The sequence below is a fragment of the Hoplias malabaricus genome, chromosome 2 (genome assembly GCF_029633855.1).
Source record: "Hoplias malabaricus isolate fHopMal1 chromosome 2, fHopMal1.hap1, whole genome shotgun sequence".
In the NCBI taxonomy this organism is placed as follows: Eukaryota; Metazoa; Chordata; class Actinopteri; order Characiformes; family Erythrinidae; genus Hoplias; species Hoplias malabaricus.
This window is the reverse complement of record NC_089801.1, coordinates 37,976,681-38,120,534: the sequence shown is the minus strand read 5'-3', so window position 1 is coordinate 38,120,534 and position 143,854 is coordinate 37,976,681. Positions and strand designations below refer to the sequence as shown.

Sequence of the window (143,854 nt, the reverse complement as noted above, 5' to 3'; positions counted from 1 at the left end):
CAGTTGATAGTATCATATCAGTTTGTTTATACGTTGGTCTGAGGCTCACAGACGGAGCGCTTTTATCATATCTGGCCGATATACGTACACCATAATTGTGCTGATATCACGTTGGGAATGAAACACAGTGGTGTGAAGCTTTACCCACCTCCAGTCAAAGGCCAGCAGCTTTCTTTTCCAAACTAGCCTCGGAAAATCCGTTCACAGAGCGAGTAGATCTGCAAGATAAAAAAAAAATATCTTTAACATTTGCTGGAGTGTGTCGAAGACTGTCTTCAACCTACATATACATTCCTCTTAAATTACAGCTGACAATCCAACTATAGTAATCGCACATGTGGGAAAAGTACTCAGAAAGCACATTCAGCACTCACTGTATGTGATTTATGGTGACCTTTGAAGCAAAACTGACTGATGAAACGCTAGGAACAGGTTGATTCTAGTTGAGACACGTTAAGAAAAACATTCATCAAGGTCTTTCAAATGCAGGACAGGGCCGATTCTATGACTGTGCCAAAACAGGTAGCGTACCCTCAGGTGAGGGAGTGACTACTTGACTCCAGCTGAGTGCAGCAGGAGCACACAGCAGTAGAACAAGTTCTAAATACTCTGTGTGTGATCTCTGCAAACAGAGTGTATTTTGTTGCTTTAAGAAGTATTCTCTAAAACCTAACTAGATATGCCTTCACTCCCACTACTCGTCCTTCATGTACAAGTCACCCTCAGTGATGTTGTTCTAGAAGACAGACACTTCCAAAAAACACTCTCAGCACATTTCATGATTTTTATATATATATATATATGTACATATATTTATTTTTTATCATTTATCCATGGCCTTGTTTTCCAGTGGGCATACACAAAGCCATTCAATTTTATAAAAATTCCGTGGATACGTATCACCGTTTTAATGACCGTAGTAGGAACGTATCACCAATGCTCTGGGAACGTGTCACGATGTCGATGACCGTGGTATGACCGTGTCACCAATACTCCAATACCAATGCTCTCTGGGAACGTGTCACAGCGTCGATGACCATAGACGGAACATGTCGCGCCGTCAATGACCGTGGTTGGAACGTGTCACGGCGTCAAAGACCACAGACGGAACGTGTCACAGCGTCAATGACGGTGGACGGTATGTGTTATGATGTTATTCTAGAAGACAAGCACTTCAGAAAAAACACTCTCAGCACATTTCATGATTTTTATATATATATATATGTACATATATTTATTTTTTACCATTTATCCATGGCCTTGTTTTCCAGTGGGCATACGCATAGCCATTCAATTTTATAAAAATTCCGTGGATACGTATCACCGTTTTAATGACCGTAGTAGGAAAGTATCACCAATGCTCTGGGAACGTGTCACAGGGTCGATGACCGTGGTTGGAACGTGTCAGGGTGTCAATGACCACAGACAGAACGTGTCACGGCGTCGATGACGGGTGACGGAACGTGTCATGGCGTCGATGACAATAGACGGAACGTGTCGCACCGGCGATGACCGTGGTTGGAACGTGTCACGGCATCAATGACCACAGATGGAACATGTCACAGGGTCGATGACGGCGGACGGAACATGTCACAGGGTCGATGACGGCGGACCGTGTCACAGCGTCAATGACCATAGACGGACCGTGTCACGGTGTCAATGACCATAGACGGAACGTGTCACGGCGTCAATGGCCATAGACGAACGTGTCACGGCGTCGATGACGGTGGACGGAACGTGTCACAGCGTCAATGACGGTGGACGGAACGTGTCACAGCGTCAATGACCACAGACGGAAGGTGTTATGGCGTCAATTACCGTGGACGGGGCGTGTCACGGTGTCGATTACCTAGGTAGGTACGTGTCACCAATGCACTGTGACCGGGTCTGGATGTTGACAAATTTGTATGCGCTGTTCTGATAGCACATCAGGAATTGAACACGGTACTTTGAAATCTTGCCCAGATCCAGTCAAAGGCCAGCATCATTCATTTTAAAACGAGCGCCATAAATCCTGAAACACGTCTGCGATTTTAAGTAGTTCATTACGTATTTCGTTGCCAAGAGTGCAGATTTTTCTGATTGAGGTAAGTATGCTTTCAAATCTCTGAGTTCTGTCAAGGACCGTATTCAGCCTCCTCAGAAACAGCGCATACCATGCACGGTACTCTCCATGTTCTTGTGGCATTGTAATTGCCACGGTTTCCGAAGCTGGTTGAATGTGTGCCATCAAACTGAAGGATGATCAGAAAGCAGCAGCTGTCCGTGTCCTGGTTCAAATAAGAGGGGAACTGAAATGAGCAAGTCTTTATAGATTTGTGAGAGCAAAGGACCACCCACTACAGGTGGACCGCCCCACTGAACAGCCAATCAGCTTTGAATGTTAAGATGGGCTGATAGGAAGTAAGAAGCTCCAGTAATTTTCCATTCCTGCAATCGTCTGGTTTCTTGTCAAAATGGATTGTTTGAGAAAACTGGTTTTCATTTCTTATCGCAAATGATACGCTACATTTTTTTATATTGGCTTGAAAATGAAAAACACTAAAGACATACCTTCCTGTTGAAGTACCCAGTTCTGGGACCAGGTGTGCCCCAAGCCTAATGAAAAACATATGGATTTGGATTTTGGGTGATGTTCCCTCCTTCTGCACTTTCATCTGTTGTTTACAAGTCATTACACTTCTTTTCATTAGTACTTTTAAGTAATCATTTCACACACACAGACACACACCTGTACACAATCGATCAATCCACCGACCAAAATTTGTCTCCTGTATCGTTTAATTTTTGTTCAGTGAATTGATCTGGACCTAGTGCTTGTGCTTTACAGTAACCGATGAGTTGAAGGTGAAGTAATCAGGTTTCTGCTTACACAACTGTATGGAAGAAGACAGGACTCTGTGCTCCTGTTGAAAGCAGAGAAGAACCTGTTGCATTCACCAAAATCTTTCAAATGAAGGGCAGGGCCTGTTCTATTATGGAGCCAAAACACACACCGTACCCTCAGGTGAGTTTTGAGGGAGCGAATTCTTGACTCCAGACGAGGGAAGGAGGAGCACACGGAGAACGTCACTGTTTGCAGGTCAGCTCTGGGAGGCAGGATAAAAAGCAAAATGAGATGACGCAGCTTGAACGGATGTGGAAATGTCTCAGACGTAAATGTGATCACTGTAAACAGATTGTATTGTGAGGCTTAAGGAATAACTCTCTAAAACCTTTTCAGTGATATTTTCACCCCAACACTCGCCCCTTCGTGTATAACTCACCCTCAGTTAAACTGCTGTGTAAGTCAGATATTAAGAAAAAACACTCTCAACATTAAAAGAAGTGATTCAATACGAGATGTTATGCTGCCTTTTTCGTCCTGTGGGTGCAGATAAACTCAAAATCTCAAATGTGTTATGAATTCGAGACTCACCATCATTGCACTGGTATCATATCCCATTTCCACGTGTTCATTCATGTATTCTAGTGTGAGTGGTATGATGACGCGCCAGGGGTGTTTCTACACTACTTGTGGTACTGGGACACACACATAGAATTGTGTACATTCTGATACAGTCTGCAGTCCCTAATAAAATATGACATGTTTCTAAAATATCAATATCTCTGTAACTGAACAGTCTTTAAAATGAACATTATCCTGAGAACTTGTGTTGGATGGTGTTACCTGCTCTTATTGTTATTTTCTGTGGGCAGTGAATGTCAGGCTGATTTAGCAGTGTATTACGCATATGTCATCGGGTATAGGAATATCATAAGTTAAGTTGTCCTAACCAAGATTTATTGTTATGAGACATCATTCCCTCGTTTTATTACACTGTTGACATACTTTCAAATATTTATGAATGTCCGTACTCCGTACAGAAAAGCAAAGTAAACTGGCTCAGACTGAATGTCTGAGAGACACTGGAGCATTATGGGAAATGTAGTGCCTGTAGTGAATTTGTGTAGAATGTCCTATAGTTCTGCTCATCAATCCAGAATAAAATTTAGATTTTACCAGCGTGATTTTAGTGGGGCACATCAACATTTTACTGGGGAATTTGCTCCAGTAAATTGGGTCTAATGATGCACCAGTGGCTTTAAATATAGTGGAACTGATAAATATGACATGTGCTTGGTGACAGTAGTGTGTGATTGATGGGGATGAATTTTATTTCTTTGGGAAACTCTTGAGTAAGGAGGAGATGTGCTTGGTGACAGTACTTCTTTTTAACTATGTAACAAGCTAATGATACAAAAGTAGTCGTGGGGAGAACTGAAGAAATAAATATACATCCATTGATTTTCCACTTAGGATAAAAGCTTATTGCACACTTATACAGGCATAAGGTAATAAGGTGACTTGGACAGGAACATCACATAACGTCAACAAGAGTCCTTGGGCAAGACTGCTGAAGTCACATTGGACTATTATGACCTTTTCCATTGTAACCTCATTCTGGGAGTTCTCAAAAAAACTGGGAAAGGCAACATTAGAGTATATCTGAGATGGGTGAGTGATGAGTGGGTCAGAGGCAGAACATTAATGAAAGATTAATGCTTGTGATTTACAGTAAGTGACAAATTCGTGAAGAAATCCATCTTGTGACAGAATCCACTGGCTGAAGTAAGAAACTGTTGGGGAATGCTGGAACGTGCTGGAGAAAGACTAACCTCCGGTAACTATAGGAGAAACACACACACACACACATGTACAGATACAAAAGTAAATTCACTTGTGGAATGAGCACTGGGATAAATACCTCCAAATCACATCCACTACTCGTTGTAGAGCCACCACAGGTGATTTAAAGTGACGTCTAAAGCACATCCATCTGATGACACGCTAAGAACAGGTCAGTTCCAGTTGAGACATTTTTTCAGATTATTCTCTAAATCCTAACCATATACATGTGTTCACACACACACACACTTCCCCCCGTTGTGTATAACTCCCCCTCAGTGATATTGTTCTGGAAGTCAGAACGTTAAGAAATAAAAGTCTCTCGACACTCGTTTGAAACGTTCCTAATGTTTATTTGTCTCTGATTTTAAAGCGGAAATACTGCAATATATCATTCATTTGTGTGGCCTTCCCGTCTCTCGGGCGTAGACACAATCTTTTCAGTTAAAATTTGATGGACTCCAGACATGGCATTAATCGGAGACTCGTTGACCAGTTGATAGTATCATATCAGTTTGTTTATACGTTGGTCTGAGGCTCACAGACGGAGCGCTTTTATCATATCTGGCCGATATACGTACACCATAATTGTGCTGATATCACGTTGGGAATGAAACACAGTGGTGTGAAGCTTTACCCACCTCCAGTCAAAGGCCAGCAGCTTTCTTTTCCAAACTAGCCTCGGAAAATCCGTTCACAGAGCGAGTAGATCTGCAAGATAAAAAAAAAATATCTTTAACATTTGCTGGAGTGTGTCGAAGACTGTCTTCAACCTACATATACATTCCTCTTAAATTACAGCTGACAATCCAACTATAGTAATCGCACATGTGGGAAAAGTACTCAGAAAGCACATTCAGCACTCACTGTATGTGATTTATGGTGACCTTTGAAGCAAAACTGACTGATGAAACGCTAGGAACAGGTTGATTCTAGTTGAGACACGTTAAGAAAAACATTCATCAAGGTCTTTCAAATGCAGGACAGGGCCGATTCTATGACTGTGCCAAAACAGGTAGCGTACCCTCAGGTGAGGGAGTGACTACTTGACTCCAGCTGAGTGCAGCAGGAGCACACAGCAGTAGAACAAGTTCTAAATACTCTGTGTGTGATCTCTGCAAACAGAGTGTATTTTGTTGCTTTAAGAAGTATTCTCTAAAACCTAACTAGATATGCCTTCACTCCCACTACTCGTCCTTCATGTACAAGTCACCCTCAGTGATGTTGTTCTAGAAGACAGACACTTCCAAAAAACACTCTCAGCACATTTCATGATTTTTATATATATATATATGTACATATATTTATTTTTTACCATTTATCCATGGCCTTGTTTTCCAGTGGGCATACGCAAAGCCATTCAATTTTATAAAAATTCCGTGGATACGTATCACCGTTTTAATGACCGTAGTAGGAACGTATCACCAATGCTCTGGGAACGTGTCACAGCGTCGATGACCATAGACGGAACATGTCGCGCCGTCAATGACCGTGGTTGGAACGTGTCACGGCGTCAAAGACCACAGACGGAACGTGTCACAGCGTCAATGACGGTGGACGGTATGTGTTATGATGTTATTCTAGAAGACAAGCACTTCAGAAAAAACACTCTCAGCACATTTCATGATTTTTATATATATATATATGTACATATATTTATTTTTTACCATTTATCCATGGCCTTGTTTTCCAGTGGGCATACGCATAGCCATTCAATTTTATAAAAATTCCGTGGATACGTATCACCGTTTTAATGACCGTAGTAGGAAAGTATCACCAATGCTCTGGGAACGTGTCACAGGGTCGATGACCGTGGTTGGAACGTGTCAGGGTGTCAATGACCACAGACAGAACGTGTCACGGCGTCGATGACGGGTGACGGAACGTGTCATGGCGTCGATGACAATAGACGGAACGTGTCGCACCGGCGATGACCGTGGTTGGAACGTGTCACGGCATCAATGACCACAGATGGAACATGTCACAGGGTCGATGACGGCGGACGGAACATGTCACAGGGTCGATGACGGCGGACCGTGTCATAGCGTCAATGACCATAGACGGACCGTGTCACGGTGTCAATGACCATAGACGGAACGTGTCACGGCGTCAATGGCCATAGACGAACGTGTCACGGCGTCGATGACGGTGGACGGAACGTGTCACAGCGTCAATGACGGTGGACGGAACGTGTCACAGCGTCAATGACCACAGACGGAAGGTGTTATGGCGTCAATTACCGTGGACGGGGCGTGTCACGGTGTCGATTACCTAGGTAGGTACGTGTCACCAATGCACTGTGACCGGGTCTGGATGTTGACAAATTTGTATGCGCTGTTCTGATAGCACATCAGGAATTGAACACGGTACTTTGAAATCTTGCCCAGATCCAGTCAAAGGCCAGCATCATTCATTTTAAAACGAGCGCCATAAATCCTGAAACACGTCTGCGATTTTAAGTAGTTCATTACGTATTTCGTTGCCAAGAGTGCAGATTTTTCTGATTGAGGTAAGTATGCTTTCAAATCTCTGCGTTCTGTCAAGGACCGTATTCAGCCTCCTCAGAAACAGCGCATACCATGCACGGTACTCTCCATGTTCTTGTGGCATTGTAATTGCCACGGTTTCCGAAGCTGGTTGAATGTGTGCCATCAAACTGAAGGATGATCAGAAAGCAGCAGCTGTCCGTGTCCTGGTTCAAATAAGAGGGGAACTGAAATGAGCAAGTCTTTATAGATTTGTGAGAGCAAAGGACCACCCACTACAGGTGGACCGCCCCACTGAACAGCCAATCAGCTTTGAATGTTAAGATGGGCTGATAGGAAGTAAGAAGCTCCAGTAATTTTCCATTCCTGCAATCGTCTGGTTTCTTGTCAAAATGGATTGTTTGAGAAAACTGGTTTTCATTTCTTATCGCAAATGATACGCTACATTTTTTTATATTGGCTTGAAAATGAAAAACACTAAAGACATACCTTCCTGTTGAAGTACCCAGTTCTGGGACCAGGTGTGCCCCAAGCCTAATGAAAAACATATGGATTTGGATTTTGGGTGATGTTCCCTCCTTCTGCACTTTCATCTGTTGTTTACAAGTCATTACACTTCTTTTCATTAGTACTTTTAAGTAATCATTTCACACACACAGACACACACCTGTACACAATCAATCAATCCACCGACCAAAATTTGTCTCCTGGATCGTTTAATTTTTGTTCAGTGAATTGATCTGGACCTAGTGCTTGTGCTTTACAGTAACCGATGAGTTGAAGGTGAAGTAATCAGGTTTCTGCTTACACAACTGTATGGAAGAAGACAGGACTCTGTGCTCCTGTTGAAAGCAGAGAAGAACCTGTTGCATTCACCAAAATCTTTCAAATGAAGGGCAGGGCCTGTTCTATTATGGAGCCAAAACACACACCGTACCCTCAGGTGAGTTTTGAGGGAGCGAATTCTTGACTCCAGACGAGGGAAGGAGGAGCACACGGAGAACGTCACTGTTTGCAGGTCAGCTCTGGGAGGCAGGATAAAAAGCAAAATGAGATGACGCAGCTTGAACGGATGTGGAAATGTCTCAGACGTAAATGTGATCACTGTAAACAGATTGTATTGTGAGGCTTTAAGAATAACTCTCTAAAACCTTTTCAGTGATATTTTCACCCCAACACTCGCCCCTTCGTGTATAACTCACCCTCAGTTAAACTGCTGTGTAAGTCAGATATTAAGAAAAAACACTCTCAACATTAAAAGAAGTGATTCAATACGAGATGTTATGCTGCCTTTTTCGTCCTGTGGGTGCAGATAAACTCAAAATCTCAAATGTGTTATGAATTCGAGACTCACCATCATTGCACTGGTATCATATCCCATTTCCACGTGTTCATTCATGTATTCTAGTGTGAGTGGTATGATGACGCGCCAGGGGTGTTTCTACACTACTTGTGGTACTGGGACACACACATAGAATTGTGTACATTCTGATACAGTCTGCAGTCCCTAATAAAATATGACATGTTTCTAAAATATCAATATCTCTGTAACTGAACAGTCTTTAAAATGAACATTATCCTGAGAACTTGTGTTGGATGGTGTTACCTGCTCTTATTGTTATTTTCTGTGGGCAGTGAATGTCAGGCTGATTTAGCGGTGTATTATGCATATGTCATCGGGTATAGGAATATCATAAGTTAAGTTGTCCTAACCAAGATTTATTGTCATGAGACATCATTCCCTCGTTTTATTACACTGTTGACATACTTTCAAATATTTATGAATGTCCGTACTCCGTACAGAAAAGCAAAGTAAACTGGCTCAGACTGAATGTCTGAGAGACACTGGAGCATTATGGGAAATGTAGTGCCTGTAGTGAATTTGTGTAGAATGTCCTATAGTTCTGCTCATCAATCCAGAATAAAATTTAGATTTTACCAGCGTGATTTTAGTGGGGCACATCAACATTTTACTGGGGAATGTGCTCCAGTAAATTGGGTCTAATGATGCACCAGTGGCTTTAAATATAGTGGAACTGATAAATATGACATGTGCTTGGTGACAGTAGTGTGTGATTGATGGGGATGAATTTTATTTCTTTGGGAAGCTCTTGAGTAATATAATTTACATTTAATTTAATTTAATTTACAATTTAATATTAATTTACATAAATTAAATACTCATGCAAATATCTTTAAAAAATAAAAAAAGTTATGAAGCAGAGAATGTGAAAATTACTAGTCTGAAACCACCAGTGGTTCAGCAGAGCTGATAGCTTTTTTTATATTGTAGCAAATACTAAATAAATGGACAACTAATGTTCTCGAATGATAGCTTTTTTTTTATTAAGATATTTGCATGAGTATTTAATTTATTTAAACATAAAGACAAATAATGAGAAATCTGCCTCAAGCAAATCATGTGCAATCCTTATTTAAAAATAATAATAATAATAATTATATATATATATATATATATATATATATATATATATATATATATATATATATATATATATCTTAAAGCAAATATTTTAAAAAATAAAAAAGTTATGAAGCAGAGAATGTGAAAATTACTAGTCTGAAACCACCAGTGGTTCAGCAGAGCTGATAGCTTTTTTTATATTGTAGCAAATACTAAATAAATGGACAACTAATGTTCTCGAATGATAACAATTTTTGTACATTTTTTTCATATTTTAAGCAAATTGTTATAGATTTATTGATTTTAAATTTTTAAAAAATGTAACAACTATCAAGAATTTAATTTTATAGACAAACCAAAGGTGTGCATGATTAGTGTGATTAATGTCTACACTGCACAGCTGATTTTAAACTTGTAAGTAACTTGGTTGAAAAGTTATTGAAAATTCAATTTTAAAAAATTAAATAAAAACCAAGAATTTTATTTTACAGAAAAAACAAAGGGTGTGCATGGTTAGTGTGATTCATATCTACAATGCACAGCTGTATTTAAAGTCATATATAACTTGGTTGAAAAGTTATTGAAAATTAAAAATTTTAAAAATTCAGTAAAAACCAAGAATTTAATTTTACAGACAAACCAAAGGGTGTGCATGGTTAGTGTGATTAATGTCTACAATGCACAGCTGTATTTAAAGTCTTATGTAACTTATAAATTATAATAAAAAATAAATTTAAAAATTCATTAAAAAAAGATTTTTCCATCCATCAATCATTTTATTGATAAATGATTGTGCATGATATCAAACACAATGTACACTTTATATTAAAAAAATAAAGGCTTAACATTTAAAAGAACAGATTCCAAAAACAGAATTACACAGTTAGAACTTTAACATTCTCTTTAAATAAAGCTTTCTGCTTCACTACTTCTCACAGTCTCTGGTATACTTCACTGTGTCCACAGTCCTCACTACCTGACCCCTCCTGGGTGAATCAGATCAGACAGACAAACAGAGTGAGAGACAGACTGAGAGTGAGACAGACTGAATGAGTGAGTGAGTGAGTGTGTGTGTGTGTGTGTAAGTGAGAGACACAGAGAGATTGAGAGGGAGAGAGAGAGACCTAAATTCTGAATTTGACTGTTAATGAGAGGTCAGTATGAAAACACATTTGCTGTGCATTCTTCCCCATCACTCCGAGTATCTAACACGGCCAATCTGATGTTTATAAACACAGTGAAAACAAAGCTATTGAAGATTGTCACCTGTTGTTAGCGGCGACAGGAAAGTACGTATTTAATCGTATTTAAGCAAATTAGGCTGAAAGACGATGGTGTGCATTGCTGTAGACAGAGTCTAGAAACGAAAGCACTTTGTTGCGATGTCAAAAACGGTCTGTTTTTTTAGCTATTGAAAGGAAAAGGAGCATATATCAAATGCACCGGAGCGTCCATAAAAACAGTGTGCATTGTTCTCTGTGTCCGTATCATTCAGAATATGTAACCCTGTGTCAGATATAACCTTATTTTGAAAAGTTATTGACGCCGGAAAACCGGATTTCGAATATCGAAAAGAAAACTAACTTTACCGTGGTAAATTTACTGACGCTAAATTACAGCTTAGGAATTACTCTATTAAAGAAACTGGTAGGATATCACATGTAGTTCCAGCTGAAATACATTATAGAATGACTGTTTAATGCAAAGGGTGGGTTGTTAACAGTACAGGGAGGGTTTTACACGTCCAAATACTCATTAAATACATAAACATATCTTTCCTCTACTTCGCGGAAATTCGTTTTTCGCGGGTGGTCTTGGAACCCCCCGCGAAAAACGAGGGATCACTGTATAGCTCTCACATACAGCACGTTTTATCAGCCAGACCTTATAAGATATGAAAAATACATATTTCACATAAATGTCTGGATCCCAGTGATGATCTGATCATTTATCAAGTCTGTATTACTTCTGTTTGATAAAATGTGGTACTTGGTTTTAATAACGTTTAAAACACACAGTTAAAAAGTAAAAACTCATCAGTTTCTGTCATGATCCTGAGTTTTCTGGTGTAAACAAGTCGCTTTAATACAGGGCTTCAGTTTTGAATTTTGGTATGAACAGAATATAACAGGTTTCGCTGATAATAAACTGTCAAGAAATGAGAAAAATATTATTTTATTATTTTTGCTTAGGGCCAAATGTTGAATGGAAAGGAATCTGTCCAAAAAGATCTTTGTTATTTATCTTGTTAAAGAGTATTTATGTATTAAATTCAGCAGCATGGTTACATGGTTATTGAAGCATTTGTGCTGCCAACATGCCCCATGTGTCCTCTTTTTTGAAAACTCAAATATGGTCACCCTATTTTTATTTATAAAGAAACACTCATTACCCCACCCTCTCCTGTTAATATCCTTATATGTGACTAATATCAAAACACGTATATATATAACTAATTAGTACATTTGTATTGTGTTAATTTTTTTTTTTTTTATTTAACTGTTATAATTATACACTGTCTAATTTCCTCTCCAAAAAAGTACTGCATCTCCTTCTAACTCACTAATACCCAAAACTTTTTTTTGCAGTGCAGCCATTTTGTAAATGAGAATAGTATATACATACATGTCTGGAACTTGTTTAAACATTGTAATTAATAAAACTGCGTGAGTTTCTGCGTCAGGTGCTCTCTCACAACGGTAAATGAAACACAGGAGTGCAGGAGAAACTCTGGAACCTTTCTGGTGCCATTCTTACAAGCGCAGACTGGGACTTCACCCAGTTTCCACTAGGGTATGTGGAGGATATAGTAGCTAGGGACACGTGTTTTGGATGGTTGTATTCACGCATACATCTCCTCCGGGTAAACATTTCTGGATTACCGTGCATGTGGGGCACACGTGGAATGTGGATCTAAAAAAAACTAAATATTACCGCAGACTAAAACATAACAAATCAACAAAGTACACATCTCCTAATATCCAATCATTCAAAATGGGTTTTGCTCTTTGAAATATTCTTGGAATAGTGGTAACAAACATTTTTTTCCCGTTTTGCCCTTCGTCTTCCGGACTCCCTCTTGTGGCAACTTCCATTAATAAGAACTATGATATTTTAAAAAACATATAAACAAATATGTGAATAAATGTTTTTGAGTTAAACGTATGCTGAAGGAAATATTTTCTGTTTATTGGTTCTGAGGATAAAATATGAAAAGCTGCAGCTGTGGAGGCAAAAACAAACTTCCCAAATGATCAAATTAAACTGAATGGAACTGAGCTGGAGCAGCAAGACTCAGATTCAGGAACAGTATGAACCATGTTTCTGCGTTGTGTTATCGCAAAGATATCTATAACAGCATCTGTACATATGAAGTTTGACACAAAGTGAATTCTGTGTCATTTCACACATGTGCAAGTCATAGGTACTGTAAAAAAGCAATCCACTTAACTACAGTGAAGTAAGAAATGCTGGCCACAGATGTGATTGTGAAGAATCAGAGAGAAAAATAAAGGCACTAGAATTGTTTAATGCAAGGCTTAGAGGAGATAAGGAGTCACAAATTATTAAAGATTTTTTTCCTTTACTCTTTAAATGTATTTCCTTATTGTATTATTAATTTCTCAGTTACTATTGATATGTGTTTACATTCATTTAAAAATCTATTATCTGTGACTTAATACATATACATTCTCTAATTTGTAAACTGATGGATGAAAACACAGATCAAGATACATTTTTTAATGTTTAAAAGAATAATTCATATTTCCAGTGTAGAGGAACAAAGCCACATTTGATCATTTCATTGGAGTTTAGTAAAACATGTGGCGCTATTTAACACTTTCTGTACAAGAAAATATATTTCACCAGAAGATATTCAGCTTGCCTCAATTCAGCCTTCTCCAGAGCTCTGGTCACCTCAGACTGTTTTTTCTCAGTAGAGACAATTGGCTCAATTGTCAATCTATTTTAGGGCCTCTCCTTTTTTTCATTGTATATGTTGCCATTGGATCAAATTATTAGGAAACACAATGTCAGATTTCATTTTTATTACTCTTATTTGACTCAATGGTAATGATTATTTAAAGTCACTTAAAATGGATTGCCGACAGTTTCCTTCAACTAAAGGTAGGCAAGTCAGAGATTATTGATTTTGGTGCCCCTCATCGTATTAATAGTGTAGCAAAAGATCTTGGTTGCTTGTCAACATATGTTAAGTCTACAGTGATAAAACTTTGTGTTTTGTTTGATTTGGACCTGGGCAGCACGGTGTCAGATAGTGTCGCAGTCACACAGCTCCAGGGACCTGGAGGTTGTGGGTTCAAGTCCCACTGCAGTTGACTGTCTGTGAGGAGTTTGGTGTGTTCTCCCAGTGTCTGCGTGGGTTTCCTCTGGGTGCTCCGGTTTCCTCCCACAGTCCAAACACACGTCCAACACACATTGGTAGGTGGATTGACGACTCAAAAGTGTCCATAGGTGTGTTTGTGAGTGAGTGTGTGTGAGTGTATGTGTGGCTCTGTGAGGGACTGGCGCCCCCTTCAGGGTGTGTTCCTGCCTTGCACCCAGTGATTCTGGGTAGACAATGAATAAATGATTCAGACCCTAGATTTTATAAATAAATCGATTTTGTGGTAAGAAGTGCTTTTATCATTCACAAAATATTGTGAAGCTTAAACTTTTTCTGTGTTACTCAGACCTGGAAAGAGTTATTCATGTTTTTATTTAATCAAGACTGGACTGCTGCAATTCTCTATACATTGGGATGAGTCAGTCCTTAGTGAATCATCTGCAGTTGGTCCAGAATGCAGCTGCCAAGTTTCTTACTAACACCAAGATTCACCAAAAATTCACCACATTACTCCTACATTACTGCACTGGTTTCTAGTAAAATATAGAATACAATATAAGGTTCTTTTGTTTTTAAATCACTTAATAGTTCTGCATTCATATATATTAGCAGCATGCTTTCCTTTTCAACCATCAGTGAGCTTTGAGATCTTCTGCTCAGGATCTGTTAGTTTTGCTCAGAGCTTGACTGAAACTCAAAGATGATCATGCTTTTGCTGTCTCTGCCTCAAGTTTGTGGAACACTCTTCCAACCTCTACTCATTATGCATTCTCAATCTCATCTTTTAAAACCTTTTTACTTACTTACTTACTATTTTTAAGGACCAACAATTGCAGTCAGTGTAGCAAGGTTGTGCAATTTAGTCTTAAGATTAAGTTACGTTATTAAAAGGCCAAGCCAACAAATACTAACAAAGTGCATGTAAAATCTGATCCACTGAAAATCTGATATGGTAAATAAAAGCTGAAAAAGTCTCTTACATATTACTTGGAAATGGCCTCCTGTGGAAATAAAGTACATGCCCTAACTACATTTTAAGTTATTGTAGGTGATTTATTTTGTCTACTTTATGGCTGTGTACAAGCCCCAAGTGTCTCAGCTCCTCTGACTGGAGGAGAGGATAACACAGGTGTAAAATATTTAATTTCTGTTCAACACTGACCTTAAGAGTCTCCATGGACTGTTTCAGATCCTGCAGCTTTCTGCTTCTCCTGGATTCTCTGCTTCAATTTCCTCTGTGTCTCTTTGAGCAGAGTCTGTAACACAAATCCATTTTTGTTATATTTATGTTTTAATTTTTTTCAGTTGAGGAGATCAATTTTCCTTTGTTCATATGAGCACTGTAAGCTCATATAGGGTTTGTTACAGATTTCAGACATGCTGACATATTTGGACCTATCCTTATTAATAAGATTTCACAAATTGTATAGTCATTGTTCAGCAGTGCAATGAAATTGACCTCTGCATATAACCCACCCATGGCTTTTAACACACACATACTAATGATTCTAGGTGCAGTGTACAAACACCCAGGGCTGGGGGCGCAAGCCTTGGATATTGAGGGATGAGACATTACTGTTCCTTCACTCCCCCATCACCAATCAATTACCTTCCAGTCCCAAATATGCATCAATTACATTTAGGCCATGGCTATTTAGAAAAACTGGAATATATTCATCATAAAATTTCCACTTTTAAAAAGCAGTTTGTGGTTAACCAGATTAATTCATTCTTGATTAAAAACTCAAATAGAATGAATAAATTCTGAAATACATATATATTTTTTACCTGTTTCTCTGTGATTTCTGTAGCAACCAGGACTGTATCATGACCTTTGTGTTCCACCATTGTGAACATGTAGCAGATGAAGCTGCGGTTAGTTTGGCAGTAGATGTCGATCAGTTTGTCGTGCTGAGAGCATATCTTCTCTTGTAACTAAGAGGAGGCTTTCACAAGGTTGTGTTTTTTACAAGCAGAAACTTCATAGTGAGGTTTAAGATCATTTTCGCAGAAGGAGGCCAGACACGTCAGACAAGACTTGATGGCTTTGAGTTTTCTCTCTGTGCAGAAATCACACTCCACCTCTCCAGGTCAAGCGTGAAGGGGAGCAGCCTGATCTTCAGTCTTCCTTAGTGTCTCCATCACTTTAGCCAGAATGTTGCCTCAGATTGAAAGCCTCTGCAGCTGTAGACCCCCATCTAACCCTCAAGATCCCAGCAGCCATTAATACACACCTCGCAGAAATAGTGTCCACATTCAGATGGTCATAGGATCCTTCAGCAGTTCCAGACAAACTGGACCAATGAACTGGTCTTGATTTTCTCATGATGAAGCTCCGTGTGCCTGCTGATGTTCTCATTTTTTTCATAGTTTGAGAAGAGAAATTTAAACACACCCACATTTCTAGCCTGTTTCAACATTGGTCCCAGGTTATGACAAGTGGAAGCTGAGATTCCAGGGTATTTAATCTTTATTTTAATCCAAAGATAGAGACAAAATTACTGTAAAAGTACTGGGGCATTAAATATGATCAGAATATATTGGAGGACAAATAAATCTCATAATCTAACAAACTGAACCAAGGCAAATGCTTCAATTTTTGAAAATGACAATGACATAATAAACTAAATTATGATAAATTCAAAGTTTCTAAAATGTAAATGATAAAATTCCACTGGGAAGTATATTTTGCAGCTAACTAGCTTTAAAGTTACCCAGGAAATGGGTACTACTTATGAAAGGAAATGACAAAAATAACAGTGACACAAAGGATAATTTTTTAATAAATGTATGTGAATTCAGGGGGAAAAACATAAAATAAAATAAACCACTACACATTAAAACACAAAAAATAAAAAATGAAACCTCCAAATGTTACCATTTGTTCATCTTGAATACCTTTTGCCTTTACCTCCCATATGTATATAGTTTACATTTATCTACCATATCTACTTTTTCATGGATTATGTAACTACAGTTCCAAGAATTTCCTGCTCTGACTGTGCAGTTGTCATAATAACAAACCTAGCCCTGTTGTAATGTCCTGCGTAACCAGTACCTCCCAAATTTGGTCATACTTGGTTAGTAAATGTAGGCTGAGAGTTTACTGTTTTAGCTATTATATAAAACCCATCATAATTTGGTCATAAGAAAAAAAATATTAAAAATGTAATATGTATTACTTATCAGTCTAGTGCTAGGTAGAGACTGAACTTTGTACTCTTCTTATCTTTATAGACAAACAGGGAGGAGGACTATTGTCTCTATACTGTCTTAAATCAGTTTACATAAGCCACATCTGTTCTTTTACAGAAACTTCAGAAAAATAAGATCCTAATCCAACCATGCGTGAGTTTTGGATTTGGATTAGAAGGTTCAAATGTGAACTAAATGTTTATCAATCGTAGCAAAAATGAGATAATTGTCTCCATTTATCATCCACTGGTGTACGTCTATCCACAATGTTTTTTTTTATTAATTCTGTTTTATTTCTTTTGATCTAATTATTTTTAATCATTATTCAATTTAATGTATGTTTTGATGTGATAGTCCTATTTGTAAAAATACGAGAGGCTTTTGCTTAAGTTAGCATTCTTTGCTACACATTTATAATTACAGTTTTTTATTTATTCATTCAAATCCCTGGTTATAAACTCTAAAAATATGGTTATACAGTGTCACTCTGTTCAAATAAAAGTTGACTGAAATGTAAGAACAGGATCATTTTGAGAAGAACATCCAATATCAATATGAATAATTTTAAGTGCATTTGCAATGGATGATACTTGGTTTCTCCACTGAAATGCATTGGATGAATACTTTTGAAGGCCTATGTATTTTATATTACCAATAAATAAATGACAGATAAATGAGTCGATTTGTTCTAATTTATTTCAATCACTTCATTAGGATGAGACACACCTTGATGGAGCAGTGAATACTCAGTTTCCTGAAAAAATAAAACTTAACATTTTTGTGATGTTTAATTCTGTATAAAGCCTAAGAAGCAGCTATATGAAAGTGTCAAACAAATAAATACTGTGGAATTTATTTAACCCCCCAAACGGTGTTCGGAAACTCTAATAGGCGTCTTGCCTGTGACGTAGATGGTGGACAACAACTCTAGAAGTTGCACTTAATTTAATGCAAAATGACGAAAGGGTGTGTTGCTTTTGGCTGCAATAATTCAATGTACAGTGGGACATCTGTGCACAAATGACCCAAAGATCCCACAATATCCAGAAAATGGACTGAATTTGTCAACTTTAAACGGGCACTTTGGAAAGGACCATCCGCTCACTCCGTTATCTGTAGCTCATTTCACTGGCGCTTTTCCAACAATATGGGCATGTAAGGAAACCAGCGAAAGGTGTTCAAGAGCCTCTGTATACATGGAGGTAAACAGGGTATGTACACTTACCTCACCTGTTTTAGTTGGTGTTAGTTAACGTTAGCTTGACTTGATAAACTTAGAGGCTCAGATTATACTCGGCTACGTAGTGATAGCATAGTTGCGTTATGGAGGTTTATAGAGTCGGATGAATTCGAGTTCGACTTCGCTCACCTTTACAAGAAAACTGTACCTCTAAATTTGAGTTTAGCTTATTGCTAGGCTATTGTCATGAATAATGTTAGTTATTTAGCTAGCTAGATACTGTCATAACAGTCAGTCATAACGGTGTTTTAACGCGGCATTGTTCAGCTGTTGTCCACCAGTGACGTCACTGTTGCGTTCAAGAATTTCCGTAGCGAGCTCGGGTTTTTCCGTCAATTTAATAAAATTGTCAGTTTTAAAGCAAATTAAGCATGCTATTTTCATTTTAATTCATACTTATATATGTCAGTAACTAAAATAATGTGAAATGTTCATGGCGGTCCATTAAGTGGTGCTTAGCCTTTAAGTATGGATTTCGCTATGCAGCCCCAGCAGAAATCCACTCCATACACTGTGTCATGGTGGATGGGTGGGACAGAGGGTGGTGAGTAAATGAGATTTCTTTGCTTGCTCCTTCCTGGTTCTGTCAGTTGAGGGCAGAGACAGCAGAAGTCTGTCAGATGGCGGAGGAGTGGAAGAAGAAGTGTGATCAGCTCTGGCAGCTGGAGGCAAAAGGTGTCTCCCTGCCAAACAATGTGGACTGGAAATCAGTTTATGAGAAGAAACCTTTAGAGAGGAATTTACTGAAGAACCCCTCTCCTCACGGTAAGTCTCCGCTCTGTAAAACCTGGTATGAATGGGTGTGTATGGTCTTAACTTCTGTAAAAGAAGAATGTCGGGAAAAATACGTCTTTAGGAAATTAAATAGAAGTTCCAGCTGTGACTTTGTGGCTTTGTTATTGTTGTTAGCTTCTGCTAGCTCCTATAGCAGGAACGTCTGCGCTGGAAGGTCTGTTTTTGTTCAATTTTAACTTTAAACGGCTCCATAAACAGTTTGAAAATGTATGGTTACACCCACAGGGTTATTATGGACCGGTCTGTTAATCTCTGACGGGTTTTTTTATGTTTTCCAAGAGATTTGTGGTACTTTAACGTCATATTTGTGTGACTTCCCTATACGTTCGTGTAACGGTGAATGTATAAATCAGTCAAGTTCATTTACTTTAAAAATTCAGTGATAAACTAAATTTAATCTTAATTTAAGCGCAATCTGTTAGCCGTGACTAAAATTACTTTTTTTAAGTTAAAACAATTACTCAAATCTTAATAAATAAAGTGTTCCAGCACTGAAATTTTCAATTGTTTTAGCTAACTCAACTGCAGTCGCACAATTTAGATTTTAAAAGTTGTGACTCTGGGCGTAGCATGTAGTGTCGCTGTCACACAGCTTCAGGGACCTGGAGGTTGTGGGTTCAAGTCCGGTTCTGGGTGACTGTGAGGTGTGTCCGTGTGGGTTTCCTCAGGGTGCTCCTGTTTCCTCCCATGGTCCAAAAACATCCATTAGTAGGTGGATTGCCTACTCAAAAGTGTCAATAGGTGTGAGTGGATGAGCGGTTACAGACGATGAAAGAATGAAAATTTTGACTCTGGCTCATGATTGGTCAATCAGCCACGATCACATAATTGTGAAATAAATACATTGCAAAGAACATTGCAGTAAACAGTGGCTGTGTATGGAGGTTAATCCTGGGCGTTTCACAGAGTCAGCAAGACTTAATGACATTTCATTTCTCCTGTGTGTTTCTCTGTTCGATGAAATCCAGGTGTGAGTCACAGCACTCCTCCGCCAGAGCGAGAAGTTACAGGAATTCCTCCGAGCCCTGACGAGCCACCCCAGTTTGAACCCAGAGGTAAAAAAGGGATTCTAAGTACAATATTAATGAAATTTTCTGACTAAACTGCTTTCAACCTGAGCTACTCACTGTGTTGTCTTCATGTCCTCTACATGACTGTGTTTTCTTCTTTGTTTTTCAGGAGATTTCTCAGGCTGGAACACAAGTACCGAGGTTTTGCCATATGACACCAGTGGTATTCCTCCAGGTGCGGTGGTCTGCTATATGCCACAGTTCAGGTGAGTCACAGAAGTGGAAGGTTTGGGTCGCAGAGGTGTGTCATATGTCACCGTATTTGCAGTTGACATCACTGGTAGACTAAGTTGACGTGATATAGTTTATCGTTATTATATTTGGGGTGTCATGTCATGGTTGTAAATGTGCTGTAGTCCTTTTTTGCATTAGTTTTGAACTCTGATGTGTCATGTTGCTCCTCAGGTGGTTTTCTATGGAGCAGCGTGTTGACCTTAAGGCTGAGGGACTGTGGGATGAGTTTCTGGACCAGTTCCAGCCTGACATAGCCATAGAGGACTGGTATGTGGCTGCAGGAAATTAAATTCACAGCTATTCAAACTTGGTATTCAAAGGAAGTGTTTAGCTCTACGAGGTGTAGAGATAAAATGTCTGTATATAAAACATAAACCTGTTGTTAACAGCACGAACAGAGTTCGTTCGTTCAAAGTTTGAATCATAGCATGGCTTCTTTATCTAGAATGTCTAATGAAGTTAATGTGAAATTCTTTCTAAAAACAGCAGATTGTATTTCCAATAATGTCTCAATAACTGTTGTCTGAACGGAAGTGAGGAAATTGTTTTGAAGTTCAGTATGTCACTTTAGTTGAGTTGAGCATGTTTGCAGTTACTTCCTTGTGTGTGTAGGTATGAAGAGAGTCAACTTAATTCCTCCATCTATGAGCTTCACGTAAAGCTGCTGGCTGCTGACGGACAGACAGTCATTAAAGAACACACATACACACCCATAGAGAACCTGGAGAACTACTCACACACCTGGAAAAAGGTAATACACATATAACTACAGGCACTGTATCTTTTAATGGTTAAAAACAACAGAAAATGTGGCAACACACAGCTGATTGGGGTTAGATTCCAAAGTTGGAGAGGAACATCACACTGAACCAATGAGACCTTGGGCAAGACTCCTAAAGCTACATTGCCCTGTATCTTAAGCTTTGTGTTTATCTGTGTGTATGTCTGCAGGTTTCCCATGTGTTCTCCGGCTATGGTCCTGGCGTGAGGTACATTTCCTTCCTTCACAAACTGAAGAACAAGTTCATGGTGGAGTACTTTGGCACCTTGGTTACCGACAGCTCTGTTGTTGTCAAGGCAACAAGATCTAGCCCATAATGATCCTTCCCTAGACTCTACAGAAGTGATGTTGCACCATAGAGAACATTGGCAAACAGCTCCCCTTCCTCTTTCACATCATAGTATTAACAAAGGTGTCTTTACCTTTTATCCACACATGGATATTTAACAGATGTTTAGACACTTTAATAAAGCAAAAATGTTCTCAGACTTTGTGAGTGGTGTTTTTTGTTTAAGCCCTGTGTCCTACACTATGTGGGGAAATACTTGTGTGGACTCTTGTTTATCTTAGACCTTCTGAAATCAAAATTTTTATTTGGGAGTTTAGGGCGACGTTGTGGTCCTGCATGTAGTGTCTCTGCCACACAGCTCCAGCGTTTTGGTGTCCTGGTTCCATCGTCTCCTAGGGTCACAGTCTATGAGAAGTGTGATGTACTCTTCCTGTGGGGGGTTCCTCCCACAGTAAAAAAAAAATGTTAGGAGGATTTGCTGTGTGCAATTTTCCACAGTTGTGTGAGTGACTGGGTGGACGTGTGATGCCCCATACAGGTTGAGTTTATGCTTGCACCCAATGATTGCGAGTAGGCCCTGGACCCACTGAGACCCGGATCAGAATTAATTAATTTGTTCGTTATCTGTAACCCGGAGCGGGACTTGAACCCACAACCTATAGGTCTCTGGAGTCGTGTGATTGCAACACTACCTGCTGCTCCACCATGCCGCCCCCGATCAGGAAAAAGTGAATAAATTGTATGAAATATAATAAGATTAAGATGAATTAATTAGGATATTGTTCCCCTTTTGTGTAACAGCTGAGTGAATTCAGCTACTACTGTTGAATATTTAGTTTTGGATCTCAAATCATCTGTTCAGAGAACACAGTTCCACCGCTCCTGCTTTTCCACAGAGATAATACCAACTGTCCATAACTGAATATCTGGGTGTTTAAGTCATCAGCATTGTCAAAAACACTGTTAAATAAACATGCTGACTTTGTTTTTAGGGAACTTTGGTGATGTCTGTTTCTTAGCCCTAGTTGTTATCTACAGTAGAACATTTCTCAGCAGACCACTCAGAATAACACTGTTGATATCTTAATGTTTTCATTATAGAGAAATTTAGCAAAAAGGATGGAACTCGACTTTAAATCTTATGCTGTTCCTGAATTGGTTTTAAAAAGATGTGAACAGAGAAGGTCTGAGCTGTTGCCTTGTGTCTGATCCACTCATACCAGCACAACACACACTAACAGACCACCTCCACATCAGTGTCCCTGCAGCGTTGAGAATGATCCACCACCTGAAACATACCTGCTCTGTTGGTGTCCTGACCATTGAAGAGCAGGGTGAAAGAAGGCTAACAAAATATGAAGAGCAACAAATTAATTTTTCAGTTTTATTTCAGTAATTCCATTCAAAATGTGAAACTTGTATATTATACTCATTCATTACACACAGACTGATGTATTTCAAGTGTTTATTTCTTTTAATTTGATGATTATAACTGACATTTAATGAAAACCCCAAATTCAGTTTCTCAGAAAATTAGAATATTGTGAAAAGGTTCAATACTGAAAACACCTGGTGCCACACTCTAATCAGCAAATTAACTCAAAACACCTGCAAAGGCCTTTAAATGGTCTCTCAGTCTAGTTCTGTAGGCTCCACAATCATGGGGAAGACTGCTGACTTGACAGTTGTCCAGAAGACGACCATTAACATCTTACACAAGCAGGGCAAGACACAAAAAGTCAATTGCTAAAGAGGCTGGTTGTTCACAGAGCTCTGTGTCCAAGCACATTTAATAGAGAGGCGAAGGGAAGGAAAAGATGTGGTAGAAAAACTGTACAAGCAATAGAGGTAACCACACCCTGGAGAGGATTGTGAAACAAAACCCAATCAAAAATGTGGGGGAGGTTCACAAAGACTGGACTGCAGCTGTGCTTCAGTGCTTCAAGAACCACTACCACACGGACATCTACAGGGATTGGACAATGAAACTGAAACACCTGTCATTTTAGTGTGGGAGGTTTCATGGCTAAACTGGACCAGCCTGGTGGCCAATCTTCATTAATTGCACATTGCACCAGTAAGAGCAGAGTGTGAAGGTTCAATTAGCAGAGGGTAAGAGCACAGTTTTGCTCAAAATACTGCAATGCACACAACATTATGGGTGACATACCAGAGTTCAAAAGAGGACAAAATTGTTGGTGCACGTCTTGCTGGTGCATCTGTGACCAAGACAGCAAGTCTTTGCGATGTATCAAGAACCACAGTATCCAGGGTAATGTCAGCATACCACCAAGAGGATGAAACCCATCCAACAGGATTAACTGTGGACGCAAGTGGAAGCTGTCTGAAAGTGATGTTCGGGTGCTAATCAAGTTCAAGTTCAAGAAGTTTATTGTCATTTCAGCAGTATACAGTGTTTACAGTACACAGTGAAATGAAATAGCGTTCCTCCAGGACCAAGGTGCTACATAAAACCATACACAACATTAAAGTGCAACTAGTGCAAAGCTAGTGCAACATAAAACAGTGCACACACATTAAAGTGCAAAAGATATGGCTAAGAAAATACAAAACAATGTCCATACAATACAATGCAATACAAGACAATGCAAAACCATAAGTACGGTGGGGGTGAGGGAGAGAGACACTGCAATTTAAAGTGTATTTGGCTGTAAACGGTAACTGGGTGTAACCATGATGTAAACAGGATATGTGTAAACAGTACACTCATTTTCAGTCCAACAGACCAGTGTTTGCGTGAAGAAGTGTGTGTGTGTGTGTGTGTGTGCTCCTTCAGTCCAGTCTCAGTCTCTAGGTGTTTAGGAGTCTGATAGCATGTGGGAAGAAGCTGTTACGGAGTTTGGATGTGAGGGCTCGAAAGCTTCGATACCTTTTTCCAGACGGCAGTAGGTTGAAGAGTGTGTGTGAAGGGTGTGTGTGATCTCCCACAATGCTGAGTGCTTTGTGGGTGCAGCGAGTGGTGTAGATGTCTGTGATGGAGGGAAGAGACACACCGATAATCTTCTCAGCTGTCCTCACTGAATTTGGGGTTTTCATTAGTTGTCAGTTATAATCATCAAATTAAAAGAAATAAACACTTGAAATATATCAGTCTGTGTGTAATGAATGAGTATAATATACAATTTTCACTTTTTGAATGGAATTACTGAAATAAATCAACTTTTTTATGATATTCTAATTTTATGACCAGCATATATATATATATATATATATATATATATATATATATATATATATATATATGGAAAATATTGCTATTTTCGTAATTTATTATATGATATTTAAAATATATTATATATTCTTTCTGAAAAGACCTCATTTTGAGAACCTCGGGTTTACACTGTCCGTTGATTTGAGTAAGGGTCCCAGACGTTTTCAGTTTGGCTCCTGCTTTGTTTGTGTAGCCAAGTGTATTTGAATTACCGCATGAGTCCAGACCGTATCGTCACTGACTCAACGCTAGGGGTCTCTGTTGCGCAGCGCGTGCAGTTCAGGTGAGTTTGAAGGGGATGCTTCTTGTATGAGCAGAGGGAAGACGGAAGGAGGGAGAGAGCGAGGGTGAGAGAGAGCAAGATTCACATCCAAGGAAGATGAGAGCTGAGGAAGCTGCTGGACGAGATGACCACTAGCTTGAACTCTGAGTGATGCTCGCTGACCCTCTGTAGAAAACAGGTGAGTGGGACGTAACTGACCATCTCTACCTCTGTAACACTTTAGCAGGGCTGGTCTTGCTTCATGCACCAGGGACACAGTGCGCGTGCTGGTAGTCAATAAAGTGAGGACCACGGTGAGGTGTGTGACGGTGCTGAATGTTGTGGCTGATCTGATCAGACCGACAGCTGTGAGTTTAAAAGCATGCAATTTTCTTGGACTGCTTTTATCCCCATGCAAATTAGGGGTTTGTTTCAAAGCATGTTGTACCACGTGACCCAAAACGACCTGGTGGGTAGACCACAAAGCAGGATTTCTCAGGTTAGCCAGATAACTTGAGGCTAACTTTGAGGATTGTCCATTTAGAAATAGCCCTCAAGTCTTTCCCTATTGCACAGTTTGAATCTTGTATTAAATTTTCTGAATAAACCGATACATCCAGCTTTCTGGAATGACCCTAGCTTGACTACAGTGCTTCTAAACTGTATGCATGGATGTCACATGGAAAGGAAAGTGCGCGCGCCTCTCTCCGAAGGTAAACAGCATGCATGCATAAGCCAACATGAACACGCGGGTATAAGCAGCGGAAAATGCGTGCACTCATGTCCAAATGTCCGGCGCATAGTATTCCAGCAGATGCACGCGCACTGTCCACGGGCACATGCGCGTGCGTTGTGCCCCGGAATGCTTGCAGACGCGAGCTTATAATAATTATTGATAAAGGCAGTTGCACGTATTTGGACGCGCTCTCCGTGCTGCTGTTGACCCGGTCTGGCTGAGCGCGCGCGGGGTAGATGTGTAATGACTCGTGGCTCGGTGTCTCTTTATTATTTAGCAGCTGCTGAAAGTGTCCCTCTCCCCTGCACGTGCTGCCACGGTTTCTGTTAGCGTTCAATATTTGTTCTGAAGTGGTTTGCTCGTTTGGGAAGGTTTTGCAGCAGATATAGGAACATTGCTGTGAGAATTGATGGCATTCGGGCGTCTGGTCAGGTGAGGTCATGTTAGAAGTTGGGTGATTAGTTCTGGGTCATAAAAACTCATCCCAGAGTATTGTATGACGCTCCAATAGTCCAGGGAACACAGTTCCATTGCTCCACAGCCTAGTGCTGGGACACCTTGAGCACAGTGACCTTAAGCCTGTGTGTAACTGCTGCACAATATTAAAGCTTTGGAGAGTATTGCTTTAAAGGCTGTGTAAAAAATGCCAAACAAATAAATGAATAAATAATATATATTTTGTTTCATCTTGATAAATGTAATCGATATTCAGTGAACATGAGATATTTAAAACAACACTAAAATTTGGTATTTTTTACCTCTGAGCTCCCCAACAGATGAGTGTAACTCGCTTTTACAGCACTGTACTGACATCAAAGGAGAGGAGGATAGAGCGGTTGTGGTTCCCTACCCTCATACAGAAGTAACATAACACAGTTTCTGCAGTGCTGAGCCCAGATTATTAGTGACAGAGGCTTTGTTCTTCCTATTACAGCTCAGTGGAGCATCACAATGATTTTGAAGCTTTGATTTTAAAGCAAAATATTCTACCCAGTGTTATTTTAACCACCCATGTAAAAACACCCACTACACACATTTACCCCCAACAGTTTCCATCCCAATGTTGATGAAGCACCTTGTAAGGCTCTGGAACATCTTTCTACCTCAGAGCTGCAATCTCTTGGTCAAAGTCTTCGTCCAGGGGCATCGGAGCTGATTAAACAGTAATCCAGCTCATGCATTTGGAAAAGGTGTTGTCTTTCGAAATGGAAAAAAAAGAAACTGAATATTTTGTTACATCAGTTGGCGTCCTTTAATGACAAACTGTACATGTGTGACCATTTCTCTTGTCTGCCAGCATTGGTTGAACTGGCGTATATCTGCAGGTAGAGTTCATCTGAGGTTCAATCTGATCCATCCCAAACACACTCAGTGATTAGCTCTGGGCTCTGGGGCGGGCAGCCCATTATTCTGAGAACATTAGCGGCTGCTTTGCTTGTGTTGCAAATTCTTTTTATTTTGTGTCTATTTTTGTTTCTCGGTAATGCATTCTCTCCAGCTTCACATTCTTTCAGACCCACCAGTGTTGAGTTTTCCTCACAGTGGAAGGAGGGTCACAAACAACTGTGGCTAAAAGCAAAAGTTTGCTGAAAGTTGTTTAACTGTTAGGGTGGTGCAGCAGGTAGTGTCGCAGTCACACAGCTCCAGGGACCTGGAGGTTGTGGGTTTGATTCCCTGTCTGATTGACTGTCTGTGAGGAGTTGGTGTGTTCTCCCCGTGTCCGCGTGGGTTTTCTCCGGGTGCTCTGGTTTCCTCCCACAGTCCAAAAACACATGTTGGTAGGTGGATTGGCGACTCAAGTGTGTGTGTTGCCCTGTGAAGGACTGGTGCCCCTTCCCGGGTGTATTCCTGTCTTGTGCCCAGTGATTCCAGGTGGGCTCTGGACCCGCCGCGACCCTGAACTGGATAAGCGCTTACAGATAATGAATCAATGTTTAACTGTTTTGGTGCAGGTCTTTTTCAGTTGTTAGGAGTCATGGGAGTTAGGAGTTTCTCTGTATCTTTTAATGTTGTGAACTCACTGTGGTGTAACCCCTAATGGCACATCAAAGAAAATTAATTTGGTAAAATATTTGTACCTAATTGATTTTACTTATAGATTTTTTTGAAGTTTAATTCATTCATAAACCAAGTACAGATGTTTATTTAGTTTTTCTAGTTAAAACTTCATTCATTCATTGTCTGAAACCGCTAGCATACCTAGAATCACAGGGTGCAAGGTGGGAACTCCTTTGCAGGGTGACACACACTCACACATTCACTCACACCTATGGACACTTTGGAGTAAGCAAGTCACCTACCATTGTGTTTTTGGACTGTGGGAGGAATCCAGAGCATCAGGAGGAAACCCATGCAGGCACAGGGAGAACACAACAAACTCTTCACAGACATTCATGGGTCGCAAACCCACAACCTCAGGGCCATGGGGCTGTGTGTCAGAATAACTAACTGTTGTACCACAGAAAAACTGAAAAATTACAGTTTCTTTTACTAGTAATTGGCTGTTAGACCTGTCTATCAAAACCTCATAGCTCCCCCCTCCCCCATTTTCCCGATACTGTTTGAGTGTCTGTGCTAAAGTTAACAACTGCATCCCAATAAAGATATTTTTACATTTCTGAGCTGTAATGGGTATAAATCAAGATATCTGTGTGTTTTTTACAGTTACCATCAGAGAAATATTTACTGTTATCATCTTTTCCTGTTCATGAAAAGTTTTTGGAGATACATGTTTTAATCCAACAGTTATAACAGATGATATTCAACTTGCCTTCCAGACAAGAGAATTTAATGGAATTTTACAGCCCCTGAGAACTCATTTTGAAATGTAGATTTATTTTTGTATAATTCAAAACTTGGGTGTTATGTGAAACGTTAAGCAAAGTTTAAATAGAAAACACAAGACAGAAATATAATATAGCTTTCCTCAAAAAATCTCACTCTCTGAGAACATTGTGGGCATGGTCCAGCACGCTAATGGCCATGCATGGCTGACAGGTCTCTATCACTGGAGAAGAGAATGCTGTTTATGTTACCATGGCAGCACAAAGCCTTAATGCAGAGCAGTTGCGGGTATTTATTTTTTTTTTTTGTATGAACGAGATATCTTCTAGGGTGTCTCCAAATCGGTGCTTCTCCCCACTGCTACTCTGCTGTACTGCCGACTGAGTGTAGCTGTTATGCCTGCTGCTACTTGCATCTCTAGCAGAATTAAACATGGCACACTAAAATACACACCTAGCTCGTTGTGAGCATATATTACTGTTTTGATAGCCATAGTGTTCCAGTCTTGATATCTTGCTGGGTGGACTGCTGTGAGTCTGTGTGCTTTTATAAACTTAATGGACATTCAGTTAAATCTAAGCTGTTAGGAAGAAAACTCCCTCCCCATAGCTTGGCGAATAGCTGGATAGCTAGTTTGCTAACTAAGATGGTTCCTAAGCTTTAGCTCACCAGTCTCACCAGAGGAGGTCAGGGTCAGTGTTGTATATAGAGAGAGTTGTGGCCACTCTATTGACCCAATGGACCAGTTTTTATAGCAATGGCAGATCATGGAGCCTCTTAATAGTTTCCTGAAGTTAGTGGCAGACACCAGCAGCTCCATAAATTTTCAGCAAAACAGATGCTAGTGGGATGCGCATTTAAAGTTTAAGCCTGTTAAAGAATGATGTTTTATGTTATCAGCACATCTATATTCAATTAACATGTGACCTCCAAGCTTTTTGAACTTCTGTTGGGGCAAGTCTCCCTCTGTGTGGCTCTGGTCAGGGTAATACTGACATAAGCATTACTCACTTTTAGGACTGCCCATTCTACATCTCAGGAAAGATTCATCATATTTCTGTTTTGTGTTTTTTATTTAAACTTTGCTGAATACTTCACATACAAAGCTTAGCATTTAACCAAAAAAAAAATCAAAATGAGTTCCCAGGAGCTTTAAAGCACAAAATACAAAAAAGCTCTATCTTTAAATGAAAATTTTAGCAAATAACAACTTATACAAGACATATATTTCTGATATTGTATTGACGGTTAGTGTGTACTTACCCTCAGCTAAACTTATAAAAATAAAGGGGCTACAAAGGGTTATTTGATGCCATAGAAGAACCATGTTTGTTCAGGATGATGTGAGTGTGAAGAAAATTTTAAAGTTTTAACTCACTCAAGTTTCTATAAGGTTCTTTAAGGCACTGAATGTTCTTTACCCATATAAATATGTTAGCAAAAATGTTTCTTCATTGGTATCGTACAACAAACCCATTTTATCACCTTTAAGAATGTACATATATATTTTGGGTGCTAGCTCTAACTTTTAATATAGAATTATGCATTTTTTTAAGCTTGTTTGCCTTTAACTTACCATTGATAATTGATTGTCTAATTCAGGGTCGAGGTGGGTCCGGGGCCCACCCAGAATCTCTGGGCGCAAAGTAGGAATAAACCCTGGAGGGGGTGCTAGCCCTTCGCAGAGTGACATACACTCAATCATCCACACCTATGAACAATTTTCATTGTAGCCAATCCACCTACCAATGTATTTTGGACCATGGGAGGTACTGGGAGGACTCAGAGGAAACCCACACGGACATGGGGAGAACACACCAAAATCCTCACAGTGGGGCTGAAGTCACACAAGTGGGGCTGAAACCGTGCCTCCCCGAACACACCATGTGGTCTTCTAATTGTATATCTATGCAAATGTAGTTTCAATGTGCAATACCTATTCCCTTCTGTTTCTCTCCTGCTCATCATCCAACACACACCTTACTCATAGCCCCCCTGCCCATACACACACACAGACATAAACACATGGTGCAGTTAATCCCGGTGTTGTGAGCGGGTGACGGTGAGGTATCAGTTCTGTAACAGGCCACACTGGAACCTAAAACTCAGTGTGTGTTCGGCTCTAACAGCACATCACTAAGCTGTGGGGGGGCTACTGTATAGTGCATGCGCACACACACATGGTAAGAGAGAGAGATACTAATCATCCCCCAAACTGAAACTCATTGGCACACAATATGTCCTGCTATGAGACTTACTAAACTCTATCTCCCTCTCTGACTCTCACTCTTTCTGTCACACACAGCTCTATGTCAGTTCCTTCTTCTTGATGTCCCCTTTCTCTTTTTTCTTGGTTCTTTGGTTCTCTCTCTCTCTCTCTCTCTCTCTCTCTCTCTCTCTCTCTATTATCAGTAACACTGGAGCTGAAGTGCATGTTGTCTTATTTGCATAATTGTGGCCTGTTTCTTAGTGGAAGAGAACCCCCCCCCAACCCCCCCCCCCTCTCTCTCTCTTACAGATGAAAGATTCCTGGATTAGTATGGCCTGTTAAATGTGAAAATAAATCAAATCAATTATTTTAATTTTAAAAGGAAAGTTCTACAGCAAATATAATTTCCCTTTGTCCTAAATATATTTCATGGGATACAGTACATTGTAGTTCTATAATTACAGATTCTGTTGCTCAGTATACACTTATCCTGTTCTTAAAATAAGTTGTTTAGTCCAGGACTACGCTTAAACCCTGTCCAAGAAACCATCTCTGTACACTAGAAGAGTAACACTCATTTATCAAAACCTAATTGAGATTAAAAAGGGAGAGCCCCATTAGAGTGGACCATAGTCCATTAATGTGGCACTGATTCGTCTCTAAAAGCTGTATTTCAGAGTCAGAAATCTAAGATCAATTCCATAATGGTGTACCTGACAAAGACTCTGCAGCTCTCTGAAGGCCGACTCTCTCTCAGTGGAGCATTAGGAATGTTCGGGAGAACATTTTCCTTTAGGAAAGGGTAGGGCTTTATTTGGACATCTGAAAGCTCTTATTGATCTGTTGTGGCCATTAGGGTCGGAGTGGAAAATGTACTTGCTGAATTTAATTTTAAAGACTTCCTTGCTTGGGAACGCATTTATAGATCTGTATGAAATACTTGCTAGAGTTAGGGTTAGTCTAAGTAGACTCCAGCAGGTTCAGGCCAATGCGTGCACACTTTTTTGTTTTTTCATAGCATTTGGCTAATCAGCATTTCAATTATTTTAGGTGTTTTTGTGATTATATGTCCATTGGGCTATCTATATATGATAGGTTTTAGACTAAATTAATGTAGCATTTGACCAAATATAGATACTAACAGGTTAAATATTTCACAGACTATATGGCTTTGGTGAGCAAATGCTTTCTGTCAACACCCCAAAAATAGAGATTAATAGACAGTTAATATATGGGAGCTTTATTTGTATGTTTCAGCGATATAGGCAAGAATAAAACTTTAACACTAACAGGAATAAAATGAGCATAAATATTAAGCTTTAAGCTAAAACAATTTTGAGTGCATAACTATTCACTTGGTAACTCTTACACATGTGTGTACTTTAACCGGTGAGACATTACTCATACATTAGCAATAATAACCTTCTCTGAGTAGTGATATTCATGGCCAAAATAAAAAGCACATAATGGCATTGTCTTACTGCTCATCCAATCAAACATCAGTGGCCTGCAGTCAGAACCCTCTCGCTTATGCAGGTCTCCAGTTAAATTAAATCCAGTCAAAACGGTCAATTTCTGCTGCTGTTCTCTTTTCTGCAACACCAGCAGATCACATTTGGAACTTACACAACAACAGCAAAGCAAGACAGACCAGTAAACACTACCCCAGTGACACCCAAACTCCAGAAATCCAACCTCTCCACATTAAGGCCAACAGAGTCAGCTACATCCTGCAAGTTAGTGACGCTCCAAAAGATTTAAGATTACAAACAGCTTTCGACTTCTCTTTCTGCTGTTGTGGAACTGTGTTCACATAAGTGATGGAGCTCTAGCCAATGCCACTGGGATGAGAAGAATCATCTAGAACAACAGATCATCTAATATTCTGATGTCAACCAAATCCTGACTGAAGCATGACATTTCCATATAATTATCTTGAAGGTCTCGTGTCCCCAGAGCATTTCTGTACCAGTCTAAACTACAACCTCATCCAACATTTCTTCTGAAATGAGGTGTAATTACCAGGAGGTTTCTCCCTTCACATCAGTGACAGCTCCCACTCTTCTGGGAAGGCTTTACTCTAAGTTGGACCATTTCTGGTTTTATGGACTTAATGGAATTCAGCCAGGAGAGCATTAGTGAAGTCAGGAACTGATATTAGATGATTATTTAATTCATCTAATGGATTTAGTTCATCCGTTCATCATTCCTGAGGATATATTTCCACAACACTAGACTTGGTATGGAGCATGGTGACTTAAAGCCCTTCATTTTGTCTTTTGTATTAATTCTCCTCTATTTATACTTGTCACGACTTGGTGTAGGGAAACTAGGATGCTGGGCAGGGCGACACACACGCACATATTCACCCACACTTGTGGAAATTTGTGAGAAGCCATTCCACCTCCCAATGTGTGTTTTGGGACTATAGCAGGAAACCGGCGCACCCGCCGGAAACCCACACAGACACAGGGAGAACACACCACACTCCTCACAGTCAGTCACCCAAAGAAACCCAGGCAGACACAGGGAGAACACATTACACTCCTCACAGACAGTCACCTGGAGGAAACCCACACAGACACAAAGAGAACATGCCACACTCCTCACAGACAGTCACCCGGAGGAAACCCACGCAGACACAGAGAGAACACGCCAAACTCCTCACTGACAGTCACCTGGAGCGGAGCTTGAGCTCACAACCACAGGACCCTGAAGCTGTGTGATAGGGACACTACATGTTGCGTCTGCCCTCTTCTGGATTAATTTCCCTACAATGGTGAACTCAATAGTGAGTAAGGTAGGGAATAGTGAATAGGGAGCCATTTTGGACACAACAAGAGTCATTGGGTACCTTAAATAACCATAAATACCTGAAATACTATAAATACCCAGTGCTGTGATATGTATTCCCTTTCTCCTGGCTGTTGTATGAAAGGTAGCTGTAAGTATTTGTGACTGTTTGTGAAAGAGAAGCTGTTTGTACGCTGAGACTTAACGGGCAGCCAGCTGGACTGTTTATCTGTTTACTCGTCCAATTATGTCATTTACAAAGTTTTTCAGGTGTCACCTTCCAATAGAAGCTGCGTATAAAATATAAATGTGCGTCTGTCAGATGATTTGTGTTTTGGGAATGTGTGTGTACCCTTGTGGGTGTGTGTGTCTGTGTGTGTGTGTGTGTGTGTGTGTGTGTTGGCTCATTGTCTTGCTGCAGTGTTGAATATTGCATAATGTCCGTGTTGTGGCGAAAGGCAGTTGAAGTTGAGACTGCAGCTCCTTCTAGAGTGACCGTATCGCACTGGTCAGAGAAAGTGGCAGGTGTAACACACACCACAGGACCCGAGCTCCCTCTGTCTGACCAGCTTAATTTGTGTGTGTGTGTGTGTGTGTGTGTGTGTGTTCTTCTGTATTTATCTCATTGTCTGTCTGGAAGTTAATTAGCCTGACTGTGTGTGTGTGTGTGTGTGTATGTGTGCATTTGTCTCTGTTTGATGTTTAATCTTGAGCATGTGTTTTTGTATGTGTTTGTGTATTTTTCAGTGTTGAGCTTATTACCGAAAACAACAGATTAATCCAATACAGGTCTACACTACATGTGGAAAGAGTTGTTGTGCAGAACTAATAATCTAATATCAGCACCTGAGCTCACTAATGCTGTAGTGGCTGAGTGCCATCAAATCCTCACTGAAATGTTCTGACGTCTTAGTAGAGCCCTCCTAGAAGAGCAATGGCTGTTACTGCAGTAAATAGGGTTAATACCATTTGTTTGATTAGAAATGTGTTGGCCATTTTTTTGTCCTTTGTACATTTGTCTATCAGTCTGCAGTTGATCTTGTCTTCCTTATGTGTTTCCTTTCTTCCGTTAACCTTTCTGTTATTTCTCTAATGGCACAGGTCCCTCGTAATGATCAGATACATGCTGTAGTCTGATCTCAGAATGGCAGCAGCTGTACTATTGCACGGATGAATGAATGAATGAACTGGTGAAGAAATGGGGTTATGGAAGGGACAGTTGACATGCGTGATGTTTGTGTGTTTGTGTATGTGTGCTTGAGAGAGAGTTAGGCATGTGTGCTCACTATGAATAATAAGTGTTTTCAAGCAGTGCCTCTTAACCATTTCCACATTTTGACAGTATTTGAGTGAATATATTTAACAAAAAAGTGATAATCCTTTATTTTTCCATCACTCTCCTCCTTTAAGGAACCACATACCTCATTTCTTATTACTGATTTTTTTCAGTGTTAATTGTTTTCCTGATCTAACACCTGATTTAACCCATGAAAGACCTGATAATGAGCCGATGAGCTGAAACTGCAGCATTAGAGAAAGCACTTTGTGTGGAGTGCTGCAGCCTGCACTCTGACACCACTGATCCTGAGCCAAGCGTGTCTAACATTAGCAAGCTCCAATTAACCAGATGCTTTAAGTAACATTAGCCTGATTTCTCAAACTGAAGTCAAGGCTGAAACAGTCTCATTAATCGAGTTCTACCGTGAAATGTGTGCACACCAGTTCTTCTCCAACATATCTTTGGAATGTAATGCAAGTTTCAAATGTCTATGTTTTAGTTGTAGATTTGCCTTAAGTAGCATTAAAAAAACAAACTCCAATGGCAGTCTCCAATGGCTTCTGTATCGCAATGGTAATATTTAGAATGCATTGACATGTATACTTATATTAAGTTCTATATAGTGCACCACAAAGGGAACAATGTGACAAGAATATACATGGAAAACATTATAACCTTGATGTTAAAGCAGAAGTATTAGCTTAATGCCAATGCTGGTGAAAAAACAAAAGCAAAAAGTAACTAACTAATTAATGAAATAAATTGTTGCTCTCCAATGAAAAACACACACACACACACACATTCATTCATTCATTCATTCATTATCTGTAACCGCTTATCCAATTCAGGATCGCGGTGTGTCCAGAGCCTACCTGGAATCATTGGGTGCAAGGCAGGAATACACCCTGGAGGGGGCGCCAGTCCTTCACAGGGAGACACACACACACACACATTCACTCACAAACTCACACCTACAGACACTTTTGAGTCACCAATCCACCTGCAACGTGTGTTTTTGGATTGTGGGAGGAAACCGGAGCACCGTGTGACTGCGACACTACCTGCTGTGCCACCGTGCCACACACACACACACATATATATATATTGTATATATATATACTGCTCAAAAAAATAAAGGGAACACTTAAACAACACAAAATAATGTGAAGTCAATCACAGACAGTTAGGAAGAAACACTGCTTGTGAATCAATTTCACCTGCTGTTGTTCAAATGGAACAGACAACAAGTAGAAATAAGAGGCAATTAGCAAGACAACCCCTATAAAGGAGTGGTTCTGCAGGTGGTGACCACCGGCATTTTCTCTGTTCTCATTCTTTCTGGCTGATGTTTTGGTCACATTTTCATTTTATCAGTGTTCTCATTCCTAGTGGTAGCATGAGACAGAGTCTACAACCCACAGAAATTGCTCAGGTAGTACATCTCATCCAGGATGGCACATCAATGCGAGCTGCAGCAAGAAGGTTTGCTGTGTCTGTCATCACAGTGTCCAGAGCATGGAGGAGATACCACGAGACAGGCCAGTACACCAGGAGTCATGGAGGTGGTTGTAGGAGGGCAACAACCCAGCAGCAGGACAGCTACCTCCTCCTTTGTGCAAGGAGGAACAGGAGGAGCAGTGCCTGAGCCCTGCAAAATGACCTCCGGCAGGCCACTAGTATCCATGTTTCTGCGCAAAATGTAAGAAACACTGTGCAGGGTGATTGGCATTTGCCAGAGAACACCAAGACTGGGAGATTCACAATTGGCGCCCTTTGCACACTGAGCACATGTGACAGACGTGAGAGAGTCTGTAGATGCCATGGAGAACATTCTGCTGCCTACAACATCCTTCAGCTTGACCGGTTTGACAGTGGGTCAGTAACGGTGTGGGGAGGCATTATTTTGTTCTAGCCAGAGGTACCCTGACTTCCATTAGGTACCGGGATGAGATCCTCAGACACATTGTGAGACCATATGCTGGTGCAGTGGGCCCTGGGTTCCTTATGATGCATGACAATGCTAGGTCTCATGTGGCTGAAGTGTGTTAGCAGTTGCATGATGAAGGCATTGATGCTATGGACTGACCTGCCCTTTCCCCAGACCTGAATTTAATCGAGAACATTTGGGACATCATGTCTCTTTCCACCCACCAACGCCATGTTGCACCAAAGACTGTCCAGGAGACTACATACACTACTGAGCCTCATTTTAACTTGTCTTGAGAAAATTCAATTGAAGTTGGATCAGCTAGTAATTTGATTTTCCACTTTAGTTTTGAGTATGATTACAAAGCCAAATCTCCATGGGATAATAATTTTGATTTACATTGATAATTTTTAAGTTGTTCTCAACGCATTCCACTATGTAATGAATAAACATTTTCAACTGGAATATTGCATTCATTGAGGTCTATAATGTGTTATTTTAGTGTACCCTTTATTTTTTTGAGCAGTATAGCAGTATAGTTCAGTTTAGCAGTATAGTAGAGCAGTATATTTTTTTGAGCAGTTTAGTTTCATATATATATATATATATATATATATATATATATATATATATATATATATATATATATATATATATGTATGCTCCAGTGTGGTCCACATTTTTATATATACCAAACTATAGATTTCTCAGTTTGAAGAATGGATGTAAGGGTGAAGCCTTTCTCCGTAGTGTAGTGGTGAGGTCTCTCTACAGTATGAGCCTACTCATTCATTCATACATTGTCTATAACTGCTTATCCAGTTCAGGGTCACAGTGGGTAAGGAGCCTACCAACATTTGTTTTTTGGACTGTGGGAACCTGGAGCACCCAGTGAAACCCACACCGACACAGGGCGAACACACCACACTCCTCACAGCCAGTCACCCGGAGGAAACCCACGCAGACACAGAGAGAACACACCACACTCCTCACAGACAGTCACCCGGAGGAAACCCACACCGACACAGGGCGAACACACCACACTCCTCACAGACAGTCACCCGGAGGAAACCCACGCAGACACAGAGAGAACACACCACACTCCTCACAGACAGTCACCCGGAGGAAACCCACACCGACACAGGGAGAACACACCACACTCCTCACAGACCACAAACCCCAGGTCCCTGAAGCTGTGTAACTGCGACACTACCTGCTGCGCTACCGTGCTGCCATGAGCCCAGTCATATTTACATAAGAAAAGATGACCACAAAGGCAGTGATGGCATATGTGATACCAAAGCCAAAGTACAAATGTTGGTTTAATGAATACAGTTACAGTGAAGAACACCTGACTACAATGAGATTGTCTCAGAGTCACTGCTGAGTGCTGAAAGCATTATTAAAGCTTTTCTAGGGTGCACTTGTTCTCAAAAGGTTTAGAGATATTTTCACCACAGAGAATAATATTTCAAAACACAATTTTCACTCATATGCTCACACCTGTTGTCATGTTGCACACACCCATTTACAATGACAAGGCAGCTGTTCTAGAAGTACACTAAAAAAATTAACAGCAGCCTGATTTTGGTCTGGACATCTGTCCTTGATTCTAGATAACATCATTTTTTTAGAAACCACAGGAGCTAAGTTAGAAATATTTTACCGTATTGGGATGTATGCAGTGATTAAAATGATTACTTCAGCACCATGCTGGAAGAAAGGATGAAATTAGTGAAAAGTTGTGCAGGGGTAAGATGAGCAGAAATGTATTGAAAGTACGTAACTTAATTCAGGATGTTTCCTATCAGTTTAACAGCTCTTTATATAAAAGTGTTTCTGTAGAAGTTCATCTCAGTGGGTATTTTGCACCATCTGGGGATAAACTGATCTTACTAACAGTTATATATAAATATTTTTATATAAAGCTAATGTAAACAACACAAAACCAACTAAAATACAATGTACATTTTATTTTATTTATTTATTTACCTAATTGTTTGCATTTCTGAAACAGTTTGCTGAACCCCAAATTTGTACATTCTCAAGATTTTAAAACTGGTGTTGACCACCCCTCCTATGTGATTCTACTTTCAAAGGAGAAAAGATGGGTGGCTGCAGAATGTTTGGTCACATGACATTAAAATGCCTAGTTGACAAGATACTTGGGAAGAGTTCACTTACCCACTGTCTCATACCCCACTCATCCCTACAACTTAAACAATCAATGCACTATTACACAATGTGCTTCCATGCTAAAAATAGCATGAAATGATTTTAAAATATGTATGTTTGTGTGTGTGTGTGTGTGTGTGTGTGTGCGAGTGTGTGTGTCAGGCCTGTAGAAACCAGCCTTTACAACCACTCTAAACAAATTAGCAGAGCACAAAGAGCACAGTGAAGTGTGTCACTACATGAACTGAATGGGAGTAAGACCCAGTTCCAGTCCTAGATAATGGTTTTGTGTTGTCTGCACACTAACACCTTTAATTCAGTCCAGTGTTAAATTATTAAGATACCCATAGAACTGTACAGAAACAAAGCAACTCAGTGGATGTTAGCTCATAATGGACATCATCATATTTTATTCATTTGTTTATATTGATTTAATTTTTTCCCTGTTCCATCTTATATAGTTACTGGTTATTATTTGTTTTCCAATGTAGATATATCATGTTTCTCTTCTTCGGCAAGGTTTCTGGCTTTGCAGGATGTCTGGGACATAACATCATGATCTGGCATCAGATTTAGGCAGCAAAGAAGAGGGTAAGGATCTACATGTCATTTCCTTAGATTTAGTTAATGCATTTGGCTCTGTGCCTCACAAACTTCTAGGAGCCAGATAAGGTTACTAGGCTGGTTAAAGCTTATTTTGAGGATATTCTGTTCTGCTTTAGTACATGGAAATTTGTTACATCATGGCAGCGATTAGAAATGGGTATAATGGCTGGATGTATGATTTCACCATTAGCGTTTACGATGGCAATGGAGCTAATACTTAGGGGTTCTAAGTGGGCTGTAGCAATAAAATTGTTAGGTTTGTGCATGAGGGGCAATGTTTTCAACAATGTGCCTAGGGTATATATATATTGGTAGATGGGGTGATGCACAAAATTGGAAATTGCTGGTGGACACAGGTAAAAAAAACTGAAGGTCCCAGAGTACACTGCAATAACTACACTGAGGTCAGATATGGTGCTGTACTCTGAAAGTAAACTGATTTCATAGAGTTCACAATTCCATTTGAGGATGCAGTACATGAAGCATATGAAAGGAAGAAGCTGAAATACACAGACTTGGCAGCTGAGTTGTGGGAACGCAAGAGGCAGGCACATGTAAAACCGGTGGAGATAGGTGTTAGGGAATTTGTAGCCACCCCTATGCTTATGCAGTTTGGCTTCAGGGGCCGGAAACTAATGGCAGCTTTGAAAGATTCATCAGAAACAGCTGAAAGGTCTAGACAGGGGTTGTGGATAAGGAGAGCACAGACTAGTAGGGGAAATGCACTGTAGAGGTGCTGTGGTGGTGGTAGGTGTGGTAGCACGTAAAGATCACATGGAACTGGTGGCACTGAGCATGAATTAACGGTGCCAGTGGAGCTAGGTATGGTCTAAGTCACAGGAGAGGCCTGTGTGATGGTTAAGGGTAAGGTACGACTGTTAAGCTAGCTCAGAGGGGGGTGAGTCTGGGACAAGAAACTTCACTGTTGAGCCTTCCAGAGGTGTCTGATGAGGGGATGTGCCTTCTTGATGACACCTGTGAAGAGCTAGTGATGGTGGTTTTGGTAGTCATGGGCTGGGCTCCGTGTGTAACTTTAGTTGTTAAGAATAGCAGGTTGCTTACTGGATCATAAACGGCCACAGCAACCTTAGTAGGTAGGTGGATACTAGTACACCTAAATGTTGCTAGATGTTGCTGGTTGCTTATTGGATCATAAACGGCCACAACGACCTTAGTGATTAGGTGTAGGAACAACAGGATTATAACAACAGGCTATAACAGGATTTTTTGTAGCTGCAGGTAGGAAGAGATTGGGGTGGGCCCTAATAATCTTATCTTGTGTATGGTTATAATAAAGTTATTATTCAGTTTCTAGCTTATTCTTGGGATAACCAGGTATTTAGCCTAGGAATAACCAAGTAATGACAGACATTAAAAAAGGCACTTTGAATTTATTTACATTTTTTACTTCAAATGTTTGCATAGAATTAAATCATCTTCATTCAGAGATTTGAGTAACATGCTCATTCTCCAATTAAGCCTATATCTCTGGATGTAGATGATATAATTTCATGAAATCCTTTGTTTTAAAAATGAAGTAAATTAAAAGTCATTTCTTTAGCTACTACCTAGCTATGCCCTAGCAACTACCTGGAGCACCATACTAATTTTTAACAAAACCCAAACAACAAACTATAATATCATAGACACCCTTTAGCAACTACCATATCAACTGTTTAACATCATCCTAGCAACCACTTAAATACACAAGCAAAAATGACTACCATAATCTTAACAACCAGTGAACACCAGGTGCTAGCATGGAGTAAGAGATGAAGAGAGAGATTGAATGGAGAGAGCCGGTGAGATTTTAGAGCAGTGACCCTGATATCAGATCAGTGTGCACGTTTGTGTGTGTCTATGTGTATGCGTGTTCGCCAGGACACTGAGTGCTAGGGCTCAGTTACAGACCCATGTGTGTTCGGTTTACAGACACACTTAAAAACTATCACTGGGCTTTGTTTTTATAAATGCCAGATCAGTGATGTTCAAACAAGAACTCAATGGACTGCTAATCATAAAATCCCTTTTAGACCTGTCCAGAGGAGCTATATGTGTTAATGCTGTATCAGTTGTGTCAAACGGCCTCGTGCCTAAACCACGTGGAACATTTCCAGCTGTGTGTTACATGTGTAAAAAGCATAATGCCAAATTATGTCCAGATCCAAACATGTTCCAGAATTCATATGTGAAAATACTTTATAATACTCTTAAAGGTGATTTTAATCTATTTTTTATCAAATACAGAGAATGAATTCTCACCATTTGCTTCTCTGCAGTAGGTTAGCGAGCTGGAAAAAAAACTCTGGTGTTTATACACAGCCCTGGCTTTGTCCTAAATTGCTCAGGCCTTCTCTCTGTGTGTGTGTGGCTAGCGGAGAAATGGCATCTAGTGGCTCTTGTGTGGTGGAGAGACCTCCAAACATTGAAAAGCATAAAAAGGGCTGAGGAAGTTGCTCTATTCCTGCTCCATAGGTGGGTAACACTGACTTATTTGTGCTGTTTCGGGAGTATTACTGAACCTGGAACTTTCCAAGAAAGTAAAAGTCAAAGTGCAGCATACAGCTAAAGATACAAATGAGTTTCTATGGTAATTCAAATAGTAAATAAACCTTACAGACAAGTTAAACTTCAGCCAAATACAAACAACAATCTGCATCTTACTCAAACACGCTTAAATGTGCTCCTAAATAAAAACAACCTGAAAGGGGACTGTGTTTTGCTGTGAAAACAGTAGTTCTCTAGAATCCTGTATGTTGTCTTTAATGTATTAATATCCATGCTAGGCCCCTGAATGTGTCCTTTCATAGCTACTGCTGCTAAGTTGGAACTGTTGCTAAGTGTTTCGGATTGAGCCTGTTGAGAAAAATGTTTACCGTTTGTAAAATACATAAGTCAGTATTATACAGATGTTCTTGCTAAGACTTACCTTGGTTGTGGCTGGTACAACAGCAACAATTTTTTATATTGAATAGAGAAAACAGGCTTAGATCTTGACTTTCTTATGCAGGCAGTCCGCAGTCTGTCGAGATACAGAAATGTGGTAGTGAATGAGCCCTAGTTGTGGCTGGTGATGATGATTGAATGATTATTGCTGTCAGGACTGTGTGCTGATTGGTTGATTAGGTGAAAAGCAGACTGCTGATTGGTGAAATAATCAAAAGCATGAGGACAGAGAGAGACAGAGAGAGAGAGAGAGGGTTTCACTGTGTAACATTACTGTTGTTATCTGTGCACGTGTGTGTACATGTGAGTGATTAGTAATGTATGGAGTGTAAGACAGATACTTGGATGCACACACATGAACACATATTGAATGGGGCTGCTGTAGCTCTAAACTCAACTACTTTCAGAGGAACTCAATTTTCAATCTTTGCGGCATTGCAAGGAACGTCGATACCACACTGCTCCTGGGTTTGCCCCTCACTTCAAGTCACTGTCTGTGAGACTTGTGGTGTGTCTGCATGGGTTTCCTCCCACATTTAACAAACACAAGTTGGTAGCAGTTGACAGGCTCTGGACTCACCAAGACCCCTGACCACATTAATTAGTTACAAAAGATGAATGGAAAATTCATTTTATTTTATGATACTAACATTTTTTAGATAATATGCAATAAGTGCACTATGGACTTGAAGGTCATTTCAGAGTCAGATCTCATAAATATTATTAATTTGCCCCTGTGCAGGATATCAAACAACAGATTAATTAAAAGTGAATGTCTCAGATTCCTATAAAGCCTGTTTTTAGAGCAGAGTGTGTTGGAGATTTAGATGCTGTTTTCTGCCATCTACATGAGTAATCACTCCATTTGGTTTTTACAGCCTCTTTTCTATTTCTATTCTTTCTCTGTAATTTTTTTTTTGCTGTTTTCCTTAGCTGTCTCTCTTTTATCACTTCTGTATTCTTTTTTTACTGCTTATGCCTTTCTTTTCAACAATTTATTAAATTCCACTTGTTGTCTTCTTCTCTCTCTTTCTCTCGCTCTCACTCTTGCTCTCTGTAACTTTTTCTCCTGTATTCCCCTTAGGTAACCCACACACTTTGTCACCCTCTCAACTGTGTGTGTGTGTGTGTGTGTGTGTGTGGTGTGTGTGTGTGTGTGTGTGTGTGTGTGTGTGTGTAATATTAACCGGTTAAAGGTGTTAACTCCCCCTAAGTCGTGAGGACCTGGTGTGTAAACCAATCTGACCAATCACTTATCACCAACACTGACGGACAGAGACAGTGTCACCGTGGTAACCTGATAGCCTAAGACACACACACACAAACACACACACACTTGTACATTCACACACTTGATGCTAATATAAAGCTGTACATTCACATCTAATGGCAAACACCCATTAAGCTCAATATTGTCCCTTGGTTTGTGCTATGTGTGTATGTATTTCATCTGTATTTTTTATGCCGTGTGTCTCTGTGTGTCTGTGTGTGTGTGTGTGTGTGTGTGTGTGTGTTTGTTGTAGTAACAAGCAATTTTAATACAATTGCCTGAATCGTTTCTTTTGCATTGTTTTGAAAGGAGATTGGAGTAACCCCCACACTAAACACCATTAGTATTAATACTTTATCTGATGATTTATTCATTCATTCATTCCATTCACTAATGTTTAAGATTCAGTGATTCAAACATTGATTCACTTATTATGAAGAAGTGTTGAGGAACGTGTGTGTGTGTGTGTGTGTATGTTGAGTTATTTTTGTGGGTGGGTAGTGTTACAGTGCAGGTAACCATAGCAGAGCTTGGAAAGTGAAATATGACCCACAGTGTCCAACCATCGACTTACGGTCCTTCTTTCAATCTGTACCACACAAACATGCACATGCATACGCGCACATAAACACACACACACACACACACATATATATACAAATACACTCACACAAAACCCTGTCCCCATCACACATACACACAGATATAGTCACAGAGATGCAGATACACAGAGAGACACAGTCTCACAAACAATACACAGTGCTCTGAATATTTTGGCATAACCTGAACTGACACTGTGTGTCCCTTTTACGCAATGTACTACAGGTGGCCTATATCTGATTTATACTCGTAGCTTTAACTGAAGTTACAAGGATAATATAGCTACAAATAGCTACAATTAATGTAAGTTGTCCTAGGGTAATAAGGACTGTAGTGATGTTCTGTGGTAAATATGTCAAACAGGATAATGTGGTTGGGATATATATATATATATATATATATATATATATATATATATATTTATTTATTTATATATATATATATATATATATATATATATCCCAACCACATTATCCTGTTTATATATATATATTTATTTATATATTTTGGTCATCGTATATTTCTGGTTCTTGTTTTTTATTGTTATAGTAATAATGTTATTTAGTGTCATTCTACAGGGTGGGCCAATTATGTGGATAGACCTTAATAAAGTGGGAATGGTTGGAGATATTAACTTTCTGTTTGTGGCACATTAGTATATGGGAGGGGGGAAAACTTTTCAAGTTGGGTGGTGACCATGGTGGCCATTTTGAAGTCGGCCATTTTGGATCCAACTTTTGTTTTTTCAATTGGAAGACGGTCATGTGACACATCAAACTTATTGAGAATTTCACAAGAAAAACAAAGATGTGCTTGGTTTTAACGTAACTTTATTGTTTCATGAATTATTTACAAGTTTCTGACCACTTATAAAATGTATTCGAAGTGCTGCTCATTGTGTTGGATTGTCAATCCAACCATATTCTCCCAATCTTCACACACTGATAGCAACACCGCAGGAGAAATGCAAGCACAGGCGTCCAGTATCCGTAGATGAACAGTTTCCTGGAAAGTGGATTGGTCGTCGTGGGCCAGTTGAATGGCCCCCAAGGTCTCCCAATTTGACCCCCTTAGACTTTTATCTTTGTGGTCATCTGAAGGCAATTGTCTATGCTGTGAAGATACAAGATGTGCAGCACCTAAAACTACGGATACTGGAAGCCTATGCTAGCATTTCTCCTGCGGTGTTGCTATCAGTGTGTGAAGAGTGGGAGAAGAGGGTTGCATTGACAATCCAACACAATGGGCAGCACTTTGAACACATTTTATAAGTGGTCAGAAACTTATAACTCATGAAAGAATAAAGTCAAGCACACCATTGTTTCTCTTGTGAAATTCCCAATAAGTTTGATGTGTCACATGACCGTCTTCCCATTGAAAAAACAAAAGTTGGATCCAAAATATCCAACTTCAAAATGGCTGCCATGGGCAACACCCATCTTGGAAATTTTCCCCCCTCCCATATACTAATGTGCCACAAACAGGAAGTTAATATCACCAACCATTCCCGTTTTATTAAGGTGTATCCATCTAAATGTCCCACCCTGTGCAGTGATTAGCATGATGCTAATAAAATGTCATTTCCTCAGAAGCATTCAAAGCTGGCCATAATCTCTAATAGATTTCATTTCATAGTTTCTGACAATAAAGTATACTGTTCCCACTATATGATTATATGAAAGAATGAATGAGGTTATTTTAGTGTTGGTGTTGGTTTAGCTGATCCCCTAGTGTGGTCATGGTGGTTGTATAAAGTAAACAATTTTTTTTATTTTTTATTTTTTATTTTTTTTTTTAGCAGTGGTTATTTATAAATGTTAAATAAAATAAAATAAAATAAAAATTATATTGAATAAAACAAAGATTTCTAGGTGGTTACTGTTTTTGGCTATATGATGTCCCTTTGTATTAATAGATGGCTGCATAATTTTTTATTGTATAACACAATGGCAGTAAATACTCTTGTACTACTCTATGTCTTTCTCTAGGAGAAGACTCTCTCTCTCTCTCTCTTTCTCTCTCTCATTCTCTGGTCATGGCTCGTCCCTTGCTTACCCCCTTCGCTCTCTCTCTGCTGCTATGTGTGGAGGGGGCTTTGTGCAAGGGGAACAGTAGCAGTGCTGATGGGTCCAAACGAAGTTGCAGTGAGAAGGTGAAGTGCAATTCTGGGATTCTGCTTCCTGTTTGGCTTCCCCAAAATCCCTCACTCCCTGAGCAGGTCGCCAGGGCCATCATCTACTTTCTAGCAATGCTCTACTTCTTCCTGGGTGTCTCCATCATCGCTGACCGCTTCATGGCTGCCATCGAGGTCATCACCTCACAGGTGAACCACAATTCAATGCCCCTTTCACACATGCACGTTCATCCATAAATGTTCCAGAGTTTACCCGAAAGAGTGGTATGTGTGAACACAACCACATGCAACAGGATCTTACCTGGACTTTATCGTCCTCTCGCCCCAGTAAAGACACTGGGTAAAGTTAGAGTTGGCACATATGAGAATGGGGCAGAAAATGTTCTGGAGTTTCTCCTGCATGTGCAGAAAAGGCTCTGTGCCACTCCTAAAGCAGGTGCAGAAAATCCCCTGCTGTGAACTGCATGTGTTAGAAACAACTCTGGGACATCTCCAGACCTGATAAATAGGAGTTTCTCTAGAAATTCTCATACATTTCTGTTACATTTCTAAATATGTAAAAGAGCAAGTCCCATTTCACATACCAAGAACAGCCATAATTTATTTTAACATGGCTAGTTTCCTATCATGCCCTCCCGTTATCTCTTAGAATTGTTAGTGTGCCTTTAAGAGTTATACAAGTAAACAAGCTTTGTTTTGATTGGCTCACCTACAGTGGGTGTTACAAAAATTCCAGTATTAATATGGAACAAACTGTTACATTTCTGAAAAAAAATATATATATATATCAGAAAGAAAAATGATTGGAGTGAAAAATGTGTGAAAATGATTAAAGGTTGTGTTGTGAAGGGATGTTTAAGTGTGTGTGTGTGTGTGTGTGTTGTAGGAGAAACAGGTGACAGTTACCGGTGTGAATGGAGAGAAGACAGTGACAACGGTGCGGATTTGGAATGAAACCGTCTCCAATCTGACATTGATGGCTCTTGGATCCTCAGCACCAGAGATACTGCTGTCAGTTATAGAGGTACACACACATACCCATGCACAAACACACACACACACACATACACACACACACACACTCTTGATCGGCCTAAGGTCATCTTCTGCAGAGATGTCAGTTTTAGAGGCACGTATGCATACGCACTTTATGCCCCAAGGTCATCTGCGTTTAAGATACTGTCAATCACACACACACACACACACACACACACACACACACATACACACACTTACTGTAATGTACTAAATAATCTATGTCTTCTAAATCTGAGATAAGGTCAGTCACAAAACTGTTTTGGGTTTCCTATAAATCTGTAATAGGTTTTCTATAAACATATTATTATTATTATTACTATTAAAAGTGTGTTATTAAAGATAATTGACCATTTGCAAAACAACAAAACACACAGCTCTCAGCCAGTCATATTCATCTCTAAATGCTACTCTGTTAAGCGAAGTAACCACACACAAAAACATTAACAAACCACACCACACATAAACCCATTAACAAGGCTAAAAACCACACACATACAATGACTAAATAGTTTATTTTCATTGGAGGAGGATTTAAATCAATTTTTTAACATACATTTTAATATCATGCCTAATGGAGTCTAATGCTAGGATTATATGTATTTTCTCATTTAACTGAAAAGACCCTTTCCCCACATTCTGCAATCTTTGATCCAACAGCAGTAATGCTTTGACATGAATTCATTCATTAATTTTTCTACATTTTAACACAGAGCACCTTCCTCAGACATTTCCCAGACTGCTCACTTGGTCACACTTTTCATAGGAATGTAATATATTTCTGACCACTGCTGGAAAACGTGGTCTATATAAAGAGTCTAAAACAGTACACACCTGTGCTCACACACACACACACACACACACACACACAGAGGCACCCATAGCTCTCTGAGAATTTATTAAACTCTCGTTAACTGCAATGAGATAGAGATCTATGATCTATCTACTCATTAACACGAAATGAGCTTAATCAAATCTAGGAGTAGGGTATTCTATGCTTCTCAGTGGAATGGTGCTTTTCCTCTGCCAATGATCAACTCTCTCTCTCTCTCTCTCTCTCTCTCTCTCTCTCTCTACACTTTTAAAACTAATTCTTTCAATGAATAAGTTTTGCTTTGCTCTTGAGCAGTTAAAGCCAAACCAGATAGGGTGAATTAGTTTGGTGGAAAATGTGACATCTGTCCATTTCTTCGGCCACTTTCCCACCAATAATTAACTCTTTACACCTTCGGAAAATCATCATGATCCCAAAAGTGGGGAAAAAAACTTTCCAAATGTTTGTAGATACTTGTTAACCACAGAAAACCTTTGTGTTACTTGTTATAACAGCTTTTTTTCCATTTCACAGGAATATGATTTTCCCTGTGAGACTCCCTCCTGCCCCCATCTCCTGTACTGAGCTGACTCTATACCATGTTCTTCTGCCCTCTGCTGCCTTTTGATTAGTTCTGCTGCCCTCTACTGCTGTTTGTTGGACACTTTTGCTGTATGTCTTCTGGCCTTTATTGCCCTCTCCTTTGCCCTGCTGCTCTAACAAGCCCCCTGCTGCCACTGAAGCACTGTCCTATAATTCTGTTGCCCATTCTGTGCTCTCTTATGGTCTACTGCCCTCTACCATCTATTACTGTGACTTTAAAGATGTTTTACCTATACCAGTCTTGAAGAGGATTGTTAAATGTATGAAGGTATGAGATAGATAGAGAGAGAGAGTGTGTGTGTGTGTGTGTGTGTGTGTTAGTTATCAACAGCATATTTGTGTTGCTGTGCAAGTGTGTTATTATGGTGTTAAGTTGTGCAGATGTATGGTCATTGGTTTGCTTTAAGTGTGTGTGTGTTATTTATAGTGTGTTTGTGTACAGCTGTGTTATTGATAGTGTTTACTGTATAGTTGTGTATGTGTGTGTGTTTGTCTTATTTCTGTTCTCTTATAGATGTATGGTCATGGGCTTGATTTAAGTCTGTGTGTATGTGTTATTTATGGTTTGTCTACAGATATATGGTCATAGGTTTGAAGGGTTTTTAAAGTGTGTGTGTCTTTGTGTTATATGTGTTGTGTTTATTAGCCTACAGCTGTGTTCTTGATGGTGTTATATGTGTTATTCATAGTGTGTTTATGTGTGTAGAGCTGTGTCATTGGTGGTGTTTGTGTACAGGTGTGTGGTCATGGCTTTGAGTCCGGTGAGCTGGGTCCAGGCACCATAGTGGGCAGTGCTGCCTTCAACATGTTTGTGATAATCGGGATCTGTGTGTGGGTGATTCCTGATGGTGAGGTGAGGAAGATTAGACACCTCAGAGTCTTCTTCATCACAGCGTCCTGGAGCATCTTCGCCTACATCTGGCTTTACCTCATCCTTGCTGTCATCTCGCCAGGAGTTGTACAAGTGAGTGTGGCTTTCAGGTGACTTAATAGCACACAATGTTTGAAGTGTTAGCTGGGAAAAATTATATATGCACAACTGCCATCACACACACACAAAAAAACACGACTGTGTTTGCTTCTTTAGTTTTAAAGTGGAATAATGTAGCTAAAAAGTAACAGATGTAATAAATCTTTCGATGCAAATGTATTGTTATTGTTCTGCTTTTACCATGCTGAGCTCTCCAGTGACACTTTGAGTGGCCTTTCCAAAAGACATGGTGGATGACACGTGAAACAATTTTGAATAGCATTTTAATTGCACCTGTGTTTAAATGTGTGGGTTGGTATGTTGTAGGTGTGGGAGGCCTTGGTCACTCTGATGTTCTTCCCAGTGTGTGTTCTGATGGCATGGATCGCTGACCGCCGGCTCCTTCTTTACAAGTACCTGCCGCGCAGTTACCGCTCCAAAAAACGCCATGGCATCATGGTGGAGACGGAGGGTGAGCTGACACCCAAAGGCATCGACATCATCCTGGAGGGAAAATACCACAGCAATCCCAACAGCTCCACCAGCAACTCTACCTCAAATATCATCAACATCGAGTCCAGCAAAGAGCCAGAGCAGGACAGAGAGGAGGTAGGCTCTGGTATAACTGGGAATTGTTGTCCTATTTTAGGGATTGCTAGACAAAAAAATAAGTACTCTGAAATCCTGGCTGAGGTTTGTTGCAGTAAAATACATTAAGGAATAATCCCTGACCTTCAAGTTGTTTGGCCACCATAGCCCAATGTAATGAAATTGCATTGCATTTTGGATATTAGAGTTGTGATTGCTACTCCAGACATGAGTTTAATAGATCAATATCATCCTCTCTAGTGTTTAAGACACTAGCCAACCCATCTGTTGAGTAGAATGACAGAACTGGCAATTAGTGTTGAGCTTCAGAACTGCTGTGTTTTCACAGTTTAAAATATAAGATGAAAAACTGGAAGGAAAGATGGGCTTATATGACAGAGATATTATTATTGGTGGGTAATGGCTTAAATACATAATTCAGATCCACTTTACTCAAAAACCATCACATCAAACAGGATGTCCATTACTGTTTGACTTCATCCACATTAAGCCTGACTACCATGCACTAATGTATCTAAAATCTGCTTTAGTCTATAGGAATAAAAGCATTGTTACAGTATCCCACATTCAGATGCATTGCCGCTGCAGGTTCCAGAATCCAATACATCATTGTTTTTTAAAGAGGAAACAATTTCAACCTCATGCAACAACATAGTAAAAAAAATTCTGTCTGTGCTTAAACTCCATTAAAACTGTACATTCATATACAGTGACAACCATGCCAATACTGAAGGTCCTAAGATGTCTCTCAAATATTTCCAAAACAAAACTAAGTGATTAAAAAGAATAATAGAATTGCTGTGGTGTAAGGTATTGTAGAAATGTTGATAAATGTGATTTTTTTTCTCACACTTTTACACAAGTGAATACGGTTCTGGGTCCTAATGATATGTCTTTGTCCTGCTTTGGTCAAAATATAGCAAGGATCAAACACCACAGCAGTGTTTTCTACCTGTATAAACAGCCCTATTCGGAATGGCCTCTTTCAGTGCCTGTTCCTTTAAATGCTAATGAGCTGTTCGCTATTCACCCCAACCCAAGCGCACAGCAGTGAGGAGTGAGGAAAAGCTCTGATTTTTAGCCATTTTGCTCAGTTCTCTTTGCTCTCTGCTCTTGTTTTCTCAGTTTTTATTCAGTGCTTTTATTTCTCCATGCTCGTTGTGTCAGTAAGTAATGGTCTGTTGTTGCAGGTGATCCGGATGCTGCGGGACCTGAGGGAGAAACACCCCGACAAGGACCTGGAGCAGCTGATCGAGATGGCCAGTTACTCCACGCTGCAGAAGCAGAAGAAGAGTAGAGCGTTTTACAGGGTCCAGGCCACCAGAATGATGATTGGTGCAGGGAATGTGCTGAGGAAACATGCCACAGCTGAACAGGTCAAGCGAGCATCCGGCAGCCCTCAGGATGAGCCTGGCAACTGCGCCCACCTGGCTTTTGAGCAGCCACAGTACCACTGCACAGAAAGCTGTGGGGAGCTCAGCCTCTGGGTCATGCTGCAGGGAGAGAGCAGCTCCACAACCTTCCTAGTGGACTACAGAACTGAAAACGGGTCCGCCAGCTCTGGAACAGACTTCCTCTACTGTGAGGGGACGCTTCAGTTCCAACCTGGAGACACCAGGAAGGAGATAAAGGTGGAGTGAATATGTGTGTGGTGTCATAACATCTTTTTACATTAGACTTCACTGATACTCTCATGGCTGATTGCCATTAAATCCTCATATGAATGTTCAGTTGTATATTTTCTGTTCTATTAGACAATGTTTTTAGTAGGTTGATGATGATGATGATGATGATGTTGATGATGATGATGATGATGATGTGTGTGTGTGTGTGTGTGTGTGTGTTCTGTAGGTGGGTATTATAGACGATGATGTTTTTGAAGAGGATGAGCATTTCTTTGTCCGTCTCTCAAACCTGCGAGAAGAGGGCGGGGCCAGCACAGAAATCGCACGATTGGTGGAGCCTATGGTTGCCACAGTGACGATCCTGGATGATGACCATGCGGGGATCTTCTCCTTTGGACAGAGGGAGCTCCGCGTGGCAGAGAGCTCGGGTCTAGTGGAAATTCCTGTCAACAGGAACTCAGGGGTCCGGGGAACGGTCACGGTTCCGTATCACACAGAGGACGGGTCAGCACACCATGGAGTCGACTATGAAAACACACAAGGAGAGCTGGAGTTCACCAATGAATTGACTTGGTACACACACATATACACAGACACAGACACACACAACAACAACAACACTATGAATGAAGTAGAAGCATTTCCATGCATTTACCAAACCGTTACAAAATTGTTGCAATCATCATTAAAACACAGGAAACAATTTCAAGGCTACCCTTTTACTAAACTGAAGCAATTCCAGGTATGATTTGAATGATATAGTAGTAAAACTAAGCATTTTCATTCCATTTCATATATGTAGTGTATTCTACCTGTCAATTATAATAAACATTTAGATAATTCAGTCTGTTCTTTACAGCTGCAAAACACATTTAGACGATTTTAGTTAGTATTTTTATGAAACAAAATGTATTTTTAGTTTTCCAAAAGCCTTTGCGTTCAAAATATGTTGGCTCAATTTTCGACATAGATTTTGTGATTCAGAGGAAGATGATGATGATGATACAGATAAGTGTGGGAGGTCTGTAGAATGACCTCATACCTCAAGCCAAGGTTCAGACAGTAGCAGAAACAACTGTAGTTCCTCTGAATATGGAAACACTGTTGTTCAGATTAACAAAAATGAGGTTTTGTGGTTTTGGTGTTTTTATTACCACTAGTTTATGAAATGTGATGAGGTCAGAGAGAAAAAAAGTTCTCATGGGTCAAGGACCTCTGGAGTAGTGTTTATCATCAGCTCAATGTTGTGTTTTCCTGAAACGTTCTGAAAAACAGAGTCTATCATTTGATATCAATTGTTTTATTGAAATCAATCAAAATGAATAAAAAACTGATGCAATGAACTAAATGAAAGACCAATTAAAGAAAAAAAAATTGGTAAATGTCTAAATATGATGCATTCAGGAAATATATGATCCAAAATTTAGAAAGGAACAACATTTAGACTTTTAGTTAAAGGGCTCATATAATGTGTGATTTTCAAAAAAATCTGTTTTATTGTATTATTATTTCATGTGTCAGGCTTTAAAGGCGTAGACTAAGGCTATATTGTACCCTAACTCAACCATAACTAGCACTAGCCTAACTCTAAACCTACCACAAATCTTAATAAACCCTAAAACCTGTTTTAACTCTTAACACTAATCTTAACCTTCCTCTAACTCTAATATACCTCTTAAACTAAAGGTTAAGGATTTAGATTAGGGGACACAATTTCTCCTTATAAAAAAGACAAAATGTGATATATTTTTGGACACCCCCAAACACACACACAGTTTGAGTTCTTCTATTTTTCTGAAAGAAAAAATAGAAATAAAAAAAATAGATGCGTCTGCTTGGCTGTGTGTAGTGGAGGGTTATAGAAAGTGACTGGGAGAGTTTGTTCTGTATGTGTGTGTGTGTGTGTGTGTTTTATTAATGTCGTAGCGTCTAGGGTGGGATGGATCTTCTTCCCATTAAATATGCAAGCAGTAAAAGCAGTGGCATTGTTAAGGCTTCACTCAGTAGTGGAGCCATAACAAAGCATTTGAAATCTTTATTTAAATATTTTCTCCTGGACTGACTGCCCAGTTCTGTTGTGTTGAATAATAGCTAATGTAACTAATGTTGGAAAAATCGCTCTCATTCAAGGGAGAGAGGGAGGGCCTTCTTAGACACAGAGGGAGAGCAGGGCCATTTGTACTGTCTCTACTGGATTCTCGTCCTCGGATGGCTGTGGCATCACTGGTGTTCCACACTGGAATATGTTTTGTTGCTAGATCTAATCCAAACACTACTATCTTGTATTTATGTATTGTTTTGTCTTTTCTGTGCTCTGCAAACCTCAGAATTTGCACTTTACACACCAATACAAATAACTAGACAGTTTGACAAATAAAGTGAATTAACTTTTACATTTTCTCATCTTTTACATCTTCCCAGTTACGTTTTTGGTACCAGGCAAATTTGCTCATGTTCAGTAATACAGTAATAATATTAATATTAATGAATGAATGCAATAATGTTTGACAGAGAGAACATTTACAGTGTGTTGATGTCATACTGCTGTTCATGTTATATGTGTGTGTTTTAATTATTCACTGTCTGTGTTGTTAAGTATTGATGCAAGTTCAGCTGTGATGTGATTTAAGTGGCAGGGTCTCCGTTAATATTTTAGGGGCTATGCTCAAAGGAAATAAGCACTTGTCTCTGTATGTGTGTCTTCTTGTGTGTCTGTGTGTGTGTGTGTGTTCATGTGTGTGTATGTGTGTGTGTCTGCATGTGCGCAGTAAGACTCTACAGGTGCACATCATCAATGTCCATGAATACGAAAAAAAAGAAAATTTCTACATCGTCCTTGAAGAACCGAGATGGCTCAAGAGAGGAATTTCAGGTGTGTGCGTGCGTGCGTGCGTGTGTGTGTGTGTGTGTGTGTGTGGATAATGAGAGAGAGAGCTATGGGGGGATGTCTTGACAGATGAGTGTGTGATTGAGATTTAATTTGTGACAAGCATCATGTTGCAACCTTTCACTCACCCTGTCCCACACACATGCACGCACACACACATACACACACACACACTCACACAAACACACACACACACACGCACACACACCCTTATCCCCCAGCTATCTCTAGTTTCAGAAGTAAAGAAAAAAAATCCTTGTAGGTTATTCTGTGTCAGTTCACCTATTCTCTGTCCAATCATGTGTTTATCCTCTGAAGCTCTAGTGGTCATTTCTCAGCAGAATGGAAATTAACTCTATTATATATGAATGATAAAATAATAAAATAATAAAATATCTAATTCATTGTCTGTAATCCTTGTTCAGTTCTGGGTCCCAATAGGAGCCTACTCTGAATCACTGGATGCAAGGCAGGATCACACCCTGGAGGGGGCGCCAGTCCTTCACTGGGCTAGGGTTACACACTCACGGACACATCTGAGTATCTAATCCACCTACTTACATGTGTTTTTGCACCGTGCAAGGAAGCCGGAGCACCCGGAAGAAACCCACGCAGACACGGGGAGAACACACCAAACTCCTCACAGACAGTCACCCGGAGTTGAAATTGAACCCACAACCTCCAGGTCCCTGGAGCTGTGTGACGGTGACACTATCTGCTGCGCCACTTCATGTTGTGAAAACCTTTTCACAAAGATAGCCATGCCGAGAAAATTGTACAGCTTTTTTTATATTTAGTATTTATTAATTGGAGCAAAGGATACAGCCAATTAAGATCCATGTGTTTGTGTCTGTGGGACTGGTTGTGATCAGATTATTAATAGAACATAAAGTGATTCATTAATCCATATTAATCCATCCATAAAAATGCTTAAGGGATTATTTACTGATTAAGTGATTGTTTAATTGATAGATTGATTTGTGTTTTGCTGCAGATTTGCTGTTAAATCAGGGTAAGTTGATCTTTTACTAAATTGATCTACTTTCCTGGAACTAACCAAATATAAAAAGAGCTCATATCTTTTGAAGAGCTCATATCTTACAATTGTATATTTTGTTTATTCGTGGCATTTAATAAACAGTAAGAAAATTAGGTCTTCTTTTTATTCTCTCTCTCTCTCTCTCTTTCTCTTCACACTCTCAGGGACCCCTTCTCCTGAGCTGGAGGAAGCAAGAAGGATAGCTGAAAAGGGGAAGCCTGTCCTGGGAGAGAACAGCAGACTGGAGGTCATCATAGAGGAGAGCATGGCCTTTAAGGTAGTTCCTTATCCTGAGTGTGTGTGTGTGTGTGTGTGTGTGTGATCGCACATGTGTGTTTCAGTGTTTGTTCATGCTAATCCCTGCTCCCCTCCTTTAGATCCGTCAGGGAATGGCACCCAATGGCACCTTAGACCCGGTACAGGAGGCTCCGCCTACCAGCATGAGAAGTGTTCATGGATTGGTCAGAACTTTGTGTCACTCTCTTTGATTGGATGCTTTCAAGCCACTGTGAAATTGACACAGATGTGATTGGATAGTCTGATCAAAGCACCAACCAATCAGAGACTTCTATACACTCTCAAGTCAGATGTGTTTAAAGACAACACCTAGTGATGCTCTTAAAAAGATTCACACTCAGCTCTCCAATGTCAAGAATTTGAGATGTCCCCCTCAATTCCAGCCAGCATGGGTATCTGTTAGTTACTGTAGTAGATTTGGACAGTTAAAAGTCTCCTCTAAGCTTGTTGAGCTGTCCAGTGGTGCAGTTTGTATAGATGTCAATGTTGGCTACCCATACATTGTACATAATGGAATCTTGTGCATCATTAACCTTTTGAAAATAAACAGCGTTTTAATAATATATAAACAGCCCATCAACCCATATGCAGAATGTGTTAAAGAGGACATATACTCCCTCTTCTCTACAGTGGAACACAGTTTTTGTTATTAATGAAACATCTGTGTCCTGCTTTGGTAAAAGCCCCACAGCAGCGTTATTCCCGTGTCTAAACATCCCTGTTCAGAACAGCCGTTTCTGCACCTGTTCCTCTCACTGTTCACCCATGACCCAAGAACACAGCAGTGAGGAGCAAGGAGCAGAAGCTCTTGTTTTTAGATGTTTTCACTTAGTTCTCTTTCTTGTCCTTTCACGGTTTCTCGTTTTTTTACTTGGTACATATTGTGTCTGTTTTGCTGTGATTAAACTTGTCTTTGTGCTCTCACGTAAACACTGGTCCAGCACTGTGATTGGACAGACTCAGATGAGGGGGCGGGGCAAATCTAAAACTCAGCACTTAACATCAAAAATCAAAGTCAGAGTCACAATCAGAACGGCTCACTATATCCCATGTTTTCTGATTTAGGCAGCACACAGAAAACTGACTGGGTGTCTTTGTTTCACAGTGTGTGTGTTGGTGGGCTCCAGGTCCTCACATTAATGTACACAAGAACTTAACAAGAAGTTTTATCATTATATGACCCCTTTAATTCCGAATGAGTAGTGCTGCCACTGAAGCAGTGTTGTTAATAAACACATTTTTGAGAGTGTGCATTTATTGGTGTGTGAAGTGTGAATTGAACAAATGACACTATTTTTTCTCTCTCTCTCCTTCTGTTTTAAATGACAGGATGCACTACTACTGATGTCATTCATTCATCTCTTCTTTAATTTCCTTCCATCTGGTATTCATTGATCTGTTCGTTTTTTTTCCAATTTCTTCAGTTTGTATGGTTTTAGGGGTGTTTTTTTTCAATTTAATTGAATTAACTTCTTTTTGTGTGTTTTGGGAGATTTCTGACAGAGTAAAACACAGGAAATTTACTTCATAATGAGTGATTACTTCATAATGAGTGATTATTTAATCCACACTTAGAACACTAATATGTTTGTGTGTGTGTGTGTAGAATACAGTGGATCGTCTGATAAAGGACACTAATCTGGCTGAAGTTATCGGCACACATTCGTGGAAGGAACAGTTCATTGAGGCCATCAGTGTTAGTGCAGGTACTTTGTGTGTGTGTGTGTGCACCAGAAATAAATCATATTATGGAGACCAAAACCTGTTTACTTGCTCACATTGTGGGAGCTATTAGCTGGTACTAGAATGTAAAACATTACATTTTAAGGTGAAAGCATGTTTTAAGGTTGGGTTAATCATAGGGTTAAGTTTAGAGTGTAAGAGTGTTTAATGTTTATAGTGTAAGAGTGTTTAGAGTGTAAGAGTGTTTAGAGTGTTTAATGTTTATAGTGTAAGAGTGTTTAGAGTGTAAGAGTGTTTAGAGTGTTTAATGTTTATAGTGTAAGAGTGTTTAGAGTGAAAGAGTGTTTAGAGTGTTTATATTAACAACCTCTTTTTTCTCCCAGGAGATGAGGATGAGGAAGAAGGGACGGCGCCTCGGCAGCCATCCTGCTGTGATTACTTTATGCACGTGATGACAGTGTTCTGGAAGGTTCTGTTTGCCTTCGTTCCTCCGACAGAGTATTGGAATGGCTGGGCCTGCTTTGTGGTGTCTATCCTAGTTATAGGGTTCCTGACTGCTGTAATTGGGGACCTGGCCTCGCATTTTGGCTGCACTGTGGGCCTCAAAGATTCTGTGACTGCCGTGGTGTTTGTGGCCCTCGGGACCTCCATCCCAGGTTTGTGTCTCTATGCCTGTGGCCTTTAAGGCCATCGTCTCTCCACATTTAAACCTGTTTTGGAACCATTGCTTTAAGGAAGAGAAAACACACTACATTATTTTATTTCTTTCTGTCTGTCTTTCCCCTTCTCTATTTCTCTTTCTCTCACCCTCACTCTCTTGGTCTCTCTTCTACTTCTTCACTCTTTATCACTCTCTTTATATACATCCATCCATCCTCCTCATTTGTCTCACTTTTTTAAACTTTCCTTACTGCCCTCTCGACTTAACTCTTTCTCTCTCTTCCAACTCCCTATCTCTCCATTTTGTTATTCATTCCCTCTTCATTCCACTTTCTCTCCATCCCTCATCCTCTCCACTCTCTCTCTCTCCTCCCAGATACCTTTGCAAGTAAAGTAGCAGCAAAACAAGACGAGTGTGCGGACGCCTCTGTGGGGAATGTCACAGGTAGCAACGCTGTTAATGTCTTCCTGGGGATTGGCGTGGCCTGGTCCATCTCTGCTGTATACTGGGAGATCAAAGGCAAGGCGTTTGAGGTGGAGCCAGGCTCTTTGGCCTTCTCTGTCACGCTCTTCACTATCTGTGCCTTCATCAACGTAGGCATCTTGATGCTGCGGCGACGTCCCTCAGTGGGTGGAGAACTGGGCGGGCCCAAAGTCACCAAGGTCCTGACCAGTGCACTCTTCATCGGCTTGTGGCTGCTTTACATTACCTTCTCCAGCCTGGAGGCATACTGCCATATCACTGGCTTCTGAGCTCAGACACTCTCACACTTCACAGAGGCTTCGTGCACCAGCATGTGGCCTGTCAGTCATTACCGCAGTATTGATTATCTAGAAGAAATATATTTAATATGCTGTATGCAAATGAGCATCTAACCAATTCATACATTGAGGGGTGAACTTTAAATTTCAAACACAAGTTTGAGTCATTTGTAGGTGAGTGTGAAGTAACTCTTTGAGCAACTTTAGTGTGACTCGAGTCTGAAACATGCCAAAAACAAGAGCAGCATAATTACTAGGGTTAGGGTCCATTACACTAATGGAGTTCAGAGTCAGTGGAGTTGTCAGTAAATATATTCTTAGTACTAGGAGCCACAGAAACAAAAATGGTTAGTCCAGAGTGCAGAATAATAATGTGGATTAGTAGGAAGTCAGATATAAAACAGCGACAATGAGTTCATCTTAATGGTGTAAAGGACAGTATTGACTGGACATGTAACAGTATGGATTAGTTCAGCCCAGTTCAGACAGCATGATATCAGTGTCCCTGCAGTAACGAGACTCGTTGTAAAGCCTTATTGCTGTCGGAAGAAATGACTTCATATGCCGCTCCTTGGCACAGCGCAGCTGTATCAGTCTTCCACTGAACCTGCTTCTTTGTTTGTCCACTGTAGTGTGCAAGGGTGTGAAGCATTGTCCATAATAGCCAGCAGCTTATTAAGTGTCTGTTTTTCTGCCACCACCTCCAGAGTGTCCAGTTTGACTCCTAAAACAGAGCCTGTTTTCTTAATGTGTTTGTCCAGTTTGCCCCAGCACACAACAGCACAGAATATATCACTAGCAACGACAGACTGGTAGAATGTCCAGAGGAGTTTAGTGGACACTCCGAAGGACCTCAGTTTCCTCAGAAAATACAGACAGCTCTGTCATTTCTTGAACACTGCACAAGTGTTAGAACTCCAGTCCAATCTGTCGTCCAAGTGTATGCTCAGGTAATTGTAATTAACAACCACCTCAACTTCCACTCCATCAATGGTGACTGGCGATGGGACAGGTCTAAGTTTCCTGAAGTCCACCACCGTTTCCTTCATCTTACTGATGTTGGGTTGCAGATGATTCAACTCACACCAGTTGACAAAATCTAACACCAGCTCCCTGTATTCGGCTTCCTGCCCATTCCCGATACACTGCACAATGGCAGTGTCATCTGAGAATTTCTGCAGATCTCATGTGCTGGAGTTGTATCAAAAGTTGGAGGTGTAGATGTTGAACAGGAATTGTGCTAATACAGTCGCCTGGGGGGCCCCACGCTGCACATGGCAGTGTCTGAATCACAGCCCTGCAGCTGTACATACTGAGGGCCACCAGTCAGGTAGTCCATCATCCATGAGATGACTTAATCCACCTGCATCTGTCACAGTTTCCAGTGCTGCCTGTTGTGTCCACGTGGGAGTACACTTTGTCCAGCAGGTGGACAGCCGCATCACCCACTCCAATGCCATATTAGTATGCAAACTGCAGGGGGTCAAGGGCAGATCTTACCAGTGATTTCAAGTGGCCCAACATCAGTCTTTCCAGAGTCTTCATAAGGTGGCAGGTCATGACAACTGGATGAAAGTCATTCAGTGTCACTGGATACTTCACAGGAACCATCCAGGAACAGGAACCATGAAAGAAGTTTTCCACCTGACGGGGACCCTCACTTGGCTGCAGCTCAGGTTGAAAATATGCTGAAGGATTCCACATAGCTGCTCAGCACAAAGTTTCAGGGCCTTAGGTTGAATGTCATCTGGTCATATGGCTTTACACTGAGATTCCTTAGCTCCTTCTTCACCTGGTCAGCAGTGAATGTTGCTGCTTTACTGTTGGGCTTGTCCTGAGTGGGGTGGGAGGAAGGAAAGTCAAGGTCAGATGAGGTGTAAATGCTTGGTGTGGAGGACATATGGGTTGTGAATAGTGGTGGCTATTGTCTTCCTCAGGTGTTAAGAGGTGAAGTCATTGGAGATGAAGTAGACAATGGGGCAGGAGGAGAGTCGTTGTCACACTTTAGAAAATAAATGGTTTAACTTATTCACCCATTCACGTCTATCTTCTGTTGTTGATCTAGAGCTGCTAGGATTGAAACCAGTGATGTCATTCAGGCCTCTTCACATGCATTGTTTTGCTCCAAACCTTTTTGAACAAATTTTGAGTTCCACTTGCACCCTCTTGAGCTCATCCTTGTCCCCTGACCTGAAAACTCTCTTCTTCTGGTTCAGGAGAGATTTTAGGCTGCGTTTGACAAAAGGTTTGTTGTTGGGGAAGCATCGGATGGTTTTAAAGGGTACAAAAGACTCCACACAGAAGTTAATGTAGTCTGTGATATATGTAATCTCATCAATGTCCTGATGTGGTTCACAGAGAATGTCCCATTGTGAGGCCTCAAAACATGACTACAGTGATTCCAAAGCCTCAGGTGACCACTTTCTCACTGTCCTTGGTGAATGTGTTATGTGCAATGTGTTGTAAATCCCTGCTCAAGACCTCCTGACCAGTCACAAATAGTCCCGGAGCTTTGTTTTTTAATGGTTCAATATAATTAAATCACATAATTAAGTGTAATTAAAACACTTTGGGCAAAATAATCCACCATTTTATGACTTGCCTCAAACTTACACTTAAATAACATCTATAGATGTTTAATGGAAAAAATGGCAACATTTTTAAAAGTGTCTTTACTGTTTTTAAACTCTATTTCTGTCCTGGCTGTTGTAAACCCCTCTCACACTTCATTGCTCCCTTGCTTCTTAACACTGACATAATAGTGTCTTGGTTAAATAGATAATGATGCTACAGGGAGGTTTAACTTCATTGTATTAATTTAAAATGCTCAAGCCAGGATATTTGATCTGAATATTTATAGTACACAGCACGAAGACTCTGATTGGTTTGACTGCTCATTTGCATATTGCAGCCTTCTGCGATATCAGTATTACAAATACCAGTATTGTGATAACAATCAACAAAAAATTCATTGTGCAGCACCTGAGCTCATTTAGAAACACTATCTCATGCATACAGCATCTTGAACTCACATGTCACGCTCACGGGTCCCAGTAACTTCCCTCACACAAACATGATTCACACGCACACTTGAGCACAGCAGCGCAAAGAAGAGAAAGAATGTAATCAGTGCTAATGTTTGTGACATACAGTAGCTATATTTTATTTTCATTGTCTTGTTTTGCAGTCGTTGGAAACTTAGTTACTGAGAGCTGTGTGCAAAAGTTTGGTCAACCTTGGTCAAATCTTTTAAGGGTTTTATCAAATATCTAAATTAAAAGTGCACATCTACTGCAGTGAATTTTTTTTTACATATTTTAATGCACAAATACTGTTTGTTTGCTGAATTTAACATGAAATTAAAATAGAAAGATGAGCCAAATTAATGCAAAATCTATTCATTTTTTTTACAATGGTGTAGACTCAAGGGCAGCACACTGGCACTACTGTTAGTGTTGCTGCCACAGAGCTCTGGGTTCCTGGGGTTTTGTGTTTAATGCTTTCTGGACAGGCTCTGGGCCTACCGTGATGCTGATCAGTGTTTACAGATTATTGTTAAATGTTAAACTCAGCAGATGAATAGAAACTGTGTTCTAAAATTAGTAGAAAATGTCATCTTAAAGTGAATACCTTGTAGATGATGTGTGTACACTTTCTTGTTTCAAAATTTAACAAAACATGTCATTTAACAATGATTCTCCAAAGTTTTCATATGATTAAATGATGTATATCACTGAGGTTTAATGGCAGAACTCATGGAAGGTTAGCTGAAGCACTCCCACCTCCCTCAACACTTGCTGGTGAACTTTTACAGAGTCACCATCGAAAGCATCCTGACATACTGCTGCACAGTTTGGATCACCAGTTGCACGGCACAGGACAGGAGAGACCTGCAATGAATGGTGAGAAGTGTGGGAAAAAATCATAGGAACTCCACTACCCCTCCTCAGTGACATTTACAACAGCCGACTCCAGAAAAAGGCTATCAGCATTTCAATGGACATTACACACCCTGGACACACTCTGTTTTCCCCCTCTAAAAAGAGATTCAGACAATTAAAAGTAAAGACAGAAACAGAGCTTCTTTCCCCAGACTGTGAAAGCCATCAACCCATCAGCCATCAACACCCCCCCCCCCATTCACTTGAATGACGTTTAGCTTTAAACACTGTTGTTGTCACTAAAGGCATGACATAATGAACAAGAATCTGAAGCGACCATTTATTCTAATATTTACACGACTTAAATCAAATTACTGTATTATTCACTGAAATGGATGTGTCGTTGTAAATTTGTTGACACTAATGTATCTCCTGAGTAGAAACCTGCTGTTGCAGCTGTTTATGTTCACAACTCAAACAATGGAGTTCAAACCAGGAATTCACTCATATCCTGACTGTAATTTTATTTTCAATTTAAATGAAAAACTCAACAAGTATTTCATAATAATAAAATCACAAACAATAACATTGCACAAAAGCATGAATCACTATTTTGTTTGTTTGTATCAGGCCCAAAGGTTTAAAGTTTTTTTGTTCTTTGATACAGTGTGTGTGTATATGTGTGTGTTAGTGGTGGCGGTGGTGGTATTTATTCCTGAGTGAAAATGCAGTTATGGTTGAGAGATTCTGCAGTGAAATTGTCAAGAATACAGATTCAGACAGCCAGAATTTCTGACATCATACCAACCCTGTCCTCTTACAGGGTTTTAAGTTCCTAGGGAGCAGCAGATGGGTGATTTAAGAAATAGGTGGGGACTAGTTGCATTTTCATATGTCTATGAGCAAATCAAAGATGCAGCACAGCAATTGTATGTAAAAGTCAATGGAACTCTAACAAGAACTAACGTCACAACAAAACAAAACAAATCCAAAAATCTCAATGATAAAAATCGCGCCTTTTTTGACTCTTTGGACCAATCAGGGCCCTCAGCCGGCGAGGCCCCGCCCTATTCGAACACTCAGAAGCGCGCAGCTGTGCGCGTGCCCTTCCGCGAGTGGAACGCGTGCGAGGCGGAGAGAGACGGTGAGAGGATAAATGACAGTGTCGGGTCTGGGTTTATTTAAGTCCGTTTTTAATCAAGTTTAAACGAGGTTTACTTTAACTTCTCCTCTTTAGAGAGAGCGCATCTGCTGTGAGCCTATGTTGCTCATATTCAGCTTCGTGGTCTCTTGCAGCGTGTTCCAATTCTCCGTTCCACCTTTAATTCTTCCCCGGAAATATAGCCCAAATGCAGTATTTAAGGTGGACCGGAGAATTTGAAATAAGAAGCCACTTTAAGCTTCGTGTCTCAGGCGGGATTCTGACTAGACCTTGGTCAAGTTTAGAGGTTGAGACGGTTTAACTCAAGCTTAAGGGGCTTGGGGGGTTATTAGGGTAAACATACGATGTAAATAAATAATGTAGATCTTTGTTTGAACAAAGCCGTTAGCTTTTAGCTCAGTGCCTTGCGGCCTTCATTTTGTGAAACCATTATTAGCCTAGCTCTTGTGCTAACCCCCTAATAACAAATTACTGTTCGTTTTCTTGAGATTTTATCCTGTGGAGTGTTCGGGTTTCTTTAGAGAGCATTGCTTCCAGGCGTTTTATAAACAATCTCGATAACGTCAAATCGACCTGTTGTTTGTAGTTACCCATGTTTGGTTCTAGACTGAGATTTCCGTCAGTGTTTTAAATGAGACTTTGTATTTAATAAATAAACATATTTTCCTAAAAAGGAGTACACTAGTACTTAATGTCAGTGCCCTCAGAAACATGTTTATCCATTTGTATGCTTGAATATGATGCATTTAGGTTTTTAATAACATGAAGGATCTTCATAAGCTGAGAAAACGATATGGTATAAGCTCATCATATTGTGTGGAGAAAGCATGGAGATCTCCAGCCGGACTGCACTAAGGCTACTGTAAAGCCCACATGAGAAAAATCTGCTGCTACTTATACACAAAGGCCTTGAACTTTTGTTCACTGATGTGATCACTTACTCTGAAGTGTGTACAAAAGGCAATTTGTGGTCAAGATCCGAAATCTTTTGAAAGAAAATACTTTGAAGCATGAGTTGATGTAAAAACGATGTTACAGAGAGCTTTTGACATTGAGACATTATTTAGCCTGCAATATTCTTTCAGGTTACAGGTGTGAAATGTCCTACTCATCGCGAAACACGCTGGACTGTAAAGTCTACGTGGGTGACCTGGGCAATGGCGCAGCAAAGGGTGAGCTGGAGCGGGCGTTCAGTTACTATGGCCCACTGCGGAGCGTCTGGGTGGCGAGGAACCCACCAGGTTTCGCTTTTGTGGAGTTCGAGGATTCCAGAGACGCAGAGGACGCCGTGAAGGGGATGGATGGAAAGTGAGTCAGCTTGAGTTCTATCTGCCTTCATTTGCCATGATGCACATTTGACCCTGACCTCTTCAGGGAGCCCAGGTCTGTAAGGGTGAGTGCTAGAAAGCGATGTATGTCCTTGCTTGCTTCAAAAGTGGTCAAAAAAAGTTGTGGTGCTATACTGTGATTTATGGAAACATGCATCTATTAAATGCAAGAAACCATTTTGGTATTTTTGAGTATTGAAAAATTCACACCTGGATAAATTTCGCATACAATTATCTCAGGATTAGTCCTTAGTTTATCACTGTTATCTTAACTTTGGAGTGTTAATTCTAAGTCTGACTAAGTATTTACATTTTTATTTATAATTTTGGAGTTTAAGAACTCCATGTCCACAAAGTCAGCTGTGAAACCTGTTTTTGTGTTCCACAACAATAGTTATATGTGAATCCTGGAGTCTAGACATGTGAGATTACTGTGAATCCATGCTGTTAAATCTGCATGGAAACAACATTTTATACACTGGAGAAGCAGAAAAACAACAGGCTGTTTTAAACTGGTTACAGTGTTTATATTATATTTGTCATGAGCAGCTGATAACTATTAATTTCTCTTCCTGTTTTCCAGGCTTCTCTGTGGGTCCCGTATCCGAGTGGAAATGTCGAACGGAATGTCCCGGAAGTCCCGCTTCGGTCGGCCAAGCCGCAGACAGTTTGATCCGAATGATCGTTGTTACCAGTGCGGAGAAACGGGCCACTATGCCTACGACTGCTACCGATACAGCAAGAGAGGCGGCAGACGCAGCAGGTACAAATGCATTTAAACAATACTAACATCATCACTGAGCAGAAAAATTAATGTGATCTGTAATTTCATGCTTTTGAAAATATGAAAATCACATAGAGACTTTTTTGAGACTTTGAGTTCTCATCTCCCTCTCCTTTTTATCATCTCTCTAGGTCTCGGTCCCGATCACGTGGACGTCGCTACTCTCGAAGCCGCAGCATTGAGCGGTAAGCACAAAACTGGGACTCTATGATCCAATTATGAACTTTTTAGTTCAAGTCTATCTAAAGTTACTGTAATGTATTAGTTCCGTGCTTTCCGGTGTCAAGTCTGTGAACCCAATTTTCAACATTGTTCAAACTCCTCCACATCCGAGTTAACTCATGTGTGCTAGATGTGATTGGGATTTGAAGCCAATAAGTTGGTTGGACTCCTATGACTTGAAACAAATCATAACTTCTGAATAAAAATACTAATATTTCTTGTATCTGCTCAGCAGGAGGCGTCGTTCCCCATCATACTCCAGACGAAGAAGCAGGTGAGTCTTTCAGGGGAGATTTGCCATCTTAAAATGAGTCCGGATACAGAGGGCTTAACATTAAATATTGTTCGCATTCAACTGAAAATACACAGTGGTACTTAGAGGTCATCATTAGTTATATTTATATAGCTCATTTCACAAACACAAGGTCTTTGCGTTAATGTAATATAAATGTGTTTTTTAGGTCAGCGCTTTCAGGCCGTTCCAGATCCAGAACACCTGTCCGCCGTTCTCGTTCCCCAGCACGCAGATCCAGAAGCCCTGTTAGGAGATCCAGAACACCAGTTCGCAGGAGCAGGTGAAAAATATTATGCCCAATAACCAAAAAAAAAAAAAAACACAACTAAAGTGTATTCCTACAGTATGTTTAAACACATTGGTGATGTGGTTAAACTTTTTTTATGATAAAATCTTTTACACTGAGTGTATTACATGGATTGAACATAATTTCTATTAATATTCTTAGTTAAATAGCATTTTGATTTTGCATATTTTCGGGGTAATATTTTTTACAAGGGCCAAATTTGCAATACATCTTAGAAAATATATTGGATTGCTCTGTCATGCACAGTGTAGAAATGGCATGTCTTTAATCTGAGGAATACTTAATGTCTTAATTGTTGACTTGCGCTGTAGGAATGATGTTTTTGTGTTTTATGTGTGCGCAGTCGTTCCCGTTCTCGGTCTCGTTCCCGTTCTGACTCCAGGCAGAGAGCACGCAGTGTGTCCAGATCCCGCTCCCGTTCCCCCAGCAGCAAAAGAGACAGGTGAGCCTCTCGCAGAGCCTGTCTTTTACAGATTCCTGCCCTAACCTCTAAGAGCTGTCTGCTTTTGGTGTCTGAAGTTTGTCCTAGTTTTGCACTGGAACTGGTAATTGGGCATTAGACTTCACATTAAGCAATGGCCTTGAGTTTGGCTATTACCAAATCAGATTTAAAAGCAAAGTACAACTGCAGTGAATGACTGGTTGAAGGAAGTAAGTTAACGTATTGTTGTTTTTTAGTCGTTCTAGGTCTGCCAGTCTGAGAGCCAGTCCAACACCAGATGCTGACTGATCTGCAATGTCAACCCCACCTCATCCCTATGTTTTTCTCTTATTTTGACCTCTGAGGCTTTTCTCCCCTTGCGCTGAAACGGTAAAGTCTCCCCCGGACTGGTATTCAACAGCACTGTTGGTTTCTTCATGTGTTTTTCTATTTTAAAGACCAGCATTCTCCCTTTGAGTTTCAAGTTCACATCTTTCCTCCCTCCCTGCATCCTTCGGAGACTTTTTATTTTTTATTTTTTTATTTTATTTTTTTTTCACATTTTCTGTATTTTAATGTTGAGTTTACTGTTTTAAATGATTTTAAGCTATTATTTTTAAGACTGGTCTGCTTATAGATGTGGGCAAAGGGACAGTCCACAGTGTTGTGTTGGATCTGTGTATTGTACTTATTAAATAATGAGCCATGATTGGTTAAAGTCGAGCTTAATTTTTTTTTTTTTTTTTTTTTTTTCCCCCTCCCCTTTTGAAAGTGACAGTGATCTTTTTAATAAAGTGAATCTTTACAAACCAAACGCTTTATTTTTGCTCTGACATTCTACCTGTTTTTACTTTTATTCAGTGCAAGATTTACCCAATATGTCTACACTTAACTGTGGCAGGGAAGATATATTTTAAGTGGCTTTAAATAGGGCTAAATTATGTTTGTACTTCTGAGTATGTTTTGTAGGAATATACAATAGTATGTTTATTTTATTTGAAGTAGCTGAGATCCAAAACAACAGAAAACAGTACTTTTAAGCATTGTGTATTTGTAATGTATGATTATAGATTTTTTTTTTTAAAGGTAATTCTTAAACAGCAATCATACTGTTATGCATTCAATATAATGTACATTGTCCTGTGTGCACACCAGCTTAGTAACACTGTATGATTATAGGGGACCTGCACTATGTGAAAAATGCTTTTGAATAATGCGAACAATGAATGAGCCACAGCTTGTGCTAAGCTCTTTGGAGTGGGTTTGGGAACAAGAAATTATCATCCTAACTTGACTAATGTGCTCATGACTGAATGCTGTTAAAGCAGTGCTACTTGAGATTTAAACCCCTCAGTGACACTGCTGGACTGAGAATAGTCCAACAATCAAAAATATCCAGCCAACAGTCATGAAGGACTAGACAATAATCTGCAGCAACAAGAGGTAACCCAATGAGTTGTGTCTAAAAGAGTGGAAAGTGAGTGGGTCACTGTAGTTAAAAATTGATCTTATACCAGTACACTACCACCAGACAAGTTTCACTGCAGCGCTCCACAACCCAATTCATACCTGCTGTGGGGGTCCTGACCACTGAAGTATAAGAGTAAAAGGGGGCTTGAAACGTATGTAGAGCAACCGGTGAATCACAGTGTGTAACCGTAGAGCTACAAAGTGCTCCTGCATGCTGAATGGAGTAATAAGAGGTTGTTTTAATGTTATGGCTCATATGGCTACGTTACGGTACGCTTTCTACGCTTGACTAGGCGAGTTTCGTGGGGGGTAAAGAGTAGGCGGAGGTTGTGGTGGGCGGAGACTCGCCAAGCCTCGCCCCGTCAGTAAAACTGCTGTCAGGCGCTGTTCTTTTCACAGTTCCTCCTCCGTGTTTCCGCTAGCGGTGTTCGTTTTTTGGTAAGTTTAAAACGCGGAGAATTATGGCCACGACGGCGGGACGCTACTACAGTGAGGGTGGAAGGGCGACGAAACGACAGAAAACCGACAGCGACGGAATGGCCACGGTAATGTAGAATTGTAGCTTCTTTTTCTGAGCTCCTATAGACGTCCCCCATTTAGTTATCCGCCCGCTAACAAAGGCCAGCCGCGTTGCTGTAGCTAGGGAGTCCGTGATGATTAACGGTCAAATAATGTGTATCCAACCGATGTTTTTTGCCTTTTGCGTGTCTTATATATTTATTTATTTCTCATAAGCTCATGCGTATCTACCTTATTCTCCAGTTTGGAGCTTAAACCCGTTTTTACCTCCATGTTAGCATTAGCCAGCTAGTTAGCCCTATTAGCACGATGTACAGTCTCTGCCATTGTTCTGCTCTCACACGACGTTTATTAGTATAGTACATCGTGTTTTGTTTGTAATAATACAGAAATGCACTTTAAATCAAGACTACTACAGTATCATTCTCTCTTTGAATTTGAGTTAAAACTCCACCATTTTATGGTGGTATGGGACATTATAATTTTATTTTAGGCACCGTTTTATAATTGTTTTATGCTTAAAGACATTTTGTTTGAGCGAAAGCAAATTTCTGAATTGCCTGAAGGTCGAGACGGTTTTCTCAAGTGAATAACTGATGCCATTAACTATAATAATATGTTCTTAATTCACATGCAGTCCTTTGCTACCTTACCACATTAAAGAAAATGCTCCTGCGTGGTTGCATATTTACCCATCTGTGTGTTTGTTTAGGAGGGTTATAACGACCCCCATAAGACGCTGCCTTCTCTGGTGGTACATGTCAGGGGATTGATCGACGGCATCACCGAGTCTGACCTGGTGGAGGCGCTGCGGGAGTTTGGGACCATCAGGTAAAGCACAGTTTCAAGCCCACTGCCTATTGGACCTCGTTTCAAAGGTTTAAAACACATCTCTCCATATGTATGAATAAGCAGTTGTTCCCTAACTTTCTCCATCTACCCCACAACTGCTGGAATGATACACCCACATTGGTTCTTTGTGTCTGATATATATGCAACCCCATTTGTCTGGTTCTGTGTTTTTGAGACTGACTCATTTTCAAAGTTGGCATGGTCATCTATTGGTCTGACCATTTATTTCCCACAAGTCTTTAGTGTATAAATATCAACAACATACATGCTATGATGAAATGTTTGATTTACGCTGGAGTGGCTCTTGTGTGCAGTTATGTGGTTCTGATGCCAAACAAGCGCCAGGCTCTGGTGGAGTACGAAGATATGAGTGGGTCCTGCAACGCAGTGACCTATGCTAACGATAACCAGGTTTACATCGCCGGTCGGCCATGCTATATTAACTACTCGACCAGCCAGAAGATCTCGCGACCTGGGGACTCGAGTGATGCTCCTAGCGTCAACAACATCCTGTTATTCACCATCATGAACCCCATCTACCCTATCACTACGGTAACATTGTCATCCACACACATTGCTTTATCCCAAATTCCAGAATAAATTTTGTGAATCTGTAATGAGTTTGATAATTCAAATGACTAAAGATCACATGGGTCAAAAGAAGGGTTGAATATTTATATAAAAAAAAAAACAACAGAAAGGGAGACTATTTTCCATGTAACTAAAACACTTGCATATAAGCACAGGAATGTCGTAAGGAATCTATTATTTATAGGGAATAAAATTGTTTCAAACTGTAAACGTCTAATTGATTATACATTCACATGGCAATTCCTATTCATTAACATTATAATGTAGTCACAATGGCCCTATAAACTCATCACTTTTCTAATCTGTTCATTATTTTACCATTTTCCACATAGCAACTTGTCAGTTACAATGCAGCTGTTGTGTGAAGAACCAGTGTTTAGTAATCTGAGCTCACTGCCATCATCTCTGAACGTGTTTTCTTGCTACAGGATGTACTGTACACCATCTGCAATAACTGTGGTCCAGTGCAGAGGATTGTTATCTTCAGGAAGAATGGAGTGCAGGCTATGGTTGAATATCCTTTACAAATGATTCATTATGGCTTTGCTGAGATTTGATGCTAAGTTTTAATGCTATATGTTTTACATTCACTTAAACAGCTTTAACTGTTATATATTTGACTTATTTGGCTGTGATTGTCATGCCATAAAATCACTTAATGAATTATTTCACCATTCATGTAGAAGGGCATTGAATTTGTCTGTGAATTCCTTGACTCATGCTCACATTTGACTCTGTTCAAAGTGCTCAGAGAGCTAAAGCATCTTTGAATGGTGCGGACATCTACTCTGGTTGCTGCACTCTCAAAATCGAGTATGCTAAGGTCAGTAATCAGCATTCAGGTGTTTATTTATATTAAGCTACTTTACAGTTCATTCATTTATCCACATGAAAACACAGCTTGTGATATGCTTGAGTGAAGTTGATTGGAATTATTTCAGCAATTCCAGTCCTTTCGGTCCTTTCCATTGTGCAAGAATTTCAAGACACAAAGCTGTAAAATTTCTTGTAAAAAAAACCTGGTTTGGTGTTAAAAGTACTAAAAGAAAACTACAAGCACTGATGATTCTCCATCTTTATTTTAGTCTAGCCTTGATTTTACAGAAAGCCTTCTTGATAGATGGGTCCTGAGCCTGAGAAAAAGGGATAATGGATTATGTACAGACGTCAGACATGTCCTGTGTTATAAATAGTGAATTAATAAATTAATGTTTCCTTTTCCCTTTTCACAGCCAACTCGTCTCAATGTGTTCAAGAATGACCAGGACACCTGGGATTACACTAATCCTGGTCTGGCTGGCCAAGGTAACTTATATTAACCCTCATGGAAACAAGCACACATGCAGTCTTTCTAATCAGGTTTGGGGACATATGTGGACACGCCTCCTTTAGTGAGAATCCTGTGGCTTTCAGATGTTTCTGTAAAAACAGAGTTCACACCACAGTGTTGTCACTTAAGGGATGTGACTGTTTTCTCAAATCAAAACACGCACATTCATGCATTCGTTAAAAGAAAGGCCATTTTCACAGGACACTCATGAACTGGTGGGGTTTAATCTGGACATGTACATGCAACACATGGATCCACATCAGCGTTTTACCCCTCACTTAGCTGTGCCTCACAACCAAGTTGCATGTCACCTGTTTCGTGCAGAAACACACACGAGCATGTGCCACACTGTCACTCGGTTCACTCGTGAAGCAGTGTAGTGTTTAACATTGATCCCACACATGGTTTCGGTCACTTAGCATGGCCCTGCACCACCCACACAACATGGTGGAGATTATTAAAATTTATATATTTTATTTGCTTCATAGGAATACTTCATCTTAAAGTGCTAACACTGGTAAAAGCAAACGGGGCAGCTTGGCTTCATGCTAACTGCTAAATCTCTAAATGCTGTTGGCATTTTGTGGTGCAGTGTTCTTGTCCTTGTAATGATACCATTTTGGAGCCTAAGATATTCAATGGACATGTGTTGAAGTGTGATTTTTAGCACTGTGTTTAAGATTTAGTAAAACATTTAATAAGATTTATTCTGGTGCTTTGTTTGAAAAGCATTTATATGTAGGATTACTGTTGTTTTAGACAAAACAAGACTAGCGAATATTATATTGAGTTGAGTTTTTGAGTCAGACATCTTATATTTTCAGAAACTCTGAGATGTTGTGCAGATCTCTAGGTCTAGAATGATAGCCAGAAATCAGTTAAAAGTTTGTCAAATGTATTTCCCTCTTATCTTTATTGTCGTTGGACAAGAATGGTGCCTAATGTTTGCGTCTGTTGCGTTATACTGGACGAAAAAAGGGTAATCTGGGTTGAAGCAAACCTAACATTAGGCACTAGACACGTTTACTAAACTACCACATTTTTATTTATTGTAGTTTAACTGTAGTTCAATCTAGGGCTGCACTATTAGACAAGAGTTCACACATTTTAGCAGTTCAGCTTTTGCAAATCAGTCAGTGTTTATCAGACGACGTCTACGGAAACAAAGTAAAATAAGCTGAAATGAATTTGTTCGGAAAGGTAGGATTATATTTTGGGGAATGAAATGGTTAAGGGTATTAATGTGTATGTGTAAAGTTTACTGGTGATTTTCGTCTAACAGAAAAATGTGCAAATCTGAAATTTGTTATAAACATACACTGATAGCCCTAATGGTGCAGCCCCGTTTCCACTGCTAAGGTTGTAACACGTTATCAGTTATTGAACCTATTTTAGGTTTTAGGAACCTATTTTGTCTAGTTCATCATTATTTGTTCAGAAAACATACAGAACGGATGCTGTCATCGTTTTTATTCCACGGACACGTTCAAAAGCAGATTTATGCACTCCCAGCTGCACGTTCTTCAGCGTACAAACATACACCGAACATTTTCCTCAAATGCTACTCCACAGACAACATGGAACAATGAAATGGAGGCACACTGAACCCACAACATCGTATATGCTCCAGAGACGTCCACTTTCCAAAAATACAGAGTCCAGTCACATGGAACAAACACCTCACTACAGCTGACATTCTTCGCTAGCATCTTTTCCCTCCAGATGACTGCCCTCTCTCTGATTTAGCATCATATTTTGGGGGATGGTCTTTTTTCTCTGGATAACACACATCAGCCATTCACAGAAGACCTTAACATCACAACAAACCAGCCAATCAGCCTGCAGACATGACACGCAAAGACACTCAGATTTTCAGAGGATATGGGAGGATCATATATATATTTTTTTCCTGTTCTCTGCTAATGCCTTAATGCCGGGGTACTTTGCCTACCTTTTTGCTATTGCTCCTCCACTTTGATGAGAACATGACAGATCATTTCTGAGCAGACATTGCCATGCAGGATTTCTACAACATGAGGGCCATGAACAGAGATTGCCATGACATGCCAAGGTCACATTACCATGTCAAAACACTAAGCCAAGACTGTTTCATAACACCAAGTAGATGTTTCTAGATTCAACATGCCAACCAGGACAGCACATCGAGCCACGATCGTCACTGCACGTTACATCAAGAGTGCTGCAATTTAAAAACCATGAACAGACGTCACGGCTACATTTCAAGCAGATTTTACCACTGCCAAGATTGTCCTGTCATGCCACCATAGAAGCAGAGGTTTCACAGCTCTAGCTCAATGCTCATGGCTTCACATACAGATAACAGCACAAACATACCAAGTGACCAATCGCCACGTCGTGAACATCATCATGAGAACACATCAAGCCTCACGTCCACGATCACAGTAGTGAATTTCACCAGACCATCACCAGGACACCACTGCGGCCAACAGTACATTACAGCACATGGAAAGGATCACTGGGGGTTACCATGGAGAACCAAGCACCCAAACACGTAGCTAGAACTTCGTCATCCTTTCCTAAGACCTCTCTTATCTCTGTGGACTCAGGTGCTTCTGTCTCTCTTTCTTTCCTTCCTCCATCCCTCCTCTTCCTCTATTTGTTAACTCTGTTTCATTCTGAACGCGACGGTTCGTGTTCTCACTGCTGTTACGCCTTCCGTGTGACGCAGGTTTGGATTAGCTTGACCGCTGCAGTGGCGTCTGTCCTCAAAAACCGGCGCTGTGTCTGCAGCCCCCTTCTTCAGAACGGTAAGCACTGTTTGTGCCTGGAAACCCACCTGTCCTCAAAGCACTTGGAAGGATAACTAAAAAGACTAATGAAAAAAACAATGATTGTTGGCCGGAAACCAAACCATGGGGTTCGGAGCGAAAAGCTTGCAGGCAAAGCGTCTCTCTGGGTCATGTGGTTACACCTTGGATTCTCTCAATTCTACCCACTGTAAGTAAGTGCCGCCGTTCAAATGTCTCATGTGATGACTTTTGTACGAGCTGTTCTGCCACAGAGGGCCCTTTAGCCCTTTGCAGGTTCAGCTTGCGGTGCATCGTGGATTTATTATTATTTATTTATTTTTTTAGTTGTCATGGTCTTTGACTCTGTGCTAGCTGTGCTTGCATTCTGCTAAAAGATTTTCACCCCTGGCCTTAATACCTTAAATAAAGATGATTCCCTTTCTACCTACTAGAAGGTGCACTCTTGTTTCTTGTTCTTCTCGCGTTCTTCAAAGAAGTGTTTTGCCTAAAATGCTAACGTTGCTAATGATTACTAAAAGCTACACGGGATAAGATTAAAACGGTTATTGGTTTTACTTCAGCCATTGCAGGTCCCCACAATAATACATTATTAGCAACATTAGGAATTATACTGTATTTTGAGTAGCCCTGATTTAGATGGGTATCAGCAACTACTTCAATAGTCCATGACACTTAAAACATGATCACACTGAATTTGTTAAAGAAAATGTTTTTGAAATAAATTCATACAGATAATCCAGATATCAAGGACCCTTTTTTTCTTTAAGTAATGAATTAATATATAAAATGTTTCCAAGACGTCATTGAATGACCAACCACACAAACCTGATTTTAACTATCCAGTGTGACTATGGCTTTACAAAAGACATGTCTTCAAGTTAGTTCTCTTAACTACAGCTACGGTAGAAATGGTAATTTATAGTAAACTTGGATCTTTGACATGGATACATTTGGGCTGTGCTTTACTAAGCTTTTTATTTACTTATTTTTAATTGTTTTTCTTCTTGGGTTTTCTAGAAATGCAATCTGCAAACTCATTGGCAGGTCCCTAAACCCGGCAAAAAATGTTGACTAGTTGAGCAGCCTAAAATACAAGTGTAAAATGTTAATTGAATGCAGCGACTACTCCAGTATACGCCCGTATTAAAATTTTGATTTTAGCCATCTTAACTCTGTGTAAACTACACGTCAAATTTGACACCATTGTTTTATTTTAATCTGGCTATCAACAGATCTTGAATGTCAAACTGAATAGTGAACATTAACCTTTTTAGTTGTAGTACCCCTTTTTTTTTTTTTTTTTTTTTTTTTGGTCCCCACTGTTTTTGCTTTCTGCTGTGTGTCTGATGTGTGTACCTGTATTTGTGCAGATGCTGATTCAGACGGAAATTGGAACAATGCTCAAGGTGTGTTTGTGTGTGAATGAATGTGTGTGTGCGTGAGAGTTGTCGAATACGTCCAGGTTTTTGAACAATGTACACATTAAAACTTTCAGTTTCAGAAATGTGAGTATAGGTAATTTAACCCTTCATATTTCTAGATCTCTTGCAAATTCAAGGTGCTCTTTTTATATCATGTAAATGTTGTCCCACCCACCATGTAATGTTTACAACTAATGCAAGTCATAGGCTCTCCTGCATGCCAATCACAACTGCACCACACCTCTGCCTTTAGTTTGATGATCTGATTTGGTTCCTGTGTGCTGCCCTTGAAACCAGTTTGGCTCTGCTGTAGTTTTCACCTCTGTGTATTTTCTCTGTTAGACCCCAATGCTAACCCAAACAAGCGCCAGAGGCAGCCAGCTCTGCTTGGGGACCACCCACCAGAATATGGTTAGTCACACACTTACATACACACTTGCACAACTCTAACACGGCAATGGTATACCTTCCCTCTGCAGCGCATGGTCACTGCACATTAGCCACTCTCATTTAAGAGGTTTTGGGTGGTGGGTTTATTTATTTTATTTTTTTAAAATGCGTTTATTTTGTGGTGGTCCAATAAAAATGTTCATTCGTGCCTCTTGTGCTAAAACCCATGTCTTAAACATGACCTACCTTTGGCCAATAAACTACAAGGATCAAGCCCCACAGCAGCGTTCCCCTGTCTAAACAGCCCTGTTTAGTATGGCCAGTTTATTAAAGAATTTGTAAAGCACTACATATTTTCCCAAAGAACAGAAGCTGAATTGGAGTAATGTGTTTTTGTAACGTAAACTGGTCTTTAAAGCTCCTGTCTTGTGTATTTCCAGGTGGACCTCAGGGTGGATATGGTCACTACGATGACACGTATGGCCCCCCTCCCCCTCACTATGAAGGACGACGAATGGGCCCTCCTATTGCCCGTGGCCGTGGGGGTCCACGTTATGGTGGTCCTCAGTATGGCCATGGACCCCCACCCGAATATGGCTCTCAGACAGAGTCTGCTGTCATAATGGTGTACGGCCTTGACCCCTACAAGGTCAATGCTGATAGAATCTTCAATATTTTCTGTCTTTATGGAAATGTAGAGAGGGTGAGTAGTGTGGGTCTTGTGGTTCTGAGGTTATCACAAGACTCTTGGATTTAATATCACTTTTGGTGCTTTTCCACTTTGTGGGATCAGCTCAGTGCACTTTTAGCTTGTTGCTTTTCCACTAGCACAGCTTCTGCATGAAATGGATCCAGTAATGTTGCAAAACCCCATCTCTAACAGGAACTGCAGGCTTTGAAAGTAAGGCAGTAGTAAAGTTGGGCTCCGATTACTCATTGTGTATTTGCGTGTTTTTTTTTTTGACCGAACACGAGGCTCCGCACCCCAGTTCTCTCAGATCAGTTTTTCTTGTTGCACATTCGGCTTTCACTGGGGTTTTTTTTTTTTTGCCTGTCATTGGCCTGAGGAATGTTTAAACGTCATTTTATTTAAAAAAAAAAAAAAAAAACTAAAGGTAATGTTAACAAGTGACAGGTTTGTGCTCGAGCTCTGCATTTCATGGTGATTGAGAGGTCTCTGGCCAATTAGCCTTCTGTAGGCTTTACACATGATTTAGTATGTAATCGACTTTGGACCAGGGTTCCAGCGACCAGGTACTAGATTTGGCCAGTGTAAAAGCAAAAGAGTTGAGTCGTGTAGGTTCCATGCAGTGGAAAAGTAAGCAAGGTGTCCACATTATATATTCAGTACTGATACGTCACTGATTTCTCATTGTTTAGTTTCTTAGGTTTCAAATTATGTGCTCTCTTCTGTCAAATTTACTTCGCTTTCCATTTATTATTTAACATTTTTATACATGTTCCATGTGCGATTAGATCTGTGCAGCAATGAGTTTTTATTTTATTTTTTTTCCTCTCTCTGCAGGTGAAGTTCATGAAGAGTAAGCCAGGTGCTGCGATGGTTGAAATGGGAGACTGTTATGCAGTGGAGAGAGCAATCACCAATGTCAACCACACCATGCTTTTCAACCAGAAACTCAACATCTGGTATGTGACAAACTAGTTACTACATCTGTAATCAGTTGTTCTACCAGTTGCTTATATTAAAGTAGGATCATTTGAAAAGACCATATAAATGGATTGAACTAAACTGTAACAAATTATACATGTTTCAGTTTCTAAAACAACGAACGAAACTCCTATCAACTCACCAAATACCAATTCAATGGTTGAATATTTTTTTATTTTACTCAAGTAATTATTTAAACTTTTGATAAAAGCTTCTTTTACCCAGTACTGGTTAAAAGCCTCTGGTTAAGAAGATAACATCATGTGCTCTTTAATTTGTAGCCTGTTTAATAATACGAATCTCCTCAACAATATGACCTGATTTTGTTTTATACAGACACTGCAGTCATTTATATTGTTTTAGTTTGGAGGTGGGAGCAAGTTTTCAAAAACTGGCAATGGTGAACTCCAGAGGAATCAACACCATGAATAACTCTGCTATGTTGTCTCAAGTGCGATGTGCTGCTGTTAATTGACATGCTTATTCTTTTTTCCCGTCTTTAGTGTGTCCAAGCAGCAGACTATAATCCCTGGACAGTCGTATCAGCTGGAAGACGGCAGCAGCAGCTTCAAGGATTTCCACGGAAGCCGAAACAACCGGTTCACATCCCCAGAGCAGGCAGCCAAGAACCGCATCCAGAGACCCAGCAACGTGCTTCACTTCTTCAACGGCCAGCCAGACTGCACCACAGAGACGTTCACTCAGGTACAGCCACGTCTCCTGATCAGTTTTCTTTTGTTCTACAGCTTGGTGTTGAAACAATGTCATTTAAATACAGTCCAAAATCCTGTGTAGTTAGATTTGAAATGTGCATATTTTGTAAGTACTGATCATAGGGGCATTATCTTTTATTTCCACAGATGTGTGAGGAGCTCGGGCTGAAGTGCCCAGCCAATGTAAAACTATTCACAGGAAAGAGTAAGTGTCTGCATGTGTGTATGGTCCATATTTTCCTAGGGCATAATGTTGAACAGTAACTTCAATTGTCTATAATCTATAACTTGCATTCTTTTTTTAATGGGGTAAAAATAAAACACACTTTTTGGGTCAGAACATTACAACCTGGTTTGCCGCTCTTGTGAACTGTCAGTGTTATTAATGTATGTGTTTGTTAATGTTGGCGGGGGCGCAGGTGAGAGGAGTGCCTCTGGTCTGCTAGAGTGGGAGTCAGTGAATGATGCCATGGAAGCACTTGCCTTGATGAACCACTACCAGATGAAGAACCCTAGTAAGTTCAGTCTGTATTTGGGATCAAACTGTGTATATTTTTTATGAAGGAACTGTGCTTTCCCCCTACTTCAAAATTCATGGCTGGGTTTTCTTGTTGTAAAAGAAATATTAATTTCCCCTTCTCTTCTACAGCTGGTCCATACCCATACACACTTAAACTGTGCTTCTCCACGGCACAGAACGCCAACTGAACATTTAATGAGCCTAAAACTGACCTCCGCTAAATCCCGACCCCCATCGTGAAGCCCACTAGCAAAGAGCGACTGAAGTGGACAGAGAATTAATTCCCCTTAAAGAAATAACTGCGTTTCTTTTGTACAAAAATTGTTGGATGTTTTATTTTACATTTGTCTTTACTTCCTTTTTTTAATTCTTATTTACATTGTGTTTTTGTTCCAGCCCTTGTATCACGTTGAAATCTGAAATGAAAGTAGAGATCCAATGTTTCTTTTCTTTAAATAAACACAATCAGTGTGAGCCGAGTGTGTGTTTGTTCCTCTGCTTCTGAAACAGATTCTACTCTTGTGGGAAGGCTTTAAACTAAATGTTGAAACATTTCTAGAAATAGTTGATGGCATTAAGCCACAAGAGCATTAGTGAGTTCCTGCACTGTGTTTATTCTTCGCTCCAAATCCTCCCAAAGGTATTGAATGGGGCTCAATTACTCCAGGGTGTGGGTCCACTCTCCCAGCCCAATGTGGCAAGCGTTATACCCTTCCAGCAAACACTTGGCATAGAGAATAATAACATCAGGGCCATGTGCAGTTGCTTTAGAGCATCCAAAATTCTAGACCTACAGGCTGTGCAAGAAGCAATGCATGAACCTTAAGGTATCGGAATATTTTGGGTCCAGATTATGAGGCTGAAGTGCTCACCACTTTTTTTCCCCCAGTATTCTGGTTGTTTAGTGGCTGGTCTTCAAGTACAGACATTTTTGCTACTTTGGAGGCCAGACGTTGCAGGACGAGGTCAGCTGTGCTGGAGAGCTTGTGCTGAAGAGAGAAAGGAAAATGTGTCAAAGTGTGAGTCCCACACAAGTGTCAAGGTTTATTTACTGCAGAGCACTTAATGGAATGTATCATGTATTCATTTGGGTAACGTGCCACAAGGGGGTGCTACTCTGCTTTAAGTCTTTGTTATTAAAAATGAACCATGTTACTGAAGAAACACTAACCTGTAATATGTGCAGTCCTTTAAGTGTGAGAATGGCCAGTTCCTTAAGGCCATCCCCTGTGAGGTCCAGGTAAATGATTGACAGCAAGGGGCTCCTGAAGCTCCGCCTCCACATCAGCTGAAACTGGCCCTCGGTAGTGTCAGTGGGTTGCTGGAACTTATAGCACAGAAGATCCTGCGGAGGAAGAATCAAGAGCTCAGACAAATTAAACTGAAATCTCCAAAGAAATGGGGTATGTGTGTTTTACCTGTCCATATGTTCCAAGTAACACCTCCAGCTGTCCGTCAAAATCCAGATCAATAAGTAAAGCACACAGTACAGCGTCACACTGGTCACTGTCTGATAAACACAGCGGCTGGCTCACACCACACCTCTCCACATCTCTAAAATACACACAGGTTTTACCAGTATTAGGACACTACATATATTAATACAAATTATATGCCCCACATACCAATCAGCCTAAACATGATCACCTGCATGGTCCACATGTTGGTGACCTTGGTGTATGTGTATATATTACTGGTAATAATTATTAACACTAATAATTATTAGCTAACCTGTAAACCACAGCCATCTCAATAGTGCTGGTCACCAAGAGATTATACTCTGTCACTTCAGTCACCTCCTTTTCCTGAAGTCCTGCAGAACAAACACTTAAGAAAAAACAGCAAAAGAGCAGGACACACTCTACCACACAAATACACACTCCCTCTCACCCTCTGTGCCGTTGTGGGCTTCCACCTTCAGTGGGAAGAGTAACACTCTGGATATTGGACTGTCCTGCTGCAAACGCCAACTCTGAAGAATCTCTGATACACACACACACACACACCAATCAAGTACCAGTCTTGCTTCAGACCTGAACAGGTCCATGGCTGTTTGTCTTTTAGGAATGATCTTTTAAAGGAACACTATGCAAAATATGGATTTATTGCTATTGGAGCTCTGCTTAGTGCAATTCATTTTTACAGCACTGTACTGAAGTCAATGCAACTTTTTCTACCCACCTCCAAATGTTGCATAGTGCATAGAGCAACAACAGAGGCTCTTTTCTTACTATTACAGCTCAGTGGAGCATCACAATAATTTTTAAGCTTTAATTTTAAGTAAAAACAATGCCTAGTGTTCCTTTAATGTGTGGAAAGCCGTCCTAAAAATGTATGTGAAAAACTGAAAGCCAGCTCAGCTTCTTAAGAAGAATGTCAGCAGTAATGAAGGTAATATACATGTATAGCTTTCTTGTGTGTGCCTGAGAATGTGTGTGTTACCAGGTCCTGTCTGGTTAACAAGAGCAAGTCCAACACAGCCATTCTGGCAGCCAAACGCAGTGAGATGACGCCCCTCGCCTATACTCAAAACATCCAGCCACAGCACACTGCAGGCACAGACACGCATACACACACACACTATTAAAAACATTTACCATAACAACAACTATTTACAATTACACACAATGTCACACACAAACTCACTCGCTGGGCAACTCCTTCAGCTCAGGGAAGAATTTCTCCACGGGCTGTTCCTCAAACTGGTGCAGAGAGGCATTCTACAGAGAGATAAAGCGAGAAAGATTATACACTAGTTACAGTAGGAATACAGTACAGAGTGTTTGTTACATGTCCAGAGACTCAGGGAGTTCGAACCTCTTTGTAGAGATGAATGCACTGGTCATGTCCACTCAGGAGAAACACGGTATCTCTCTGACCTTCACCAAGCTGCAGCCTGCAGAAAAGCACACACTCAATGTGTACTTCATATTGAAGTGTGTACTTACCAGAGGTGGGTAGTAAAGCACTACATTTACTCTGTTACATTTACTTGAATAAATATTTGGATACATTTTACTTCCAAGAGCAGTTTTAATGCAGTATACTTTTTACTTTTACTTGAGTATATTTGTGAAGTAGAAGAAGTACTTTTACTCTGTTACATTCTGCTTGCTACTTAGTTTTAATCGATCCGTCCAATGCACAATCTCTTTATTTTGTTATTTGTCAAGACTTCCAACAAAGGCTCTGTCACATGACAGAGTCTCACCAATCAAATGTAGCTACTAGCGATGTTTGACTCAATTTCACCAATCAAACAGAGCTTGAGAGCCAGCTGCTGTTAAAGCTGAAGTCACTTTACTGAGTGAACATGCAAACACACACACACACACGCAGTTTATGGTTTACAGATACACTTATTATCTGTAAGCGCATATCCAGTTCGTGGTGGGTCCAGAGCCTACCTGGAATCATTGGGCACATGGCAGGAATACACAATGGAGGGGGCGCCAGTCCATCACAGGGCAACACACACACACACACACACACCTATGGACACTTGAGTCGCCTACCAACGTGTGTTTTTGGACTATGGGATGAAACAAGAGCACTCGGAGGAAACCCACGCTGACACAAGGAGAACACGCCACACTCTTCACAGACAGTCACCCGGAGGAAACCCACGCAGACACGAAGAACACGCCACACTCCTTACAGACAGTCACCCGGAGCGGGACCCGAACCGGGACCCGAACCCACAACCTCCAGATCCCTTGAGCTGTGTGACTGCGACACCTACCTGCTGCTCCACCGTGACGCTCTGAATTTGTTCATTGCTGTTTTATATTTTTGTGCATTCAGGTGTATTATTTGACGTCCTGATTATTAAACAAAGAGGTTACTCAGTACTTGAGTAGTTTTTTTTATTTAGTACATTTTACTCTTATTTAAATAATTAATTGGTTGACTACTTTTTAGTTTTACTCGTGTCATATTATTCTAAAGTAGCATACACAATTTTTGGCTACTCTACCCACCTCTGGTACTTACTGCATATTTGACATGTAAGTGTATACTCATTGTATATTTGATGTGGAAGTGTGTTCTCAGTGTGTATTTGATAAGGATGTGTGTGCTCACTCTGTGTGGTAGAGCTGGAAAGGGGTGAACTGGAGTTCCAGGTTCAGGCAGCTCTCTGTGAACAACAGCAGCACATTCTCTTACCCTACTTTTATCACACTCCCTAGAGTATGAGAATACAACACAATACACACACATACACAGAGAACTCTACAACAATTCACGGCTAAGTATCCATCAAGCTCAGCATGCCATGATTCTCAAATCAGCCCTCATAGTGTCATATTTTAACAGCTCAATCACACAGAATAGTGTCCCCTTGTGTAGCAGTACCTACATGTATGAACATGAGTTACAAGCCAGTTCCTTGAGGTGCTTCTAAATTTCATAAATACCTGCAGAATCAGCTCTGACAAACATGTGACAAGCACCACACATTGGCCTAGAATTCTTCTAATTCTCCGTCTCTAGCTTTAAAGGATTAAAAAATGTATTGATAATTTTGTATAATGAGTATAATTAGTTTTAAAACCATTCATTGTCCTGGGCTCAATTACTGTATAACACCTCCTTTATTACAGGAGTAGGAGTGTGTTTTAATATAAGTGACCCACGTGCAATGGACTCCAGGTTGAACTCTGATCCTGGCTCATAATCACAGTAGATGTTCAGAAATGGCGTTGCTTTATCTCCTGAGTCCTGAGAGAGAGAGAGAGAGAGAGAGAGAGAGAGAGAGAAAGATTCATTTACTGTCTGTAACTTTTCAGTTCAGGGTCGTGGTGGGTCCGGACCCTACCCAGACTCACTGGGTGCAAGGCGGGAACACACCCGTGAGGGGGCACCAGTCCTTCATAGGGTGACACACTCTCACAATCACACACACCCACACACACCCACCTATGGACAGGTTTGAGTCACCAATCTACCTAATAACATGTGTTGTGGGCCGTGGGAGGAAACTGGAGCGCCTAGATGAATCCTAGAGCAGTGAACTGCGACACTACCTGCTGAGCCACCGTGCCGCCCCGAAAGAAAAAGATGAGTTTGGAATATTAATATAATTCCAATCTTTGCCAATTCCAGACTCCTAGTCTCCCATCACATCAGTGACATGCTTGGAGGAGAACAATAACTGTCAATTCTTATAAATGTGCAGACACCCCAACATTTTCTATGCTGAGGAATAGAGAGGGGGATGATAGAGAAATAATAATGGGGACAAAGTGTGAGAGAAAATGATTGAATGAGTGTGAGATAGAGACAGACTAAAAAAAGGGAGAGAGAGAGAGAGAGATTTTCATTTAGTCTTAGACAAAGAGGGAGATGGGGACAGAGATAAAGAGAGATGGGGAAAAAGAGAGAGAGATGTTGGACTTTGAATATGAAGCTTACCTTGATAAAAGTGATGCCCACCACCAGGCCTCTATTCGGGGGAGATTTGTTGAATGCGTCTATGGACACAATCTCAGCATCAACTGTGTGGGGGGAAATAAACAAACATCTCAGAACCCTCTGGGCCACGCCTGACATTGAGCTAAGAACTCGTGAGCCTCATTTCATTCCATGCACTTTTATGGAGGTGATTTAAACTGTGGGTAACCAGTGGGTGCGGCTTAAACCTGCCAATGAAGGTGGAGTACCTGGGATGTAAGTAAACTGCACCTCTTTGGCCACGGGTCTGACTTTGTGCTGAATGTCCTGATACCTGAAACACACCACTTTCCCTTTGAGAGTAGCGGCCAAAAGCTCCTGGTCCCCGGCTTCGCACATGCCATAAATATTACTCTGCGACGGGAAACGAGTGAAACTGTCCTCGGCGAACGGACACGACCCTTCGGAATCAGGCAACATCATTAAAACCACCATAAACCACAGTAAAGATATTGTGGAAACTGAAAACACTGAACGCTTTGGCGAGTCCCAAATCCCTCCTCACGCCCTAATCCCTTATTAGCGTTCAATAGAGGTCCGAGTCAGTAACGAAGGATTAACGTTCCTTAAGGGTTTATATTCCGATTTGAATGGTCTTAATAGTGCATAAAGGAACTTTAGACTGATTCCCGAGCCATCTGACGTGACCTGGGGTGCCATACATGAAATCAGAAGTCCCTAATCACGACTATTAAGACAATTTCTCATCTAAACGCATGTTTTGTACTTTTTCGTATTGTCCTTTACAAGCAACGCGATCATAAAACTGTGCCTTTAACACCTGCCTTTATTAATATTGAATAAGACGGTACGTTTAGGCCCTTATTGATGACCTACATAGTGCACTACATAAGGGAGTGAGGATCCATTTGAGATTCGGCCATTGCTTTGAAGCGCTGTGTATACTTCTCAAAATAAAAGTCCTATTACTTCCCAGAACATAGCATTATATAGCACATTTAAAGATTATTAAAATATTGACTTACAGGACATACACCAATATCACATAGTTTAGTGTTCAGGGATATGTTGTTTTTAAATAATCTCAACTAATTAAATGTTTTAAATCATCAGAAGTCTTTTATCTTGATATATGCCTTAGAACAGAAGGTTTATGGTTGCTGTTCATGTTTTTGTCCAGTGGGTGTCGTTGATGTGCCCTGCTTTAAAAGCTTCAATTATTGATTCCTTATTTACGTTAAAGAGTCTCTGCTTCGTAGAGCTCCGTTTCTCCGTCAACTCTTAATTGTTTACTTGAGAATTTAAACAACAAAACTTGATGAAGAGTGTTGTGACGCGAAGTCGTTAATTTTAGAGAAACTTCTGGATTTCTTTACCGTGGTGGTGAATGGAAACAGGCCTCTCCATGTCTACAACACATATCCAATATTTTAGATTTTCTTCACCAGCAGTTACTTCCACCAGACCGAAGAGCTTTAGATGGAGTGATGATGCTGTTAAAACACTGGGAAATCTATAAAACAATTACTCTTAGAATAATTAACATCAAAATGTACATAAAACCTTTTCTCCCCGTATCTGCGTGGGTTTCCTCTGGGTGCTCTAGTTTACTCCCTCGTTCCAAAAACAGGTTTTTCGGTGGACAGGCGACTCAAAAGTGCCCCTAGGTGTGTGAGTGACTGATTGTGTGAGTATCTGTTGCCCTGTGAAGGACTGGCGCCCCCTCCAGGGTGTGTTCCTGCCCTGCGACCAGTGATTCTCAATAGCCCCCAAACCCACAGCAACCCCGAATTTGATAAGCGGCCACAGACAATGAATGAATGTATATAAAACAAAGTTTTAATGTGTTGTTTTTATTGCTTTCAGATAGATAGATAGATAGATAGATAGATAGATAGATAGATATGCTGAATATGTTTGTACTTCAGTCATACACATATGCTTACACACACACACTGGTCTCTGCTGGTCACATTGCGGGACTGTATTCAGGTCAGAGCAGGATTAGGAAGCTCTCAGTACACGGGGTGGATGGAGGGAGAAAAAGGGCAAGGGGGGGTTGGAGAGCGAGAGAGCGAGAAAAAAGAGGGGGATGAGAAAGCTGAAGGCCTGAAGTTTATGAAATGAGAACAGTGATCTCTACACATTCTTTGTTCCTTACATGAAGAGAAAGAAGAGACCAAGTGTCTTGAAAGAAATGAGAAAGAAAAGAAGTGATAGAGGAACACAGAAAGTGAACAAATAATGACATAGAAGAAATCATAAGAAAGGAGGAGAAGCATAAACATCACCGTTCAGAATAACAATGCACATCTCCAAAGTAGTAGCTTACACAAGAAGGAAAAAAACTTAAAAAGTTAATGTAAAATTATTTTATTTCAAGGTTTTTAGGAGAGTTTCTATTGGTTCTTTCATGAAATTTTCAGTGTGAAGGAGAGCTGCTGTGTTCACATGTAGCAGACTAAAATGAACAGAAATAGAGATACTCGTTTTGCTTGTACAGCATACAAAATAGTAGAGGATCATCTCAATACAAGGGTATAATAAGCAAATAATTGTGATACTGTCCTATTATATGTGACTAATATCAAAATTAGGAATTAGACAGAGTTGTCACCTCAAACTTAATCTGAATGATTTCCACTAGGTCTTCTACAGCACTTTTATTGACCCCTGACCCTATATTATCCGAAACCCCTCTCTGAAAGATGTGCAGTGAGGGACAATGGTCTGTGCGCCGAAGAAGCTTTGTGTTCGTCTTCATCCATGTCCAGGTTCTGACCACATGCTGCTCATGTATGGATTCCTGTGAGATGGACCACTCTAAGGGTGGACTAGTGTAGGGGTACCAGGATTTTAAAATGTGCAGTGTTTCTAATAAACCAGCCAGAGGTGGACTAAGCTAAGGCAAAGTGGCCTCATAAAACTGACAGTGAGTAAGTGAACTTTCCAACTTCTAAACTACGTCTTGGAGTTTAGGGGAAGTTTGAAGGGATAGAATAAAAGAAGAAGAGTGGAAAGAGAACGAGTGGATGACATACAGAGAGAGAGTGAGTCAAGGAGGGTGAGAGATATAGAGGTAGACAGAGAGAGAGAGAGAGAGGGTGGGTAATCCTGTTTAATTGCTTTAGACTTGTGTTGGGTTGACGGTAAGGAGATTGAGGTGCTCTCTGGGTCATCGGCTAAAATAACCCCACACACACCCGGTCGCCCAGGCAAGGCCACACACACACATTGCCATGACAACACAGCAACCAGACGGTCACCATGACAGCAGCCGTCTGTCTCTCCAGGTGTTTCTCCTCATCCCTCCGCCCCTCGACACCTGTCTCACTTCAGTCAGCAGTTTGGGCTCAAGTTTCCAACTCATAATAAAGACATGCAGTCATTAAAATATATGGCAAAGCAAAATCTCAATTCTCCAAAAATGTAACTTGTTTTGTAACTTTGTATTTTTTAAAAAGAAACTTTGATCAATTTCTATATGTCCATGCAATTTTAGTCCAGTTCAAAGGGCAGTCTGTGCAAAAATATTCTGTAATATAATAATAAATAACAACCAAAATGGAGATACAAGGTTTCATTCCAACACCAATGGCACGCTAGTGTTCTGCAGTCGCGGTTTAAAAAAGCGTAGTGTATTAAGCATTTCATTTCAAAATATGTGTAACAATTTTGCACATTTATATATATATATATATATATATTCTTTTTGCACAGAAAGAATTACCACACTTTCATTCATTTTTCATTTCAATAATGAAGTTTTCTAAAACTGCACTACGTATTTATTTGTTAGAAGTGGAAAAATTGGCTTTACTGAGTCAAGGGGATTAATATTTGCTAAAATACAGTGTCAGTATGCTGCTGTGAGTCACGCTGTAAAACCTGAACCAGTCAGAGCTGTTGGGTTGGACCTGGCTGGAGATTTTGGACCATGTCAGATGTCTTAACATATTATTTAAAAATCTACAGAGGCACAACCTTGTTTCCCGAGTTATCCTGGTGCATCGTAGCTGTGAGAATCCATACGGAACTGAAAGTTAGAGAATGAAAGAAAATACATGTTGCTGAATTTGGAGCAAGTAGGTTGAATCGAGTAAGTGTCACTTTCCATTAATTTATTCAATGTCTGTAACTGCTTATCCAGTTCAGGGTCGCAGCAGGTCCCGAGCCTACACGAATCACTGGGCGAAAGGCGGGAACACACCATGGAGAGGACGCTAGCCCTTCGCTACTGTGGGAGGCTACTTCGCTAATTAGTCTACTGTGGAAGAAAACCGGAGCACCTGAAGGAAACTCGTGTGGACACGGCGAGAACACACCAAACTCCTCACAGACAGCCACCCGAAGTGGAACTCGAACCCACAACCCAAAGAAGCTGAAATGTCATTCAGTACCTTTGAGTTCTGATCAAGATCTCTTTAAACTCTCCTTCACCCAAAAGGCAAACGTGCCGTCAATCAGCAGATTAATCCACTCGGGGAAATGGACCGCAGCACAACCCACGTTACAAAATGTGCTTCCACACGTTTCATGACACTCTCTAGTTTCATAAAACTATCCACTGAGAGCAAGGTGACGGCGGACCACTGTTGTTCCACTGAGGGCAAAGTTGGAGGTCCACTAGTGTATGCACAGCGTTTTCTGAGCGAACCACTTGTGATTAAACAGAATTTTAGACAAAATGCCACATTTGAGCACTTTTCCATTCGCAGTCCAATTTACATTTTTTCCTTCATTAGGTTCTTTTGTTATTCTTTATAAATATGATTAGTAAATAATATTAATCCAGCACAGTGTCAACATTTTTATCATAATCATTTTATATCAGGCTAGTTATTAGCTATTAGTTTATTTTCCACAATAAAAGTCTCTGTGAATTTAAAATCTTTAGAGATTAGTTATAATAACTAATTATATAGTTATTAGTTATAATTAGTTATTAGACAGTAATCTAGGGTGACCAGATCTGAGATGATGACTACTGGTGTGCAGACTGACCAATTAAATGTTTACAGAGAAGGTTATCGACCAATAACGGTAGCTCTACAGTCAGACCGTCCAATCAGAAGATTTTAGGCTACTTCACCACGCCCCCTTCTCACTCAAGCGAACCAATCGGAGTAGGGGAGGGCGGGACTAGTTTGTGAACGAAACGCTTCTGCAAGTTCTCTGTAAACTCTAGAAAAACAAAATCCCGGTGTTACACCGAATTCTGTGACCGTCGAGTTCTGTGACCCTAGAGGGCGCTAATTCATGTCCAACATAGGGGCCCCAGCTTTTGAGAGCTGCCGTCAGAATTTGCGACCCCACTGAATATTAATTACATAAATGTACTTAAACCTGAATATTTATAAGGTTTATATGGAGATTCAGTGGCGGTCACACATTCTGACGGCAGCTATCAGAAATTGACCTCTATGCCAAAGCTATGAAGTAGCGCCCTCTAGGGTCACAGAATTTGGTGTAACACCGGACGTTTGTGAAATTCCACCCAGACATTTTTTTTTAAGTTTGAAAAAGAGGACATGTCCGGGTAAAAGAGGACGTCTGGTCACCCTACAGTACTCTGAGTGCTCCGATGGTGGACCAGCAGTGGTCTACAGTCAGTGGTGTGCCAGCCTTTTTATGCCAGTGCACTGATATATGCTTGCTGCCAACTTCCCCAATGTTCAAAACTTATATTATGCAAATTCAACCACAATAAATCACTTTTTGTCAAAAGTAAATATTCCACAGAGCCTATCGATTTCGGGGTGTTGTTTAATTCTAAGTGATTCTGTGTAATTGTTGACTTTTGTATATTATCAAATGTGAGCACAACTACAGTTAAGCTGAGGTAAACAATATAGCAATATAGTACGTGTCAGATTTTACTCTTTCATTCACTTTTACGTTTCATTTTAGCAGATAACTAGCAAACGAGTGGCTAATTATTCAAAGTAGATTCTTCAGAGCAACATAAAATTACCCAAAATAGAAACTAATATTTGTTAGAGATGATATGGATGTTTCTCAAGCAGGTGGACAATAAGCTAGAACTATAGATTCTATTAGTTCATGTTTGGACAGTTGTTTCTTTAATTTGAATGCATTTTTTGATACACAGTTTGTCAGTTATCTCCTTCAGCCCCAGTTGTGTTCATGGATCCGATTGTGACAACAGCAACAACAGCAGTCTTGTTGTTGGTTCTTCTACAGTCCTGTATTTGTTGCATGCAACTGAATTGCTGACTTGCCTGGTTGGTGGCCTGGTGTCATACCTGCCAATGGTTACAAAATCGAGGTCTGGAAACGGGATTCAGTATAAAGACATCTCTGCTGGCTATTCCTAAAAAAGAAATCTGAAGACTCCTGAATCTTGAAAACATCATCCACACAGAAAAGATCCACAGCAATAAAAAGTCTCGCAATAACAAGTCAGGTTTAATGAATTCAATCTAAAATAAAAGTACACTGTACGATCTGGCATAACGTAACAGAACAATACAATAACAATTCAATAACAGCAAGCTAAAAGCACAACACAGTAATTCCTAGAGTCTTCTAGAAGAAATCAAACTTAAGTAGAAAGTAGAAAGATGTTGGCTGTGCCGCCAAATACAGCTGGACAGAGACTGGGCTAAGATCCTTTGAACATGTGTGTCTGCAGCTGAGTGAAAGGTCCGTGTGTGTGTGTGTGTGTGTGTGTGTGTGTGTATGTGTATACATATAAATATATATACTCATATGTGTGTGTGTGTGAGGTAAATTCATAACACTGATGACTGATCAAGAGTCTGGGGGAGTCCATTTGCTCTCGACGTAGACCTTGGAGAAGCGGCTGCATTCTTCTCCTTCATCGAAATGTGAATCATTTCAGATTCAATTAGTAAAAGTCACCACATCTGAACCTGTCTTTCACTGTGGTCACTGTCTTCTGCCTTTTGATGCTCTGTTCTTGTCTGGCTAGCTGAATCTAGAATGGCTTCATGCTTCCTACATAGTGCACTACATATGCCGTGAAGTAAAAGCTATATAGTGTACTACATGTCCAAATGGGAGCAATTTGCGACACTGCCTCTTTTGTCCCCTTGAGTCCTAGCAATCCACTTCCCTGCACAATTTTAAGATAATATATCCCAACACAACTGACCCAAATCTATAGCTTATTACCAAGGCCTTCATGAGCTGGACAGGGAAATTTTGGACACTGCAGATGAAACGTGGGACCAAGCAGCTAACTCCTGCTCTATAGCACCTGGAACTTGTTGCCACCCTGTTTCTCCATCTTGATGGTGCAGTTCCTTCCAAATTCAGTATTGTGCTTACTCAATTAATCTCAAATGTCTCCCTACCTTCTACATAGTGCACTCAGTAGTACATGAAGTATAGGTTTCCTATAATTCCTAGATAAGGGGAGCTCAACTCCAGTGACGGGTATCTACCTACCTGACTCTAGTATTCTAATTCTCCAGAATGTAACTGGATCAGGTTAAAGACAGAAGCAAACTTTGCAAGTAGATCTTCAGGAGTTGAGCCCCTGGGCTACACAGTGCACCACACATTCAATAAGGAGCGTTTTGGGATTCTTCTGATTGCTGAATTCCCTGCTCCAGCACACCTGAGCCATTCTCCTTACCAAGCTCTTTGGGTGTGCCAGGGAAGGAAATAAAATTCAGGAACATTGTGTTTCCAGGACTGGGGCCTAGGACACTTGCTCTGCAGCACCTGGAACTTGTGGCTAACTTATTTCTCCTTCTTCGTGGTGTTAATCAATCAGATTCAGTACATAAAAACCCTAAATTGTACTCCCTCTTTTCCTTTTTGACTATATTCACTCCCTTTTCATGCTAAGTCTCAAATGGCGTCCAACCTTCTACATAGTGCACTGCGTAGGGCCCAAAATAAAGGCTTTGTCTAAATTCTACATAGTGCATTATGTGGTCAACAGGAAGCAATTTGTGACTCAGCCGACGTCTCCCGCTGCTGCTTCTACAGCACCTGGAACTTGTGGTCGAGGCAGTCCACGGTGCTGAAGTTGAGCTTCCAGGCCTGCTGGTCTTTGTAGTCCAGGCAGTCGACAGAGCTGAAGCCCAGCGATGAGGCGCCGTAGCCCTGGGAAGAGAGCGAGGGCGACTGGCTCAGGGAGCCGCCCATGGAGGGCACAGCCAGGGGAGAGAGAGCACCCCCACTGGCTGACAGCTGCGAGGTCATAGGTGAGAGGTAGGGGCTGCAGTCGAGGCCACCGAAGTATGGAGAGGAGCCATAGCCCTGGCCATAGGAGGAGGATGGCTGGCCATAGCTCATGGGATATGGAGCAGGACGCTGCATGCAGGGTGTTCCCGAGCCGCACAGAGGGTCTGGCAGTGGTGACAGGGAAGTGGGGCTCCATACAGACACAGGGGCCGAGGCCACTGCAGTGCTGGAACTGGGTGCCACCACCGGTGGAGCTGGGGCTTGGACCACGGAGGAACCAGAGCTGGGGTCAGAGGGCAGCTCCGGGGGGGGAGACGACTTCTTCTTCGGGGGACGAGGCTTGGGTTGACCAGTGGTCTGCTGCTGCTGTTGACGGCACTTAGCACGGCGGTTCTTAAACCACACCTGGAGATGGCCAGAGGAAACAAGAAGTGTGTGAGTAAGTTTCTGATGTAGTGCACATAACACCTGTATAGTGCACAACAACTGTACATTGCCATACACAATCTTACACCGGTTACAGATCCAATTTCTCACCTGTCCTCAGGTAGATCTCATCTATATCTCACCTGCACTCATGTAAGTCTTACCTGATTGCTCAGATATATCTTACTCTAGTCTTTAAATTGTCAACTCCCCTGTGTCTCACCTGTAGCTCTTTCAGTCTCACTTGTACATTTAACTCTCAGTGCCTCACCTGAAGCTCTAAGCATCTCAACTGTAGCTCCTGGTGTTTTACTTGTATCTCTCTGTGGCTCACCGGTACTATTTCCAGTGTCTGGCATGTAGATCTCAATGTCTCGTCTGAAGCTCCTAGTGTCTCACCTGTGTCTATCACTATCTCACTTGTAACTCTTGGTCTTTTACTTGTAGCGCCCAGAGTCTTACCTGTACCTCTCAGTGTCTCACCTATAACTCTGTTCTCAACTGGTGGTTTACTTGTAGCTACCATTGTCCAACCTGTAGCTCTCACTGTCTCACCTGTACTCTGGACTCTGGGAGGTTGATTTTGAGTGCCACCTCTTCCCTCATAAAGATGTCTGGGTAGCGAGTTTTTGTGAACAGAGCCTCCAGGATGTCCAGCTGAGTCCGAGTGAAGGTTGTCCGCTCTCTGCGCTGTTTCCTTGGGGTGGCTAAACACACACACACACACACACATAGAGAGAGAGAGAGAGAGAGAGAGTTTAAAACAGGTAAACTGTGTTTATGAGTAGTTTAATTATAGCTCTTCTGCTGGACTGAAAATGAACAGAGATGTGGAGAGATGGATCGGACACAGGTCTGTGATGACACTTCATTAGTGCATTAAAATGGTATTTTAATTTGATTACAGAATTAGTTCAGTACAGAATAGTTTATGTTAATAAAATTATTAACATAAATTTAGAGCACATTTAGTATACAATGGGAATTCAAAGTTCAAATTTACAGTAAGAATTTAAATAAAACATATATTAAAGACACACAAAAGTGTGCAATAAAAAAGACATTCAGTAACATAGTTCTAGAAAATAAAATATAATAAATTAGAGATGTAAAAAATATGGCTGTGCAATGTTTCATTGGTACACACACACACACACACACACACACACACACACACACACACACACATATATATATATATATATATATAATCAATTATTTTTACATTTTATTTTTTAACTATGTCTATTAATTAAAGTCTATTTATAAATGCACCACATTGTCATCCGCGCACTTCTTTACATAAAGAAGGATTTGGTTCAGGGACACGGCGGTACTTTAATGTAATGTTGTTTTCAGGAGAATGCTGGTTTGGTTTAGTGTTTTATCAAATGGCTGATAAATAGACAAAATGGACGGTTGTGTTGCGCTGTGTGTATATTTCCCCTGTGGATCAGAAGAGTCTGCACTTTTCTTCCGTAAACATTACTGTATGATTTCATAAACAATCCTTTACAGAGATTTAGAGAAGTACATAATCCGCATCAGGCCATGGATTTCCAAACTTTGTATTCCTTTTTGTCGTGATACTGAGTTAATTATAACGAAAAACGTATCATTATTTTATGACAAAAATATTGTTTATGTTCTCAAGATTATGGACTAATTTTTATCTAGATATCGAGAAAATTATATATTATTATTATTATTGTTATTGTTATTATTATTATTATTATTATTAGTATTATTATTAGTATAATCCACCTGAAACAAGGAGGAATACCAAATAATTAATTACATAAAATTATTCCATTACCCAATTCTTGTTTTGTATAATTAAACAAAAATTATAAATAAAATAATAATAATAAAAAAGTATAAAATAATAAAATATACTCGGGACATGGGAAAACTTCAAAAATTATTTACATTTGTTACAGAACCTCTAAATACTATGTTTTTGATTGTCCTTCCTGAAATTTCGAATTATTTCTTTTTCACGGCTTTAATATTATTAGTGTGTTAATCGTTTTATTAAGACATTGGGATACTGAGAGAACGAAACTTTAACATTAATAATACAACATTAACTCGGAATATCAATATACAGTTATTATTCCATGATCTGATAATACGTTTGTTTTATGTTTATTTTCTCGGGCCGTCAAATGATGATAATGAAATGCACAGTTAAAGATCTTGACTAAACATATCGACGTATTAACAATGTAACACAGAGGAAACGATGTGGAAATTCATGGCCTTTATTGGCTTCCGTAGTTTTGTTCCATACAACAGCATTAATATAATAATTTTCAAAAGTTCAGTCAAACAACAGATCTTTTACTGTTTTACAGCGCGCTGGAAACGTTTAAAAATGCACGCAACGCGGGAAAACGTACAGGAACTCTGCGCTAAAGAGAGACGGAGGAGTAAAAGCAGTTCGGCATCTCCACCATCACACTGCGTTTCAGCGAAGGTCCCTCAGTAAACACTGCTTCTGAATCATGAACTCAGGAGAAAGATTGCTCCACAGAGCTCACTCACTTCACACATCCTCAACACTTGCGCACATTTCAATATTTGGACACACAGTCGCTGCTGACCTGCAGAATTTAAACTGGGATGGGGAGGGAAGGTGGGGGGTGGGGTAGTGAAATACGAATAAAATATGGAATGTGGCTTCTGAACACCTCTTGCACAATTTACAATTTTATATTTGATATTATTCAGCATGTTAAACTGAGGAATAGAACTTGGGCACTTTGTGTGTGTAAAGTATGGCGCGAAGAGTTGAGGATATTTGTGGAGTATTTGTGTTGAGACTGAGCTTTGAAACGTGTGTGTGTGTGTGTGTGTGTGTGTGTGTGTGTGTAAATAAAACAATATAATGTGGTCAGGGGGTGCCCATATTTCTGTACATCACTGTATCTACTAAGACAGGATGCTGACAGTTTTGGACAGTGGTTCCTGTCTGGGAGAAAACATCATTCTCAGACCTAGATTGAACGAACAGTTACATCTGTCCCTTCTGGACCAAGTGATGAGTTTCTGAATACAATAACAGTTGATGTACAGCTCTCTCTTTCTCTCAGAGTTTCATTCCTCTGCTAAAGGTGGCCTTAATTTGAACAAAACACTGATATCTTTCTAAGAGAAACTCCCAAAAAAACTCCAGAAAATCCTCCTTCCTTTATGTGTTCAACTGAAACCAACTCTTGAGACACTCTCAGAGAACACACTGAAAAAGGACACGTTCCTGGGACATTTAGAGCATGATTTCTGTGTATGTTTCAGGGAAAAACATAAAATGTATAATGTGCCACAACTTTTGCATGAACTTCATGTTACAGTCTGATCATTCTTATCAAAATGTGTGTTCTCTGTAAAGTTTTCACTTTGAAAATCACCAAATACAATTAATTTGACCCTTGGGTCAAACACAAACCCATACATACACACACACACACACACACACAACTTTTACACACTCTGGCAAAATACATCCGACAGTGAAACATTTCCAACAGAAAAAAATGTGTGTAAAAGCAGTTCACACCAATAGCTACAGGTTTAAACCATGCAGTTCTGGTCAAGAGATTAAATTTTTTCAACACTATAAAACAACCTCAGACAGTTTCCACCAGTACAATGTGAGTTACACTGTTCTAATGATGTTAAACCAGTTATAAAAAGGTCAAATGGACTTACAAGCGCAAACCCTCCTATTATATACAGCACACTACAATTCTAACATGCACTCATCAGAACAGTATGAGGAGTATAGAAGTGTGAGGATTGGGACACAGACACAGAAACAGAATTTTGTGTGTTGACATTGTGTTGTGTGTGCTGAGTGAATTGAGAGTGTGGGTTGAGTGTATACTGAATGTGTGATTTGTTTTTAAAGTGTGTAGATAGTATGTAAATGGAATGTACATAGAGTGAGTTGAGTGTGTTTACAGTGTGTAATGTGTGTAGTGTGAGTTAAGAGTGTGTATTGTGTGTAGTGTGAGCTGAGAGTGTAGAGAGTATATAAAGTTGTGTATGGGTAGTGTGTTGTGGGGGTTTGTGTTGAGAGTGTTTTGAAGTGTGTATTGTGATTGTACAGTGAGAGTGTATATAGTAAGTATGAGATATAAAGAAGTTGTTATGTGTGTGTGTGTGTGTGTGTGTGTGTGTTACCTGGGTAGGCCACGGCTGTGTGAAGGAGCTCCATCCCTGCGGCACCGGAGAGGGGCAGCCCATTGACCGCATAGTGGGACTGCTGCTTAATGAAAGACATCATACTGATAACACAAACACGCACCCTCTCTCTCCCACACACACACACATACACACACACACGCTCTCACACTAGTACACAATAACGTACAGTAACTCAGTCAAATATATTGACATAAAACTGATATAAACACACACACAAACTCTCACACACTCAACTCTGAACCTCAGAGAATAAGTACTACTACTACTGCCCTGCATGCACTAACTCACACTCTCCCTCCCTCTCTGTCTCTGTATCTCTCTCCATCCCTCCCTCCCTCCCTCTCTCCCTCCTTCCTTCCCTCCTCCCTCTTCCCTTCTCTTTCTCCCCCACCCCACCCTCATAGCGCATAAAGCCTGTTTACATTTAATAGTTAATTTTAATATTTATTTTTAAAATAATATAAAATGTGAAAATTAAAAAAAGTAATAATTTAAAAAAAGGGCAGCACAGTGGTGCTGATGGGGGTGTCACTGCCAGACAGATCCAGGGTCTCAATGTCCTGGGTTGGATCTACACCTCGGATCACTGTCTGTGAGGAGCATGGTGTGTTCTCCCTGTGTCTGTGTGGGGTTCCTTCTGGTAAGTGGAGTGACTTTGTGAAAGTGTCCACAAGTATAAGTGTGTGAGTGACTGGGTGAGTGTGTAACTGTCCACAGGCATGAGTTTGTGAATTTGTCCACAGGTGTAAGAAACTTCTACGTAAGCTCAGGACCCAACACAACCCTGATCAGTATAAAAGATTTACAGAATATGAATAAATTTTTTAACGATCCTGCATTTATATCCAAATATGTGGACAATAACACAACTTTTTGTAATAAAGTCTCTTCTGAGTGGAAACTGTACTCTACTGGAAACTGTTTCCCCTCCCAGTGGCTTGCTCTATTCAGAAAGCAGAATGCCTCAGCGTTTAGAGGTTCCACAGGGCTCAGTTCTAGAACCTATTTCAATTTGGATTTCCATCTGTAAATAAGCAATTATTTAGTTTTTCCTCTCTAAATCTGCTACTATGACTGAGTTCACTGAAATTTGAAAAAAGATATAAAAAATTAAAAATAACAACTCAAACACTATTTTGCATTCTGTTGTTTTACTGTATATTCAAATCTACATGGGAGTGATATATATCAATTAAAGGTTAGGGTTAGGGTTATTATTGTTATTTCTCTATTCCTCAACCCCGTTTTCTCTCAGTTTAGATAATAATATTCCTGCTAAAGTTATTTTTTCAATTATTATTTGGCATTAAGAGCATACATAATTAATATATTGCAATAGGTTATTTATATTAAGGGATATTTTTTATTGAATTGTCTTCTTAAAACCATTTTTAAAACAATTTATCTGGAGATACATTTTGCAATAAATATTATATATTTATATATTTTATTTTCAAAACAGATTTTAATTGTTAATATTATGTTTGGATATTATTTACAAGGACTAAATTATGTCAAAGACTTCTCACACTCTTTTGGTGATCTGCAATTAATCTCGCTCTCTCTCTCTTACACACACACACAGAGAGAGAGCACTAGGCTGATTTATCATAATGTGCTTTATCTGAAAAGTAAGTCTCTTAGTCCTGGATAAAGAGGGAAAAAAGTGATTTCTCATCAGTATGAGAGAAAAGAGAGGAGAGGATGGACAAAACGAGAGGACGGGTGGCCGATGTGATGGACAGAAAACTGCTGAAACTACTAAGAGAAGAAAAGGATGGATAAAGATGGGCAGACCAGCAAGAGAGCAGCAAAGAGGAATGAGGCCTTACAGGAAAGCGGATGGATGGGTATGATGGATGGATGGATGGAAAGAGGGGCGAACTTATAGATATATGAATTGTCAGTTTGACTGATAGAAGTGTTTCCAGAAGGAGATCTGTGTTCTGCTATTTGCCCTGAGTGTTTTCTTAGACACGTCTACTAAAGAACTATCCTAACAAGGACACATTAGAGGTAGTTAGGAATTAAAACATGGAAAAGACACTGGAAAGTTTGTGGTCACTCATTCTACCCTCACTGTCGATTTAATCAGTGGATCAGACACAGCAGTGTAGCTTGAGTTTTTAAACCCTGTGTCCATTCACCGTCCACTCTATTAGACACACATTCCTTGTTGGTCTAACTGGTAAATGTAAAGTCAGAGAACGTAGCTCATCTGTTGCTGAACAGTTTGTTTTGGTCGTACTGGACACAGGACACTATTGGCTCGATATTTTTGGTTGGTGAATTATTCTCAGTCCAGCAGTGACACTGAGGGTTTTAAAAACTTCAGTAGCACTGCTGTGTCTGATCCACTAATACCAGCGTAACACACACTAACACCCCCACATCAGTGTTATCCACCACCCTAATCATACCTGCTCTGTGGAGGTCCTATGGAGGTCCTGACCACTGAGCATAAAACAGCATAAAAGTATGCAGAGCAACAGACAGACTACACTCTGTTATTGTAGAATAACCAAGTGCTCCTGTGTGGTCAGTGAAGCTGAGAGAATGCATGACGCCATAAGTTTATACCCAAGTAGGTGGCTTAGCCATAATGTTATGGCTGACAAGTGAATAAGATACCAGTCATTTTAACATGGTGAGAGTGAACTGAGGCTTCATCTGTGAATGAAACATATATGAAATCAGATTGTTTAAGGAGGAGAAGTGGAGCCTTGTGGGAGACAGGGTGGATTTAGGCCATAGGTCAGCACAAACCTGGTGAAGGACACCAGTATGGACAAGGCAGAGGGAATGCTGGGAAATGTCATCATCAAGGTTCTAGCCTTAGATTTATTCAGGCTGCATCTATTATATATCTCCTCTGTTGGACCTGCGGAAACCTGCATCAACCACACACACATTATTCCTTCATAGTACAGCTATTGCCATTGTTTTCTGTGCTGTATGCCTTTATACATGTACAATAAAACCACATTTTAACCAATTTCAGACATCTCTAATTTCCACTGACCACCTTTGAGGTGCTGATCAGCAGCGTACCCTTCAAAATAAAATCCACTGCCTGTGAAACAGTAGTGTTTGATTCGTTGCTTGGGTATGAACAACTACTGTAAAAATACAGGTCTTTGGGCAAGACTCCTAACATTGATCTGTGTCTGAGAGATGAGTAAATTTAAGGTGGCTCTGGATACATTTGTAAAAGATACTTTTGGTTTCCTCTACTATTTTTGAGTAGATGAAAGTGGTCAAGACTAAAGAAGACCCCCACGAGTCTCTCTCTTGTTGTTGCTGTTGTTTTCTGATGTCAGTCACAGTGACTGGGGTTGTTTTTGTGTTTTTGTAATGTGCGATGTTTATCTCTTTGTGTTTTTATGTGTTTGTATGTTTGTCTGGTGCGTGGATGGAGAAGTTTTTCTGGAGGATGATGATGATGATGAGTGGGGGAAGGGGAAGGGGAGGGGGAGGAGGAGAAGGAGGGGGTGTCCATCTGGCAACCACCAGCTACACAGCCACAAGAGCAATTATGGAAGTGGACTATCCTCTAATCCGTAGTCACACACACACACACACACACACACACACACACACACACACATACACCCACACAGAACTACACACTCTCTGCAAATGGATCTCTCCTGCACTCCGGTCAACACACTGACACACTCAATCTGCAGTGGAGATGGAGAGATGAAATAAACGACAAAAACAGAACAGAACAGAACAGAACGGGGTAGGACAGAAAAAGAGGGAAGGAGGGAGGGAAAAGAGGGGTGGAATGAAGGGCAGAAAAATGGGGGGGTTGGATGGATGGAGGGTGAGTGAGGTGAGAGAGAGAGAGAGAGAGAGAGAGAGAGAGAGAGAGAGAGAGAGAGAGAGAGAGAGAGAGAGGAGTGGGCCGCGCCATTGCTGGCACACGCTGCATCAGATAATCCAGATTAGACGGTCTCTAAAAAGAACGGGTTTAATCTCCTGCCCAGCCAGTAATACACAGCCCACTGTCAGCACCAATCACTCACACACTCCTAATCCCTGAAGAAACGCACGCGCACACACACACACACACACACACACACACACACTTCATCTATACGCGACACACTGCACCACAACACCCCCTCAGTTGACACTCAGACACACACACACACACACACCCACACACACACACTCTTGTTTTTGCAACCTGTCAAGACATAAGGTCATGTATATATGTCACATACATAATATAAATATGTATATCATAATAATACATTGTCGCTCTCCAAAGAAAAATCATGTAGCTCTATTTTTGTGGATTTTTAGTTTACTACATCAGCTGAACACAGCAGCTTTCCTTCATTCTGTCTGAACATTTCACAATGAATGGACCAATAGAAATGCTCAGAAATAACTCAGATTAAATTCTTTTTACAATGACTTTCATTTAAAGTTAAGGTTTTTTTCTTCTCCTGTAAACTTACTATTTTGGACATACATGTCTTTCACTGGACAGCCATGTTATCTTAAATGTCTAATAAGGTTTGCCTATATATATATATATTTCAGGTAATTATAGAGTATTTGGCCAAATAGTCCTTTCATAATGAAACGTTTACACAATGTACGATAGAGCTGATGTTTCCTAGTTAAATCATGAAACAGAATACCCCAAAATACCAGATTTTCTTGGTTGTCACAGGTAAAACATGTATAACAAAATAGTAACAACAATACAACATAGTAACTATAATAATAATAATAATAATAATAATAATAATAATAATAATCATCATCATCATCATCATAATAATAATGTGCCATATACAATATATGCTTGGTGGTAACAGCATATTTTAAAGTCTGTTGCCATTGGTCAGAGTGATAAAACTCTGGTGGAAAAGCATCAAGGTTTTAGATCTCAGATCATCCAAACCATGGACATTGATTCATCCGATCAGAGTGTGTTTACAGCTACTGTTTATATAAAGAGATAAAACCCAGTGTTTTGCATAAAACAGAAGCTGGTGAGATGTGTGTTAATGTGTGCTGAAATGTGTCAGTGAGGCCAGCTCCTGACCGCATGACAGCAAGCCTGACCCCTAGTGGTGACTATTTCACATTCGCAGACACAGACACATCAATATCCGTGTTTAACCACCATGTTCCAATGATTCAGCGGACTAAAGCATTGTTTATGCAGCGTGTTACTGAGGCTGAAAACTTTTAAGAGGAAAAAAATATTTAAAGAGGCTCAAATTAGCAAAAAAAGTACTACAGTGTGTGCTGGTTATTACTGGCTGTTAGCTGCTACCTATTTGGACCTGAGTGTTACGACTCGATCTGCACCAATTAATTTTACTTATCTCCCATACTTTAGTATTTTATGTGTGTATTAACATACTTCTTCGAACCTTTTTGCACATTTCTCAATTTTAAGTATTATAGCACTGTATTTAATAGCACCTTGCTGCTATGACAACTTAATTTACCTCAAGAGATTCATATATATGAAGCCCTTGAGGGAAATTATGTTGTCATAGCAGCAAGGTGCTTTTAAATACATTGTTTTGAAGTGGGTATGTATGAGGTACCTATGATAAGTAGATGTATTAACCATAGTATACAGTGCTCAGAAGTTGTCCAGTTCACAGAAGCAGCCTGAAAGAAAGCTGAACATTGTCTACTATGCATAAAACACTCACTTGGCATAAGTACCTCATACATACCCACTTGAAAACAATAGAAACATCCCTTTAATAGGAATATGATGTTGAATAGGAGCAGCACGGTTGTACAGCAGGTAGTGTCACAGTCACACAACTACAGGGACCTGGAGGGTGTGGGTTAAAGTCCCGCTCCTGGTGTCTGTGAGGAGTTTGGTGTGTTCTCACCATGTCCGGGTGGGTTTCCTCCCACGGTCCACAATCACACGTTGGTAGGTGGATTGGCGACTCAAAAGTGTCCATACTTGTGTATGTGTGTGCGTGTGTGTCGCCCTGTGAAGGACTAGCGCACCCACAAGGGTGTGTTCCTGCCTTGTGCCAATCACACCCCTGAACTGGCATGAATGATTCCATTAATTAAAACCAATTGGTTTAAAATTAATATCCCCTTTGAAAGACCCCCCCCCCTCACACACACACACACACACACACACACACACACACTGTTAAAAAGTAACTAAGTAACACACCAGCTCCAGGTGACTCCCGTATGGCAAATGTGCAACCTTTTACTTTTATTTGAGTACATTTTTATACTGGTAATTTTACTTGTAATTTAGGCAAATTTAATCAAAGTAACATTATTTTTACTTCAGTAGAATATTTTACTACTCTTTCCACTTCTGCCAGTTTGTTCAAAAATGTGAGCTGGATGTATCTTCATCACTCCAGAGAACACAGTTTCACTGCTCCAAAGCAAGAGCAGCTTCATACCATCTAGGTGGCACTTAGCACTGGGCACGATGACCTTCATGCTCCACACACAGCTGAAATCCCTCAATATAATATCTACAAAAACAAACAAAAAGAAAAAAAGCAAGTGTACATAAACATCCAATAATTAGGTGTAAAAAATGTTGTGTACCATATAATTCTCCTGCTCTTTACCCATTTTACTGTAAAGGTTTTGTATTAAATGTGACAATTGTCACTTTATTTAACATTCATTTAATTTTGGAATTAAATGTAACTTTACAACTTATTTGTACACCTAATAAAAATGTTAGTGCCCTGATGTATAATTTTACTTTTCTCCACTTCTGAGAATCAAGAAAAATGTACTCAAAGCCCATGATTGAGAAATATTTCTCTCTGTGAGACATGTTCAGACACTTTTCTGACATGAAACCCCAGGCAGGTTCCACATCAGCTCTGTTACATCATACACACAAGTTATTTAAACTGTGGCAGGAGTCTGAATTGGAATAAACCTGTCAGACTGAGCATTACAGACAGTAAGTAGCGGGAGGAAAAACATTCAGTTCAGTAAAATAATAACACAAATAATGAAATAAAGAAAGTAATTTTAAAGACACATTTTAAAATGTCCAGGGTGGGTTCTTACATTTTGCCCAATGATTCCTTCAGGCTCCAGATCCACTGAAACACTTTTTTTTTGTATAACAAAAAGATGTATTAATAAATGAGTGAACAAATGTTTAAATATCAGTTTAGTAAGAATGGCTGTGGGTGACTGAAACAGTGACGAATATCACTTGTCACACAGCTCCAGGGTTCTGGGGTTGTGTGTTCAATCCTCGCGGGGCACTGTCTGTGAGGAATATATTAATTGAAAACATCAATGATTTATTGACCTCAGTCAATGATCCATCAGACCCACAGGAGCTACACAGACTAATTAGATAATACACTACAATAATAGCACCACTTAGGCATAAAAAGCTATGACAGAATTTTTTATAATGAAAAAAAACACTCACCTTTAAACAAACTGTAAGGAAATTAGAGCGGAAATGGCGCTGAACTAAACTGGAAGTATTTCACTGTGCCTGGAAAGGCAACCTTAGGATAGAATACAGAAGGGCACTTGTCTCTTTAGTGTGATCTCTAAACTTACAAACAATAGGGGTATTCATTTCAAACACAATTTAAGGTTGAACGGAACATCAGACTTACAACCTGGGGAACAAGGAACTTATTCAAATTCCTTCCCAGCTCACTGCAGCTCCTGATGGAGTGAATGCCATTGCCTGCAAAGTGAAGTGTGGACGTGGAACTACACTCTGACAGAGTATATATCTCTTTTACTGCGATTGGTGCCTTACTGTGAATGTTGTCTTAAAGAGCTCACTATAAAGTGACTTTGTCACTAAAGTCATTGATTTAAACTGAATATTGCATATAACCTGGGTGTTCAGTGATATTTCTCATAGTCAACAGTGAGGAAGGTCCTCCGGCTTCAGTAATTATACCACGCCCCTCTCCACTGATGTCCCGCCTCCCACGCTAGATCAGGTCCAAAAATCTGAAACTGAAAATCAAGGATCTAAAAGTGGGAAAAAAAGGATCTGAATGTGAAAATAAGATCTGTGACCGAAAAAAAAAAGATATGAAAGATATGAATCTGAAAACATAAAATCTGCAACTGAAAAATATAAGACTTTAAATATCAAAATATATAGGAAAGTATGGAGCCCCTAAGGTGACATGGTGGGTTTATTTAGCAAGTTGTGGCCACTATATAGTATTTTCATTCATTCATTATCTGTAAACGCTTATCTAGTTTAGTGTTGCAGTGGGTCTAGAGCCTACCTGGAATCATTGGGCGCAAGGCGGGTATACACCCTGGAGGGGGCGCCAGTCCTTCACAGGGCAACACAGACACACACACATTCACTCACACCTACGGACACTTTTGAGTCGCCAATCCACCTACCAACATGTGTTTTTGGACCGTGGGAGGAAACCCACGCTGACACGGGGAGAACACACCAAACTCCTCACAGACAGTCACCGTGCCACAACTCTGAACAGATGAAGCCTTTTCAGGAGATTAATGAATGAAGCAATTAATGAAGAATGTCTGTAGGTTATTAAGATACCTACAGACGTCTTTTTTTATTTGAATATATAGAAAATATGTGAACACCTATTTATTTGTATGTGTGCAAGTGATAGCTTTTTTAAAATGTGGTCCTTTTGAAGTCCTTTACAGAAACAGAGAATTCAACAAGACTCCGCAGTCTGAAGAGAGCTGGAAAAGTTAAAAGAGACCTGGGTTAAAGATCCTTAACTGTCTCCAGGTGTGGTGAGTTGGTACCCATTAAAACACGCCATTAATCACTCTGTTGTGGTGAGTTGCAGAATTGGGAGTGGTGTCCATCTGGTGGACAATGCGTGAAATAACAGGGGCACAATTATATAAATAAAAGTACATTTGAAAAGTATAAACAAAATTTATGTAAATGATTATTCATTGTTTTTGCTTTTTTTCTATAACCTGCAACTCATATGAAACAGTTTATGCTTCACAGAGCAGGTTCCACACATGAGTGCAGCTCGGACACTAGGTGTGGGGGACCTGCTCTGTACAGCATAAGCTGGAGTAAATCAGCCAGTAATGACTGACTGATGCTTTAAAGATTGGCAAGGGGTTTAGGGTGTGGACTAACGGTTTCTGCAGCCTTCTCACTTTAGTGATGTAAAGCAAAGAAACAGAAAGGGAAGTGTGTGCAGTTCTCTAGTTGAGCTTTAGAGACCACCACAATGTCCACTCTGACACTGGGGCTGATCTCTAAAATTGTGTTTCTGCTGTTGGTGGTGGACAGTAGCTGGACATTGTCCTGTTTGCCCTGTAACATGGAGACGTGCTCTAAGACGCTGCAGTGTCTGGGAAGGAAGGTGATGGACCCCTGTAACTGCTGCCCAGTTTGCGCTAAACAGAAGGGCGAGCGTTGTGGGGGTCCTTTTAATGCCAGTGGGGAGTGTGATTGGGGGCTAAAGTGTGTGAAGGTTGAAAACCAAAGTGGTGAAGAGTGTAAAGGTCTGTATGGAGAAGATTTTCTTTTTTTGTATAACTCTTCAGAGTCAGTGCTGAAAAATGGCTGTGCCTTTTATGATTCTGTTTTGTACATTTGTTTGTATTTACTCTGTGATTTTTGCTTTTAGACTCTGTAATCATCCTTGGGTAATTTTAAAGGGCTATATAAATGTAATGTTTATTAATATTAATATTCAAGCAATTGGCAGGTCCAGAGCTTTTTTTTTACTACTACCACATATACATAAGATTCCTAATGGTCAATTCATTTTAGCTTCTGGATAATTTTTTTTATTTTATTAATAATTCATCAAAGCAGAATATTTAAAATTCCTACATAATTCAGTCTCTAAAATGTAAATAATGTAGTTTAAAAAAAACTTGCTGTATCATTCTGCTCTCAGTTTTGTGGTGTAATAACATCTATTTCTCTGTTCTTGTTACATTTAAAAAAAACAAATGCTGGGTTCTTCTTCCTCAAATGTGACCATCGCCCCTATTTCTTCACCTTCCTGACAACAACCAGAGAAAGAGCTCATAGACGAGAAAGGTGACTAAAACTGGCCTCATACCGCTCAATGTTATTAATTTACGCGTCAAATATTATATATGAGCTGAGACATGCTGGATAGAAGGAAACCTCTGAAAAAATGATCAGAGACCACACTTTATTCAGTTACTCCTGAAGGTTTGAAGCCAGCTTGTGATTATTTAGGTAGATTTCATTTTGTTGTCATTGCTCTTCACAAATACAAGACAACGAAATGCAGTCAGCGTCCACCAGAAGAACAAAACGTAGCATTGTAGAATATATCAAAATATGAATACACGGAATATTAATATAAATAGATGTCAATAAGTAAAGTATAGGTGGCATAGTGGTGCAGCAGGTAGTGTTGAATTCACACAGTTCCAGGGACCTGGAGGTTGTGGGTTCCCCTCTAGGTGACTGTCTATGAGATGTTTAGTGTGTTCTCCCCGTGTCCGTGTGGGTCCAAAAACACACGTTGGCAGGTGGATTGGCGACTCAAAAGTGTCCATAGGTGTGTGAGTGAATGTGTGAGTATGTGTCACCCTGTGAACGGTGTGTTCCTTCCTTGGGCCCAGTGATTCTGGGTAGGCTCTGGACCCGCCATGACCCTGAACTGGATAAACGGTTACAGACAATGAATTAATTAATGAATGAGTTTATATTGTGGCTGAAGGCGAGGTCAACCCGCAGAGGTCAGAACCATGGCACCAGCTCTACCCTCACACGCTGAGAACCAGTAAGACCCACAGAACTTGCAGAACCAGACCAGCACTTCCACATTGTTCATTCCATTTGTTGTGGAATAAAACCCATTTTTAACTTTTTATGACCTCCAAAGTAAATGAAATGATGATCCAAAACAGCTGCACAGGAGCCTAAAGTTAACCGTGTGTGTGTGAGTGAATGTGCACAGGTGTGATTGTGTGACTGGGTGAGTGTGTGATGTAAATCTGTTGCTGATATATGATCAACTATGAAGCTCTAAGAGTGTTGTCTATGATTCACGGCATATCATCCATCACCAGTACCACATCACCACACTGTTTTTATGGCCAAAACTGTTACATCAGCAAATAGTGAGGGACAAACTCCATATAAATTCACTGCTGTAGCTTTAGTGCTCTCCTAAATGTTTACAAGTGAAAACATCTGCTCTGGCTCCTTAAAAAAGTGGATGGATCTGGGCAAGTCTGGACAGGCCAGAGAAGTCTGGGAGCTCTGTGTGCATTCATTGGTTGAGAGCTGGGGGCAGAACTTCAAAAAAATGTTTAAAAGGTGTAGAACCCACTCTTGTTTAGTTTAAGGTACTGACGACTACTTCAGCTCTCTATAATGACTCTGAGGCTGGGGCTTATCTCTCGGATTACGCTGCTGTTTTTGGTGGTCGACTGTAGCTGGACGTTGTCCTGTATGCCCTGCTCCTGGGTAACATGCTCAGAGACGCTGCAGTGTTCAGGGGGGAAGGTGCTGGAGCCCTGTCACTGTTGTTATGAATGTGCTAAACTAAAAGATGAGGTTTGTGGGGGTCCATTTGATACCTCTGGGATGTGTGACAAGGGGCTGCAGTGTGTGAGGAGGGGGCACTACTTCAACAGTGAGGGATTGTGTAAAGGTCAGTATGGGCAACATCTTTCCAAATGTCTTTGATATTTTAGCCAGTTGCTAAGCTAAATACCAATTACATAATAACACCACACTGAGAGGGTGAAATCCAGAAATTGCTTTCTACAAACTGTTGCTAGCAGTATTATTGGAGCTCAACACACTTGGAGTCAAACAATAACTAGCTTTTTGTCTAATATTACCCAAGTTGTTCATATTTGCTAGGATCACACTATGTGATGGTTACAGGTGGCTATGTCATCACTAGGGTTCAATACATGATCTCCTGGAATCTGAGTCAGACAGGCTTCCACATTTCTGCCACTTTAAAAATTGTAACCATCCATCCATTCATCCGTCCATCCATTATCTACCGCTTATCCGGGTCCGGGTCGCGGGGGAAGCAGTCGGAGCAAAGAAACCCAGACCTTCCTCTCCCCAGCCACTGCTTTCAGCTCCTCCGGGGGTATACCGAGGCGTTCCCAGGCCAGTCGAGACATGTAGTCTCTCCAGCGTGTTCTTGGTCTGCCCCGGGGCCTCCTCCCCGTTGGACATGCCCGGAACACCTCACCAGGGAGGCATCCAGGAGGCATCCGGACCAGATGCCCGAACCACCTCAACTGGCTCATCTCGACGTGGAGGAGCAGCGGCTCCACTCCAAGTCTCTCCCGGATGTCCGAGCTCCTAACCCTGTCTCTAAGGGAGAGTCCAGACACCCTGCGGAGAAATTTTTTTTTAACCAGTTCACATTATTATTCATTTATTCATTATCTGTAACTGCTTATCCAATTCTTTTTTTTTTTGGTCACGTTGTCCGCTTTAATGGGCGGCACGGTGACGCAGCAGGTGGTGTCACATTCACACAGCTCCAGGGGCCTGTAGGTTGTGGGTTCGATTCCCGCTCCGGGTGACTGTCTGTGAGGAGTTGGTGTGTTTCTTCCTGTGTCCGTGTGGGTTTCCTCCGGGTGCTCCGGTTTCCTCCCACAGTCCGAAAACACACGTTGGTAGGTGGATTGGTGACTCAAAAGTGTCCATAGGTGTGAGTGAATGTGTGTGTGTCTGTGTTGCCCTGTGAAGGGCTGGCGCCCCCTCCAGGGTGTATTCCCGCCTTGCGCCCAATGATTCCAGGTAGGCTCTAGTTACAGATAATGAATGAATGTCCACTTTACAATTTAATCTCAGAATAATCCACAACTGTGTGCTAAGTTGCTAAGTGTATCCCAAAATTGTGTCCAAGTGTCCAAATCTTTGGAAACAATTACAATTTTACAATTACAGATGTTCTTTACATGTTTTCTCTGTTCTATTTTTCATGAAAATTACAACTGGCCCTTGGTCAAATACAATGCAATCCCATCAAATGGACTCCAAATCCAGAAAAGACAGGTATGTGTGTGTGTGTGTGTGTATATGTGTATATACTAAGTTTAGCTCACATGCAGGAGACCAATATTTGTTTATACACTCATACTGTGGAGACGTGTTCCTTGTCGAGACTAAGGTCCCCAAAATGTAAGGCTCATGTTTTAAGTTTAGGAATAAGGTTAGGGTTAAGTTAAGAATTAGGTTTAGGCAACCATAAGGTTAGGATAATTATCTACTAAATTAATGGAAGTCAATGAGTAAAAAACATTTGTGTTTTTTGTGTTTTTTTTTTTAAATGCTTTTGAACTTTTCTAAAAGCATAATAAGGCTAATATTTGTTTTCTTGTTTTCAGAAACCACAACACAAAGCCCTAAAACAACTACTTCCAATATAGCACATCTAGGTAGGTCATCAAATGTAATTATAATATCCACCTTATTAAATTCTAAACTTATCTAAACACATTAAACACCAAATGTGATTTGTGTGGTTTATTCTAACAACAGTACGTTAATTTGAACTTGGGGAAACATTTTTTATTTCTGCGTTTGCCTTCTATTCAATTTTTATTCAGCTTCCCCTGGCCATACTCATTGACTAATCAGATTTGCCTCTGATGTTGCCAAGCCAGCCAATTGTTCATTCATTCATTCATTATCTGTAACCGCTTATTCAGTTCAGGGTCACGGTGGGTCCAGACCCTACCTGGAATCATTGGGCGCAAGGCAGGTATACATCCTGGAGGGGGCGCCAGTCCTTCACAGGGCAACACAGACACACACATTCACTCACACCCTCACAACTACGGACAATTTTGAGTCGCCAATCCCCCTACAAACGTGTTTTTTAGACTGTGGGAGGAAACCCACTCTGACACAGGGAGTTGTGTGACACTACCTGCTGCGCCACTGTGCCGCCCCCAGCCAAATGTTCATGTGCCTTATTGTATGTGTCTCAGCACCTGGTGCCTTCTGATGTAACTGCACGGAAATTGAATACAGCTTATTTTTGAACCTATTGTTTCTGTGGATAAGAGCCTCTGCCAAATTGTGCAAATGTAAATGTACTAGTTTGGAGGTACAATGCTTGATGTGAGAGAGTAATTCTTATTTTTGTGTACTTGTGTTTTCTGCAGAGTTCCTGGAGTGGCTGAAAGCGAATAACCTGCTCAGGAGGTGGCAAGGACACTGAAGAGTTGAAGACATTAACACCCTACATTAACAAATATCATTCTTTTCTTCAGCAGTGGGAGTAATACTGAGGATCCTGGGTGTAATATGGATTTTATGTGTTACTCCATATTTAAATAACTGAATATATCCACTTTATCTTTACACTGATTCTGGTCTTTTGTTATGTTCCAGAAAATACAAAATCTTATATATATATATATATGTTTAGGTTTAATGTTTTCTGTACAATGTGTGTGTGTGTTAGTAAAACAAAAAAGAAGCAGTGAGAAAAACATTGTGTAACATCTATTTATTACCACCATAGTATGAGAAATTTGGAAAATACAAAGATCAGCTTATTTAGATTTCTGAATAAGAAAAATCAAACAGAAACATGAGGTTATACTGTGTATCACAACAAGAGCGAGAAAAAGAGAAGAGCGAAAAAGGTCTACACAAATAGAGTGAAACACTCAAAAAAATTAAATGCGACAATTTTTTGCTACAATTCGTGACAGATGCCGATCTGTGGAAGAAAGTAAATGTAAGAGAGAGAGAGAGAGAGAGAGAGAGGAAGAGGAGGGATGTCTGAAGAACAGTGAGAGTGAATGAGAGGCTGGTTTAAAGCGCCCCCCTGTGGCTGCCTGAAGTTATAACAGGAGGAGCAGGATCGGCATTCACTATGATTTAAAAAAAATTATAAGAAAAACAAAAACAAAAAGACAATTTCAAATTCAAATCTTCTGCAATTTTGCTCTTTTTTTCTTCTAACAGTGGTAAAACAATTTATGTTTATGCATCATAGAAAAAAAAGACACCATATCAACAATAATAGTAATCATCAATATTATAACAACTTTTAACCAATAGATGCTGGTTTGCAGTTGAATACGATTCTGCTTTGCTGATCGTAGTACTCACATGCACACACACTCAGAGGAAAATGGACCTGCATGTACACACACACTAATCTGCCAAGAGGTGGAGAGACATAGGACATGACACAACATGTAAGAACGGGTGTTAGGTTGGATAAGGGGAGGTTTACATGGTTAGATGTCTAGGAAAATAGGTACTGGTATGAGGAAGTAGGATTTGATGCTTAGGTATTAGTCTAGGTAGACAGGAACAGGTGTATAGCCACAGGTATGAAGGTATATTGACATAAGAGGTAAGTAGGTACAAATATACAGGTACAAGTACGGTGTACAGGTACAAATATATAGGCACAGGTGAGGAGGTTCAGGTTTATAGGTGTACCTATATACAGATATATGCAGGTACAATTATGAAGGTACAGATTTATTAGTAGGTTCTGGTGTATAGGTAATGATGTACAGATATGTAAGGTTATGGACTTAAAGATATAGCATTATGAAGGTACAGGTAAGTGGGGTATGTAAAGGTGGCCTGGGGCAGTTTTAGTAGCACCCTGCTGTGGAAGTTGCTGCTCCCCTTAAGCAGACTAACCCCAGAAACCACCCCTTTGCTCTCCTTGTATGTGTGCGTACATGCATGTTTGTGTGTAAACGTCTGTGAAAGACCCCAAGCTTTGCAAGGGTGGACCTCGTTTATGCTCCAACTGTTTGTACGTTTACATGTAATCAGGGTGCGTGTGCCAGAGAGTGTGTGAATTTATATTTGTGTGTGTGTGTGTGTGTGTGTGAGCAAGCAATCAGCAGCATCTGTTACATGCACATACAGGTACCCTACGCGTCAGTGAGACAGCACTAAGAGACTGAAACACATTGGCCTCCCCGTCGCTGATGCTCTAAACTCTACCAAGAAAGAGGGAGGAGACGAGTGAAGAGGGGAGACAGAGATAGAGAGAATGCGAAAAAGAAGGAAAAGGAGAAGGGAAGGAGAGCTTAGGCGCGTTCTCCACGGATGCGGCGAGCCAGTTGGATGTCTTTGGGCATGATGGTGACACGCTTGGCGTGGATGGCACACAGGTTGGTGTCCTCGAAAAGACCCACCAGGTATGCCTCGCTAGCCTCCTACAGAAACACACAAACACAATTCCGATTTTTTACACGTACTATAAAATATAACATTAAATCTGGTATCTACAAACAGTAAAATTACAGAAGAGCATTTAAATTGGTCCATTCATCATCGAACTTTCACACAGCACTGCTTAATATAGACAAGTTACTACAGATGAAATTAGCAACCAAACTCAATATAGTATTAAAACCTGTCTCGCTCTAAATCTCAATTTATACTTCTGCGTTGCCCCTACGCCGTAGGCAAAGCGTCGACGGAAACCTACTGTGTAGCCTGACGCGCACCTCTCCAAAATTTTAACTACTTGTACTGTCAACAATGACAGCAACGACAGATCCTCCACATACAGAGGCGCAGACAGCAGCACATTCATAGCGAGAAATCTCCTCAGACATGGTGTGGGCGCCATACAGACATCTTATGGAAAACGTGTCGGCTTTGTATTAGTTACCTTCATGGTACCTCATGTAAACAGCGTTGTGTCCCAAACAACGACCTACTCCCTAAATAGTGCACTTTAAAGATTTGTAAAAGTAATGCTACTGCACCACTACATTGTGTAGTGGAAGATGTTTGAGATTCAACCCTAGTGGTGTGGTGGTGTAATTGCAGAGTGACGCAGACACCAAAGCAGAAGTATAAACGCTCGCAATGGCATAGGCTCTGCATCAAGTCAGCTCAGAAGTATAAATCGGCCTTATCACACACCTGCAGAGCCCCAATGGCAGCGCTCTGGAAGCGCAGGTCAGTTTTGAAGTCCTGAGCAATCTCTCTGACCAGACGCTGGAACGGCAGCTTGCGGATCAGGAGTTCAGTTGATTTCTGGTACCGACGAATCTCACGCAGAGCCACAGTGCCGGGCCTGTACACACACAACATATGTTATAAAAACTTTTAAAATTCCCTACTGTCTTAAAATAACTCTCCATAAACACAATGTACTACAGTATATAACATTTTAGGTTCCATTTTGCATTGTGAGAATCAGTTATAATATTTAACAATGCATGCATCCTTAATTAGTTTAAAAATATATTTATTTAACTATTTTTCAAACTAAAAACTCTGCACTAATTTTACTGCCTTTGTCAAGATTCTTCTGAATTGCATACGTATACTGAAAAGGTTTGTCATTCATATAATCATTTATATGTTAAACAAACTGGTTTAAATCAGTCTACAACACACCAAGACATCTATAACCTATTATAATTAATTTTTATTAACAATAAATCAAATGATTTGTATTTGTTTACTCTGCATTACATTTCCAAACTTTACACAGTCTGTGTTTTCCTGTATGCAGGATATAAGCATAGTTTTCATGTGTGAGACAAGTAAATACCTTGTGTACTGCCATTTTTTTACCTGTAACGATGAGGTTTCTTCACTCCTCCAGTGGAGGGGGCGCTCTTGCGGGCAGCTTTAGTGGCCAGCTGTTTACGAGGAGCTTTACCTCCTGTCGATTTACGGGCAGTTTGCTTAGTACGAGCCATGATTACTCAGTCACCTGCAAGAGGCGAAGAGGAATTTTAGTGTGTGCATTTACAGCAAAATAAGATCTAGGGTAAGGTTGGTAAGTTTTTCTGGAGTTAAAACCAATCCTGGGCTAATGTTACTCAACACTGCTTGTGGATGATTTCCAATGAAAGAGACTAGGCTTAACCCCACTCTGGTATGTTACACAAGTTAATAAAAAAAATAAAAAAAACTACAACCTTATTTTTTTTAAACCTCTCTAAATATACATTGTTTTACTGTTTTTTTTTTAATGTAATGAAAGTGTATACAATTTGAGACTTTTTTTAATTAAATTAATTCTACAATATTTTATACATAGACTAATATAACCCTAGGTGACTCTGCCCCAGATGCTATTTCAGGCAACATCCTCATAGGAGAAAATGGTAAAAAGACACATCATATGAAATAAATTATATATAACCAATAAGAATTTAGCAACGGCGCCCGGCAGCCCATAAGAACGGTACGCAGAGAGTTATTGATCGCAACGACCAATGATTGAGCGAGACCTTAATATTTCAGCCAATCCGAGCTTGTTGCAACGGTCGTGTGGGCGGGTCCGCACGTGTTTGACCCCGCCCTAAACCGCAAGATTATGGCCGCAATTTTGAACAGCAACTGTAAGCGGGGAAGAGAGGAACGGAGCGGAGAGGAAACTTTAAGGAAAAAACACATGAAACACCGCGCGAAACGGCACAAAATCTTCGCCACACGAGAGCACAGAGTCTTGGGCAAAAAGGGAGGCTCATAGCCGGGTGTTCCCGCCACGAATTTGCGCCGTAAAACCGAGTAGAAAGCACGGATCACAGGGCAGAAAAATAAGTGGTGTGTGTTTTCCGTAGAGCAGAAGCTGTGTCCTCTCCGCGCTCGTTTTTCAACACGACGACGACGCGAGGGCTTAAAAGGTTTTTTTTGCTTAAAATCGCTACCGTTTCGCCTAAAAGTTAAATAAAGCGAAGGGAAAGTGTTTTAGATGTAAGTCAGCAGCGCGACTGGGCACTTACCTGCGGGGAATGTGTTTAATTTGCGGCTCTGAAACGTGCTGCTTTTTCTCGGTGGCTCTGTGTTTACTATCGACTCACACAATGGGAGCCGAGCGGCCAGCGGCAAAATGGCCGCCGCGTCAATCACTCACTCAGTAAAGGGGTGTTTCTTAACAACGCGGTTCCCTCCAACGCTCCGCTCAAACTTTTTCTCATAACTTACTTCATAACTGATATGATAAAATATGATTTTCTTAATAATAATTAAAGCATTTTTTTTTTCTGATAAATTGCTATATCACTGAACCTGATCTGTTTTATAAAATACGTTTGGGTCCCTAACGACAAATTTATTATTCGCACATTAAAATAAATAACAAGCAATGAGTCGTTAATTTAATAGAAATGTGTTAAAAAAAAAAAACTTGCAAAATCATACTTTATTTTTCATAACCTGTTTTAATAGCCACCCATTTCACTACTGCATAAAGCGGGGTTACCCAGATAACCTAAGGTCATGTTTGTACAATAGGGGAAGGATTGAGGCACATTCACAAATTCCCCAGCTTTGGGCTTAAGTTGTCTAGTTAATTAATCCTGCTTTGTGAAACAGTCCCCAAGTTTACAAAATACAAGAAAAAAATATCTTGAAATTTTCAAGAAACATATCTCATTTTTAATGTTTTTAGAAATGTGTAATTTGGAAAGGTAACTGCACACTATTCCTTGACTAAATGGTTTAGTTAAATTCAGGCATTTTTGTGTGATCTGAGAATAAATAAATCACACCACAGCATTTAACCTGAATTTGAAATATAATTTTTTTGTGTTGGCTACTAAAAACTGATCATGCAAGCTTACGTAAGTTATTCATGGGCAAATCTGTAAATACATTTCTGTGCAAGTTTACATTTTTAAATGCAAATAAAAAGAAAAATGGGTCGTTCACTTCCCACCACCATTTCCCTTGACTCTCAGACGTTATAGACATTTAACTGAGAGAAGCTGTTCCTGTTGGATGTTTTTCAGTTTATGTAAATCATTGCACGTTGTCTGATTATAGAATTGCACTCAGATAATTTAATCATGTCTGTTAAAGCAGCAGTTTGTAACTGTCAGGACACTAATGCACTATTCACTGTATTTGTCTCTGGAGTCCAGTTTGGAGCTTTTAGAATGGTCTCAGTGGACACTGGAGAGAGCTCTCAGTACTCAGTCATTGTCTAAAATGGGAAAATTGAGTTCATGACCTCATCCTCTTCTGAAGGAATGATGCTGTTAAAATGTTATTGTTACAAAGCAAACTCCAATAGGGCTCTTCGTTGTTAATTATTAGTTGTGAAACACCAGGATCTGGCTTATTACTCACTTACCTACTAATGCTCACACAATCACTCACCACAAGGGACAATGTTTTTCACATGTTCAGTCACATTTAGGGAATGCTCCACAGAGGGGTGCTATTTTGCTTTGCAACATTGACATGGTTACAATTTTATTTTATCCACAAAGCATTTGATTCATAAGAGAACCAACATTCCAAATATACGTGCTCTATATAAACGTGATGCATTTCAGTGTTTCATTTTAGAGACATTTTCCAAGACATAATTATTTGCTGTGGTGAATGGAACCAGATGTCTGAAGAAGCTGTAAGACAAAAGGTACCACTACTTTACATTTCTGTAGCTTTTTATAACTTTTCTTATCTTGTTTATTGCTTGTCGTAGTAAGCCCTTAGTCTTCCAGTAGGGATCACACTGCATTTTGGAATATTTCTGTAAGATGAAAGCATGTTCTACCTCAAAACATGGGTTCAGTTCCCTGCATGGTTAAGTACAGCACACTACGCCAGTAATAGACCTTGAATCAGACTCTGAAAAGTGCTATTACACCCCTACTTGTAGTTCTCAGTGAAGAGAGTCTGATATCTGCTGTAGTCTACATGTAAACATGGAAATTGTATATCTACATTTTAAAACAGCAGGGGGCGCCAGTGGCGTTGTATTTAATGTAAATGGTGTGTGAGGAGCAGTGTGTTAGTGGGGTAAAGGTTTGAGGACTCCCCTGTGTGTACTAAACACACACCTGATCTCCTCCATCCAAAAACAAGAGCTAGTCAGCCATGAACAACGTGATTGTTCTATTTACAGCTCAATTCCTGGATTTAATCTTTGCTTCTAAATCAGGCCAAACACAGTCATTCCAGTTACACTGTGTCCATATATTTCCTGACACTCCTCCTAATGAGTGAATTCATGTGCTTTAAGCAGCACATATTTCTGGTGTTGACATCCAGCTGCAATAACAGCTTTGTTATTCTCAGTGGAAATGCACCTGACCAATAGGATGAGACTCTATGTAGAGCTGTACATGAGCCTAAGGTCATCATACTGAAGCATTGTCCAGAGGAGAGTATAATAAATTCATCTGAAGTGAATTGATGGAACACCTTCCAATACTTTTGAGAGTAAGAAACATTGGACAGTTTCAATGCTGTTAATTGTTGTGATAACTGACCAAATATGTGAACTCAGCACCTGATTTCTGTATTCCAGGGTAGTGTGTTCATGGCGGCCTATTGGAAGTCATTGTTTATTGACTGACTTGGCATGACCTTGGGTCTTCGAAAACTCCTGTATGGATAATCAAATAAGAAAGGCATTAACCTGAAGACATTAAATTATTGCAGAGAGAGAGAGCGCAAGTGTGTTTGTTTGTGTGTATGCGAGTCACTAGGTGAGTGACCATGGACAGGCGCTTTCTTCAGTGTGTGTTCCTGCCTTGAACCCAATGTTTCCATGCAGGTTTTTGACTCGCAGCAGCACTGCTGATCAGGATGAAGCAGTTATAGAAGATGATTGAATGTTGATGATAGTAAAATAGTGATAAATGTGAAACAATTGGTTTCCTTTGGGGATTATTTTGCCTCATAATGCCTTACCTAAGCCTTTATATATTATAAAGTACAACATGAATATTTCAGATAAGCACCATATGTTACTAAAAATGAAATATTAAATCTGAGTAATATATTTGCTGCCTCATGCATATAAGACTTTTATAATTTTTAAGATAATATATATATATATATATATATATATATATATGTACACACACACACACACACATTTTTGCCAGGGCATTGTATGTGTGTGTGGCTTCTCTGTTCTCCTTACACTTAAAATCAGACAGGTGTCGTCCTTAGATGAGTCTCAGTGGGAGGACAGTTACTGTCCATATGTCCATTCAGCCGTGGTCAGGGGGAAGCTCCGGATTTGTGAGAGAACTGTGAGAAATGAGTGAGTCACCAATCACACGGCTGTGGCTAAATATATACACTCTGTGATCAGAGGTTTTTGGACTGCTCATCTAATATTTCTTCTGAAATGAAGGGGATAAATTAGGTGTTTGTCCTGCTGCAGTGAAAGTGTCCTTTTCTTATGTTTAGATGTTATACTAGACTTGGGAAAATTACATAGAGGATCTGATGGCAGCCACTGGGATTTCCTCCCAAAGATATTGGATGGAACATCGAAGAATACAGATCTACTGCTCTACAGCCTCATGCTGTAGGGCTTTATACCTTCCTTGCAAGCACTTGGAATTGGGCATGGTGATTTTTAGGCTCATGTGAAGTTGCTTCAGCTAACTAGATTTAAACCTACTCAATAACTCAGTAATATAATAGCAACTCCTAAATTGCATTATAGCAATATTTACTTTAGAATAATTAAATTGTAGACACAGTTGGGTGTGAAGCAAGACAAATGAATATATATATAAAGCATATCATTGTAATTATTGTCTAATTATTATGTGTGTTCTCCCTGTGTTTCCTCTGGGTGCCCTTGTTTCCTCCCACAGTCCAAAAAAAACACATCTGTAGGTGGACTGGCTACTCAAAAGTGTCCCTAAGTGTGAATGTGTGTCGCCCGGTTGTGCCCTGTGATTCCAGGTACGCTCCGGATCCACCACAACCCTGAAGTGAATAAGTTACAAACAATGAATGAATAAATATTATAATGATGTGTTCATTAAGAAGTTGCAGTTTATTTTGATTATTTATATTTAAAACAATTCAAGTGGAGACCTTTCCATCTTAAAGGAGCACTATATAGTATTTCTACCTTAAAATTACAGCGTCTAAATGATTGCAATGTTCCATGGAGCTGTAATTGGGAGAAAACAGCCTCTGTTGCGGCTACACCGGGCCCTCTTCTGGTTTACTGCACTAACCTACTTCTGAATCACAGGGTGGAGAACTCTCATGAGAAATGGGTAACACTTAATGGCACATAGCTCACAGGTGGATTGTTGCCTAGCTACAAGAAGAATCTGTATTCCTGGTACGGACATTATATGGCAGAGAGAACAAGGGAGAGAGAGAGAATGAGCGGTCATACAAGAGTTAATACTGGACTGAATTTACAGAGTAGAGTGAGCTGAAACAGACATGACAACACAAATTAGAGCAGTAAGAATTTGTGAGCCAGTGTTTGTAGCTGCTAACTTTCGCCGGATTAGCTCAGTTTGTGGCGTTAGACATAAAGTCAAAATAAGTCAATATTACCTACCTGTGGAGTAGGAATAGAGCAATACTTATTTCGGATTTTGCTTTTTTAACCATTGTCTAAAAATACTTCAGATGCCTCTGCCATAAGCAGTGAGAGAAAGACTAGCCTTAATGGAGCAGCTGTTATACTGACACCTAGTGGTCTGAATGTGTCAGGGACTGTGTACTAAACACTAGTGTATATATGGCTGCCCCATATGGGGAGTGATTCATTCAGGGACTACAGACCAACCTAATACTTCATCTAATGTGAAGTGCACTTTTATAGTAAAATTGAGAATGTAAACACAATATTCAATCACCTACATCAGTGTTGTTTGCTATGAGTTAATGGTAAAAACAGGAGAGTGGTTTCTCTGTGTTATATCTTTTTTATTTTTTTGCTCTGTATTGTATCCAAATATCTCTTGTGTCTTTGCATCATGAACAAACAGGCATTCCCAGTGGGAGTCTAAGCAACTTTAATAAATAAAACATACAGACACGTCTGCTGCTGGAAATCACAGCTGCATGTTATGACCCCATTATTCCACGTGCTCCATTTATTTATGTCTATTTCGATACGTAACTGAGGTCCCATGGCTGTAGATCAGGAGGCTTTCTGCTTAATCAAATGGGAGGGAATCCACAGTGTTATTGATTGTGATTTCCAGTGGGGGTATTTGTGTATGGGAGGGGGTGTTTGTGTTTGTGTGTGTGAGGTGAATTTTAAATCAGGGACATATTCCTGAGAGAAGACTGCATATTGAAAGTTTCCTTGTGTTGATCCGGTCCTATCCATTTTGCTAATAGACTGTTTTGGCTGTTTGACTGGAATATTAACTCCACTCGAAGAACTCGGATGATCCACATGCATTAGTCTTTAGCTACGGCTGAAAACCCCATTAGCGAGCACCATGCTGAATTAGCTTTGATAATAGGACACTAATACAACACACTGCTGGACTGCTGATACAGTCCACAGAGCCAGAGGAGCATGCTAACATGTGTCCCCAATATAGTAGTCGTTCTAGGAACTTTCTACATTCAGATGGAAAGTTGACAGTGTTTCTTCCCCAGCTTACCTCAGATATTACCTCAGTCTCCTCAGAGGAGACTCTGTGGGAGCTCACCGACTGGAGATGTGACAGTCTGAAAATGGGTGGAGAAAAACAAGCCCAGTAGCCCACCACAGTTGTGAGTTTAGCACTGAGGTTGGGTTAAGAGAGGAGAAAAGATGAAATCAGACAAAATACTCAGAAGACCCTTCACCCTTCACTTTGTGCTCACAGATATGAGGCTTCATTCTCTAATTATGTGTGTTTTGAGCCTCAATTCACTGGAAAATTATCTGCTGTGGTATGCTAAGCCAAGCGCCTGTTAGCCGGCCAGCTCTGCTTCTTGTAGAACCATCTTAGTTCGCTTATTTTCAAACTTTCATCTTTATCCAAAACCAGTCACTGAAATTTGCTCTCTAATAAGCGTGTGTTGGTGAGCACTGTAGGTGTGTGCTGAGATAAACTTCACTGCACAAACACTCAAAACCTTTCACTCTACTTTGGGGTTGCAGATAGACAGTGCACCCCCACACACCCTCCCCATGGTAATACCGTATACTGCAATAACATTTTGAGAAAGTATGTCGGTATGAGAGCTGCACGGTGGTTATCATACAGCTCCAGGGACCTGGAGGTTGTAGGTTCAAGTCCCGCTCCGGGTGACTGTCTGTGAGGAGTTTGGTCTGTTCTCCCTGTGTCCGCGTGGGTTTCCTACACACATTGGTAGGTGGATTGACGACTCAAAAAAATGGTTACTGTGAAGGATGTCCAGGGTGTATTCTTGCCTTGCGCCCAATGATTCCAGGTAGGACTCACCCTGGACCTACCGCGACCCTGAATTGGATAAGCAGTTACAGATAATGAATGTCTGTATGAAAATGTGAATACCGCTCATCCCTAGTAAACAGCCCTGTTCAGAATTGCTGGTTTCAGCTCCTGTTTCTTTAAATGATAATGAGCCACAAATAGCTCACTCCCAATCCAGCAGCAACATCAAGCAAGGCGCAGAGGAGCTGTTTTAGCTTGGTTCTTGTCTCTCATTTCTCATTTTTGCTTGTGTGTCTTTATTTCACCATTCTTATGTCTATTTTACAAGATTTAAACTCATCTTTGCACTCTCACAAAAACCCAGGTCCAGCACTGTGATTGGAGAGACTCAGACAAGGGGTGGGGCAATTCTAAAATCTCTGCACTTGACATTAGAAGTGGAACAAAATGGAAACAGCACATTTTATCCCATGTTTTCTGACAGCACCCAGAAAACGGACAATGTATTTTTGTTTAATCAATTTCATCAATATTAATAACTGAATAAATGTATTTAATTGAATTTAAATGCTTTACTTTTGCCCTGAAGTCCCAGCCATCATTCACTGTGACACCCTGTTAATGAGCTACCACCGTTAAATCATAAGATAAAAATGAATAAATTACTTTTTTATGTTCTTGTGCTAAATTTGAACCTCTCTCAGTTCCCATTTCTGCTGTTGACCTGATGATGTTCATACCAGCAGAGACCAGGCACTATATATAACCCGTGCTGACCATAATCTGATTAGCAGCAAGCGCTAAAGGAAACGTGTAGAGACTCTAGTTTTGGGTCAGTTGCTAATGTAACAATGCTGGCAGAGCTGGGTTTTGTTCAGAAATTGGAAAACACATTTGTATCTTCTCCTTTGGAGGTCATTCGGTGTATAGTCTATAGGTTGCTAACTGCCATGTTTAACACAAACTGGTACCTGCTAGCATGTAGAGCATTACATTTGTGTGTTTGTGCTTTTACCCATTTTCATTCTGTTAAAGAATTAAACCGCAGCATTTCCTCCATATAGTAACTGTATTTCACCCAAATATTTTTCAGATATGGATCCTGTTTAGACTCAAACTCTGAAGATGGGAGTCAGGTCAAATCTGGGTAATTTTCTCAGGCTTACACCAAGTCCTAACTGCTAGTGAGTGTTTAAGCGTAGTGTTGCATTGCATCAGAGAGCCTTTAATATGTTTAAACTAATGAATTCTATGTTCCAGGTCTTAACATATATACTACTGACCAATCAGAAAGCAGCTTGAGATCTCACATAAGATGGGCGGGTGTCCTAAGCTCTCAGAAAAAAAAATAGATACTGTAGCAGTACATTATTGTCACTAAAGGTACACACAGTGCAAATGGACCTTTAACACTACTGTTGTACCTTTAAAGTCCAGTTGTGTTTCCTAAAGGTACATTACAATCTCTTCTCCAGAAAGGAGGTGAATATATTCAAAATTTCATTATACAACTGTGTAAAATAAAATAATATAATATATGAAAGAGATGCAGGCACTACCCATGTCTCTTCTCTTGCCTGCAATTCCCAAAAATAGCCAAACCCTGTTTAGCCATAATGTCTTTATGCAGATTATCCAGAATTCAGTCCTTCTACATCAGTTTTTCCCAACCCCCCATGCCTGAAAATCATAGTGTGTGTGTGTGTGTGTGTGTGTGTGTGTGTGTATTAAGCAATAGATCGTTAAAAAGCGCAGAAACACCTGACGTGGTCAAAGTCAGCACGTCCTTACCCACAATGCCCTCTGATAATGACATTGCTGCCTTGTGATTAACTGTTTCTCAGCAGTGCCACTCATGTAGAACGAGAGAGAGGAGAGGAGAGGGGGAGGCAGAGAGAGAGAGAGAGAGAGAGAGTAGAAAGTAGGAGAGGGGGATGAGGAAGGGGTGATGGTACAGGTTCAGTACAGGACTAATGTAATTACATTACACGTGGTGTTGTTGCCATGACAATAAAAAATACAGGAAACAGCACGGCCTACTTCACTCTGCATCACATACTGTAACACACCCTTTACTCTTTCTCTCACCCTCTCTCCATCTTTCTGTATTTTTTACATCCTGTCTCTCTGTCTCCTTCTGTTATTGGGTTTTCTCCCTCCTCATCCTTTATTTCTCTCTCTCTCTCTCTCTCTCTCTCTCTCTCTCCCTCTCCCTCTCCCTCTATCCAGAGCAGGTAAGCTGGGGGGGCAGGGCTTTTGCCTCAGAAATATCAATCAAACAAATGCAGTGTTCAATATCATAAAACAGGGAATGTGAGTGAGGGAGGCAGGGGTATGTGTGGAGAGAGGAAGGGAAAACTGCAGGTGAAGAGATAAGGTGCTTTGTAGTAGAGAATAGAAAAAGAGAGTAATCTGCTTGACAGGCAGAAGCTGAGGGAAAGTGGGAGAGAAAGCGCATGCTGTGTAAAAACACTGGGAACTGAGCATGTAAATGACAAGAAATGATGAATGAAAAATTATTCTCTTTGTGAGGTACAACTGCAGTCACAGCAGAGTGAAAGTGAGACACAGAAACAATAAGAAAGCGTGACAGTATGAAGTAGAGAGAAGAAAAGTGAATAGAAAGAGGACAGCAAAGGAAAGCAGGAGAATGAGAGAAACGTTGCAATAGGGACACATGCAGTGTTTAATTTGATGTAAAAGAGTAAGAGAGAGCAGAGAGAAGGAAAAGGGGAGGGGGAGACATAGAGGGAGGATGAGAGGGTGGCACGCTTACGGAGTGTGACAGCATAGAGGGAGGGAGGGAGAGAGAGAGAGAGGAAGCACGCGTGCGAGCAGACGAAAGAGAAAGGAGGAGCCGAGCGGAGGGAGAGGAAAGGGGGAAGAAAAAGAGTGGAAGGAAGGTGTGAGCGTGCTCAGCAGTTCATCACACAGACACAGAGCAAGGGAGAGAAGGAGAGACGAAGGAAAAGAGAAGCGGTCCCCCTCGCTCTGCCACGGTCATGGCAACAGCATCCTCTCGCATCCGGACGTAACCGCGGCAACCCTGATGCTGCTGATGTTGCTGTAGCTTGCTCAGTGCTATGAGATTGAGAAGTGTGTGTCGTCTCCCTCATGTGAGGGAGGAGGGGTCAGATAGGTGCAGTGCTGCTGCTGCTGTGTGGGGTGTGTGTGCGGAGAGCCACAAGACAGGTGCAGCCATGCAGAGAGAAACGAAGGAGAGGAGATAAGAAAGAAGGAGCAAAAGGATAAAAAGAGAACGAGTTCATGAGCGACAATTAGGGTGATGGGGGTGAAGACATATGTATGTGTTTATATGCATGTGTGGAGAGGATTAGAACGTAACCTGTGTCGTTTGTCGGTCTCAAGCTGCAGGATCTCCTAAAGAGAAAAGAGGGAGCTAACGAGCGTGTGTGTGTGTGTGAGAGGGAGAGAGAAAGGGCAGGAGGCAAAGATACAGTATATAGTATGGTTACATTTTGCTAGCATTAGCTCTTTGTGGTTGTAGCAACGTTATTCAGACACACACACATACACCTGGGCCAATCGAGCCAGCGCTCACAGGTCAGAGGTCAGTGTGTTGACCCCAGCGTGGGTCGTAGCGGCGGTCTGCCGGCACGGAGACGCGCAACATTCGCAGCGAGCGAGAGAGAGACGGGAGGAGGGCCACCATGGGCGAGTGGACCATATTAGAGAGACTGCTGGAGGCTGCAGTCCAGCAGCACTCCACTATGATCGGCAGGTAAGAGACCAGTGTGTGTGAATACACACACGCACACACACCCAGGCTTTTATATATATATATATATATATATATATATATATACACCCATGCCACAATGGCAGATTTAGATGTTCAATTGTGTGTAATGGTGACGTAAAATATGGCTCCAAAGAGTAGCTGCATATGAGTCCAAATGCCAAGTGAAGGCTAGACATGTATAAATCCCCTCAGCACTGGAATAAAGAGAAGTGGAAGGGTTTTCTCAAGAGTGATGGAACATCATTCAATTCCTTAAAACTAATGATCCAAAATTCAGCACCTGGCCTCACCAAAACTCTCTTGGTTAAAACCATCAAATCCTCACAGAAATGGTCCAACATCAAGTGTGGAATCTCCTCAGAAGAGAGAGAAAAAAGAGGAATTAGCTCATAGTTAATGACTTCTGATTTCAGCACTGGCTGATGTGTCCTAACACTCAATCCTTAAATACACACCCACACACACAAATGCACACATTTCCATTTCTATATTATATTTAATATAGTGAAATACACATTCTCACTCTAAAGTGATGACATGTTTTAAGGTTAATGTTACGGTTATGGTCGGGCTTACGTTGAGGCTAATAGTGCTCATGGATTAGGTTAGGTACGTCTCCACAAAATGAAGGAAAGCTAATTAACAGTCCCTCAGAATGCACAAAACCAGATGTACTTGTGGTGTACTTATAGGAGAGTCTACTTTGTTTAAGTGTGTATGCTTATGTGCATGTAAGCTTCTGTGTTTGTGTGTGCATGAGAGACAGAGCAGATACAATGGCACACACTGTACATACAAATATATGGAGGTTTACAGTAAGTGGGTGTTGAGATAATTTATGAAGGCTGTGCAGTGGTGGTTCTGCAGCGTAAATGAATTTATTACGCACATACACTCTGGATATAGTCTGTGTGTATATGTACACCTAACACTGTAACGTGCTGCAGGAATGAGTGTGTGAGTGTCCATCATGCCCCTCCTGCCACCCCCACTCCCCCAATCTCTTCGCTCTGCTGGTCAGTTTAAGGCCCAGTTAATTATCAGTAATCAATAAACTGCACTACAAAGCAGGAGAAGCCTACAAAGAGAAAGAAAAGTGAGAGAGAAAGAAGAAACCAGAGAGAAAGAGAGGGGAGGTGGCAATGCAGCCTTTTTTAATAGGAGGATTGATTAAAAACGTATTGGTGACCCTCTCTCTCTCTCTCTCACTCTCACTCTCACTCTCACTCACATACACACACTGTAGTTGATGGTGTATTTTCATGAACTTCTAGTCTATGCTTGGAGTGTATGCAAATATTTCACTAGGAGAACATTTAACAGCAGAGGATGAAGAAAAAAAGCTTTTTCACAAGTGGTCTCCAGTTTGTGTGTGTGTGTGTGTGTGTGTGTGAGAGAGAGAGAGAGAGATTTTAACCAACCATCCCATTTAAAAAAGGATGCATTTCCACCTTCTCTCTCTTTCTCTCTCTCTCTCTCTCTCTCTCTCTCTCTCTCTCTTTCTCTCTCTCAGTTTGAGCTAGCTTCACTCTCTGTAGGCTCATTAGCCTGAACTCCAGGTATCAAAACCAAGGACATTGGGTGTCCTTTCCTTGTTTGTGTCTGTGTGTGTGAGCGCCCATGCCACAAACCCTTATGCATGTACTGCTTCATGTCTTTAGAAAGGAATACAAACAACATAATAATATAATAACCGTGTGGGTCTGTGAGAGAAGGAAAAATATTCTATGCTAATGTTATTTTCTATTTAGCGACATAGAATAACAACACACTAATGACAACATAATGACAGCGTAATGGTGCTGAATGCACACACAGGCAAACAGCAGAAGGCTAATCTACTAAAGACATCCCTGGACGATGAAAGCCTCCGAGGACATAGGCACAAAATGAATGTTCGTGATTAGCACAAATCAGCTCCGACATGTTTGTCGTCTGAGGTTTGCTTCTTGAGTTTTGCCTTGGGGCTGCGAGAAGTTGTGGAACTAACGGAGGCTCATGGAGAGGAATTAATATTGCCTCCAAAGTGTCATCTAAAGTCAGGTCTGATGAAGTTGCTTATGTTGTCTCTGACACTGTCTAGCGGACTGTTATCTATGTAAACACTCAGGAGTCAAAGCTAATAACAGTAACAGCAGTGCAGGGCCCTGTCCACGAGTATTAAGATATTTATAAATACTGGGCTTATTGTCTGCCTTTTGGCCTGCCCTCCACATGAAAATGGTGTTTTGAGGTTTTGTCATGTTTACAGCAAAACTGAGCTGTTCAAAAACGCTGACATCACACAATGTGTCTCTGGCTGAATCTCACTCTCATTCTCTATGGAGTGAATTAAATAAAGGTACAATGTATACATTCAGGTAGCATTAGATTTCAGGTTCCCACATATGAATACAAATAGATGATATTGTATTAGAAATATACACTATTAAGATGATATTCAGTAATTTCATGATTTGCGTAGCACACTACATAAGAAGTAAGGAGTGGTTTGGGATTACACCATTGTGTTTCTCTCATGCTAATGAGTGTTTTGATGTCTCTCTTTAAGAAGTACTATAGCCACTAATGGAACCATATTTCTATTCGTCTGGACAGAATACTTTCGAAAACAGGGAATGTCAGAGAAAATCTATCCACACCAGATCCACATATTACGTAAATAACATTGTTTATATGGCCCCTTAAGATGGGGTTGGGGGGGTGTTACGCAGGTACATCTGTAAACAGTTAGCTCTTGTCTGTGCTGGAAACAAGAAATGGGCAAGTGTAATAACTTGGGCCACTTTGTCCAGGGCCACTTAGTGATGGTCATGTTTTGACCAAAGTGTTTCCAAAACCCAGGGCTAGTGAGGTGTTTCCCGTGTGCAGTGGTCAGTATCGGCCATAAGTGGTCCAACAAAAGTCTTATACTCAGGTGTCTATAAGTCACACTGGAAGCCAATTTGAATAGCCCTGCCCCTGGGAGTCCCCAGCGAATGCCACCGTCAGCCTGCCTCTGGTAAGTGATTAACTTGTCTTTAAGGGCTGTTTTGAAGCAAAATGAAATAAATGAAGGCAGGGCTCTGACATTGGCACAGTGCTGCAGATATAAACAGGAGTGAGCTGATAGGTTTGCAAAGGGAGTTCCCGTGAAGCGTTTTCCAATCTTTCACTCTGCTTTTAATTTCTGAGGAAAGCCTTGATGTTCATTTGTTAGGCACTGAAGGCTGTGTGTGTGTGTGTGTGTGTGTGTGTGTGTGTGTGTGTTTGTGTTAGTGGTAATCTGTGTTTTCCTTTTGCCTCGTTCCTTTGAGCGATGATCAAACGTCTGAGGAGAGATAGTGGCAGAGCAGTGGAAGGAATAAATGAGTGAATGAAAGAAGAGATGAATAAAAGGCCTGCTATCGTTCATCAGCTACACACACACACACACACACACACTGTCTAGCAGCAGTGATCTTTAATAACACTGACACATACAGCTTCCATTCTTTAAGTGTGTGTGTGTGTGTGTGTGTGAGATGACAGGGCATGTAGATTGGCTGCCGTCTTCGTAAAGGCCTGGAAAATCAGTGAGATTTGTTTATTCTCCTCTGCCAGTAGAGACAGACTGAGCCTGTGTGTGGTCTCATTAAATTACTGCTGAAATCAAAGTCACATTAACCCCGCGATGATCAAAGTAGTTACTACCTTTTTGCTGTGTTATTGTAATTATAATTATAGTATTACATATTTAGTAACATTCACGTTTTGCATCGACAAGTTAAAGTAAGGCACAAATGATAACAGTCATTTGCGTTTACAGAAATGTAAAGGACATATTTCCTTTCCTTAAAAGGAACCTAATGAAAGTTCCTAATGAAATATCTGTGATCTGCTTTGGTTTAAACCCCACAAGTCTCCCAGAAGCATTCCCCCATCTAAACAGCCCTGTATAGAATGGAAGGATTTAGCACCTGTTCCTTTAAATGATAAGTTTTACTGTTAAACTGTTTTTGCTCAGTTCTCTTTGTCCTCCATTCTTATATCTGTTTGCTCCATTTAACCTCATTTTTGCCCTCTAATTTTCATAAATTTTCAATACATTCCTATAAAACACAACAAAAATGTATCATTAAATTCAGATAAATTCGATTTTCTGGGCGGCACGGTGGCACAGCAGGTTGTGTCCCAGTCACACTTCAGGGACCCAGTCACAGCTTCAGGGACCTGGAGGTTGTGGGTTCAAGTCCTGCTTTGGTGTGTTGTCCTCGTGTCCGCATGGGTTTCCTCCCACGCAAAACAAAAAAACACATTGGTAGGTGGATTGGCTACTCAAAAGTTTCCATAGGTTTGAGTGAATGTGTGAGTGTTTGTCACACTGTGAAGGACTGGCGCCCCCTCCAGGGTGTGTTCCCACCTTGCGCCCAGAGATTCTGGGTAGGCTCGGGACCCACCACGACCCTGAATTGGATAAGTGGTTGAATAAACGAATAAGATATTCCTCTTGAGGTTTACAAACACTGATGTGGTAGGAGTGGACAGTTCAGGATCTGTACTTTCCACTCATTATCCCATGCTTGGACTGAAAAATTGTTCTTAAGCCTTAGTTGGGTGGAATTAAATGTCTGTGGGGGGGTCTGGCAGTAATTTCCTCTTCAAAAGCACGCCCTCTGTGATTTTATCCCAGCTGGATCAGCCATGTCACTCTTTCTTTCCCATTCTTCCTTCTCTCTTCCCTTCTCCTGACAATACAGACTGAATTACCTACTGATCACTTAGCCTTGCCATGGAAAAAATCTGCTGCTACTAGCCATATTTGTCGTGAATCCACCAGAGACCATGAAAAATAAGCCAGCAAGCTTTATTTATTTATTTTTTTGGCCCATGCTGTGAATGCACTGTGATCATGTGATCATGTGATCCATTCTCTGATCCTAAAGTGATTTTAATGCTGTCTGGATGCGGCAGTTTAATCACTCAAGAAAATAATGGTAAATTGTAAAAATGTTTCATTACATATCTCCCCCTGAGGAACTCATCCAGTCTTAGGTGGGCCCTAGGATTGCTTTTGGAAACTTGTACTGTTGTTTACCCTTGTAAACAATGTCTCCTAAGCTCAGATCCACTTGTTGACTAGATTTTCTTCTGTAAGACAATGCTGGGAGGATCAGGGAATCCTGTGAAGCTCCAAACTCACTGGATGCTTGGAGGAGAACACCTACCACCAGTTTGAAGATTCTGTTACATTAGTGTGGGGAGAGGGATAAATAAGAGACAGTGCTGCTCATAATCCATGTGTGTGAACTTGGAATATTACAATATTTAATACAGATGAAGTATTCATCAATGTGTGTGAATCTGAATAGCTGTGTATAAGGTTTAGTCCATCAATAGCTGTACGCTGCTGAGTCACAACACTGTAATCTATACACTTCCTCCTGTTTGTGTGTGTGTGTGTGTGTGTGTGTGTGTGTGTGTGTGTGCCTGTGTGTTTTGGGGGGTGGGTTATATGAAAATGGGGAAGACAAATATGCATAAATATGTGGATCTGCTTATATGAGCATGTTTGCGCAGCAGTGTGTGTAAGCCAAATGCTTGCGTGTGTAAATTACAGTGTTTAATTAAGTGTGTGTGTGTAATATATTCATCCAAACAGCATGCATTTTGACCTAAGGGAGTGTATGCGTATGCTTGTGTGTGTGTGTGTGTGAGGGGCTGCTAGAAGCATTGTATCTGCTCAAAAATAGATGACCTATCTGTTCCTGCTAGTGTGTATTTTATGTGTATAATGTGTTATGTGTATGTGTGTGTATGTATACTCAGTCAGCAATGGGCATGTGAGTGAGGACTTGTCTGGCCACAGACACTTGCAGAGATCTGTAATAATTTCTACAGAACCTCACAGAAATAAAGAGGCTTTTCTCTCTCTCTCTCTCTCTCTGTGTGTATGTGTGTGAAGTCACTGAGTAAATTTAGAAACATCACACGACAGTCCCTGCACCATTCACAATTTACTCTCGCTAGCTCTCTCTTTCACACACACAAACACACACACACACACACACACACCTAGCAGATTAGTGGATGTTGAAGCTTATTCTAAAGATGAGAGTTAGGTCTACAGAAAAACTCCTGATTGGATTTTGGGGTCTGAGTGTGATGAAGTCTAAAACGAGCCAATGGGATCGCCCCATTCCAGTCTGTAATCTATTCCATGTCCAAAATCCCACAGTTATCCCTCTCTGTTCACCTAGGGCATAAATATTGGACAATGTAAAGTACTACGAATCAAATGTATTTAATGTAGCTAAGAAATGGAAGATATTAAATGCATAAATCATCCCATGTTCTGTTCAAACCAGACATGAACTCTAATACCACAGTGATTAATTTATTCATTCATTTATTCACATGTGTTATCTAAAAGCAAAGTAGAACAAATAAAATGGAGGCACAAAGGAAAAATAGGGATGCTTCTGGGAAAAAGAAAATATATAAATAAGCTCACTCTCGGTTGTTAAAGTGCCTGCTTTCTATTTGTTGCTCACCTGCCACCAACGCTTTGTTCCAAACAGCACCCTACTCCCTAAATAGTGCACTTAACAGATGAATAAAAACTACTACAGAACTACATCGACTACATAGGGTTAAGGAAGATACTTGACTTTCAGTGCTAGTGGTTTGGTGGCGTAATTAATAAAGACACACCAACACACAAATATAAACACTCACACTGTCAGGCACTCACGCAGACTCTGCTTTGAATAAACCCATAAGGTGAAAGCATGTTTTCAGCGAGGTGTGATTAGGTGAAAGAAAAATAACCTACTGAAAGACTTTAGCAAAGATACAAATTTTAGCAGTAGTCTAAAGCCTGGACTGTGTCCATACTCTAGTCCAGTTTTACTAGAACAATTTGTGAGGTGAGTGTGCGATGATGTAGGTGTGGTTTTTGCATGATGCTAATTTATTCATTTAATTTTGGTCACGTCTTGGCCGATTATATTTACTTTTTTTTGCTGAACTACAGTTTTCAATCAAACCAATCACCTCTCTGTGCTGAGTTTTCTGGAACTGATTGATTTCAGCTCACTCTGGTTCAGAAAAAAAGACGTGGATGATCAGTGAATGATGTGGATCTGGATTTAAGTGGACAGATATTGGCATGTGTGTGTGTGTGTGTGTGTGTGTGTGTGTGTGTGTAAGTGGACTAGAAAAGAGAGCGAGAGAGAGAAATGAGAAAAGACTGGCTCTATTCTGGAGTCATCCCTAAAGAGTTGGAGCCAATCAGGACAGAGAATCTGTGTCATAGCACACACACACACACAGGATACTATTAGAATAGAGATGATATACATTGAGTGAGAGAAAATGTGCAGATTGAGTGACAGTCTGATTTTTGTCTGCCAGATCCGCAGTGTGTCAAGGAGTTTTCCCTCCAGAAAGAGGATGAGTTTTCTTGCCTGTAGTTTACAACAGTTGTATGGAATTATCTCCAAATTTGGATCCAAATTTTCTTTTTTCTTTTTTTATTCATGTTAATTCATATTTTGAAATAACAAATACCTAGTAACCATAAATATTAGCATCAGAGTGTATCACTTGGTTCGTGTGTGTGTGTGTGTGAGAGACAGACACAGAGAGAGAGAGAGAGAGAGAGAGAGAGAGAGAGAGAGAGAGAGAGAGAGAGAAAGAGTGAGAGTAGAAGTGAGAATGTATGTGTGAGAGAGAAAAAGAGAGAGCGAGTAAGGACAGGGGTCTCCAGAGTGATGCTGGTCTGCAGAAAGAAAGCTCCGCCTCCCTGTCTGTCTGTCCTGTAACACACATGCTCAACAAGCCGTGGGTGTGTGTGATTGTATGTGCACTAACTGTAAATGCTGCAGGCGAACAGAGGCAAATGTAAATCAGAATAAAATGAAACAGGCCACGACTGAAACACCTGGATGGTCCAGTCACTACAGATATTATAGACATTACGGATCATTCAGAAGCTCTTAACTAAAGACTAAAGGCTGCTTTATATTTCTGTGCATACATGCGTTCATAAAAGTCTCATACAGCATCATTTATCATAACATGGTGGTGTGCACTAGGGGGCAGCATTCAAACCAGATCTTATAACCAAGCAATGAAGTAAAGTTTCCGCTCCTTTGTAAAGAATGAATGGAAACCAGAAAACAGAGTGTGTGACTGTGTGCAACCGTGCACAGGTGATTGTGTGTGTGTGTGTGTGTGTGTGTGTGTGAGAGAGAGAGAGAGAGAGAGAGAGAGAGAGAGAGTGAAACTGCATATGTGAGAGATTGGGTGGGTGTGTGAAACCATCCACGGGTATGAGTGACTGGGTGAGTATGTGAAACTGTCCACAGGTGTGTGTGTGAGTGACTGGGTGAATGTGTGAGTGACTGGGTGAATATGTGAAACTGTGTAAAGGTCTGAATGTGCGAGTGACTGGGTGAATGTGTGAAACTGTCCAAAGCTGTGGATGAGTGAGTGACTGTGAAATCGTCCACAGGTGTGAGTTACTAATTGAATGTGTGAAATCAAGTCTGTTTTTTTTGGCAGTCCTGATTTGAGCAGCTCTGAAGTCTGAATAACCAAAATTCTACATTAAGTCTGACATTTTCCAATTGTAGCTAGTTTCAAAACTGATTCAGATCTAATTTTAAATGTCATGTTTTTGTTTTATTTGGGAGCAGAGATTTTCACCTTTTGTCTCTCAACAAACTCACACCTTGTTACTATTAGAAGAAACAAATAAAGGAATGAAATTTAATTTGCCTGCAGTGTGAACACAGACTAGAAAATAGTCTTTGTTTGTGTTTCTTCAAAATTCAGTTTTTTTTCAGAAACAGTCTATTACACAAAAAATGAACTTTCTGTTGAGAAAATGAACTTAATTGTAAAACTACAATATATGGTGTGTGTGTGTGTGTGTGTGTGTGTGAGAGAGAGAGAGCGAGAGAGAGAGAGAGAGATTGACACAGAGAGTGAGAGAGAAAACACCCAAGGCACAGAAACTGCCTCAAATTTATTTTGAGAATCAGTCTACCATGACTTTACCCAGCTGCTCACACACACACATTCTGTCCAAACTAATGTGATGTCATATAGACACACACCAAGGGTCCATGGAAGAACAAATCCTCTTTTTTTAATTAACATTTGTAATTATTTTTTGCCATTGCCAGTTCCCCCGTTAGTTTTATATTCCCACAGTCACAGAGTGCTGCCAAGCTGCAAGGATAAACACAGCACATATGTCCTCCAGGACACCTGAACCTTTTGGAACACTGGAGTTCAACACACTTGCAGGAAAGCATATAACTACTTGGGGCTGTTCTGTGTTTCTCCAAACAAAAGCAAAGAGGTCTGTCACGAACTGGACAGCACACGACATACACACACACACATGCTAGATCAGGTGTTAGAATTTGTCTTTCTTTGTGTGTATGTGTGCGTTATATTTAAAATATGGGCTCTGAGTTTCCTACACACACACACACACACACACTTTTCACACTCTGTCGCTCTCTATCTGCTCACACTCCTCTAACACACTCTCTCCCTCCATCTGTCTGTCTCGCTCTCTCTCTCTCTTTCTGTTCGTCTCTGCTCATGTGTGTTCATGCAACTCTCTCTGTCTGTCTGTCTGTCTGTCTGTCTCTCTCTCTCTCTCTCTCTCTCTCTCTCTCTCCACTATTTCTTCTCCATCTGGTCTGAGGGTTGTCACTACAGACATATTAAAGAGATACTACAGTCTGTAGCGTCTCCTTAATATTTCTAATTCATCCTGTGGTCTTCAGAGATATAAAGGAGGAATTGTAATTTTATTAAAGGCACACTACGGAGATTAAAGAGGAACTACGGCAATGGTTAGGAGACACTACACAGATTCTAAGGAGACTAAAGAGATCAGGAGGATCAATAGATATATTAAGGAGAAACTGCAGAGGCGCTATAGTGATATTAATGAGACACTATATAGATATCAAGTAGGAACTATATAAATTATAAGGAGACTACATCAAGGAGGAACTACAGAGATATTAATGAGACACTACACTAGTTGAATAATGCTGTGGGACACTTTAATCATGCCTTGTTCTTTGTGTCTCTGTACAATGGAACTCATTATGCTATTGTTTTTATATGTCCTCACTTTGCACTATTCCTACAGAAAGTGCTTAGCAATGCAGCTAGCTTGCTAGCTGTTTACATTTGACTGTAAACCTATCCCATAATTCCTTCTTGGCATCATAGCTGCAGTACTGTGTACGGAGTGAAGTTTGTTGGCGAAAGCCTGCGGCTCAGCACAGTCCGAGAAAAGCCATGCTGTATCTGTCTCTGCCAATCTCTTGCTCTATCAATCTCTCTCCCTCTTTCACTCTCTCCATCTCTCACTCATCTATCGATCTTTCTGTCTCTCTCTCCTCTCAGAAGCCTTGCTTCAATCCTTTGCCCAATGGGCTTCGTTCCCCTCCCCTCTCTCTTTCTCTCTCAATCACTGTGGTCTTTCACCTCTCCTCTCTCACACTCACTCCCTCTCTCACTCCACCCTCCCTCAGTGTGCCCTTGCTCTCTCCATTCAATCATTCCATCTTCCCCATTCTCTCTATTTCTTTCTCCTTCCCCACCACTGCTCACAATTGCGCTGTCTCTCTTTCTTTCCTTCCTTGCCAACCCAATGTTTCATTAATCATCTCTCTCTCTCTCTCTCCACTACATAATGCTGAGTGCTTCACTATGTGGTTGCTGTGGTAATGGCGGCAGTGGAGAGTGGGGGGAGGGGTACAGCTAATTTAAAGACACACCAGGGGCTTTCACCGCTAACACAAAGCCGCGTCACTAACCTCCTCTCTATAGCCTCTGCAGCACTGCGCTAATGCTAGCATATCTGTCACTCCGCTTACTCCCCTATAGCTTCCTCTGTGCAGTGTTCTGCTAACCAAGCATCTGTTTAGCCACACAGCGTGCCACTAATGTTAGCATATGTTGTTTACATCATTAGCGCCTCTATGACCTGCTGCCTTATACAGCTTAATATGGCCCTCATAGCACTCATCAACACACTCACACATCTGTAAACTGCGCATACATATTTGTATCTTGGCCATTCTCCTTTAGCCCTGGTAGCACTAGGCTAATGTCATTTACAGCTTCTGTGACCTCTAATGTGTGTCAGTATGCTGCATGATACAAAATGATAAGATAAAAATGCTGACATTAAAAAAACAAACAAAAAAAAAAACATTGGGATAATTTATCCAGTGCCAATCTATTAGATTCTAGCGTAGCTTGGGAAAAAGGCAAGTATTTGTTGACACTTTCTCAACTACATTACTTCTGAATGAAAAGGTATTACTTTAAGGGTAATTTCACAGCATCTCATCTTATGAAAAGGCTAGATATTTGAAAATTGCTCTACAAATAACTAAGTTTTGGTATTGAGGTTTGATGAAGTTCTGGATCACAAAACATTGCTTCATCTCTATAATTTCAAAGAACTCATAGACCCAGTGCTGGGGGGTGTTATAACACCTTAGACTATACTTGGCATTGAACATGGAGAATTTAGGCTCATCTCAGCAACTCCAGAATGCCCCATTTTATTCAATGTTTTCTGTGGTGATTATGATGAATATTCTTTTCCAAAAGGGCTGCACCTTAGATTAAGTCATTATAAGGAGTGTCCCCAAACATTTGGACATATGGTGTGTGCTGGTTTTCCTAACAGTTTTTTTTTTTTAGATTGTGTGTATATATATGAAGTAATTAGTGTTTAAAAAAATTATTTCATTAATATGCATAGTGAATAATTTTATTTGTATTTGAGCAAATAATCACTACAAATTAACATTACCCCTACAAAAGAAGGAATTCTCTTTGTTATGGGACGACTCAATCCTTTCTATTAGAGAATGTCTGACCTCACTCAGCTTACGTGTTTGACCCCAACCACTTTCCATACAATTTATCAGTAAACACTCAGCAACACACACACACATACACACACACAAAAACTGAATGCTCCACTCTCCTGGATTAAAAATGCCCTCACACACTTTCACCATAAATCCAGAGTAAACAGGACCTGGAATTTTATATATAACACAGTACACACACTGCAAGAATCAGTGTTTGGAGGTTATGAGAGACATAGTGAGAGAGATTAGAGTTGTACATGTCCTTTCCTCAGGTTTTCAGTGTGCTTCTGAACATGAATGATGATGCTGATGCAGATACCACACACACACACAAACACACATGCACGCACAAGTTCTCATACAGTGGAGAAGGTGTAATGACAGTATAACACCTGAACCCCACATGAGGGAGGCTGCTTTTTAGAGCGAAACATCTCTAACACCCCAACACAAACACACACACAGACATAAGTTTGTAGGCCTAAAATCACTGGAAATATCCGACATGAACCCTTAAGCAAATAAAAACACATTATAGGGTTAAAGATTTGTTTTATTTAAAACAACATATTGTTTCTTTACATTTTATTAACCAAAACACTGTAATAAGTGTAAGTAAATGTCACACACGCACACACACACACACACATACACCTTCAGCTGTCTTTGTTCATTTGTGCTGCAGTCAGGGTACATATGGTTTCTCTCCCTCTCTCTTACTGTCTTCCTCTATGTCTCTCTATTTCTCCCTCTCTCTTACTGTCTCCCTCTCTCTCTCTCTCTCTCTCTCTCTCACTCACACACACACACTTAAGCTGAATGTGTCCTTCGTTCATCACTGTAATAACCTTGCTGTAGCACCAACAATGACGTCATCCATATCAGGCAGGTCACACACACACACACACACACACACACACAGACACATACGCACACACGTACACAGTGTTGTAATGGCCCTGTTATAGCGTGGCCTACTTTTCAAAAGGCACTGGACACACACACACACACACACACACATACACAGAATAAGAATTACAATGACTTTCTCAAGGCTGAGGAAAAAAAAGAAGACGACATTTTGTGAATGAACAGTGAATGTCTGGCCCATGTGTAAACAGTCCAGGTGATTTTTCAGTCATGTGAGTTGCTATTAAATTAGAGGCAAAATGCAACCAACCCCTGAGATTGAACTGGATGCAAGGAATTTATTACTGAAATTACTCTGAAAGAAAATGAATGTCTTCTAAAATGTCTTCAAATGTCTTTTTCAAAACTTGACCCAACTTGGTCTAAAGGCAGAATGGAAAAGTACTACTATTTAAGTACCCACAGAGTAGTTTGCCTATTATTAAACTGCATTTATAAAATAAACAATGCATGGAAATTGATTGTATCCACAACCAAAAACAATAAATAATGAAAGTTTCATTGTTCCTGGTCAGGATCCTGCTGACAGTGGTGGTAATTTTCCGGATCCTGATTGTGGGCATCGTGGGAGAGAAGGTGTATGAGGATGAGCAGATAATGTTTATATGTAACACTCTGCAGCCCGGCTGCAACCAGGCCTGCTATGACAAGGCCTTCCCCATCTCGCACATACGTTATTGGGTGTTCCAGATCATCCTGGTGTGCACTCCTAGCCTGTGTTTCATCACATACTCCGTGCACCAGTCGGCCAAGCAGAAGGATCGGCAGTACACCCTCCTCCATGGACCCTACATCGATCATGGCCACGGCCCCAGCCGCAAGCTCCGAAACCTTAATGGCATCCTGGTGCACCCGGACCCCAAGGATGAACATGAGTGCCTGGAGACCAAAGAGATCCCTAATGCTCCCCGTGGTCTCACGCATGCCTCCACCAAGGGCACCAAGATCCGGCGGCAGGACGGCATCTCACGCTTCTACATCATCCAGGTTCTGCTAATTTCTGTTGTTTCCCTTGTTTTGTTGTTATTTACTGCACTTCCATTTTTTGGGTCTGTTCTCTGGTTTTCTGCTGTTTGCCTTTTTCCTTTTGCTTTGTTGTTGTTATTTACAGTGCATCATTGTTTGCCTCTGGTGAATAGTTAGAAACGTAAGATTGCTCTGTTAAGTGAGATAATCTTGAGACTCAATCCAGGAGCAAGACAGCTGAGAGACATTACTCTTGGTTCTACCATTTTGGGCTTATCTGTTGTCTTGTTAACCTCTTTCCTTTTTTGTTTGCGTTGGTTTCTTTGTATTCCTTTTGTTGTTGTTATTTACTGGACTCCATTGTTGACCTCCTCTTGTTTGCTTACATTTAATTTTAATTGTTATGGATATAAATAACCTTTCATAAATATATGCTGCTCAAAATATTTTAAATATTAATATGGAAAAAAGTAGCTAAATATTGACGGGTATATTTAACAGTGTAACCACAAATAAACTATAAAATAAAATAATAAATTTATATAATTACATAAAAAAATAATAAAAAGGTATAAAAGTGTTTATAATTTCCATAGAAACCTGTTTATTGCATGGTTATTAATTAGGTTGTTGACACCTTAAAAATCATTAGATAGAATGGGCAACATTTTCCTCTTTTTTGTCTAATATTGAATGTGTCATATGTCAGAATAAAGAATAAGTTAAGACCTAAGAATGTGAGTTTAGTCATATCACCTGTTTAGGTAAAGCACATTATCATTAATATATAAAAAGATACCCCGTTGTTGATTAATTTATTAAACATGGGGGTTAAATGGCTAAACATATTAATAAATAAGTGATAAAGCTAACAAGCTTAATGGCAATTGATGAGGAGTAGAAAGTAAAGTTAGTGTTTGGCAAGATCAGAGGTTCAACAGTGTAGATGGTAGTGGGTTCATTATTGTTATTGTCGACCTTTCTTTTTATGTGTTATAACTGATTATTAATGTGTTTTAATGTATTAATACTACATATTTAATAACCATTAATAAACAATTCTTTAGAAGAGATAAAGTGTTTTATATATATATGTATAAAATATATTGAAAGAAATGCATTAAAAATTGATACTCCCAAAGTTAATACAATATTAAAATGATTAAAAATACCCTAGAGGAATAATAGAAATGTTTTTGTTCTCTATTGTTCTGTTATTTGTTTATTGTTGTTATTCACAGTTATCGTTTGCCTCTTTTTCAGGTGGTGTTCAGAAACGCATTGGAGATTGGTTTCCTGGCTGGTCAGTACTTCCTTTACGGTTTCAACGTGCCGGCCATGTTTGAGTGTGACCGATACCCGTGTGTGAAGGAGGTGGAGTGTTATGTGTCACGACCCACGGAGAAGACAGTGTTCCTAGTGTTCATGTTTGCGGTCAGCGGGATCTGCGTGGTGCTAAACCTGGCTGAGCTGAACCACCTCGGCTGGAGGAAGATCAAGACGGCCATCCGCGGAGTCCAGGCACGGCGCAAGTCCGTGTGCGAGGTCCGGAAGAAGGACCTGTTGCACCTGTCATCATTGCCCAACCTCGGCCGCACCCAGTCCAGTGAGTCCGCCTACGTCTGACGGCGCCTAGGGGAGGGGCTTCGGAGGGGGTGGGCGTGGCTTACGGGGCAAAAGCCACGCTCCGTGGTTGTGACTTGATTCTGCAAAGTTCTGCACACGGGCCGGACACTGGGGAGACTAGAGAGAAAGATGGGGAATGAGAGAACAAAAAAAGAGAGAACATAAAGAAACAAGGAACAAAAGAATTGGGAAACTAGACAAAGAGAAATATAGACATGATGGGAGAAAACAGATGGAGAAGGAACTGGAAAAAAGGAATGAAGTATGAATGTAATTTAGGGAAGGATAGGATGAGAGGAAGGGAGGGAAGTGAAAGAGGAGAACTAAAATGAGAGGTGAACAGCAAAGAAGAAAGGGTGGAAGGTGTTCAGAGAAATATGATGGAAACAGAAAGCAAAAAATGGAGGGAAAAGAAAAAAGAGAGACGCTGGAACTTACAGAGTGCAAAAGAAAGTAATAGACATTTTGAGTCTGTGAAAGCCTGGTGTTCATCACTGTCAGGAGACAAAAGACACAGACTCAAAGGGACAGACTCTCGACCCTGGAAACACAGCCGCATGCATAGAGGACACACACATGAGCACCTGAACACACACTGGTCTCCCCATGGCCCAGTGTCCGGTCTTCACAAAGAAGGACGAGAGAGACTGATTTCAAATGACTGACACCACTGAGGAGAGAGAGAGAGAGAGAGAGAGACATGGGAGCTCTGGAGCCTTTTTGAAGATCGATAATTTTTACATATTGTCTCCGTAGGCCCCTCCCACAAACATAGCTACTGTTGCTAGGATAGTCAAGCTTACCAGAATACCTGCCAAAATGATTTCAGAGATGAGAAATCATAGTTCATAAGGCTTATAGTTGCTATGCATTCCAGGCATTCAGCAGTGAGCGTAGCATTTCAACTGGAAATTCAACACTATGTAGTGAATCTAAAGGCTCATTCATGCTTCCTTTATGTGTGAAAATGAAGATGACCAACATAGTGAGGGTGGACGAGTTGTTGGTCTGTGAGACTGTAAAATACCTAAGGCATGTGGATGATGGAGAATTCTGTTCACTCATATCACCAATGAGAATAACTGACCATGAATGACTTGTCTAGTGCTTTCAGATGTTGCATAACCTGCTCCATCTGGTGGTCCCCCACATTAACAGGGGGACTCGGGGTCCAGTCCAGATCTAGATCCAGATTCAACATACAACATTAATGAGCTTAAGCCTGAAGAGGACCAGGGTAAAGCTTGTCTAA

At 40.4% G+C, this 143,854-nt stretch overlaps 8 protein-coding genes, 3 long non-coding RNA genes and 1 pseudogene across 19 annotated transcripts in view; 6 read left to right on the top strand and 6 right to left on the bottom strand.

The window, feature by feature from the left end:
- The window catches only part of LOC136687719 (uncharacterized), a 2,916-nt gene extending 643 nt beyond the window's left edge, over positions 1-2,273 (bottom strand). Inside the window, exons 1-2 of the long non-coding RNA XR_010800512.1 lie at positions 2,157-2,273; positions 149-218 (exon numbers count right to left, since the gene is read on the bottom strand). This is a non-coding gene — a long non-coding RNA (uncharacterized lncRNA). The remainder of the gene's footprint in view (positions 1-148; positions 219-2,156) is intronic.
- A 2,246-nt stretch (positions 2,274-4,519) lies between these two features.
- On the bottom strand, positions 4,520-7,364 carry LOC136687800 (uncharacterized). Its single transcript, XR_010800536.1, has 3 exons — positions 7,248-7,364; positions 5,311-5,380; positions 4,520-4,668 (listed from the first exon to the last, which is right to left on the bottom strand). It is a non-coding gene; the product is annotated as an uncharacterized lncRNA (long non-coding RNA).
- Positions 7,365-7,901: 537 nt separating this feature from the next.
- On the bottom strand, positions 7,902-16,846 carry LOC136676590 (E3 ubiquitin/ISG15 ligase TRIM25-like; annotated as a pseudogene).
- Positions 16,847-18,868: 2,022 nt separating this feature from the next.
- Positions 18,869-21,741, top strand: nccrp1 (P1, F-box associated domain containing). The gene is made up of 6 exons (XM_066660983.1): positions 18,869-19,128; positions 20,127-20,213; positions 20,338-20,434; positions 20,634-20,729; positions 21,075-21,213; positions 21,414-21,741. Exons 1-6 carry the CDS (start codon positions 18,984-18,986, stop codon positions 21,558-21,560), a joined length of 711 nt encoding a protein of 236 aa, XP_066517080.1. The 5' UTR covers positions 18,869-18,983; the 3' UTR covers positions 21,561-21,741.
- A 3,348-nt stretch (positions 21,742-25,089) lies between these two features.
- Positions 25,090-59,460, top strand: slc8a2a (solute carrier family 8 member 2a). Its single transcript, XM_066658988.1, has 14 exons — positions 25,090-25,225; positions 46,340-46,674; positions 47,372-47,509; positions 49,674-49,901; positions 50,235-50,516; positions 51,707-52,147; positions 52,368-52,714; positions 54,910-55,013; positions 56,023-56,040; positions 56,232-56,344; positions 57,971-58,070; positions 58,160-58,162; positions 58,431-58,703; positions 59,084-59,460. Exons 2-14 carry the CDS (start codon positions 46,387-46,389, stop codon positions 59,458-59,460), a joined length of 2,712 nt encoding a protein of 903 aa, XP_066515085.1. The 5' UTR covers positions 25,090-25,225; positions 46,340-46,386.
- Positions 59,461-64,437: 4,977 nt separating this feature from the next.
- On the top strand, positions 64,438-68,658 carry srsf7a (serine and arginine rich splicing factor 7a). 2 transcript variants are annotated; one of them, XM_066659197.1, is made up of 8 exons: positions 64,438-64,494; positions 65,598-65,820; positions 66,424-66,603; positions 66,756-66,809; positions 67,082-67,120; positions 67,308-67,421; positions 67,792-67,890; positions 68,127-68,658. In XM_066659197.1, the coding sequence occupies exons 2-8, from the start codon at positions 65,612-65,614 to the stop codon at positions 68,176-68,178; spliced, it is 747 nt and encodes a 248-aa protein (XP_066515294.1). In that variant the 5' UTR covers positions 64,438-64,494; positions 65,598-65,611; the 3' UTR covers positions 68,179-68,658. The 2 variants fall into 2 exon arrangements, with proteins under 2 accessions (XP_066515294.1, XP_066515293.1); XM_066659196.1 differs by having other exon boundaries at positions 67,079-67,120.
- Positions 68,659-69,670: 1,012 nt separating this feature from the next.
- On the top strand, positions 69,671-80,407 carry hnrnpl (heterogeneous nuclear ribonucleoprotein L). The gene is made up of 14 exons (XM_066659198.1): positions 69,671-69,884; positions 70,571-70,689; positions 71,025-71,262; positions 71,730-71,815; positions 72,028-72,124; positions 72,534-72,606; positions 76,794-76,829; positions 77,187-77,255; positions 77,675-77,937; positions 78,760-78,881; positions 79,407-79,608; positions 79,764-79,821; positions 80,036-80,131; positions 80,266-80,407. The coding sequence occupies exons 1-14, from the start codon at positions 69,801-69,803 to the stop codon at positions 80,322-80,324; spliced, it is 1,602 nt and encodes a 533-aa protein (XP_066515295.1). The 5' UTR covers positions 69,671-69,800; the 3' UTR covers positions 80,325-80,407.
- Positions 79,517-90,147, bottom strand: kptn (kaptin (actin binding protein)). 8 transcript variants are annotated; one of them, XM_066659174.1, is made up of 14 exons: positions 89,952-90,147; positions 86,928-87,064; positions 85,800-85,991; positions 85,552-85,634; positions 84,774-84,858; positions 84,220-84,274; positions 82,954-83,032; positions 82,783-82,856; positions 82,579-82,685; positions 82,027-82,119; positions 81,868-81,949; positions 81,555-81,690; positions 81,308-81,481; positions 80,605-81,125 (listed from the first exon to the last, which is right to left on the bottom strand). In XM_066659174.1, exons 2-14 carry the CDS (start codon positions 86,956-86,958, stop codon positions 80,988-80,990), a joined length of 1,329 nt encoding a protein of 442 aa, XP_066515271.1. In that variant the 5' UTR covers positions 86,959-87,064; positions 89,952-90,147; the 3' UTR covers positions 80,605-80,987. The 8 variants fall into 8 exon arrangements, with proteins under 8 accessions (XP_066515283.1, XP_066515271.1, XP_066515289.1 ...); XM_066659192.1 differs by having other exon boundaries at positions 85,800-85,864; positions 89,952-90,146; XM_066659180.1 differs by lacking the exon at positions 89,952-90,147 and adding an exon at positions 87,115-87,240 and having other exon boundaries at positions 86,928-87,024.
- Positions 90,148-93,528: 3,381 nt separating this feature from the next.
- On the bottom strand, positions 93,529-98,446 carry crx (cone-rod homeobox). Its single transcript, XM_066661462.1, has 3 exons — positions 98,344-98,446; positions 94,714-94,865; positions 93,529-94,137 (listed from the first exon to the last, which is right to left on the bottom strand). Exons 1-3 carry the CDS (start codon positions 98,444-98,446, stop codon positions 93,529-93,531), a joined length of 864 nt encoding a protein of 287 aa, XP_066517559.1.
- Positions 98,447-110,826: 12,380 nt separating this feature from the next.
- On the top strand, positions 110,827-112,955 carry LOC136687252 (uncharacterized). Its single transcript, XR_010800429.1, has 3 exons — positions 110,827-111,382; positions 111,715-111,765; positions 112,498-112,955. It is a non-coding gene; the product is annotated as an uncharacterized lncRNA (long non-coding RNA).
- Positions 112,830-117,200, bottom strand: h3f3c (H3 histone, family 3C). The gene is made up of 4 exons (XM_066661582.1): positions 117,070-117,200; positions 115,910-116,051; positions 115,250-115,403; positions 112,830-114,531 (listed from the first exon to the last, which is right to left on the bottom strand). Exons 2-4 carry the CDS (start codon positions 116,035-116,037, stop codon positions 114,403-114,405), a joined length of 411 nt encoding a protein of 136 aa, XP_066517679.1. The 5' UTR covers positions 116,038-116,051; positions 117,070-117,200; the 3' UTR covers positions 112,830-114,402.
- A 9,102-nt stretch (positions 117,201-126,302) lies between these two features.
- Positions 126,303-143,854, top strand: part of gjd1a (gap junction protein delta 1a) — an 18,460-nt gene continuing 908 nt past the window's right edge. Inside the window, exons 1-3 of the mRNA XM_066659149.1 lie at positions 126,303-127,171; positions 140,526-140,997; positions 142,240-143,854. The exon at positions 142,240-143,854 is cut by the window's right edge and continues 908 nt beyond it. Of these exons, the coding sequence (XP_066515246.1) occupies positions 127,101-127,171; positions 140,526-140,997; positions 142,240-142,602 (906 nt within the window). The 5' untranslated portion in view covers positions 126,303-127,100 and the 3' untranslated portion in view covers positions 142,603-143,854. The remainder of the gene's footprint in view (positions 127,172-140,525; positions 140,998-142,239) is intronic.

Coding starts and splice junctions, on each gene's coding strand:
- nccrp1 (XM_066660983.1), top strand. CDS start 18,984: ATGGCGGAGGAGTGGAAGAAGAAGTGTGATCAGCTCTGGCAGCTGGAG. Junction 19,129..20,126: donor GAAGAACCCCTCTCCTCACG/GTAAGTCTCCGC, acceptor GATGAAATCCAG/GTGTGAGTCACAGCACTCCT. Junction 20,730..21,074: donor GACATAGCCATAGAGGACTG/GTATGTGGCTGC, acceptor TTGTGTGTGTAG/GTATGAAGAGAGTCAACTTA.
- slc8a2a (XM_066658988.1), top strand. CDS start 46,387: ATGGCTCGTCCCTTGCTTACCCCCTTCGCTCTCTCTCTGCTGCTATGT. Junction 47,510..49,673: donor TACTGCTGTCAGTTATAGAG/GTACACACACAT, acceptor GTTTGTGTACAG/GTGTGTGGTCATGGCTTTGA. Junction 56,345..57,970: donor AGGAGAGCATGGCCTTTAAG/GTAGTTCCTTAT, acceptor GTGTGTGTGTAG/AATACAGTGGATCGTCTGAT.
- srsf7a (XM_066659196.1), top strand. CDS start 65,612: ATGTCCTACTCATCGCGAAACACGCTGGACTGTAAAGTCTACGTGGGT. Junction 66,810..67,078: donor CGAAGCCGCAGCATTGAGCG/GTAAGCACAAAA, acceptor GTATCTGCTCAG/CAGGAGGCGTCGTTCCCCAT. Junction 67,422..67,791: donor ACACCAGTTCGCAGGAGCAG/GTGAAAAATATT, acceptor ATGTGTGCGCAG/TCGTTCCCGTTCTCGGTCTC.
- hnrnpl (XM_066659198.1), top strand. CDS start 69,801: ATGGCCACGACGGCGGGACGCTACTACAGTGAGGGTGGAAGGGCGACG. Junction 77,938..78,759: donor TTTATGGAAATGTAGAGAGG/GTGAGTAGTGTG, acceptor CTCTCTCTGCAG/GTGAAGTTCATGAAGAGTAA. Junction 79,609..79,763: donor CCACAGAGACGTTCACTCAG/GTACAGCCACGT, acceptor TTATTTCCACAG/ATGTGTGAGGAGCTCGGGCT.
- kptn (XM_066659167.1), bottom strand. CDS start 86,025: ATGGTGGTTTTAATGATGTTGCCTGATTCCGAAGGGTCGTGTCCGTTC. Junction 82,857..82,953: donor GCATTCATCTCTACAAAGAG/GTTCGAACTCCC, acceptor ATCTCTCTGTAG/AATGCCTCTCTGCACCAGTT. Junction 81,950..82,026: donor AGCCCACAACGGCACAGAGG/GTGAGAGGGAGT, acceptor TTTGTTCTGCAG/GACTTCAGGAAAAGGAGGTG.
- crx (XM_066661462.1), bottom strand. CDS start 98,446: ATGATGTCTTTCATTAAGCAGCAGTCCCACTATGCGGTCAATGGGCTG. Junction 94,866..98,343: donor CACAGCCGTGGCCTACCCAG/GTAACACACACA, acceptor GTGTGTGTTTAG/CCACCCCAAGGAAACAGCGC. Junction 94,138..94,713: donor TCCCAGAGTCCAGAGTACAG/GTGAGACAGTGA, acceptor GGCCATCTCCAG/GTGTGGTTTAAGAACCGCCG.
- h3f3c (XM_066661582.1), bottom strand. CDS start 116,037: ATGGCTCGTACTAAGCAAACTGCCCGTAAATCGACAGGAGGTAAAGCT. Junction 115,404..115,909: donor AAGAAACCTCATCGTTACAG/GTAAAAAAATGG, acceptor GTGTGTGTACAG/GCCCGGCACTGTGGCTCTGC. Junction 114,532..115,249: donor CTGCCATTGGGGCTCTGCAG/GTGTGTGATAAG, acceptor GTGTTTCTGTAG/GAGGCTAGCGAGGCATACCT.